Source organism: Macaca mulatta, chromosome 1, assembly GCF_049350105.2.
Source record: "Macaca mulatta isolate MMU2019108-1 chromosome 1, T2T-MMU8v2.0, whole genome shotgun sequence".
In the NCBI taxonomy this organism is placed as follows: Eukaryota; Metazoa; Chordata; class Mammalia; order Primates; family Cercopithecidae; genus Macaca; species Macaca mulatta.
In genome coordinates, this window is record NC_133406.1 from 19,821,396 (window position 1) to 19,965,574 (window position 144,179).

General features: G+C 45.7%; 3 long non-coding RNA genes and 1 pseudogene across 4 annotated transcripts in view; 3 read left to right on the forward strand and 1 right to left on the reverse strand.

The window, feature by feature from the left end:
* Positions 1–10,848: 10,848 nt before the first annotated feature.
* LOC694417 (histone deacetylase complex subunit SAP18 pseudogene) lies at positions 10,849–11,530 on the forward strand (annotated as a pseudogene).
* Positions 11,531–35,708: 24,178 nt separating this feature from the next.
* Positions 35,709–63,923, forward strand: LOC144340238 (uncharacterized). The gene is made up of 5 exons (XR_013416104.1): positions 35,709–36,067; positions 40,835–40,952; positions 62,956–63,049; positions 63,230–63,261; positions 63,442–63,923. It is a non-coding gene; the product is annotated as an uncharacterized LOC144340238 (long non-coding RNA).
* A 5,937-nt stretch (positions 63,924–69,860) lies between these two features.
* Positions 69,861–75,356, forward strand: LOC106994969 (uncharacterized). Of its 2 annotated transcripts, XR_013416106.1 has the most exons (3): positions 69,861–73,509; positions 74,005–74,274; positions 74,359–75,356. It is a non-coding gene; the product is annotated as an uncharacterized LOC106994969 (long non-coding RNA). The 2 variants fall into 2 exon arrangements; XR_001441675.3 differs by having other exon boundaries at positions 69,861–74,274.
* An 18,099-nt stretch (positions 75,357–93,455) lies between these two features.
* Positions 93,456–144,179, reverse strand: part of LOC114678951 (uncharacterized) — a 51,701-nt gene continuing 977 nt past the window's right edge. Inside the window, exons 2-3 of the long non-coding RNA XR_003730599.2 lie at positions 95,261–95,308; positions 93,456–93,547 (exon numbers count right to left, since the gene is read on the reverse strand). This is a non-coding gene — a long non-coding RNA (uncharacterized LOC114678951). The remainder of the gene's footprint in view (positions 93,548–95,260; positions 95,309–144,179) is intronic.

The window sequence follows — 144,179 nt, forward strand, 5'->3', positions numbered from 1 at the left end:
ACATGCCCATATATACATAAACATACATATATGCAAACACATTACACACAAACACACACAGACATGCACACATGCGTGTGCACGCACACACACACACACCCCTCTCCACCCGTTGAGGGGTTGGGATATGAGAGAAGACATGAACTTTTCATCTGCACTTCATTACGACAGGCCGTACAATTGTCCTGCAGGATTTTTCCATGCATGTCATTGAAATTGCTCTAAGTTTCACTTGACAACAATAGTTTAATGCTATAAAAATATCCATATGTGCACGTGATGGTTTGCACCCTCTGAAATGTGGTCATCTGTTCCAGGTTTAAAGAATTCAAGACGGAATTGTGCCTGAAGGCCTTTTGTTGTTAGTTTGCTTCTCAAAGTCATCTTCCGAATCCTGCTGTGCTAAGCATCACCCTAGCTCAGCCCAGTCATACATTTCATTGCTGAGCTCTGAGCCCAGGTTGTCTGGCAGCATTTCTGATTGTAATTAGTTCTGTGCGGTGAGATCACCTTGCTGACCACGAGCAGTGGCTCCCAGCGGTGCAAAGACATGTGTGGGGCCGGCCTGCTTTTGTGACTGCAGCATTCACCCTTCAGGGAACAGACAGTGGCTCTGGCTGTCTCAATGCCACTGGAAGAACTCCAAAGGGCGCCTGGAGGACTGGCATGGGCTTTCAGTTCTGTCTGTGTGACCTTGGTCACGTTATGCATCTCTCTGCCCCTCGGTTCTGTGAGCTGGGCATAGTTAACACTTGCTTTTGAGGTCTTGTGAGGAATAAATGAGACATTGTACTGAAACAGCTACACTGATTTTACAATTCTCAGTTCTGCCTCATGAATGAAGTAGATTTCATTTCATTATGACTGACATAAAAAAATTAGAATAGATATTGGGTATAAAGTTTCTTTATGGGGTGATGAAAATGTCCTAAATTAGATTGCGGTAACAATTGTACAACTCTGGAAATGTACGAAAACCCACTGAGCTGTGTACACTTTAAATGGGTGAATTTTGTGGTATATAAATCATATATATATGTATTTTTGAGACGGAGTCTCGCTCTGTGGCCAGGCTGGAGTGTAGTGGCGCGATCTCTGCTCACTGCAACCTCCGCCTCCCGGGTTCAAGCGATTCTCCTGCCTCAGCCTCCCAAGTACCTGGGATTACAGGTGCCTGCCCCAGCGAATTTTTGTATTTTTAGTAGAGACAGGCTTTGGCCATGTTGGCCAGGATGATCTCAATCTCTTGACCTTGTGATCCGCCTGCCTTGGCCTCCCAAAGTGCTGGGATTACAGGCATAAGCCACTGCGCCTGGCCTATAAATCATATCTTAATAAAGTTGGTTATAAAATAAAGTGCCCTTAAAAAACATCAAGCTCTACATTTGGGATTCATGAACTTTAGTATGTATGTTAGACCTCAATTAAAAAATTTGGCTGGGCATGGTGGCTCACACCTGTATCCCAGCACTTTGGGAGGCCGAGGGGGCAGATCCCTTGAGGTCAGGAGTTGGCAGAGTAGCCTGGCCAATATGGTGAGACCCTGTCTCTACTAAAAATACAAAAAATTAGCCAGGCGTGGTGGTGCGCGCCTGTAATCCCAGCTACTTGAGAGGCTGACTGGGAGAATTGCTTGAACCCAGGAGGCAGAGACTGCAGTGAGCTGAGATTGTGCCACTGCACTCCAGCCTGAGTGACAGAGTGAGACTTCATCTCAACAACAAAAAAAATAGATATAGGCAGGGCGTAGTGGTGCACACCTGCAACCCCAGCACTTTGGGAGGCTGAGGTGAGAAGATCTCTTGAGGCCAGGAGTTTGAGACCAGCCTGGATAACACAGCGAGACTCTGTAGCTACAAAAAATAAAAAATAAAAATAAAAAAATTAATTAAGTGTAGTGGTGCGCAGTGCACACATGTAGCCCTACCTACTCGGGAGGCTGAGACAGGAGGATCGCTTGAGCCCAGGAGTTTAAATTTGCAATGAACTATGATCACACCATTGCACACCAGTCTGGGAGATGGAGCAAAAACCTGTCTCTAAAAAATGAAAAAGAAAAAAAAAGGACGTAAGAAGTAGAATATAAAATAGCAGAGTGTCTCACATGTAGTAATAGTTAACATCATTTTCATGAACTATATGTGTAAATGTGTGTGTATGCATGTGTGTGTGTGTGTGTGTGTGTGTACGGGCTGCAATAAAAATGTGTTTCTTACAGAGGCTGTTGCTTTAAGTGTCCATTGGCCTAGCGCCTACCTAGTCAGAGCAGACATTTAACAATGGTTATTTATACCCCTTCTCCCCTTCCTTTCCAGAAATGCAAATGAAGAGGAAGAGCACACCCATATTCAGTAATTGACTTTGACTTCAGAGTGTTGGCCTGTTTTCTGACATAAGAGAGCAGAAACTCTGACTAGCTGGAGAAGCCCCATTACCACCCCCCTTCTGTGTGTATATGTATACACACGTGAATGCACACAATTAAATCAGCCTCTTTTTTCTAGTTAAATAAACCCCACACTTGCCAAAGGAACAAATAGTTGGCTTATTCCCAAAGAAAATGTGCCTCTGGGCTTCTGGTTTTGGAGGGTTTGCAGTGTTTACTTTGCAGCAATCTCCACTTGACTCCTTCCCTCTTTCATTTGGTTGTAAATACCACAATTTAAACTAGCTACCTGCTGCTGTGACCCTGGGTGGGAGGTTGTCTTGACAGATGTGGCAGGCTTCCCTGACCCCTTCCTCCTCTAGGTGAGTGTGGAGTGGAAGAGGGTGGGCAGGCCTGCCCATGAGCAGGAACATGGCTGTCGTGGGGGTGAGTGTGGGGCAGGGACGGCAGCCACTGCCATGAGCAGGACATGGACTTTGTGCTCAGTCAAGGTAAATAGATGAAGTCATCCAGTGCCTGGTGACCTTTTGAAGATGATGCAGTATAAATAGCCTTGGGAAGACTCTTTCTTCAGGGATGAAACACTTGTGTTTCTGTTGCTTTCTGATAATTATTTCCCTTTGATTGTTTGCCCCTGTGACACATTTCAGTAACTACCAGATGGGCCTTGGGTGGATGTGTCCAGTGGGCAAACCAAGTTGGGAATGACAGGACTGGCAGCTGCCTCCTCACGGAAATCTGGGAAATCAGGGAATCGAATCAATTGAAGAATTCTTAGACTCTACCCTGGTTTTGTAAGTTCTGGATTTAAATTTCCTTTCACATTGTAGATAGAGTTAGACAACTACTAATTTGTGGCCATATTACAACTGATTAGGGTAAAGGGTTAGTCTCTGATAGTAACCAGCTACTTTGGAAAGGCCATGCCAACTCTTTTAGGTCACTTAGCTTTCATCAGTGCCTAAAGGGGAAGTTTCTACCAAGTAGATGGCATATGCTATGTAGCAGATGGTAGAGGGTATGTGGTAGATAGTGGATGGTAGATATTAGATGGCTGATAGTATATGGTAGATGGAGGATGGCAGATAGTAGATGGTATATGCTGGATGGTATATGGTAGATGGTGGATGGTGAATTGAATATGACAGAGGGTAGATGAAGGATGGTGGATAGTAGACGATAGATGGTTGATGATAGACAATAGACGGTAGATGGTAGGTGGTAGATGGTGGGTGGTATATGATGGATGGTGGATGGTAGATGGCAGTGGTATGTGGTAGATGGTAGATGGTGCATGATGGTGGATGGTAGATGGTAGATGCTGAATGATACTTGGTATATGCTAAATGGTGTGTGAAATATCGTAGATGGTGCATGGTAAATGGTGGATGGTAGATGATAGATGGTGGATGATAGGTAGTATATGGTGAATGGTATATGGAATATGGTAGATGGTGGATGGTAGATAGCACATAGTGAATGGTAGATGGTGGATGATATTGATGGATGGTGGATGGCAGATGGCAGTGGTATGTGGTAGATGGTAGATGGTGCATGGTAAATGGTGGATGATGGTGGATGGTAGATGGTAGATGGTAGATGATGGATGATATATGGTATATGGTAAATGGTATATGGAATTTGGTAGATGGTGCATGGTGAATGGTGGATGATGGTGGATCATAGATGGTGGATAATGGATGATACATGTCATATGGTAAATAGTATATGGAATATGGTAGATGGTGCATGGTAAATGGTGGATGATGGTGGATCATAGATGGTAGATGGTAGATGGTGGATGATAGGTGGTATATGGTGAATGGTATATGGAATACGGTAGACAGTGGATGGTAGGTCATACCTGATGAATGGTAGATGGTGGATGATGGATGGTAGATAGCATATGGTAGATGGTAGATGATATATGATGAATGGTATACGGAATATGGTGGATAATAGATAGTGGATGGTAGACAACAGATGGCATATGGTGGGTGGTGTATGATGGATGGTGGATGGTAGATGGGAGATGATATATGGTATATGATGAATGGTAGATAATGGATGGCAGATGGTATATGGCAGATGGCAGGTGGTATATATGGTAGATGGTGAATGGTATATGGAATATGGTGAATGGCAGATGGTGGATGGTAGATGGCTGATGATTGATAGCAAAAGGTATATGATAATAGATAGGGTCCAGATTTTAAAGTCCAGCTGCCCAGTGAGAATGCTTGTTCTGCCTCTCACTTGCACCACAATCTTTGTGCCTTGGTTGCTACAGCTGCAAAATAATAGCCCCTCACTTGTGGGATTTGTTTTGTTATGGCAAAATTTTTATAACATAAAATTTTTTATTTTCACACTAAGTGAACCGTTCGGTAGGATTAAGTACATTCACATTATTGTACATCACGATCACCATCCATCCACAGAACTCTTCGTCTTCCAAAACTGAAACTCTGTACCCATTAAACGGTAACACCTCATTTCTCACTCTCCCCAGCCCCTGACAACCACCATTCTACTTTGAATCTCTATGAATTTGACTACTCTAGGTACCTTATGTAAGTGGAATCTTACAATATTTGTTCTTTTGTGACTAGCTTATTTCACTTAACATAATGTGTTCAACAGTCACCCAGGTTGTAGCATGTATCAGAATGTCCTTCTTTTTTAAGGCTGAATAATATTCCATTGTATGGACATAACAATTTTATTTATCCATTTATCTGCTGATGAACATGTGATTGTTTCCCCTTTTGGTTGTTGTGAATAATGCTGCTATAAACATGAGTGTACAAATACGTGTTCAAGTCCCTGCTTTCAATTCCTTTGGATGTCTACCCAGGATATCCAAACTTGATGGGGTAATTCTACGTTTAATTTTTTAAAGAACTAACATACTGTTTTCTACAGCGGCCGTACCATTTTATATTTTCACTAACAACACAAAAGGGTTCCAGTTTTCTCCACACCTTTGCCAACACTTGTTATTTTCCGGGGATTTAAACATTTATTTATGATAGCCTCTGTGATTTTGGTTTTGAAGGCTAGATGACAGAATGTACAGAAAACACTTAGCCTGTAGTCTCAGCTACTCATGAGGCTGAGGTGGGAGGATCGCTTGAGCCTGGGAGGCAGAGGTTGCAATGAGCTCAGATGGAGCCACTGCATTCCAGCCTGGGTAACAGAGCAAGATCCTGTCTCAAAACAGTTAACAAAAAGAAAGAAAGTAAGGGGGGGGGGAGAGGGAGGGAGGGGGGGAGAGGGAGGGAGGGAGGGAGGAAGGAAGGAAGGAAGGAAGGAAGGAAGGAAGGAAGGAAGGAAGGAAGGAAGGAAGGAAGGAAGGAAGGAAGGAAGGAAGGAAGGGAGAAATAAACACACTTAACATAAGGCCTGGCTCAGTAAATGATAGTTGACCTTACTGCTTCGGGTGCTGCTTCTCTTTCTGCAGAAGTAACTTAACTGTGAATCTTCATTATAGATTAACTTCTCCCTCTCCTCTCTCAGGCAAAGACTTTATGCTGTTACATTGTCTAAGACAGGATGCTGTATGCGCTTTTAAATTGGAAAGGAAAACAAGCTATACAGAAAAGAAAACAAACTGTAACTAATTAAATTGTTGTAACTCATAAACCCAGCCTTGTATGGAAAATGTTATAGTCCTACTAAACTTTGTTTTGCCTATATAAGCAAGACAGCTTTTAACTTCATAGAGCTCACCCCATTTCTGTGGGGTCTGTTTCTGTTCAGTTTACCTGAATGGCCATTCTCAGCTTTGCGCTTGAATAAACTCTTTAAAACTGGATTCTGATCACTTTGATTATTTCATGTAGACTATATATATAAAATACACCCCAAGAAACGTGGTCCTAGGAAGTTCATATCCTTTGTCATTTTTATTTTGAGATATTTGAAATAAATTTAAATTTTAGAGAAGAGATTCAGGAATAGTACAAAGAACTCCCATATCCCCTTCACTCACCAATTATTGACAGTTTGCCAGATTTGCTTCCTCTCTCTCCAAATATATGTATATTTTTATATTTATATATTTTTATTAATATATAATATTTACATGTATTTATATTAATATATAAATAAATATATTATATTTATTTATACATATATGTAATATTTTTTCTATTTTTCTATTTTTTTCTATTTTTTCACTTTTCAGTAGAGACGGGATTTCACCATGTTAGTCAGCACGGTCTCGATCTCCTGACCTCATGATCCACCCGTCTCGGCCTCCCAAAGTGCTGGGATTACAGGTGTGGCCACTGCGCCCAGCCTGGTTTAATTTTTTATATTAAAATTTTAAATCCCTGTTAAATGTATCCTGGTGTAAGATGTGAGGTGTGAATTCAGTTTCATTTTTCCCCCTAGATGGTTATCCAATTGTTCTAACACCATCTTCTATGCACTGCTTTGAAGTGCTACCCTTTTCATATACTAAATTATCTCTTCTGTTTATGTTTATTTATGGGCTTTTTATTCTGTCCCATTTATCTGCCTGTGTGTTTCTCATCAACACCATTTCAATGATTAGTTGTAAAATGTCAGTGTTTGTCCGGGATGACCCATTATTACTCTTCTTTGTCAGAAATTTCCTGACTACCTTGCTTGTTTATTTCTACATATGATTTTTAGTATCAGCCTATCTAGTTAAAAAATCTCATTATTTTATAGGGATAGTTTATTTATGGGCTATTTACTTACGGAGTAAGTTAGGGAGAAATGACATTTATGGTGTTTCCTACCCCATGAATATGATGTGTCTTATTATTTGCTCAGGATTTTTTTATGTGTTCAGTAATAACTTTATTTATTTATTTATTTATTTATTTATTTATTTATTTATTTGTTTAGAGACAGAGTCTTTCTCTGTCACCCAGGCTGGAGTTGCAATGGCACAATCTCGGCTCACTACAACCTCCACCTCCCGGGTTCAAGCAATTCTTCTGCCTCAGTCTTCCGAGTAGCTGAGATTACAGGCACCCACCATCATGCCAGGCTAATTGTTGTATTTTTAGTAGAGACGGGGTTTCACCATGTTGGCCAGGCTGGTCCTGAACTCCTGACCTCAGGTGATCCGCCTGATTTGGCCTCCCAAAGTGCTGGGATTACAGGCGTAAGCCACCGCGTGCGGCCCCAATAGTAACATTTTAAAGTTTTTATTTCATGTAGATCTTAATAGTTTCTTGTTGAGTTTATTTCTAAGTAGTTTTTCTTTTTTTATTGTGAATTACTCTTTAATCTATCTTCTAACTGGTTGTGATTTGTATTTATTGAAGGATATTGAATTATTTCTCCAAATTAATTTTAAAAGCAGTCACCTTACTGAATTTCTTATTTGTGAAATAAGCACACTGAGTGAATATTTGAATCATTAGAAATTAATTTTTTTCTCTTTTAATATTTATTCATACAGTACATTCTTTATACTGGTCAGTTCGAGTTTTCTTGTGCAGTGACTAATGTTGAGTACTTTTTATTTTGGCAGAACTTATTAGCCAGTTTGTCACTGATGTCTTTCTAGATGTATGATGTTTTAGGAGTTTTATGTTATTTATGTCAATGCCATTATTTTGTGTCAAATCAGCACAAAATTTAAATATTTTTCCAGTGAATTCAGTGATGCATTCTTTTTTTACCAGTTGAATTATAAAAAACACAAGAGCCTATTCATTATAGTCCATTACTTCTACTAGAGATCTATTTCTTCTTATTTAATGAACTATTGCATTTCATGTAGTCTGAAATTTCTTTTAGTTACAGTTTCCTTGTTGATAAGAAAATAATTTTCATCAATTTCTTTGCTTCTAATTGTTGCTTTTGTTTCATATTCCATTAATTTTGTATATGGGTTTTTCTGTTAGTTTTTTTTTTTTTTTTTAAACAAATAAGCTTAAAGACGAGCAAAGAAAATCCCTTTTATATATGTCCAAATCGGGAATATGTAATTATGTTCCAAAACATCTTTCAAGTATAGTCATAATGGTATATTTAAGATATAACAAGATTTTGAATAAACATTTTGCTTTTTGTTTGTGTTCAGGTTTCTCTTTTCTGTCTCTGAAAATACATTTTAGAGACATTAAAAAAACGTTGTTTCGTCATGTTGCAGGTCTCGAATAGTGCATTTTAGGATTCTGATGAGAGCTAGGGACTCATTCATTTGAGTTTAGCGGTTTGCAGCCACTTCTGTGCACAGTCAGTTGCTGCTGGCTGTCCTGGTCAATGTCTTACTGCCCATCCCCACTGCTGACCACAGCGGCGCAGAAACTGGTCCGATGGCCACTGCTCCAATGCTACTAGGCAAGATGGGAAGTGTGAGGAAGTTAAAGTCAAAGTAAGAGAGAGTAGTCCTCACTGGTTGCAGTTAAAATCTATAACTTTTACAAATTTTCAATAACATAGGAACACATGAACACATCACTGGAGCCCTTCACAGGCCTCTGAAGGGAGGATGGCATGGGTGAAGGGCTGAGGCATCGGCCTCTCTAGCTCTAAAGACTGCCTCTGCTGACTGTACCTGCATGGGCCTCACGGCTTCTTTAGTTTCTCTTAGAGAATCAAAGGTCCTTTGTTGACTTTTAATCATGAAACTCCATCTCAATTAGGTCATCAGAATGTCCAGGTCCAGGTAATAAGAAAACTTATAACTTGATACAAAGTTACACCAGCTGGGGCCTTCTGCAATTCAGAACCTGGGATGAGGTTCTAAGCTGGTTGTTCTAAGAAAAACTTTTTTTTTTTGGACATGGAGTCTTGCTCTGTCACCCAGCCTGAAGTGCAGTGGCACGATCTCGGCTCACTGCAACCTCTGCCTCCAGGGTTCAAGGGATTCTCCTGCCTCACCCTCCTGAGTAGCTGGGATTACAGGTGTGTGCCACCACACCTGGCTAATTTTTTTTATATTTTTTGGAGAGACAGATTTTCACCACGTTGGCCAGGCTGGTCTGAACCCCTTACCTCAAGTGATCTACCTGCCTCGACCTCCCAAAGTGCTGGGATTACAGGCATGAGCCACCACACCTGGCCTTTAAGAATAAATTTTATTTTACATTTATTTGATATGTATAGTAAATTTAATTTAATCAATTTTAGTTGATTCTCTTTTTTTTTTTTTTTCAGGTAAACAATGAAATTGCCTGAAAATACACTTGGCCCTTGAACAACATGAGTTTGAACTGCATAAGTCCACTATACTTGGATTTTCTTCTGCCTCTGCCACCCCTGAGAGAGCAAGACCAACCCCTCCTCTTCCTCTTCCTCCTCAGCTACTCAACTTGAAGACCATGAGGACGAAGACCTTGATGATGATCCTCTTCCACTTAATGAATAGTAAACACATCCTCTCTTCCTTATGATTTTCTTAATAAGATTTTTATTTTCTCTAGCTTACTTGATTGTAAGAATACAGTATCTAATACATATAACATACAAAGTACATGTTAATTGACTGTTTATGCTATTGCTAAGGCTTCTGGTCAACAGTAGGCTGATAGAAGTTAAGTTTTGGGGGAGTCAAAAGTTATACTCAGGTTTTCACTGCTCTGGGCTGGGTCCCCCTAATCCCCACGCCATTCAGATTTCCACTGTAATGGTGATTTTGTGTATCTTTTGTTGCTTTTATAGATCTCATTTCTTTCTCTTGTCTAATTGTTTTGACGAGTGTGCAGAAAGAAAAGAGTTAACACAGGTGACCTGAAATTGCTCTCTTTAGAAAGGCCTCCTGGCAAGGTTGGCCCTTGGCTGGTGTCTGGAAACTTAGATTTTGGGAGGGGTTCCACCATTACCTGACTGATAAGAGTGACTCGCTGTTCCTAAATTGCAGAAACAGTACAGTTGGTACTGAGTGTCTCTTTCCTTCTGGGATTCTCAAATTCAGGTATTTGTCAGGCAGAAGTGCTGTGTGACCAAATCCCAGTACAATCTCTGGGTTTTGAGTCTTTTTTTTTTTTTTGAGATGGGACCTTATTCTGTTGCCCAGGCTGGAGTGCAGTGGCCAGTCTGGTCTCATTGCAGCCTCGATCTCCTAGGCTCGAAGGATCCTCCCTGCTCAGCCTCCCTAGTAGCTGGACTAGAGTTGTATGCCACCACTCTGGGCTAATTTTTTTATTTTTTGTAGATAGGAGATGGAATTTCGCCATGTTGCCCAGGCTGATCTTGAACTCCTGGGCTCAAATGATCCTCCTCCCTTAGCCTCCCAAAGTGCTGGGATTAAGGGTGTGAGCCACCCTGCTCAGCAGGGTACTGCGTCTTTAATGGGCTTCCCTGGTGGGCAGCATCTTGAATGTGTTGTCACAACTCCTTGTTGGGGGAATGACTCCCCTGGGTGAGGACCCTTGGAACCTCGTGCCTGATTCCCTCTTGAGCCTCCCCATGACCTCTTCCTTTTGCTGATTGTGCTTGCTACCCTTTTGCTGTAATAAATCTCAGCCGTGAGCACAGCTGTCTACTGGGTCTTGTGAGTTCTCCTGGTGAATTCATCTAACTCGAGGGTGGTCTGCCCCTGACAAAGCGAGACACTCTTTGTGGCGGAGACACATTGAAATGGAGAGAAATGGAGCGTCTCGCGGGCCGTAGGAGGAAGATGGCGGTGGAGTCGCGCGTTACCCAGGAGGAAATTAAGAAGGACCCAGAGAAGCCAATCGACCGCGAGAAGACATGCCCACTGTTGCTGCGGGTCTTCACCACCAATAACGGCCGCCACCACTGAATGGACGAGTTCTCCCGGGGAAATGTACCGTCCAGCGAGTTGCAGATCTACACTTGGATGGATGCAACCTTGAAAGAACTGACAAGCTTAGTAAAAGAAGTCTACCCAGAAGCTAGAAAGAAGGGCACTCACTTCAATTTTGCAATTGTTTTTACTGATGTTAAAAGACCCGGCTATCGAGTTAAGGAGATTGGCAGCACCATGTCTGGCAGAAAGGGGACTGATGATTCCATGACCCTGCAGTCGCAGAAGTTCCAGATAGGAGATTACTTGGACATAGCAATTACCCATCCAAATTGGGCACCACCTCCTTCAGGGCGCATGAGACCATATTAAATTCTATTTACAATTTCTTGAATTTATTTTTCCGTCAGTTATGTAAAATAAACTTACTCTTTTTCCTCCCCTGATTATTGCCATTAAGCCTTTAAATTCTAAAATTATAATGCATCATCTATTTAGGAATTAGATTCGGATGTGCTATTGTATGATTACTAATAGAAAGTCTGTATGTTTCAAGCCCTTCTGTAAAATATGAAGAAAAGTGCTCTTAGCATTCTGTGTAAAACTGTACTGTTAAATATATGTGTGTAATAAAAAAAAAAAAAAAAAAGGAATGGAGAGAAATGCCCTCGTCCTGCCCATACTGCAATGATTAGCTCACAGACGGCACTCTCTGAAGGTACTACTACTTGCCTGCTGTTCTGCTGAAGCATGTTTCAGAGCCATCAGCCTCATCTGGGGTGCCTGTTAAAATGCAAAGCTTGTCTCCCACTCCCGAAGTTTCTGATTGAGGAGATCTGAAGAGCCAGGGCCTGCGTGCTGCAGGCTAATCAGCACCACAGAGGTTAGACTCAATGGTCCCCAGACTCTATGGTCCCTAGTCACAGCCCAGGCAGTTGCCTTTATCTTTTCCTGGAGGCTTGTCCCAAAGGGTTTCTCTTCCTATCCTTTTTCTCAGCTTCCCTCCTCTAGCCCATAGCTGGCAAAGTCCATCAGGATGGAGGTCTGGGGGCAACGACAATTCCCTATGACATCCACTTAAAAATCACTCCTCTCCACAGATTCCTGCCTTCATATATCCAGCTTACTAAACTCTCCTGTCACTGCAGACATATGCTACATTCAGGACTGAGAGGTCGTCTCAATTCCCTGATGGGACCCAGGAGCCACTCATCAGCAGCTCCAACTCCGACTACTCACATTCTCCTTCCTCCGAGGTGGCTAGACTCTAAAATGCCCAAAGGTGCAGTGCTGGTTGACGCTGCCTAAGACCTACCCTGGGACCCCATTTATACCTGGCTAAGGAGATTCTTTTTAATTCAGGGATTATGAAAAGTGGAAAGTTCACATGGAAAGTTCTTTCCAAGATGAAAGCCATCTTCAATGGTGATTAATCGTGGTATTGCAATGTGGTGGGGAAGATCTTTGACATCAAAGGAAACCAGTGAGAAACTGGTAGAAGTATCTGAATGTCAAGTGATCAGACAGGACTAACTGGGGCCTTGGTTGGGTCCTTGGCAGAGGAGAACATGTTTGATGACTTTCTTAAACCATGGCATCAGTTTCTCATTGTCAGAACCAATAGATTCCTTCTTTCCTCCTTGCCCACAGCTCACTGCAGGCCATTGCCAGAACCAAGCTTCCCCAAAGGGTACTCTCGTCACACTATATCACTTCCCTGGCCATAGGCTTCCACTGTCATCAAAACTGGGCTCACCAGCTAGTTTTCAGATCTTTCTATAATTAGGCCATGCTAACCTGTCTATAATCCCTCAATACTATAGTTAAATGTCTTAGTATAGTGCCTAGCATATAGCACATATATACATGCAGATGTGTGTGTGAGTGTATATACATCAATCCCCTTTCATGTAGTTATTGCTCCAGAAAGCCCTCGCACAGGTTTGGGCTGTTGTTGTGAAGCTGAGTGTTTCTGGTAGCTTTGGGGCTGTCCTCAAGATGTCCAAGGAGAAAGTGTGAGTCAGATGCAGCTAATCTGCAGAGCAGTTGGGTGAGATCCTACGTAGCTGACGTGGAAATGTGCTAATTCATCTCCACCAAAGCCTGTCCTTTACAGCCATTCCAGACTTACCAATGGAGGGAGACTTAGGCACTTCTGCAACTGGCAATCAGCAGAGTGAATTTAAATATATATATTTAAATTATATTTAAATTTTAAAATTTAAATTATAAATTATAATTATATTTTTAAAATAGTGCTTTTATTTATAGACATAATTTATGCTTATTATAAACATTGATAGTCAAAAGTCATTAAGTGGCTGGGTGCAGTGACTCACACCTGTAATCTCAGCACTTTGGGAGGCCAAAGTGGGAAGACTGCTTGTGTTCACGAGTTCAAGAGCAGCCTGGGCAACATAGTGAGACTTCATATCTACTAAAAAAAAAAAAAAAAAAAAAAATTAACTGGGCATGGTGACGTGCACCTGTGGTCGTAGCTACTTGGGAAGCTGAGGCAGGAGAATCACTTGAGCCCCTGAGGTTGAGGCTGCAGTGAGCCATGATCACACCACTGCATTCCAGCCTGGGTGACAAAGTGAGACCCTGTCTCAAAAAAAAAGTTATTAAGTAAGAATTTCTCCTGATCCTACTCTTCAGAATTGTCTATTTTTTAATGCTTTCTTGGCAATGCTTTCAAATACTTCGTATGCATATATATGCATATACTTCCTTTTTTCTTGCACAAATGAAATAATCTCATATATACGATTCCTTTTTTTTCACTTATCCACATGCATCATACATTTTCCCTGTTGGCATGTAGAGAAAGCTCACATTATTACTATCATTATTATTTTTTTGAGATGGAGTCTCGCTCTGTCACCCAGGCTGGAGTGCAGTGGCGCGATCTCGGCTCACTGCAAGCTCTGCCCCACCGGTTCACTCCATTCTCCTGCCTCAGCCTCCCGAGTAGCTGGGACTACAGTCCCCTGCCACCATGCCTGGCTAATTTTTTAATATTTTTTTGGTAGAGACGGGGTTTCACAGTGTTAGCCAGGGATGGTTTCGATCTCCTGACCTTGTGATCTACCTGCCTCAGCCTCCCAAAGTGTTGGGATTACAGGCATGAGCCACTGCCCCCGGTCATCTTGCATTATTTTAATGGGGCATTGCTTTTGTTGTATTTTACTAAATGGATGTTTCAGCATTTATTTTAGGATTCTCCTCTTTTCAGATTTTTTTTTTCAGTTCTTTTCCTGTTACAGAAAATACTTCAATATTTTTATGCAAAATGTCATTTTACACTTTTGAAAATTTATCTGTAGGAGAAATTCCTGGAAATATAATTGCTAGTTCAAAAATATGCACGTTTACAATTTTCATAGATATTAACAAGCTTCTCTCTAAATACATTTTGCTAATTTATACTCTCACTTATAGCATTTGAGAGAATATCAACATCCTTGGCTACAAGCTGGGGAGGATACATCTGTCTATCTTTACTCTCACACAGTAGAATGGAGTAGTGAAAAGCACACTAAGATAGGAGTCAAGAAATTCATGTAGAGCCCATTTGGTGTGGTACGAAGAACAGAGAGTTGTGGAGACCTAAATACTTCAAATGTATGTTTGTATGTATGTATGCATTTATTGAGATGGAGTCTTGCTCTGTCACCCAGGCTGGAGTGCAGTGGTGTGATCTCGGCTCATTGCAACCTCTGCCTCTCGGGTTCAAGTGATTCTCCTACCTCAGCCTCCTGAGTAGCTAGGATTATAGGTGCCTGCCACCGTGCCTGGCTAATTTTTGTATTTTCAGTAGAGATGGGGTTTTACCATGTTAGCCAGGCTGGACTGGAACTCCTGGTCTCAAGTGTTCCACCTGCCTCGGCCTCCCAAAGTACTGGAATTACAGGTATGAGCCACCGTGCCCAGTACCAAGACTTCAATTTTAATTGTGACTCCACTATCCACTAATATGGTGAAGCTGGGACAGTTTACTTAATCACCTTGAGCTGCAGTTTTCTCCGCTATACAAGTCGGGATAATGCTCCGCTACAGTGCTACAAAGGTTTAATGAGATAATGTATATAAAAGGCAGACTGTTATGTGTTTGCCAATTCTCATTTCAGTTTACTCTTCCTAGCCTACATTTCCCAGCCTCCCTTGCAGTAAGGTGGGACCATGTGACTGGGCTCTGGCCAATTGCATGTGGGCAGAGAATCCACAGGGTTGAACCCATTCCCAGCCTCTGTCCCTTCCTCTGGAGCAACAGGGACCATGTGTTGAGATGGTGGAGGACAGAGGAACCCAGCCTGTGCCCTGTGTGGAGGAGCTCTTCTCTGCACTCTGCCAACATGGGACTTGGATTATACTTGATCAAAAAGTATTTATGTATTTATTTATTTTTGAGACAGAGTCTTGCTCTGTCACCTAGGCTGGAGTGCAATGGCATTATCTCGGCTCACTGCAACCTCTGCCTCCCAGGTTCAAGTAATTCTCCTGCCTCAGCCTCCCAAGTAGCTGGGATTACAGGTGCCCATCACCACACCCAGCTAATCATTGTATTTTTAATAAAGATAGGGTTTCACCATCTTGACCAGGCTGGTCTTGAACTCCTGACCTTAGGTGATCTGCCCGCCTCGGCCTCCCAACGTGCTGGGATTACAGGCGTGAGCCACCGTGCCTGACCCAAGAAGTAGACTCTTGTTGTGTTAAGCCATTGAGGTTCCAGAGCTGGTGGTCAGTGCACTCTAGCCAAGACCACATTCACCAGTACAAGGGCTTCATCATCATTGCAGGTGTTCTGCAAGCACATGTGCTCTTTCTAGGATCTAAACTGGATCTGTGGCTATGTAGTAACCTCGGGGAAGTTCCTTTCTGAAGGCCTCAGCATCCTCATCAATTAAATGGGAATGCTGAGCTTGATGTCCTTCCCAGCTCTGATACCTGATGGCTTAGAATCACTGGAGAGCAGGGTAGAGTCTAAGTCCTTGGTGCCTTGGGCACGGTGAGACAAGGTAGCAAGCGTAAGAAGCCATGTTTGCTTGTTTCTGCTTGCCGGGAGAATTTCTCAAAGCCCCTGGCTCTGTGACGAGGTTCAGTTTTCTGGAAAGATTCTTTAAAGACAAAACAGGATACAGCATACAGTCCCCCACCCCTCTTGCCTGAATCACTACATTCCTTAAAAGATAAATGACCCTAGTCCTCGTCTTTTCTTCCACGTAAGATAAGGAGTGACGAGGCTAGTGGTTATGCTTCTGTAATTTGTAACCAGATGTACTTTTACACCCAGACTTTGATGTGATTTTGCTTCAATGTAACTTCTGAGCAAATTGGATGCAAGTTTGCATGTACTGAGCCCCCAGCACCTGTATATAAGCAGTGGACTGAAATACTGTACCGGAGCAGTCTGATAGGCCAGTCTGACAGGCGTTGCTCTGTTGTTCAGCAACGCCTCTAAATTAATAAAACTAACTTTAATTCTTTAAAAGCTTGACTTTTTTGTTTCATCAACAGCATAAATGCCCATAAACCTCACCAGCAAGGCAGTATGTTGTGGGGTTATAAGCATGGATGTCAGAGTCAGGCTTCGTAGTTTCATATCCTACCTACCCACCCCTGCCCTGATAGAAGCTGTGTGAATTTAGGCAAGTGATTCAACTCTCGTTGCCTTACTTTTCCTTTTTTTTTTTTTTTTTTTTAGATGGAGTCTCGCTGTGTTGCCCAGGCTGGAGTGCAGTGGTGCGATCTTGGCTCACTGCAAGTTCCACCTCCTGGGTTCACGCCGTTCTCCTGCCTCAGCCTTCTGAGTAGCTGGGACTGCAGGTGCCTGCCCCCATGCCCGGCTAATTTTTTTGTATTTTTAGTAGAGATAGGGTTTCACCATGGTAGCCAGGATGATCTCAATCTCCTGACCTCGTGATCTGCCTGCCTTGGCCTCCCAAAATGCTGGGATTACAGGTGTGAGCCACTGAGCTCGGCCTCACTTTTCCATTTTTGTTTTTGTAGTTTTCCTCTGATAGATCTTGCGCATGTTTTGTTAGATTTGTACCTAAGTGTTACATTTTGGAGGGTGCTAATTGCTAGGAAGTTTTTCACATGGCCTCAGACTGATCCAGTTCTTCCCCCTTTCTTGTTTGGAGTTCTCAATGCTGGGAGTTCTCATGCTGGGAGTACAACATGCCAAGATAAGGAGGAGCTGGTTGGAACAGTCAGGCTTCGTTCCTGTTCCCCCTAAGAGCAGGATGTCCTTCAGTGCTTTAGCCTAGCATGTTGTGTTCCCCTGCAGGGGATAAAACCCAAGGTAGGCTGCTTTCTGGGATTCCTTGGCTGTGGTGCAAGTGGGGTCACGTGCAGTCGAGTCTCCATCCACCCTGGGTAGCTTTTCTGAGCTTTGGGGGACTGGCTTGTCATGAATCCTAGGCTTCCATTGTCCCTTACCGCCTATCTGTGAGTAACAGACCTGTTTTGTATGACTTGCATGCCTGAGTGTTCTGTCTCACTGGACTTGGGCAAATAATCATTGCACAGTAAACTTGCTTCACAGTACTATAAACAGTATTATGTTTTTAATATCAGATTCCACTTGTTCATTGCTGAGTCATAGGAAAGCAATCGACTTTTGTATATTAATCTTGTATCTTACAACCTTGCTATAGTTGGTTTTTTTAGTTTCAGATTTTTGTTGTTTCTGTTCTTTCAGATTTTCTACATAGACAATTCCGTCATCTGCAAGCAAAACCAGTTTTATTTCTTCCTTCTTATTCTTATACTTTTTCTTTTCTTTTCTTTTCTTATTGCATTAATGAGGACTTCCAGTATGATACTGAAAAAGAGTGATGACAGGAGATCCGTTATTTTTTAAATGAAGACAATGATGGACTCTACCTAATAAGACTCTTTTGAGGCTCAAGGAACTAGCACATGTAAAGTGCTTAGATGAGACCTGGAACTTAGTAAGTGTTAGGTAAATGTTTGTTAAATAAATAAATTACTTAGAACTCCCTGTGTCTAGATAATTCCTAGACTTGGTGACTTCACTATGTCCAACTTCAGGCAGGGTGCTTCAGTCAGGTAAGAGAGCTGGGGACAAGGGAGTTAGGTCTGATAAGCTATCCTGCCCAACTGGTTCCTTGCCAGACCTATGCATCACAAGGAGGGGAAATGACCCAGACTCCTTACAGAAACTCCCTTCATTGTTTCCAATTAGAGGTGAGAATGGAAGCCAGAGCTCCTTTCTTCACTTAATTTTCTTTTCTTTTTACTTTTTAGAGATGGGGTCTTGCTCTGTTGCCCAGGTTGGAGTGCAGTGGCACAGTTATAGCTCACTGCAGCCTCAAACTCCTGACTTCAAGCAATCTTCCCACCTCAGCTTCCTGGAGTTTGTCTTTTGGCCACAATCAAGAGACTTGGAAAGTGGTTGAAGAGTCTTGCTCACTTAAGGAAAACTCTTTAGGAAGGACTTGTAGATGATGTAGCAGAATCTTGAGATGATTGGGGTTCATCCTTAATTTGCATTGTCACTGGGCAACCATCAGCATTGCACTGGCACAGGGCAAGTGTGTGCCACCTCTGCTGCTGGGGAATTGAGAGTGTAATAATTAGAATTATTGAATTCAGCAAAATACCTTTACAAGGGTGCCATTCTCAGTCCAGTACGCTGAAGATGACAGCGATGGAGCAACTGTCTCTTCATCTCTGGATTTGAGATAATGCAGCAGAAAAGAAGCCAGACAGGCCCAAGCTGAAATCGCAATTCCATCACTGAGCCTTTGTGTTGTCTTGAGAAAGTTCTTCTCCAAATATCAGAATCCTCATCTGTGGGGGAATAAAAAAAAAAAAGAGGCACTATTTCATTGCTTGGGTGGTGGCTACGACAGAGCCTGTGTGCTTAGGATGGTGGGGAGTAAACCGGGCTTTTACGGTGGAGGCGAGCCCCTGAGCTGGCTGCCAGCATTTCTGCGTCTCTGCTGAGCCAGGAGTTAAGCTTCTCAAGTAGTAAGCCTCTAAGAGACACATTTACAGAGGCAGAAGGTACTCAGATATACACGTGCCAAATGTGAGGGCATGCTTCAGTGTGAGCAGCGCTGTAAATCGAGAACAGCCTTGCAGCAAAGCATGACTAATTATAGGACTTGGGAACCTTATCAAAGCTCCTTCATAGCATTCACATGACTGTGTTAAAGAGAACATTCTAGAATTTTCAGCTGAGTTTCAGAGGCTGAGTACGACATGCCGTCACTTTGTCCTTCTGGTTTGTACCCGCCCAGCCTGAGATCTCGGTGCTGTATTTGCACATTTCAGCCCCCTGAGCGCTGATGGGTGGTGAATATGGAGCCGTGGGGCCAGGGCTGCACTCTCTCCTTTGTTTCTCCTTCACCCTGGGCAAAAAGCTAGCAGGCTTTCCTGTTTCTGACCTGATTGTGTGATCGGAGCTGATCTGTGAGCATTGTTTTGTTCCTTGGTGGGGCATGAGCTGGTGGGGGGCTGGCAGGGGAGTTGTATTGGTGGCTGGCTGGGTAAGGGGCTCGGAGGGAGGGGAAAGGCAGAGAGAGTGGGAGAGCTCCAGTGTTTGATCTTGGAGCCCCTTCCTCACCCTCCAGGCAGTGCCCCCGCTCCACCCACTTCTTCCTCTCCCAAAAGGCCCTGGCTGGGGCTTGTCTCTGCGTTGCTTCTCTGGAATGACGTTGCCTCATTTTGTCCTCAAGTTAAATGAAAGGTACACATCCAGCACACATATCCCTGGTGGGTTTTCTGGTGTCCAGACCTAATGCCACACGAAACAGAAGTATATTTTTTGGTTATCAAAGTCCAGGAATGTTTTTCTTTACTCCTTTCCCACTTCTCTCAAGTGTAGGGAGCCCCCATATGTGCCAGAGAAGAGAAATGTCTCCAGTTCCCCAGGCTGCTGGCTCAATGAAGTTCCGGCTGGCACGTTGCTTGGATGGAAAACAGCGTGTTCCACATACAACCTTTGTAAGAAGTGTGACCTCCACGCTGGTGGGGTCCCACTGTCCTGGGGACGCTTATGATGTTCACCTGGGCAATTCTGAGCCTGTGTTCCTGGATAAGTGGCCCTCCACTCTGCCCGAGGCCGGCACCAGGAAGCTACCTCACCACAGTCTCCTGTGGGCACTCTCTGCTGTCCTGTTACGGACCGGAGGAACCTTCAGCATCCCTGAAGTGCATTTGTCTGGGACAGACACCACACTGAAGCCAGCTGCTGTTTATTGAGCACCAACTTTGTGCTAGGGACTCAGGCATGTGATCTCCTCTAGTCCTGGCAACCGCTTTGCCAGGGAGACCCTATTAGGCTCATTTTACAGTGTGGAAGCTGGAGTTCACACAGGCATACTAACTAGCTCCATATCATGCAACTGGCCCTAAAGCACGCTTCTCCTACAATACTGTCCTGCACACAGGCCCCTGGCGGGGGCACAGGACTGGGTGGGGCAGCAGGCCTCAGAGTTAATGCACAATGTGAATTGGGAGTCGTTGGATCAGCAGCCCGGAAAATACTGGAAGAGCCACTGCTTAGACCTGTGTGGCTCCTGTTTTTGCTTTCTGCTTTTAAAATCTGTATGCTGAGGCTCACAGTTCTCACCCTAGAATCAATGTGACTGGGAAGTTGTTCTGCTCCAGGCTTTCCTTTCTCATGGACAAAATGGGGGTAAAAAAAACAACAGCAGGACTCTCTGAAAGTTATGCAGCATTAATGTCCAGAAAATATTTACTGTTTTGGAAAGAGTACTAACTGAGGGGCTTTTATATGCTGATAAAAGTAAAATGCACAAAAACCCAAGATAACTCACAAGCTGTGTGTATAATTCAGAACTGAGCTGTAGGAGAGAAAAACAGAAGCCAAATTCAACCAGGGATTCAGGGAGCCTCCCATTATGAGAGAAAACCTTGGACTCCACAGAATTCCATCCCCGTAAAGCAATGGTGAGTGAGTGACAAGCCCTTCAGCCAATGAGATTCCACATCGGGAGCAATGACATCATGGAGGCAAAGGCTTATTCATTGTTGGCCTCTGAGACCCAACCCCAAGCTACTGGCATGTGTAAAAACTGCTTTTCATTTGCGTGGAGACAGTGCACTCCAGAACAATGCTTTATCCAGCCTCTGGCAACTAACTGCTTCCAAAGACCCTTGTGTGCTTTCTGCTCTGCCTAGATGGGGGGTTGTTGTGTGTATTCCACCCTGGGGCAGTTGACAACACACAGCTCCTGCATTTTGCAGTTGGGTTTCCCCAAGAATCCTGCTCCACCTGTTGTGGTTTCTCTAGTGCCGCTGCAGGACAGACACAGTCTGTTGGACCAGGAGCTGAGAAGACCAGGATCAGAAGCAGTTTGCTCATTTGCTTAGCGATCGGAAGTTATGTATATATTCACCTCTTAAAGCGGCCGCGATCCAGACTTTTGCAGTTTGAAGGCTCTTCTCCTCCTCACGGAAATGTGCCTCCCTTTTGGGCATAACAGAGGTGGAAAGCGCACTGCAGATTCTACAGATAGCGGAAGTGGGGGGTGCATTTGTCCTCATGGACAATTCCAATGAGAGAAGGTCTCCATTGCTGCTCCAGGACAGCATTTCCAGCTGGGAATAGAATCTTCTTTGGCTGAGAGAGTCTGGTTAGAACTACGAAAAAGGGTGATATGCTGCATGCTTGGCCTGTCTGTTATTTTCACATTTTGAGGTCATGTGGCAGTAAAACTTATGAGAGAAGGAAATTCAAGGCCACAGACTTTCTTTTCTCTGTGTATTATTATGCGAGAAAAAGGCCATTGGATTTGAAGTCAGAATCTGTGTCTAAAACAAGCTCCAAAATTACCAGACGTGTGGTAAATTACCCGGCCTCTTTGGGCCTTAGCTTTCTCAGACATAACAAACTGCTGATAAGAACACCCATCCTACATGGTTGACATGAGGATCAAATATAGTAATTTGTATGAAAGTATTTTGTAAGATATAGCGGACTTTAGTAATGTTATTAGATCAAATCATATGCGATTGCCTATTTGAGAGGTAAAACCAGTTGAACACGAGCAATTTCATATGATTCAACCTACTAGTTATTGTATACTGCCTGATGCCTAGCTGGGATTCTAGTGGAATCTGCGGTATGCCATGCAGCACCCACTTTCAGGACTTAACATTGATTCCCACAGCTAATGGAACTCTGTGTAGCTGACAGCTGTGGCTCAAGGCTTTCAACTGAAGCTCTTCCTAGGAATTGCCCTCAGTGGTCAAGAGCCTCACTTAAGGCCCTCTCCCCTTCCTGGGGGCAGCCCACATTCAATGACTGGTCAACGAGGGATAAATACCCCTTGCCAATAGGTGGGAAGGGACACCTCTAAACGGCCATCTTAGCTCCAGGGCTTCCTGTGGGGACATTTGTGGCTTTTGTTGTGGCTGCATCAAAGATGAACTCCTTCCTCAGCCCACCCTTGCTTCCTTCTCATCCTCCGCTGGTGTTGATCCCCAGTCAGCTTTCTGCAGGCTAAGCTCCACCCTGAGTGTCTGTTTCTTGGGAGCCTGACCTAAGAAAGAGATCACTGAATATTTTTTGAATGACAGATGACAGACTTGGGCACCTGGATGCCTCATGTTATTTAATCAGCTACGTGCCCAGCCCTACACTTGATGCTGTGGACATGGAATATAAGACATCGTCCCTGGGCTCAGTGACTTTACAACCTAATTTGGGAGCAAAGAAGCCTGACACTAATGGAATAGAATCGTAAAGGCAGTTGTTTGCTTATAGCAGGTTTTATTCCTGAAAAAAAGAGGCACTCATAATCATTAATAGTATAACCACTCTTTATTTTAGTAGAAAAAAGGTTTAATATAAAGAATGATGTACTTACAAAATTGTTGGAAATGTTGGGGGAAAAAAAGTCAAGAATAGCTGTTGGATTTGAGGAAATTAGAAAGTGCTAGAGTTGTATGATGCTACCTCTAGGAAGGCTATCTGCTGAATCAAAGCAGGTAACTCACAGGACCTCTCCTAGACACTACAAACCCTGTTTCTGCCATCTGATCACACACCTACCCACTGCTGTTAGAGAAGAATAATGCTTTGTCTTTTGCTTTCATCTTCCAAGTATCAGCTACCTGCCAGTGCCTCTCAATGGCAGAAGCTAGACTAGAACCTTCCTGTAAAGAAAGTATAAGACATGAAATTGCTGAAGGCCAGGAGTTCAAGACCAGCCTGGGGAACATGGCAAGACCTGGTCTCTACTAAAAATGAGAAAAAAAAAAAAGAAAGTATAAGACATGCAATTTTCAGGGTACCAGCCCTTGAAAATGTCAGAAGGGTAAGAATAGCAATAGATAGTAGAAGGCAAAAGGCAACAGCCTGGAAAAACTAATGCTTGAATCTGGAGGAGAGACAGGACTGGAGTATTTAAGGGAATTGATGATGTCTTTGCAAGTGAGCGGAGCAATAGGACTAGATCATGCACATTCCAACCTGCCTAGAGGTTTCTGGCTCCAAAGTGCTCACTAAATGCATGACAAATGAATGTAGGAGGGAATGGGTGTGGTATATTCATGGAAGGAGACATTTGAACAGAAGGAGAAGAGTGTATTAAAGATTAGGACATGATGCTCTCTCACATGGTGTTTTACAGCTTTCAAAGTAAGTTCACGTGTGTTAGCTTAGACTTTTTTGAAGTATTGGTAGGGTGGTGTACATTACTGGGGTGCCTGAAAACAGGCATGAGCGTTTAACTTTGAGCTATTGAAAACAATGACTGGACTGGGCTCAGTGGCTCACTCCTGTAATCCCAGAACTTTAGGAGGATGAGGCAGCGGATCATTTGAGGTCAGGAGTTCGAGATCAGCCTGGCCAATATGGTGAAACCCTGTCTCTACTAAAAATACAAAAATTAGCTGGGGGTGGTGGCGGGCACCTGTATTCCCAGCTACTCGGGAGACTGAGGCAGGAGAATTGCTTGAATCTGGGAGATGGAGGTTGCAGTGAGCTGAGATCGTGCCACTGCACTCCAGCCTGGGTAATACAGCAAGACTCCGTTTCAAAAAAAGAAAGAAAACAATGTCTGACATTCACTTACTATTTGCTTGGCTTTCCATACTTGACCTTGCTTTTCTTTACTGCTCTGTACTGGAGTCAATCATGGCTGAAGTAGTTTCTGTTCATTTTCTACAGAAAAGGAAACTGAAGTTTAGAAATGTTAGGCGACTTGTGACCAAGTCAGAATTTGAACTCAGGGTGACTCACTCCAGGTCCCAGCAATTTAATTTCACTTTGAGCTGCTGCCCAGGGCAAGAGGGGGCTGAATTCCATTTCTCAGGAAGCACGAAATTACTTAGCAAAAAGGTGCTGTTGCCTGAGGCTCTGTGTACCAGAAACTGTTACCTAGCACTGAATACTTGGAGGGCTTGACTGCCCTTTCCTCTCCTTGGTCTTAACTTCTGAATGCATAAAAAGAGGGGATTGTACCGGAAGTGTCAGCTGGCTGTGGTTAACGGGTCGCCTCTGGCCCACTGCCTGTGGCTGTGGGTGCGGTTTGTCAGCATCTGTGCTTACTTCCTGCTTATGGTGTTTTCGCTTTACAGTGGCAGAGTCTAGTAGTTGTGACAGGGATCATATAGCCTGCAAAGCCTCCACATTTACTCTCTGACCCTTTACAGACACGTTTGCTGACTCCTGGCTGAGAGGGTCTAGCCAGGCTCTCCCAGGTTTGTACTCTGGGATTGTAACATCAGTGCTTAAATTCCCAGGTTAACTGTCAAGCCCCTGCCAGTGGCCCATTTACTTCAAGAAATATTTCTACCAAATCCCTTTGCAGAAGCTCCCTTGCGGTGTGTGAGACCCACAAAATTGCTGACCATCCTTGTTGTCCACAGCCCACTGCACCCAGGCAGCCCAGAGAAGGGAGGGGAGGATATCCTGTTTCCAGGAACTGAAATCCAACACCATGCACCTGTCCTCTATCACGTGTAGAAAGTGGGCCCCCTGATGAATACCCATGAAGCTTCCTACGATTGGCAGATGCAGGGAACCCAGGTCCTAATATCCTCGTGATCCTTGGGAGGCTGAGCCTGCAGGAGAGGGTGCCAGGCCAAGGGGACCTGAGCTGGGATGATCCTGGCTGGGCCAGTCCTTGCTTGGCACTACTGCTATGTCCACAGCTGAGGCAGCAACGGTGGCCTGAGGCTAAAAAGTGGACCGTCTGGTTTTGCAGGTACCTGTAGTCTTCCACGTTAGTTTCTGATAAACTCACCTGTGGCAGAAATTGCTCAGGTAATTCCAGTGTCTGCTCCCACCCCCAGGTCGGCACCTGGACAGCACCCCTTTTGTGTATGCATAAAGAACCTCTCTTTCCACTGATGATGCTTATTGTAGATTTAGTCCCCAGATAATAATAAGGTGGGGGAAATCTCTTAACAAATTGAAGAAACAAAAGATAGAAAGTCAATACCTTAACTTAGAAAAGGTTATACATCAGAAAACTTAGAGCAAATACGCTGCTAAGGGACAAGTTTGACCCTCACTCCCTTTAAGTGTGAAAGCAAGACCACACTCTTCCGTCCAGGACTGCCCTATAACATAGTCTTGAAGGGCTCAGCCAACAGTGCAAGGTGTAAAAAGGAAAGAGCAGAAGAGTGGGAAGTGAAAAGATAAAAATATCATGATTTGCAGACTATGGGATCATCTATAAGAAAAAACCAAATGGAGTTTATAAAATCATTGAAGACTAGAAAAACTTACAAAAATCATTTATAGCATTTCCCTTTACCACCAAAAGTCAATAAGAGAATAATAATAAGATGACGACTCCCAGTAGTGATAAAAATTATATTGTACCTAGGAATTAAATTAAAGAATACTTAAGATCTAGGTGGGGCGCGGTGGCTCACACCTGTAATCCCAGCACTTTGGGAGGCCGAGGTGGGCGGATCATTTGTGGTCAGGATTCCAAAACCATCCTGGCCAACATGGTGAAACTCCATCTCTACTAAAAATACAAAATTAGCCAGGCATGGTGATGTATACCTGTAGTCCCAGCTACTCAGGAGGCTGAGGCAGAAGAATCGCTTGGAATCTGGGAAGCAGAGTTTGCATGAGCCGAGATTGCGTGACTGCATTGTAGCCTGGGTGACAGAGTGAAACTCCATCTCAAAGAAAAAAAAAGAAAAAAGAATACTTAAGACCTGTATGGAGAACAAATTTAAACTCTTTTAAAGGGCATTTTAAAAAAGATCTGAATAGAGGAACATTTCAAGCTCTCAGCTGGGTTAGTGTAATATTATAAAGATACCTATTCTTCCCCAAACTGATGTATAAATTTAACGCTACACCAATCAAAATTAATGCCAAACTTCTTGAGGAATTTGAAAAGCTCATTTTAAAATGTATGTGGAAGAATAATGTCCATATATAGCTACCTATTTTGAAAAAGAAGAGCAGAGAGAGACTTGACCTACTAGATATTAACGCTTTCCCTAAAGCCACATTCATTAACAGCATGACAATGACACTGCAGCAACGGCCACGGCACTGAGCTCAGACACAGGCCCAGGTGGGTTTGGGGCTATGATAAATGCAGCTCCACAATCACTGAGGGAAGAACAGACTGTCTGGCATGGGGTTGAGGAAACTCACTTGCTACGTGGCAAAAAATAAAAACAGATGTCTAAAGCCATGTGTAATAGTGGAATCCAGATGGGATCCCACCCAAATGGGGAAGGCTGGATTACAAGTTTAATAGAAGAACAACTTAAAAAGAATCCCCAAAACAGAACAAAACAGAAATTAAATACTGATTAATGGCATTGGAATTTAGCAGTTCTTTTCAACCAAGGACCCCAGGACAGAGTTAATATTTTGTACTTCTTTAACAAACATTCATATATACTATGTGTCAAGCACTGTTCTGGGTGCTTTAAAATATCAACTGATTCAATATTCTTAGCAACCCCATAAGGTGGGTACCATAAGGTAGTGAGAGGCATAGAGGTTAATCTGCCTAGGGTCCCATAGGTAACAGGCACAGGCAGAATTCCAACTCAGGTCTTTAGAGCCAAGTTCTGAACCACTGACCTACAGGGCCATGCCACAGAGTGGTGACAGATTGGGACAAGATATGTGCTATATCCAAAACAAAGAAGGACACAAATCTAGAATGTACAAGGAACTTCTGTAAATCAACAGCATAAAACAGAGAAGCCCAATGGAAGAAAAGGGTGTCAAGTATATGAACAGGCTATTTACAGGAGAGGAGACACAAAGGAGTGCTGACAAGCCTTCAGAAGAGATATTTAAACTCATTATCATCAGAAAAATAAAAATTAAACAACAAAACATCACATTACACCTATGAGATTGGCCATGAGTCGAAAGCTGGGCATGGGGCTCCAGGAGGCTAATTACACTGCTGGGGCAGGGATGGGGTGGACTGGTGCAGCCACTCTGGAGGGCAACATGGTGGTTGTTATTCCGTCTAGGTATACCCATACTTTATGACTCAGCAGTCCAGCTCATTCATATGTATATTTATGTATGCATGTATTCAGGAGCTGGATATATATGTAAATCTTCCAGGGAAGTTCTCACAGATGTCCTAGAGGGGAATGAATGTGTGAATGTTCATCCCAGTTTGGTCCTGGTACTGGGGAGTTGAGGGAGACCTAGGCACCTGTTTCTAGGTGAAGCAACGTATACCATGTGGTGGGTACTCACTGTGGAATCCTATGTAGTGGTGTGAAACCACACACTGGGTGTACACAGAGAAACATTGTGCTGAGTAAAAAAGGAAACAGGATTACATCTACAGCACATTACTATTTATGTAAATTGAAAAGCACACACACAAAATTACAGTATGTGTTTTATAGAATATATTTCTTATCTTTTTTTTTTGAGATAGGGTCTTGCTCTGTCTCCCAGGCTAAAGTGCAATCATGGTTCACTGCAGCCTTGACTTCCTGGGCTAAAGTGATCCTCCCACCTCAACCTCCCCAAGTCGTTGGAACTACAGGCACATGCCACCATGCCTGACTAATTTTTAACAGATTTTTTTAGAGATACTATCTTGCTGTGTTGCCCAGGCTGGTCTCAAACTCCTGGCTTCAAGCGATCCTCCCTCCTCAGCTTCTCAAAGTACTGAGATTACAGGTGTAGCCACCGATCCTTGCCTATAAACTATATCAATATTTGTATTGACATAAAGTTTATGCATAAACTATATTGTTTTTAAATTAAATGTTTGTTTACAAATGAAAAGATGGATACAGACATAGATCCAACATGAGGAATGATTGCCCATGAAGGAAAGAAAATGAGAGTGGGAAACCCCTCTAAAAAGGAATGAATAAATTAAAATTAGAAACCAGGATGGAATCTTCTGCAGAACAATGATGATTAATGTGCCCTGAGCCAAGAAGCATGATTAATTCAGCCCTCCACGTCATGTCTGGGTCAAAAAAAGTGTCCACAATTATGAAACACAATGATTAAGAACTGATCTTTTTTCTTTTTTTACACAATGGTGTCATCTATCATAGCATCTCTTTAAATCACAATCTTCCCTTATCTCTTTAGACTATTTTGTTTTTTGAAAAATAAGTTTCAAATTAAACTATTAAATAATGCATCTGTGATACAGGGCTACACCCATATGCCTTTTATATATATATATATGAGATATATATGATATATATTATAATTATATATAATTATAAATTATATATAATAAAATATATAATTATATATAATTAATATAAAAATATTATATTATATATAATTATAATATATATCACATATATGACATATATACATCTATGTTATATATGATGTATAATTATAAATATATAATATATATCTCATATATATAAAAAAATCAGACATGTTTGCTATCTTTGTCCTAAACAGGTACTTTGGTCTAATTTTTAGAGGAATTGGTCTCCAAACATGTCCCTCAGAACTAGTCATGACAATCTACTGGAGATGGAAAGAGATACTAGAAATTCAATCCTACCTAGCGAAGAAATTAAGTTCTAGCTGTTTCCTGTGTGACAGCTGCTGCTCTTCCTTTCTCTTCACATCAGCTGTGTATGGCCCCGGGGTTGGGCGCCATGCAGAGCTATCCTGGGGGCCTGGATGAAGATGGCCTGTGGCTCTCATTTTTTCACTCCTTTACTCCTTCCACGGCTTCTGTGTGACGCAGTTACCTGTGTCCATTTAGACTGTCTAGTTTTACTAGATTCATGCTTACAAAACAGACATCAAAGATTCCTGCAAAGAAACTGCAGAGGGAAAATAAAGCTAACCAAGCAAGCCAGCTGATCCAGCAGAAAACAGCAGTGATGGCCTTTTCCCTACTCCTGATGCAAGCTCTTCATCAGCCATGGCAACAGATAAAACAATGGCAATCGAATCAGACCAGGCGAACATTCAGCCCCCAACACTGAAACCATCAAGAAGATGTAAAGACTGGATTTACAGCCACTATTAATCTCTCCTATGTGTGTATTGTGCCATGACAGTGGCTAATGGTACCATAAACCATCAAGACATTGAGAAGCTAAACAAGAACATGCGTAAAAGGACAGACCTTTACAAGTTCTTCAGCAATGGTTAAAGTGAGGAAATATTTAATCCACCACTTTGAAAGGCTCACTGCACTTAATGACAAATTTAGAAACTTCTTTCACGTCTTCTCACTTCATAACAGTAGACTAAAAACATCACCTAACATTTGGGAAACACACATTTTCTTCCCTACTAGGGAATTAGATTTTCTGCTTAAAAAATTTACTAGATTCATGCTTACAAAACAGACATACAAAAAAAATGGCTGAAATAATATATGGAAAACAACTTGGCAACAGACTAAAATGTAATCCTTTGTTAGGAGATACTAATGAAAGACACATGTTTAAATCTTGGTGAGCATTTGAAGAAGGAAGCATTAGAACAAGTTGTGTAGCCAGGGAGGTTTATTATACAAGAGGAAAGTACGGATGTCCTCAACAAGTCTAGGCTTATAGCATTTGTTAGGTTCTGTATTGATGGTGAAGTATATCGTTTTTGCTTTGTAGTTTTAGTCGAGATGGGGCTTCACCATGTTGGCCAGGCTGTCTTGAGTTCATCTTGAACTCCGGACCTCAAATGATCCACCCGCTTCGGCCTCCCAAAGTGCTGGGATTACAGGCATGAGCCACCGTGCCTGGCCGATGGTGAAATATATCTTAAAATCTCTTTTTTTGTGAACCACTGAAAGACGCCCCGGAGAAGATGCACTCAACATTAAATAACAATTTGAATAAAAATAGTGCCCCAAGAGAAGACTGAGAGGTGCAGTCACAGAGGGAGCTGCTGCTTTCACTCGAACTTTCTTCTTTAAGTACAAAAAATTATGGGATTAGGTTTACAAATAAACTCCTCCCTTGAAATTCATTTGCAGAAAAGTTACTGTGGCATACAAGTTGACCACAATGCAACAAGTGCTGCCGAATGTCACCAATGTGGTTATATATATATAAAAAAAGTTTTTCAATAAAAACTTTTATAAAAAAAGTTTTATAAAAAAGAAAAAGATCTCGGCCAGGCACGGTGGCTCACACCTGTAATCCCAACACTGGGAGGCCGAGGAAGGCAGATCACGAGGTCAGGAGATGGAGACCATCTGGCTAACACGGTGAAGCCCCATCTCTACTTAAAAAAAAATACAAAAAATTAGCTGGGCACGGTGGTGGACACCTGTAGTCCCAGCTACTCGGGAGGCTGAGGCAGGAGAATGATGTGAACCCGGGAGGCAGAGCTTGCAGTGAGCCGAGATGGCACCACTGTACTCCAGCCTGGGCGACAGAGTGAGACTCCATCTCAATAAATAAATAAATAAATAAATAAATAAATAAATAAATAATAAATAAAAGATCTCTAAACTTTCATTCCGGATGATCATGAAATTTTTACAGCACAAGTGTTGCCTCATAGTCAAATACTTAAAAACCTCATCAAAACCAATCATTTCTATTGTACAAGATGTTCCAAGTTGGCTGATAACGTTTCATGATGACACGTGGCATTCAACAGTCTGCCTCCCGGCAGATATTATTAAGACATCTACATAAATTTTTGCAACATTCACAGTCTTCAAGGTAAAGGTAAAGTTTTAACATTTATTTTATAATTTTCCTTTTAGTTTATTTTAATATAAATATATTTGTTAGTATGTTAATTGGTTTCCAGACACAGTTGACCCTTAAACAACATAGGTTTGAATTGCATGGGTCCACTTATCCTGGAGTTTTCTTCTGCTTCTGCCACCCCTGAGGCAGCAAGACCAACCCCTCCTCTTCCTCCTCCTCCCCAGCTGCTCAGGGTGAAGACGATGAGGATGAAGACTTTGATGATGATCTGCTTCCACTTAATCAGTAGGGAATGTATTTTCTCTTTCTTAGGATGTTCTAAATAACATTTTCTTTGCTCTAGCTTACTTTCTTTTAAGAATACAGTATATAATACATATACACAATGTATGTTAATCAACTATTTGTGTGATCAGTGATGTTCCTGTCAACAGTAGGCTATTAGTAAAGTTTTTGGAGGGAGTCAACAGTTATATGTGAATTTTTGACTGAGAAGTGGCGGGGGGGGGGTCAATGTTCCTAACTCCCATGTTATTTCAGGGTTAGTTGGATATGGTATTTCAAAAAGATACCTATTTGATACTGATTTCTAATTTTATTGTTATGTGGTCAGATGTATGTATATAATTGATTCTTTAGAATTAACCATTGAGGTACATAGTCAATTTTTAGAAACATCCTATATATGCCTGAAAAGAATGTGTATCTTCTCTTTGTTAGACGTTGAGTCTTGTATATAATTCATAGTTCAAGCATACTCTATATCTTTGCTTATAATTTTTATCTGCTCAAGCCATTAGTGTTTGAGAAAGGTGTGTGAAGCCTTCACCCACAGCTGTTGATTTACCCTTGCTTCATGTATTTTGAGGATATATGATTTTGAATTTAGGTGATTATATCTTTTGGCTGTATGATTCTTTTTGCCAGTAACCTATGATTCTTTTCAACTTGAATTCTATTTTGTTAAATGTTGATATTGTTATCCCAGTTTTCCAATTTGGGCTCATCTTTTCCCACCTTTTATTTTCATCCCCTTAAAAAAATCTTTTTGGAAGTGGAATGGTGGTTATCAGAGGCTGGGAAGGGAAGGGGGCTGTAGGGATGAAGAGAAGTAGGGATGAAGGGGTACAAAAATACAGCTGGATAGAAGAAATAAGTTCTAGTATTCAATAGTACAGTAGAGAAGTTATACTTAATAGTAGTTTATTGTAAGCCAAGCATGGTGGCTCCTGCCTATAATCCTAGCACTTGGGGAGGCTGAGGTGGGTGAATTACTTGAGGTAAGGAATTCAAGACCAGCCTGGGCAACATGGGGAAACCTGGTCTCTAGAAAAACTAGCTGGGTGTGGTGGCACATGCCTGTAGTCCTAGCTACTTGGGAGACTGGAGTGGGAGGATCGCTTGAGCCCAGGAGGTTGAGGATGCAGTGAACCGTGATTGTACCACTGCACTCCGGCGTGGGTGACAGAGTGATACCTTGTCTCAAAAAACAAAAACAAAAAACAAAACCAAAATAAAACAATATAACTTACTGTATATTTTTAAAAAAAAAACTACAAGAAAAAAATATAGTGTTCCCAACACAAAGAAATGTTTGAAGTGAGGGGTATTCCAATTACTCCGATTTGATCATTACACATTGTATACAGGTATCCAAATATCATATACACCTCATAAATATGTACAACTGTGATGTATCAATAAAAAATACGAAAACCTTTTTGCTGATTGGTTCCCAATGATTGTGTTTTACAGGTTAGGGTATCTGTGTAGTGACTCTCTTTAAGTGGAGCATTCTTTCACAGTATCCATGAAGTGGCAGAATTCAGTTATGTGGGTCAGCACAGGCTTCCTGTGAGCTGCCCCGCCCTGATCTTGCTCTTTCCCTGCACCTTCATAGCTCCTAGCTGCACAGCAGGCCTGGTGATGTGGCTTTCGAGAGTCAAACAGAAACCCAAAGTGAAAGTCGAGTGTTTCTGCTGCTGGCCTCCCTAGCTGAGGTCTGCTTTACTCCCATACAGGCCCTAGTAGATGTTTGCCTGCAGCACGAACCCAGCTCTAAATGAAGGGATGCGGCAGGAGGCAGGTAGGAAGGTTTAGTGAAGGATGAGCCTGAATGATGCTGTGGAAAGCCTTCATCGTGATTCAAATGTTGTACTGTTCTGTGTCTTTCTCATTCTGCCCTGCTTCTGAGAGTTGGTCTGAAGGTTGTGCTTCCTCAGCTCTGAGATTTTTGGAATAGTGTCTGTCTGTTACAAAATGGAGATAATAAAGCTGGGAGGCTAGGTGGCTCACACCTGTAACCCCAGCACTTTGGGAGGCCGAGGCAGGTGCATCACTTAAGGTCAGGAGCTGACATTTGCTTGAAGCCCCAAGTTCATGACTGAGTCAGGACTACCCTTGCCAAGTCACTCCTGACTTCCTGATCCACAGAAACTTTGAGAGACACAAGTCACTGATTATTGTTTTAAGCCACTAAGTTGTGGGATTATTCAATACACAAGGATAGATACACTGACTTATTACATGAGCTTCAAAACTGCCATTCCAACTCTACTCTCCTCTCTAAATCATCCTGAAGGCTGACTGATGAAGTCTTCCTAAGATACAAATTTAATCCAGCCGTTCTTATTTTCAAGAACACTTGTAACCTAGCAATCAGTGGGCTTGCCGTCCAATGCGCATAGAGGCCAATACCATTGTGCCAGCTTTTGAGAAAAGAAAAAGCTTTATTGCGACTCAACTGGGAAAGAGACAGTAGGAAATGCTCAAGTCTGTCTCCCCAGGCTGGGTCTTGCAATGAGGTGATGCTGGGAGGCATGGTTTGACTGCTTCCTGTCATGGGATGATGCCAGAGCTCCATCTGATTGGATCCCGGATCCTGCCATCCAGTGTCTGCTTCTTAACTCAGTCCCTGCTCCTCCATCCCAGCACGTACGTTCCCACTGTGGTTGCACACTTGGATCCCCCGGGCAGGCTCAGGTCATATGACCTTCAACCTGGGAGTCCATGATGACTGAAAAACAACTCGCAACTTAATTACATAAAAGTTGAGCTGGGTGGAGCACAGTGGCTCATGCCTGCAATCCCAGCACTTTGGGAGGTGAGGTGGGTGGATCACTTGAGGTCGGGAGTTCGAGACCAGCCTGGCCAACATGGTGAAATCCTGTCTCTACTAAAAATACAAAAATTAGCTGGGCGTGGTGGCGCATGCCTGTAATCCCAGCTACTCGGGAGGCGAGGCAGGAGACTCGCTTGAACCCAGGAGGCAGAGGTTGCAGTGAGCCGAGATTGTGCCATTGCATTCCAGCCTGGCGACAGAGCAGAAACCTGTCTCAAAACAAAACAAAAAAAACAAAACAAAAAAACAAAAACAAATTGAGCCAGATTGGTCCGGTACAGTCGCACTGACTATATTTTGCCAATTAAGTCTGATCCAGATTCATTAGCTTGAGGTTCAGTGCCCTCCATGAGCTCTCCCTCCTGCATCCCATGTGTCCAACCACATGTATTATCCCATGTTAGCTCTCTTCCGTCAATTGGGTGGACTCCCGAGGGGTCCCCCAAAGCCTACTCACAATTCCTGGACATGCATTTTCCAGTACAAATTCCACTCCGTGTCTCTCAGCTCGTGCACATGCTTCCCTCGCTGCAACTCCTCTGGGGTTTATGTTCTTTGTCACTCATGTTGGAAGTAATTAGGTCCTGTTCTGTTCTGGATCTTTCTGCTGCCTGTGTCTCTGCCTTGATCCTCCACTGTGGCATATGTGCCTTGAGGTTGGGTAGCAAAGGTCTGGTTTTGCTACATGCCTTTGTTGACTTTTTGCTAGAACATGCTGTGTTTTCTCTTCTCCCCACCTCAGTTTTCACAGCTATAAGCGGAGAAGATTGGACTACATGGGGTCTCAGGCATCTTCTGGAACTAGCAGCTAGTGAGCCTGCTGACAAACTGAACCCATACAGAAATGTAATGACTGTCCGTCTCCCTGCCTCTAGCTTTTCTCCCTTCGAATCTAGCCCCTCCCACCCCACCGCCAAACTTGGTTTTCCTATGACACAGATTCGATTGTGTTCATCTTTTACAATTTTTTTTTATATTTCTTCCAGCAGTGTTCTGCAGTTTTCTTTTCTTTTTTTTTTAACTTTTATTTGTTAAATAGGTAACATAGGTAAAGACATGTCACATAGGTAAAGACGTGTCACATAGGTAAAGACATGTCACATAGGTTAAGACGTGTCACATAGGTTAAGACGTGTTACGTAGGTAGAGATGTGTTACATAGGTAGAGACGTGTCGCAGGAGTTTGTTGTACATATTGTTTCATTACCCAGGTATCAAGCCCAGTACCCAATAGTTATCTTGTCTTCTGCTCTCCTTCCTCCCACCCTCCACCCTCTCCCCTCCCCCCTCCCCCCACTCAAGTAGACGTCAGTGACTTTTCTTCCTTCTTTGTGTTCATAAGTTCTCATCACTTAGCTCCCAGGGTTAATCTTCTTAGAAATGTCCACTGAATTTCCATCACTACAGAATAAAGTCACAGCTTCCTAAGAGTCAATGAGAAGGTTCATTGTTGACGAAGGGCCTGTTCCGTGCCAAGGGCTGGGAGACTCAGGGAGCCAGCCAAAGCCGCCTCCAGGCTGCAGACAGGAAGGCACCGGGCTCTAGCAGTGGGTCCCCAATTTCGCTTGTGAGCTGCATTCCACTGGCCACCCTGCCTTTCATAGAGGTGAGGTATTAATAGTAGTTGAGGGAGACTTTATGAGGGAGATTGGATTGGAGCTGAGCTTTGAAAGATGAATGAAATCATTTGGAGGATTCATCCACAAAAAACAGAGACTGGCCAACCCTGGTTTGCAGGGTAAGTTTACGGCATTGTAATTAGACTAGTATTGCTGGACCAGTAGATTCTAGTGCTGAGTAGTGTGAGGCTAGAAAGGCGTGTTCTCTTGTTCTCATGTAAGCTCTGCGAGTGAGCCTCTGCTATGTGTGTACAAACGTACTGGGGCATCTGTGTGTGTGCGTGTTCATGTGTGTGGCCTAGAGGACATGTGAATAAATGTGAGTGTATGTGAGGGTGAGAGAGTGCGTATGAGTGTAAGTAATGTGTGTGCACGGTTTTTAATGTTCATGTATGGTATATTTCGGAAATTTGAAATTAAGCAAAAATCTCAAAGAGTGGAGAAAATAAGTAAGTACCCTTTGGGAGATCCAAATAGGGTACCAGGCCCCTTTGGAGCTGTGAATAAGTTCCCTGCCTCGCATCCCGATACAGTGTCCAGCGTGAGGATGTGGTGATTAAGGGAAGTACAGACTGGGAGGGCAGTGTCTGAGCTGAAATGGAGTCACGCTGATCAGGACTCTTTCTGAGTCTGGGCTGGGGTGGCCTTGGAGAACCTGGTATGCACTGCCTCATTGTTGGGTCTACTTCATAGGCTTCAGTTTCAGTGTCCAGATGGAAAAGCGAAGAGGGGCTCTGGGTTCTACCCTTGCTCCCTGGTAAGTCACTAAGATCTTGGCGTTTCCCCCAAACTCTGAAGTGGTCCTTCATTCACAAAGGGAGATCACCTGAAACTGTCACATGGGAAAGTCCATCGTTTGTTGTTTTAAAGAACGTATGAGAAAAGTGCTAGAAAGGCTACTTGAATTTTAACACCCACGAAGGCCCATGTTTCAGCTTTCTTCCAATGGCCAAACCATGTGGTATCTTGGACCTTATACTAAAGCAAGGCTAAAAGCTATTTTAAGTGCTTGCTGTTTAAAGTCTTTTACTTTGGTAGAAAAGGGAAAACAGACAATGTGGTGGTGAGGGAGAGGTCACCTCTTCCACAAATATTTCCATTTTTCTTGAATCTTAGTATCTGAGATAATCACAGTACAGTGCTATTGGTGGCAGAAACTTTCCATGCAGGGAAACGTCAAACGCTCTCTTGGATGGTCCCCACCCAGGTGACTTAGCCTGGACCATATTTATGCTTTTTATTTCATGCTTGGCATATAGATGGAGAATTGGTCTTTTTAAAAAAAATATACTGGACATGTAAACACTGGAGAAAATGGCATTTGTTGCCTTTTGATGTGCCAAAGAAAAGTGAGAATGTTCAAGAAATTCTCTTTGGCTCAGTCTTGGTTAAATCGACAATATGCATAACTTACCAGCTGAAAGCGTGCAGGCAGTCTTGAAATTGTTTGGTTTTCTGACACGTGTGCCTTCAGCATGCATATCATTACCACCCGGCAGTTGGAAACTTATCCTTATCTACACAACTATTAACTAAGGTCTGGAGAAGAATGAATTTATATCTTTTACTAATGACATAGGGCCCATTTCACATCCTTATTAGCCAAGCAGAGTAAGTGGATCAAACTGTGGAGAATCCATACATTTTGTAAAAATACTTAAAAATTCCTTTACAGAGAGTGTGACTGTCTCTAAAAGCTTATTTTTAATGGTGACAAACATTGTTATCAGAATTTGCTTCTGTTTGCTATAATTCAGGGATCAAAAACTGAAATACCGTCAGAGGTCCAGGAAGGACTGGCTGTGATAGGGAAACACACGGTGTCTGAAGGTGACAAACAGTGAGTTATTTGCTCTGGCTGATTTATAGACAGTGTCACCTGACTTTCCAGGTTATCAAGACTGGAGATTTTATGAAATTTGAATTTTAAATTTTGAGAATTACATATTTTAAATAAAATCAGTGGCTCCAACAATATGTGAAGGGCTGAGTACTAAACAACTGGTTTGCATCCTCACGTTTGTAGGGTTTTTTATTTTGCAGAGACAGGGTCTCATTATGTTGCCCAGGCTGGTCTCGAACTCCTGGCCTCAAGCGATCCTTCCACCTCAGCCTCCCAAAGCATTGGGATTACTGGCATGAACCACCACACCCCATTTATAGTTTTTTTGTCACGCTTATATGGTCAATAATTTTTCAAAAACAGTGGAAGAATTCTTGTTGGTGTGAATTGGAAACAAAACTCAAAGAACATGGCCTAATTTAACAGGTTAATTTGAAGTGCATCTGTCAAACAAAAGACCAGCAAGAGAAAAAAATAGTATTCCTAGGAAGAGGCAGCAGGTTGCATAGTTCTAGGCAAGGCACTTTTCCCACTTGGGGGTAACTGTATGCCCTGCTGCCTGTCTTAGGGCTTTTCCCACTTGGGGGTAACCAATGCCCTGCTGCCTGTCTTAGGGCCTTATGACTCTGTGGTCACCTGTTTCTTTGCTACTTCACTTTGGTGTAGGCAGAGTATTTTCTGCAGGTTTTCTCATAAATGAAAACAGCAGGAATACCAAAAATGGCAATGTTTGCATTGGTGATTTTGAACAGCAGCATGTTCAACTATAATAAGGATGATTACACACACACACACACACACACACACACACACACACACACTTTCCCCAAACCAGCAGCATGGTCCCAACGTTGACGACTGAAGGTCAACTTAAATGAGAATCTGAGACTTTTGAAGTATACCTGGTTGCTTATGTGTCTCATGTTAGGGTCACTGGAAGGTTTTGGAAAGCACACTTTTATTTGCTTGTTTTTGCTTTTGAAAGAGTCTCACTCTGTTGCCCAGAATGGAGTTCAGTGGCATGATCACGACTCACTGCAGCCTCGACCTCCCAGGCTCAGGTGATCCTCCCACCTCAGCCTCCTGTGCAGCTAGGATTACAAGTCCATGCCACCACACTTGGTTAATTTTTGTATCTTCTTCTTTTTTTTTTTTTGGTAGAGATGGAGTTTCAGCATTTTGCCCAGGCTGGTCTGGAACTCCTGGGCTCAAGCGTCCACCTGCCTCTGCCTCTCGAAGTGCCGGGATTACAGGCCTGAGCCACTGCGCCAGGCCCAGCATTGTTTTTGTTTGTTTTTTGCTTAAGTTCCCCTTTCTGTGATGCGGAGACTGTCAGCTGTTCCCCTCTCTGTAGCCTCTACATGATGCAGGAAAGAAAGCATTTTAGACAAAACTATTGAAATATTTTGCTGTTTTCTACACTGTATTTGTAAATATATATCTTGTTGGGCTTCTGTGTTTGTCTTCTGGACTTAAAATTGGAGCCGCTCTTGGGGTGGCATTGCACGGGGTGGCATTGCACGGGGTGGCATTGCACAGGACGGCCTAAGGAATTGCCCTGAGCTGCCGCTTGCTGCCGTGTGGAACCCTGTGAGTGGTCTGTTTAATGTGTACAAGGACTGAAGGCCAATAAAAATGAAAATGGTTGTTGGGATGATGGAGTTACTGTAATTTGTTAAAGTTACATATATTTTCAATAAATAACACTTTTTCAATAAAAAAGAATTTGAAAGATTGTGAGAAAATGTGAGTGTGTGTGTATGAAAGTGTGTGTGTGAATGTGTGTCAGTGTGAGTGTGTATGAGTGAATGTGAGTTGTGTGAGAGTGTGTGAGAACACGTGAGTGAGTGTGAGCATTTCTGACCAGCAGTGGCCTCTTGGCAGTCCCCTCTGTCTCTGGTCAGTGTCACCGCTTGAGAAGGGAGAATGGACTGTGGCTGCTCTTCAGTCTGGCCTGTGTTGGGTACAGTGGACAAATCTGGAAGTTGGTTTTCCTTCTTTTTCTTTCTTTTTTTTTTTTTGAGACGGAGTTTCGCTCTTGTTGCCCAGGCTGGGGCAAAATGGCGCAATCTCGGCTCACTGCAACCTCTGCCTCCTGGGTTCAAGCGATTCTCCTGCCTCAGCCTCCCGAGTAGCTGGGTTTACAGGTGCCTGCCACCATGCCCAGGTATAGTTTGGTATTATTAGTAGAGATGGGGTTTCACCATGTCGGCCAGGCTGGTCTTGAACTCCCGACCTCAGGTAATCCACCCGCCTTGGCTTCCCAAAGTGTTGGGTTTACAAGTGTGGCGTGAGCCATCGTGCCTGGCCAAAGCTGGTTTTTTGAATTATCCATGTCCTTTCCACCACCCCCACTTGTTGCTCCCAGTGTGGGGTCTGTCCTGTAGCCCACTGAAGCCCCCTTCACTGACCAGCACTCCCTTCTTCCTCTCCGAGGAGCACACTCCCCCAGAACTTTAAAGCTATTTCCTGATTGTTTGAAAGGACAGTGGATTAGCCTGACCAACCCATTAGAGGGCCCCAAGGATGGAGTTCACTTTGAAGTCATAAGGCCTTTCTCATTTAAACTCTGGGTGTGTGTTTGTGCAAATGTCAGCTGAATTGATGTAGTGAACACCCTACCATGGGGTCACATCTTTATAGCTCTGAGGGGATAGCTGCCCAGTTCAGTGGGTAGGCCCTGCCCTGGGCCTTGGGCTGAGTCCTGGCAGCCTTGTGGTCCATGTGGGTCATTTACACTCTCTGACCCCTGGATGGAGAGGGTACTGACACCTCCTCTTCTGCACTGGGCATTGGGGGGTCTGCATGAAGTCAGGCATGAGAAATATGCTGTGTAAACCTGCTCTTGAGTTGTCTGCCCCCTTAAATAAGAGACCTGTTACCAGGCCCAGATATGGTCCTGGCTGAGCTTGCCGTGGTGTCTGAAAGTGCGACTGAGATTTCCTCATTCGTGTCTTACAGTTTGTTTTCTCTCTCCAAGCATAATGTCCTGTTCTTGTCTCTATCAAATTTCATTCTATTTTTTTTTTTTTTTTGGAGGCAGGGTCTCACTCTGCCACCCAGGCTGGAGTGCAGTGGTGCAATCACAGCTCGTTGCAGCTTTGACCTCCCAGGCTCAAGGGATCCTCCTGCCTCAGCCTCCTGAGTCACTGGGACCACAGGTATGGGCCACAATGCCTGGCTAATTTTTTAAATTTTAAAAATTTTAGTAGAGATGGGGTCTCCCTATGTTGCTCAGGTTGGTCTTGAACTCCTGGCCTCCAGTGATCTTCCCACCTTGACGTCCCAAAGTGTTGGGAGTCACTACACCTAGTCAAATTTCTTTCTTAATGGTTTCTGCTTCTCCAGTATATTACAGATGAATTTCAATTTAATCCATCACTTACATGGGCTCTTGTCCTTTTCCTAGTATTTTGTCATCTACATACCTAAGGAAACTATTATCTACTATGTTACCTGGAACCTTCATACAAATTGTTGAATGAACCTGCCCCCAATGTACAATGCTATTGAACATAACTTTCTTAGTCTTGCAAAGCCGATACAGATCTCAGAGGAGAAACGCTTGAATGTACTGACCCAAATGGTTACTGATCTATTATGCAAAAACCTAAAAGTACTAGCAGTTAAATCTGGCTCTTATAGTCTTCTCATAGACAAATCTTGCTCATTCTGAAAAGCGTCTTTGAAGAAAGAATTGGTTCTTGATGCTCTGAAATATACATGTCTCTCTTACTTGAGTTGGATGAATTGTTGCCGTTTTGGAATCTGCACTGTGTGTGGGCTGCAGATGTGGGAGTTACCTGTCCCCCTCCCCAGGGTCTTTTCCTCCCCTCTCCTCCCCTCTCTGCCCTACCTGGGCCATCTCACCCCTCAATCATCTCCCCACCTACCTTCGGAGGACCATTTCCTCTTAGTGACTGATAATGAAATTCCTGAACAGAGTTCAGGATGCCAGGGATTTTAACAGTCAAGACTCAACCGTGGAGAAGACATTGAGAAAGCAGCAGGCACACCTGTGTTCAGATAAGCTGACTTTCCTGTGTTTTGCAATTTTTCCATCTGTCACCATGGGAACAATGGCAGTGCACCTGTCCCACTTGGCAGGGACTTCAGTTGGACCCATTCTGCACCCCACAGCTCGGGACTCTAACTGCCACGGAGGAGTCAAAAGACCTGCATGCTGCTCACCTGTCCTGGGTGTGGTCTCGAATCAACTTTAGCTTTTCTGAGCCTTACATGTTTTCTATATTTAAAAGATGAAAAATAAATCTAGACCTGTACCCATTCCTATTGACTCTGGTTTAAACTGATTTATTAAAACGTCTTTTGATCTAGACCAGCAATTCAAGTTTATTTTTCTTTTCTTCTTCTTCTTTTTTTTGTTTTGAGATGGAATTTCACTCCGTTGTCCAGGCTGGAGTGCAATGCCACAATCCTGGCTCACCGCAGCCTCTGCCTCTGGAGTTCAAGTGATTCTCCTGCCTCAACTTCCTGAGTAGCTGGGATTATAGGTGCCCACAACCATTCCCGGCTAATTTTTGTATTTTTAGTAGAGGTTTCTCCATGTTGGCCAGGTTGGTCTCGAGCTCCTGACCTCAGGTGATCTGCCCGCCTCGGCCTCCCAAAGTGCTGGGATTACAGGCGTGAGCCACCACACCCAGCCTCAAGTTTTCATGATAAATCATTAGCAATGTGATTGCAAGACCCCTCTCTTCCCGCTCTTCCCAGTTATTTGCGCTCAGAGAATCTATAAAGAATTTGATGTGAGGTAAAAGCTGGAGACTGTTGGGACTCATTTGGCCATTTCCCAAATGTTTGCCAGCACAGGGGCAGAAGGAGTGGCCCTGAGTCTGGTGTCTCAGCCCTTCTCAAGGTTCCGTGAGAGTGAGAGGAGCAGTTCAGGCCTCAGAGAGATTCTGCCTAAGCTCTGAGCTGCAGGTTTGGGACATGTGGGCCTTGAACAGGCGAGTGAGTGCGTTTAGCACTGCAAGTGCAAAATACAGGAAAATGGGCCCCTTGATAGTTCTAAAAATAAGTCCAATACGAATTGTAGTGCTTTATTAACATTAACCACCTGGAGAAGAGGGTGGTTGCTTGGCGGTTCCTGGAATTTGTTTCATCTCTCGAATTCCTGTTTGCATCATGGAACCTGTGTGCTGCTCAGACTATGCTGGCACTCGAGATTACTTGGACACGAAGATCTTGGCCCTCTCTGAAAATGTTGATTTATGATCCTTTGTTCCTGCCGTTTGATACGAGGGTACGAAGGGAGAACTCACCCCGGGAGCTGCATGCATGGCTGTCTGTCTTGGCCTCCCAAGATATAAGTCCCTGAAGCAAATGGACTTAAATCACTTAGTTCTTTTAAACCTCCTTAAGTGTCTTATTGAAGCTGAATTGTGACAGTGATCCTAAGTCACAAAGTGACTTTCTGGGGAGATGGCTCTCATGCAGCATGGATTTGGTAAGAAAGGAGAGTCTAGGGAGACAGGAAGGGCCCTTACAGGCAGGGGGCAGGGGGCAGGGCCAGCCTCCCTCAGGCCCTCAGATGGGGCAGTGGCCCACAGACCCTGCGCCTCTCAGGCCACACAGGAGAAGGGTGGACAAGAGCCTTGTCATAGTACTCAGTGACGGTTCCTCTGGCTCTGTCTTCTTCTCTCTGTCGGAACTCAGCTCTCCTCCTAAGGAAGTCTGAGAGGCCCCAGGGTAGCTCAGACAGCCTGGAGGATGGGTCCCAGAGGCTCCCGGGCACCTGCCAGCCCCCTCCTCACTCCCATCTGTGTGGGTGTTATCTGCTTGCACTAAGGGGAGAGCTTGTCCTTGCTGTCTCTTGCAAGGTCCACGGCTGCCAATGTCCCCGTGAAGGCTGGGGGTTTCCAACCTGGACCACTTCTGACACCTGGGCTGAGGCCACCTTCTTTTTGTGGCAGATGCAATGCTCTCAGTGTTCTCAGCAGGTATCAGGGGAGGGTGGTACATAGCAGGCTGGCCCTCTCTTCTAGGGTGCGAAGGCTAACATCTCTCAGACCCCTTTATAACCAAAGATCCAGAGGTGACTTAAGACCACGAATTTGATGACCTATGAGGGACTTGCATTCTGAGCAGAGTCAAACAGGGAGAGAGGCAGAGTGTGGGCCCCAGTTTTGCTACTGTGGCTCAAGCATGAGCCTCGTTGCTCTGCAGCCAGCCACCTTAACAGTGGCTTCTCTGTGCCATCAAGAGCTTACTGGGTGTAGCGGGAACAGCTCCTTGTCATTCCTGGAAAACTAGCCTAGGGTTTGCTTCTTCAACTCTCCTGTGAATTCTGTTGACCAATTACTGTCCCTGGAGAAATCTCCCTGGGCTTGAATTCACTGGAGTAGATACTATGCTGTATAATCAAGCTCTGTCTGATAGAAGGGGCATGGGGGGAATTGTCCCAAAATGTGCATGCAAAATTGTTCATTGGTCATTTTGTTTCATGGCAAGAGAAAGGGGAAACATAAAGTATTAAAGGCTTAGTGTGGACAGACAGGCTGGCAAGCGAGATGCGGAGAGAGTCAGATGGCCTGTTGGAAGGTCACAGGAGAACGCAGAGCTCCATGTGCCATTGACGTCTGTGAGCAAACCTTGATCCCTGCCCCTCTGGCTCATGCTGGCTCTGAGAGTTGACAAGAGAGGCTTCTCGCCCGTGAATATCCTTGCTGCCTGTGCCCATGACTTCTACCAGGTGTGGCTGTGGCTTTCCTGCAGGCATTGGGATATTTTCCCTGTTATTAATTAATACTAATTTTGTTAGACACAAAATTCAAGAGAATGTGACCAGTTCTTGAGAATCTCATCTGTGGCTGAACGAGGTTCTCTCCCAGGTGCTTGACTCCTCTGTTGGCTGATTTATAAAAAGGTGTCCTAATCACGACATCATGAGTTGCTTTGGAGGTTTAAATGCATCGAATGGAACCTCCCTCCCAATATTTGTGAGCTCAAGAAAGAGCGCAGATGGAAGACTCTCTTCTTTCCCTCCCAGCCTGACCTGGTTCAAGCCTAGGAGTCCCCACGCCTGCAGCACGTTCTGTCCTTTGGAAGACAGGCCCAGGGAGAGGATTGTGTGGCCCTGGAAGCACTGCTAGGTTTGCGGCAGGAGATTCTGGAGTCTGGCCCAGAAGGGAAGATGCTCTAGGTCCCTTCATTCCCAGATTCCTCCGCCTCCCGGGAGGGGAGCAGCCAGACAGGAGCCCAGGCAGGACCCTTCAAATGTGGGCCCCGAAGCCTGTGGTGGCCAAGGTCTAAGAGTGACACTGTGAAAAGCCTTCCCTATTAATCAGATCGCTTCCTGTTGCAAGGAAAAACGTAAACCCCTCAGACTAGCTTGAAGAAAAGGGAGACTTTGTGACCTCACTTAACTGAGAAAGAGGCGAAGCAGCCTTGGGCAGGCTGGACGGAAGGGCTCAGTGAACGTGGTCAGGGGCGCCTCTCACTCTCCCTCAGTCCTGGGTGCAGGGAGGGGGACTCAAGCTCCTCCTAAAGGGGGGGCCTCTTTTTGTGTAGCAGAAAGGCCCACATGTCACCTAAGTGTAATAACCCCAGGACAAAGGCATAAGCTTTCACTGTGCACACGGGGTAAACAGCGGGCCTCGAGCCAGTCCCTCATTGTGTCACATGGAGGGTGTGGATCAGCCAGTCTAGGGGCAAGCGTAGGAGTCTGTGATGGACAGCCCCACCAGTAACGCATGGATGCAGGGAGAGCAGCTCTCCCAGAGAGGGAGGGTACTGTGACAACGCCGTGTGGGGTGAGGTGAGGGGGCTGGACAGACAGAACAGTGTGCGCCCCCCACTCCCCAGCCCTGCCCAGAGTGGCACCTGCCCTGTCTGGGCTCTCCCCGTTCCCTCCTCGGAAGGCATTCGTCATGAACAGCTGTACGTGGAGCAGACACTGAAGGTCCTATGTCTTTATGTCACAAAGCTTCGATGCTCTCCAGTTCTCATTCTCCATGAAAGTGGGAACCTAAAAATACAGTTGACCCTTGAACTGCGGTTTGAGCTGTGAAAGTCCACTTATACATGGATTTTTTCAGTAAAAGTTACAGTGAGTGTGCTTGCCTCTCTGTCTTCCCTTCCACCTCCTACACTTCTTTTGCCTCGGCTACCTCTGAGACTGCAAGACCAACCCCTCCTCTTCTTCCTCCTCCTGCCTCGACTTGAAGAAGATGATGAAGATCTTGATGATGATCCACTTCCACTTAATAAACAGGGAATGCATTTTCTCTTCCTTACAATTTTCTTAATAACATTTTCCTATCTCTAGCTTGCTTTATTGTAAGAATCCAGTAAACTCATACATATAGCTTACAAAATAGCTGTTAACCTACTGTTTATGTTATCAGTGAAGCTTCCAGTCCACAGTAGGCTAATTGTTAGTTCAGTTTTGGGGGAGTCACAAGTTATATGGGGATTTTGGCTGCATGGGGGGGTTGGCACCCCTGGCCCTGCTGTTGTCGGAGGGTGAGCTGTATATGAAACCCCGATCCTATGAATTGCTTGCTACCATTAGCCTCCTTCCCTCTCCCCTCTCCCTCCCCCTTCTCCCTTCTCTTTCCCTCCCTCTTCCTCTCTCTGCCTGTCTTTCTCCATCCCTCCTACCCTGCAGATTTACTTAATTTCTTGGTTTGCCAGCTGGATTCATGTGTGAACAGATGTTTTTATCATTGACTTTGCCTAAGTGCTAAGCCAGCCAACAAGTTAAATGCAGCAAGCTAGTAAAAAGTCCACTAAGTACAAAGTAAAATGAATTGTCTTTGGTATTTCTGCTTGTTTGTTATCATATTATTTTAAGACATCTTTCTCTTTTCAGCTGCAGGCTGTTTCTTTCTTGATTTATAACATTTGAGGGATTTCCTCTGCCCACATCCAATACGAGGCTCTAAACCTTCAAATCCAATTACTTCCTAATTGGATTTCTGGATTTCTTCTTTAATTAGTAAATGAGCTGCCATTTCATCCATAGGGCAAGTCCTTGGCTCTTTGTTGAAAGTGGTTGTTCAATTTTCTTTTCTTGCTCTGGGTAGGCATATCAGGGCTGACTCTGAAATAAAACACCTGCTTCAGTCATCTGTGGGCGAGAAATCCCTTCCTTGTCCTTGGGCATTGTCACGGGTGGTGCCAGGCCTGGCTGAGGCTGGCATTGCCCCGTATGCACTGAGTGTGCAGATTCTCCACAGTGGAGGCAGTGGGTACCTTTGAGGCTTGAAGGACATGGTTTAGGGTAGAGAAGAAGGAAACTGCTTTTACAGATGTCAGTTGATATATATCCAAAGCTAACACAGTTTGAAAATACTAATCTGTAAGTCCAGAGTGGTGAGTATCTTGTGTTAATTTTATTCAGATGCACCATTTAAATGTTCCCAGAATCATTTAATGCCATACAGGCCTCCAGCTAGCCTAGTGTTTGACTATGGGCACTACTACCTGCCATAATTCCTTGTACGTGGGGCTGACACATGCATGGCGGGGCGCTTGGCATCCTGGACCCATTGACCCCAGAGGCTACAGGGCTCCTATCCATGAAAATGTTTCTGCTCATTTCCATAAATGCTATATACATCTCACCTTTTAGACAAGGACCCTGGGGTTGAAAGAATTGAAGTGGCTGGTCCAAGAACGAAAGCTTGGGCTGGGCTCGGTGACTCACGCCTATAATCCCAGCACTTTGGGAGGCCGAGGCAGGCGGATCACTTGAGGTCAGGAATTCAAGACCAGCCTGGCCAACATGGTGAAACACCATCTCTACTGAAAATACAAAGATAAGCCTGGCATGGTGGTACATGTCTGTAGTCCCAGCTACTCGGGAGGCTGAGGCAGAAGAATTGCTTGAACGCAGAAGGTGGAGGTTGCAGTGAGCCGAGATTGCGCCATTGCGCTCCAGCCTGGGCAACAGAGCAAGACTCTATCTCAAAAACAAACAAACAAACAAACAAAAAAACAAACAAACACAACGTGGTAGTGGCCTGACTCCCACCTGATGCTCTTTCTACTTACACGAGGTCAGTGTGCTCAGAGAGCGAGGAGCCCTGCACTAGGCAGAGGGGACAAGAGAGAGTTGTGCTCATTTTGTTCTGTGGTTGGTGTTGGAGGATTGAGTGTGTGCACTCTCTCTCTTGCACACTCACACACTTACACACTCACAAACCCACGCACCCCATCCACACATACAGTTACTTTTTTCTGAGGACGTCCTTTCCACATTTCATCTGATGTCCTAGCCCTCCCCAAAGCAGACTTGAGCTTCTAAGGCTCATTGGATCAAACCACAGATTCGTGCACAGGATTTATACCTCTTCGTTTCACAGTTGAAGGAGCTTGGAGACAAGAGTGGAGTTTTTCCCCTTTTTAACCCAACAGAATGGTAGACATAGATTTATTGGTCTATGAGCAACTTCAGGCAGAATCTGGTCATTTTCAGGTTTGCGTTCCCCGTGGAGACCACACCACCTAGCATGCAGTAAAGGCTCCATGAGCATGGGCTGAATGAATGGAGAATGGGCAGGCATCAGGCTGCACTGATGGGCCACACAGTCTCTCCCAACACAGACATTATGAGGTCACAGCGGCACAAAACATTGCCAGAAGATACAGGGCCCAGAGACCTCCAACTTAATGTAGAACAAGTTACATTTCAGGTCTTCGCACTATGAAAAATGGCCCATTGTTTGAGCTATGAGTAAGCAGACACACTTTCCACATGGGAGTTTCACATCCTGCTTTAGAGAAGGCCAGAGTGCCCTTCCCGTGCCTGCTGCTGCTGTTCTTATTTTTTGTGTCTTTGACTTAAAACCATCAACGTGCCAACGTGGTGTATTTTGAGGTGGTGTGTTCTGGACACCTTCCTTGTCTAATTTAATTCTCCTAACAACTGCAGGAGGTCGCTGTTTGCATTCGCTGATGTGAAAACAGGCTCAGATAAGTTATAAAATGTACTAATCTCTTACAGCAGCTAAGGGGACTTTCTTCCCTCTGTCCCTTTTTCTTCCTCCTGGGATCTAGAGACACAGAGGGAATGCAGTAAGGGTGTGAGAGGAACGGAATGCTCCTTGGGGATATTGGTAAACAAAACACACCTGCTCTGATGAGAGTTTCCCTCTGGTCGGAGACAGGCACTCCAAGGCAGATCTGGCCCTTGGGTGGCCCTGGCCCTGGGCCCTGGGCGCTCGATGGGTCCACAGAGGTTCGATCTTGACACTTTCGTTTTCCCTCTGCTCCTCTCTTGCCCTTGCATCTCTGCTTTTTCCTTTCCATCTGTTAACAATCTGGAGTGCAGACCCTGATTGAGGATTTGCACTGAGGTGAGGAGTTCCCTCACCTCATCTTCTGCAGTGACTTCTTGGTTGGCCCCTGGCGCTATTGTCTCTGGCCCCTGTCCAGCCTCTGCTGTAGGTCCTATCTTTAGTTCCCGAACACATTTTCCAAGTCTAGACTCCCCTGGTAGGGCTGCAAGACCATCCATGATCTTGTCATTCCCAATACATTTGGCCTCATCTCCCTTCCTCTGCAAGTTGACCCCTGCTGGCTAACAAGGATGCTCTTCCTTCTCTCCAACACAGATCCTAGGCTCATTCAAACCCCTGCCTTTCCATTAATTTTTTTTTTTTTTTTTTGAGACGTAGTCTCGCTCTGTCGCCCAGGCTGGAGTGCAGTGGTGTGATCTCTGCTCACTGCAAGCTCCACCTCCCAGGTTCACACCATTCTCCTGCTTCAGCCTGCCGAATAGCTGGGACTACAGGCGCCGCCACCACACCTGGCTAATTTTTTGTATTTTTAGTAGAGACGGGGTTTCACCGTGTTAGCCAGGATGGTCTCGATCTGCGGACCTTGTGATCCGCCCAGCTCAGCCTCCCAAAGCGCTGGGACCGCAGGCGTGAGCCACCACGCCCAACCCCATTCATCTTTTTTAAAAGCACTGCTCTTCCTCCTCCTACCCATCTAAATTTTGTTAGGACCATGAGCTTTGAGGTTAAAGAGATCTGTGTTAAAATTATATTAGTATCACTTGACTGGCTGTATATGACCTTCGGAGTCAGAGTTTCCTAATGTGAAAGGAAAATGGTAACAGCAATTGCATAGTGTTGGCAGAGGAGTGACATCTGAAGAGTCCCCTGCAAAGCACGAGCACAGGTGCTGGCCAATGGGAAGACCCAAGTCAGGGTCATTGTTATCCTGTGTTCCTTAAGGTCCAGCTCCAGACCTGCCTTATTATAAGGCTTCTTCGACTTTTCTAGCAGCAGTCAAGTTCAACTGCATTGAGGACACCAAATTTGGTCCTGAATTGTTTTCCATGTGGTGAATGGAATCTCAAACTAGATTGTACACTTACAGGCATAGACTGTGGTTTTGCTTTTTTTCTTATTTTTTTGAGACAGAGTCTCACTCTGTCATCCAGGCTGGAGTGCAGAGGTGCCATCTCAGTTCACTGAAACCTCCACTTCCTGGGTTCAAGCGATCTTCTCACCTCAGCTTCCTGAGTAGCTGGGACTACAGGCATGTGTCACCGCACTGACTAATTTTTTGTATTTATTTTTATTTTTGTAGAGATGGAGTCTTTCTGTGTTCCCCAGGCTGGTCTTGATCCACCTGCCTTGTGCTGGGATTACAGGCGTGAGCCACCACGTCTGACCGGTTTCTTCTAGTTTCTTTCGTACACCTATAGCACTTATAAACTCTTGTGGTCAGAGATAAGGGGAACATGGGGAATTTTCTTTATCCACAGTGAGTTCAGGTCCTCTGAATTTAGGCTCCTCAAAGCACCGTGGCTCCCATAAGATTTAGGATTGGGGCCACCCACCTGGAGAGCAGATACCCAGAGCTGGATTTGCACAGAGCAGACCTGTGGCCAGTGTAGGGGTCGCCGTGTCCTGGGTCCCAGTCACTTACCTGTAGGCACCTGGCATCATATCAGCTTGCTGGGTGACAGGGCTACACAACTGTGGTCCCCAGGGGCCAGACAGCCTCCTGCTTTGCACGTCCTGTGGAATCTTCAGAAGCAACACATTGGAACAAGAAAAGAGGGATTTTTTTTCATGAAACAGGCATGTGTTCTGTTTAATGAGGGGAATTCGAGACTCAAGCTGGGGAGAGTACGTGAACTGACTTCTTGACAATGTAATTATAACTCATTTTTCACTACTAAATTGAAATCACTTAGCCAGGCATTGGCCCAGTTTCGGTGAGCGTAGGGGAGCGGTGGCCTGCCTCTGCCTGCCAGCAGTGGATATGAGGCTGTCTTTGATGCTGGAGCACCAGGGGGGCACACTGGTGTTGGAGAGCCTGCCTGCATTAAGCATATTCCTCAGAAACGGCATACAATTGGTTTTTTATAAATATTTACATTTGGTTGACATTATCTTATCAGAACCGCTGCATTCCTGACTGATCTCGGAGTGCCCCTGAGTGCTGCCTCTTTGAATTTCCTAAGCAGTTGTGCTTGCTTTGGCAGCACATATATTAATTTCCTAAGCAATTAATTGCCTGTAAACTGTAAAAGAAGAAGGCTTCCTAGTTGAGGCAATAAGCTATTTTAAGTGAATCCTTTTGCAAAGCAAAAACTCCTTTTGTAGTGAAGAAAATCTCCCTTAATTGATCCCTGTGGTAAATGGGGTTTCCCTTGATGTCCATAATTTTTTTTTTTTTCAGATGGAGTCTCACTCTCTTGCCAGGCCGGAGTACACTGGCGCGATCTCAGCTTACTGTAACCTCCATCTCCTGGGTTCAAGTGATTCTCCTGCCTCAGCCTCTGAAGTAACTGGGACTACAGGCGCCCGCCACCATGCCCAGCTAATTTTTGTATTTTTGGTAGAGACGGGGTTTCACCATGTTGGCCAGGATGGTCTCGATCTCCTGACCTCCTGATCCTCCCGCCTTGGCCTCCCAAAGTGCTGGGATTACAGGCGTGAGCCACTGCGCCCAGCCTACAATCTTTAATGCTGTGGAATTCATGCCTTATCTACCTGGTTCCTGAGGAGGCAGACACCTGGGGGCAAAGCAGGGCACTGGGAAAGTACCAGTACTTCCTGCTCTCAGATAATCTGCTTGGGAGTCCTGGGGGGTAGGTATTATTATCACCATTTTGCAGATGAAAAAAGTGCGGCTCAGAAGAGGTTAAGTACATGTCTGAGATCACACAACAGGTCAGGGTTGTGCCAGGAGTCAGTCTGAGGCCACCGTGACACCCAGACTGGAAGAAGGCCCCACGTGCTCAAAGCCCTCCTCCTGGCGCCCGGGTCTTTCCATGAGAAACAACCTTAAAGGGCGACTTTGTCTCTGGATTTCTAGGCCACACTCACTTTTAGCTCCTTGAAGCCCTTCTCAACGTTCAGTCCTCTTATCCTTCAAAACAGGCAGATAGAGCTGGGTACAGTAGCTCAGGCTTGTCATCCCAGTGACTTGGGAGGTGGAGGCAGGAAGATCTGAGTTGGAGGAGTTGGGGGCCAGTCTGGGGCATAGCAAGACCTCATCTCTAAGGAAATTAAAACACGTAGCTGGGCATGGTGGCACATGCCTATAGTCCCAGCTATTTAGCAGGCTTAGGCAGGAGGATTGCTGGAACCCAGGAGTTCAAGGCTGCTGTGAGCCATGACTGCACTGTTGCACTCCAGCCTCGATGACAGAATGAGACTCAACTCAAAAAAAGAAAAAGAAAAAGAAAAAGAAAGGAGATGGGTTTTCTCTGGATGAGTGTGCTGGGGTGGTTCCACTGTGGCATGCAGGACTGTGGCTCAGGGTTTCTCTCCTGCCCTCTTGGATGCCTGGGAACTGTGCTGAGTCACCTTGACCCATTTTAACCAGCAGCTCGGGTTAAAGTTCTTAATGACCAGGAGATACACACACACACACACACACACACACACACACATATACACATACATATATATATACACACACATATCTATCTATCTATCTACCTATCTATATCCTGCATTTTACAAATGCTTTAAATTCAGTCATAAAAAATAAGCTTCAAATTTACAAAAACCAAGATAGTAAAAACTGATGGGATGGGAATTATATTTCCATGTTCAAAATGCTAACTTAACAAAAAATTTCCTTTAGCATTCATTTAACTACCTAAATGATTGCAATGTGGCTATGTTTCTAAAATTGGAATTAGGCCAGGCATGGTGGCTGACATCTGTAATTCCAGCACTTTGGGAGGCCAAGGTGGGCAGATCACCTGAGGTCAGGAGTTTGAGACCAGCCTGGCCAAGGTGGCAAAATTCCATCTTACTAAAAATACAAAAATTGGCTGGGCGTAATGGTGGGTGCCTGTAATCCCAGCTACTTGGGAGGCTGAGGCAGGGAGAACTGCTTGAACCCGGGAGGTTGCAGTGAGCTGAGATCATGCCATTGCACTCCAGCCTGGGTGATCTCAAAAAAAAAAAAGTGGGATTAAGTTTTTATTCAAATGTGTTTTACTAGATGTAATTTATCTGGCATCAAACTCTTGTATAAATACCAGCATAGCCAGCTCAGATCTTTCTAAACTATGTTGTGTGCCACATTAGCACCCTGAGATATTATTGAGGCATTCTTCGAAAAAAATATAATATAACCAGAGCATTTGTGAATCAATGAGTCACAAAAAGTTAAATACTTAATTTTTTTTTGTTACTGCAGGACTCCCTCTAAGATTAAAATATGCTACTATATATTTGTATTAGGTATCTATTGTTATGTAACAAATTATCACAAAACTCAGTGGCTAAAAATGACAATAAATATTGATACCACTCACAGTTTCTGTGGGTCAGGAGTGTGTGAGCAGCTTGGTCGGGTTGTTCAGGCTCTTTTGTTCAGTTTGGTCTTTCCTGAGGTTGCAGTTGAGATGCTGGCTGGTACTGCATTATCTGAAGGCTGGACTGGGGCTGGAGGATCCACTTTCAAGATGCCAAGGTTTTTGGTGGGAGCCCTCAGCTCTTCTCTATGGGCCCCTCTTGACAGGGCTGCTTGAGGATACTCGTGGTATGCAGGCCAGCCTCTCCCAGAGAACAAGGCAGAAGCTGCAATGCCCCACAGGAGGGAGACTTGGAAGTCAGACATCATTGCCCCTGCCATATGGTCTTAGTCCATTTGTGTTGCTATAAAGGAATACCTGAGGCTGGGAAATTTATAATAAGAAGATGTTGATTTGGCTTATGGTTCTGCAGGCTCTACAGGATGGTGCCAGCATCTGCTTTGGTGAGGGCCTCAGATGTTTCCACTCATGGAGAAGGTGAAGGGGAATAGGCATCACACGGTGAGAGAGGAAGCAAGAGAGAGGAGGAACCAGTTTCCATGGGAACAAGCGTGGGCATTCACTCACTCTGTGAAAATGGCACCAAGCCATGAGGGATCCATCCCAGTGACCCAAACACCTCTCACCAGGCCCCACCTCCAACAGTGGGGAGTCAAATTTCAACATGAAATTTGGAGGGGACAAATATTCAAACAGTATCACATAATCTGTCAGTCACACTTGCCAGCCCTGAACTGATGTGAGAAGGGGACTCTACAAGGGTATGAGGACACAGAGGCAAGATCTTTGGGGGCCACCTGGAGGTTGGCAATCACGACATCGTTCAACCTTAAGTAGAGGTTATGATGTAATTTCCCCCAAACTCACTTTACTTCAGATTGTCACAAAATCCCTTTGTTTTCCAATTCCTGGTGTGTGTCGACCCCCACTGTTCTAGCCCAGGTTGCTCAATTCAACCCGTAGCTTGGGGTGAGCCACTGCCTACTACCCTGCATGCTGTCAGGAGACTTCTTTGTATTATGTTGTGTGTGTGTGTGCATGTGGGGGTGTGTGGAGTGCACGGTGCAGGCTGGTGAGGGATGAGAACTCTAGGGGCACACCCTGAGGGCAAGGAGCTCCTGAGCACTTAAACTGCAGCCTCCAGGGAGTTCTTTCCTCATTGCAGGGCTGCCTTAATGTCCACCCTGGACCACTCTCTCCCTTGTGGTCACTGAGTACCCTAGAATTGGAGCTTCTCTCCACTTCTTGATTTCTTCCTCGCCTTCCGCCGCTTTGCACCTGGGTCCACCATCTTTCCTTCATACGAAAGCTGTCTTCCTGGCTTTTTTTTTTTTTCATAAGAAGCTATGGTGGCCAAATAAGAAATAACATTTAAAACAGGATTCTAAAGCCTGGTGTGGCGGCACATACCTGTCATCTCAGCACTTTGGGAGACTGAGGCAGAAGGATTGCTTGAGGCCAGGAGTTTGAGACCAGTCTGGGCAACATAGTGAGATCCCAATCGCTCCCTAATACTTCAAAGTTAGCTGGATGTGATTGCACACCTGTAGTCCCAGCTGCTTGGGAGGCTGGGGCAGGAGCATTCCTTGAGCCCAGGAGTCAAGGTTGCAGTGAACAACAGAGCAAGGTCCTGTCTCTAAGAAAATGGCCAGAAAACAGCAGCAACCCCCCCCCCCAGGATTCTGAGTCGTTCATGGCAAAAGAAGTTAGTTCTTCTTTCTTTGCTGTCAGGAGGACTCTCCCCACAAACACAACTGCCTGGTCAGCACTTCTTGGGGAAGGTCTTTCTTTCTTCCTGCCCATCCCAGAATGGGTTAAATTTAAGGCAGGAAAAACGAGACAGAAAGGACTGGCGTTTTCACATCAACTTAGGCTGAGCATTGCCCTTCCACCCTGGAATGCTGCTTTGATCACAGGCCTGTCTGTGTGCATCCCCTCCTGGGGGAGAACTGCAGCTTTCTAGTAATCAAGCTTTCTGAAGTGCTCTTACCCTCATCCCAAGAAATCATGTCTTTCCTGCTTCACTTTAGCAGTGACCTTCCCACCACCTCTGCACACTCTTTATAACCGCAATTGCCTTGCATATTTCTGCTCTAAACTTGGATCAGCATGTGCCTGCTGCCCCTGTCCTAGAGCAAGTGTGAGGTCATTGAATGAGCATCTGAAACTGTGGCCCTGATGTATGGAGGTTGGCAGGCAGGCGGCCTGAGGCAGCTGGTCCCAGGGGCTGGAAATGTGGTGTGCCAACTCCCTGTTTTTCCAGGAACTTGCAGAGTGCGTAGGGGAAGGCCCGTAAACTGCTCAGTATTGCAAGTTACCCCATACCACAATGGAGAAGGAAATACAATTATATTATTGTGGTCATCACTGAGCATGTGAGGTGGTGGTGAGTGAGCATCTTTGCAAAGCAGAGCCAGGCAGGCAGAGTTAGAGTCTCTCTCTCTCTCTCTCTCTCTCTCTCTCTCTCTCTCAGATGATTTACGTTTCCATCCACCTCACTTAACGCGGCCTCCTGGGCAAAGCTTACTCATTTGCGGATGTCTTTTTTCTTGTGTCATTTCCTTCCTTCTCTGAAGAGCAGATTTCCATCTGGGTGTCTGGTAGGAGGGAAAAGGGAAAATAGTTCCTGGACAGGGTGGTTTTGGAAGTGAAGAGTTCCCTCCTCTATACTGTCAATCTTCAGATCTAAAGGGCATCACTCTTCTCCCTCCACACAATTGGTGATAAGCACCAGTGTTGTTACGACAAGGAGAAAAGGGGGGTTTCTAATTTTGGGAGAAAGAATGAAGACTGACCTTGTCAACAAAATGCTTATTAGGGAGTTTTAAGCTCTTTTGTCAAAGATCTGGCTTCTCAACTAGAGGGCTGCCCTCACCCTCCTCCGGTAAATCTGTTGATATTTTCACTTGTTGATACATTTTCCTAAAGTGCCGTGTCATGATTTTCCCCTTAATTGTCTCTTGGAGATGGTTAGTGCGCTTTTCCTGAGTGAAGGATGAAACTCCTGAGGCCGGGAAGCAAGAGTTTAAGTAAATTGCTCTGAAAGAGTCTTCCCCGGCTTCCTGTGGTGCACCAGTGCCTCGCTGCTGAAAGCAGCTTCCCGTGAAACTCAGGGATGGTTGAATGGGAAACATCCAGAATGCCATCAGCCCACTCTGCTTCTGGAGCTCGGGCCAGAAAAGAAGAAGGGGTCTCACTGCTAGCCTGGGCAAGTAGATTCCAGGACTTGGGAGGAGGCCCATAACTTTCTGGTAGCAATGCGAATTTTGGAATGCAAGTGTATTAAAAAAAAAAAGGAATACTCTTTATTCCAATGCTAAACCAGTTGTTGGAACTGGTTTGCTCCCAGATCTGCAGAACAGCAGCTACCCAGGCCCCAGGTAGATGGTTGGAGGGAGTGGTGTGGGGCAGAGTGACTCCTGCATTACTTGAGTTACCTGGGTCAAGTATACAGGTCTGCAGGCCACTAACCCCCAATCTAAGTTAGTGAAATGTCTTAAAACATCTGTGCCCCCTTGCCAGAGCCACTGGGTGTCCAGGATGCAGCTGCAGAGTGGCTTGTCGGGAAGGTTACGCCTGTCTCTTTTTCTGGGCGGCATGCCCCGTCTCTGGGTCCTGCCCCTACGTCTCACCCTGCCTGCCTTTTGCATGCATCACTCTGTGTTATGGTTGTCTCCCTTACCACATTATAACTGGCTTTAGTGCAGGAAATGTGTGTGCGTGTTTATCTCTGTGTCCGTGCTGTTTAAAACAGAACCTGGCATCTGGTAGGGACCCAAAATATGTTCTCCGATAGAATGAGGGAACAAACCTTTGTCCTGCAGCGGAAAAGCAGCGGGTGTCACTGTCCCCATGAACTCAGAAGGGTTCAGCGAGAACCCCTCCTGAATTTTAGAAGGACCTGGGACCCGGTAGCAGGTCCATGCGCTGCATGGCGTGAAGTCAGTAGGAGCTGGTGGGAGGACGGAAGGAGGAGAAGGAGATAAATAAATAGGGGTAGCAGAGAAGTCCTCGGTTCATCAGGAAAATCTTTATCCATGAGTTCAGTGAACATTTCTTATTTTCCCTGGAATTCCAGTGGTAATAAGGTGCCGGGGACTGTTGCAAGTGAGTGATTATTGAGGGTGGGTAAAGGACTATTAGGGCTTCTTGCAGAAGCAGAAATTATTTCCTCCTGGCTGTCTATCCCAGTTTATCAATGAAACCAACAGTAGGAAGGTGGCTGCTGGGGTAGTGGGAGGCCCCGGGGGAAGCAGTCAGACCATTCCTTGGCATAGTCAGGGTCATAGATGCTGGAATCGCTACTGAGCACATGCCCCCACTAGGTTCAAATCTTTTCTGTGCAAGATTGTTTTTGCAGAGCAGGGAAATTGATAAGAAAACCAGCTCATATTAGGCATTTAGCAAAAGAAGAAAGGAAGATGACTTCCAGGTCTCAGCTGATTCAAGATCACCTCTAACACCAGTGCCCGTTCTGCACTGTTTTTAGGAGTGAAACTTCTTGGTTAAACAAGATCTGATAATGCATCCTAACATAGAAAACGATGTATGTGGGGTTGCTCTGGCGGAGTGAGAGTGGGATCCAGGGACCCACCCTTGGTCTCAGTCCTCCTCCCTCACCACCAGTCCGTCTAGCAGGCAGCTGACCCAGGAGCTCGACTGGAGACCCACTGCCCAGCCCTGCCCATTGGCCTCCCTCCCTCCAACTTTTCTTTTATTTTTATAGAGATGGATTCTTGCTATGTTGCCGAGACTGGTCTCAAACTCCTGGCCTCAAGCAATCCTCCCACCTCGGCCTTCCAAAATGTTGGGATTACAGGCATGAGCCACCGTGCCCGGCCAGAAAGCTTTTCTTGTTAAACCAGTTAGTGGGTACCTGTGGTTCCTTGGTGTTTTTCTTCATGTAGTCTGGTTAATAGACTTTTCCTCCTGTACTTCTCAGCGTGAAATGGTAAACCTACAACCTTGGGAAGACAGCACTTTTTCCAGGGTGGTTGCTATTTAGCTCTGGTTTTTAGAGCTGCGGGAGGAGGGTGGAGAGGAAGAGAATGATACTGAGGAAGAGACAGGAAACCATCACGGAGAGACTTCTGACTGGCGCAGGCAGGTCCTCCAGAGAGCCATCGGCAGTAGGATGTACTTCCCCCTTTCGGCGCCAACAAGGTCTGTAAATCTCTTTCTACCACGCTGTGTGTCAGCCACAGCCTTTTCTCCAGCAGTGACTGTGTCATTGGGGATTCACAGAAATGCACACTCAGAGGAACACAGAGCATTTAGCTTCCAGGACTGTCGCCATTTGCACAGGTGCAGGACCACCAGCAGTCAGACTGTGCTCCTGCTTTGACGATGTAGTGTGGTTGTGAAGGAAAGTTCTGTACTTCCACAGCTGAATTCTGAGCTAAAACAATGGAGAACTTACCAGTCTCTGCAGCCAGCCTGACCCTGGATATAGGAGATGATCCCGACTAGATAGAGGACAGAGTCAGATGAAAAAAGTGACATGCCTGGACAAACCAGGGCTGGGTCAGTGGCTGAAGGCCAAGGGGGATAACAGTAATAGACTCACAATGCAGTTTTGTACGTGCAAGGGCTGAAATTGAAGTGCAACTATAGTTCTCTATATTTATGTTTAGCCTAATTGTTCAATAACTTGCTGAAATTTTATGCCACAGTGTGAACTCAATTCTGTTCACCTTATCACAGTGTTACTTTGCAGAGTCATGAGTTAAGAGAAATTTCTCACGTGTGTTGAGAAATGAGAACAACTGACTCCTAAGAGCATGGATTCCCCCTCATGTGTTCAACGGACAACTCCTTGGGCCTCCTGGGAGAGATGAACCCAGGAAGCAGTTCCAAGGACAAGAGGATTTATTACACGGCAAGACTTTGGTGCTGGCCTCTCATGCCATTCTCTGGAACTTTGCTAAATCAGGTGGAACAGGAGACACTTCTTCAGCATAGACTCTGCCAGTCCCAATAGCTTCCTTCTCCTTGCATCACTGGCAGATTTCTTTCGGGCTTCGCATGATGGGTGGAGGGGAAGGGGCTTAGATCCCCAACCTACAAAGACTAGAGACAGGAGGAGGGGCCAACACCAAGGGAGGGAATGAGGAGACAGCGTGTGGAAGGCAGCAAGCAAGTACCAGAGGCTGCCCTTTCTCAGCTTCCTTCACCTCTCCTTCCTCGTGGGTAAAAGGATGCCCACAGAGACCGATGTTCCAGCTTCTGTGTCTACTGTGGTGGGCGCTCCAGCCCTGGCATGGTTCTGAGGCCAAGCTTTTTACAGCTGTTCGTTCTAGGAGGTAGGGTTGGTCCCAGGGGAGCACCACATGCTTTTTTTGTTGTTGATGTTGCGTTATGGAGGGGAAGTCCCTGGCCCAGGTGGACTCATCTGAGATTGCTCCTCTTCATCTCAGTGGTGTGGTTTGGTTGAACACGGCCCCTGTGGAACGGCCCAAATTGGGGACTGTTGCTGCTTGAATGTGCCACACCTATTTGTGCCCACAGAGGGCTCTGGGGGAGAAAGATATCAAGGACTTACTAGCTGTCCTCATAGGTTATCCTAATGCCCAAGGGCTCCCAAGGTCTTTCTGTAGAAACTGCAGAATCCACAGGATCTGTCCGCCCTGGAGCTTGCATACACTTACTCAGACAGTGTGAGTGCAGAAGGCACCATTTACAGGCCCGTCTTGTTTTATTGTGCTTTGCTTTATTGTGGTTGGTAGATACTGTGTCTTTTACAAACTGAAGGTTTGTGGCGACCCTGAGTTGGGCAAGTCTATTGATGCTGTTTTTCTAACCGCATGTGCTCACTTCATGTCTCTGTGTCACATTTTGGTGACTCTCCCAAATTTTGTCATTAGTATTATGTCTGTTACAGTGCTCTGTGATCAGTGGTCTTTGATGTTACTATTGTAATTGTTTCATGGCACCACAAACCATGTCCATATAAGACAGGGAACTTAATCACCATGTATGTGTGTTCTGACCGCTCCACCCACCAGCCATTCCCTCATCTCTCTTCCTTTCCTTGGGCCTCCCTATTCCCTGAGATACAACACAATTGAAATTAGGGCAATTAATAATTCTATTAATGGCTTCTAAGTGTTCAAGTGAATGTAAGTTGCATGTTTCTGACTTTAAATTAAAAACTAGAAATAATGAAGTTTAGCATGTCAAAAGCCTAGAGAGGCCAAAAACTAGGCCTCTTGTGCCAGTCAGGCTGTGAATGTAAAGAAAAAGTTCTTCAAGGAAATTAAACCTGCTACTCCAGTGAACATATAAATGATAAGAAAGTAAAACAGCTTTCTTGCTGATACAAAGAAGTTTGAGTGGTTTGATAGAAGAGCAAATCAGCCATTACATTTCCTTAAGCCAAAGCCTAACCCAGAACAAGGTCCCAACTCTCTTCAAATCTATGAAGCTGAAAGAGGTGAGGAAGCTGAAGAAGAAAAGATGGGAGCTAGCAGAGGTTGGCTCATGGGGTTTAAGGAAATAAGACACCTTTATAACATGAAAGTACAGGGTGAAGCAGCAAGTGATGATGTGGAAGCTGCAGCGGTTATTCAGAAGAGCTAGCTAAGATATTTGATGAAGGTGGCTACACTAAACAGCATATTTTCAGCATATATTAAGCACCCTAATTATATTAGAATAAAATGTCATCTGAAGTGTTCATAGCTGTAGAGAAGTCAATGTCTGGCTTCAGAGCTTCAAAGGACTGGCTGATTCTCTTCTTAGGGGCTAACGCAACTGGTGACTTTAAGTTGAAGGCAATGCTCATTCACCATTCTGAAAATCCTAAGGCCCTTAAACATTATGCAAAATTGACTCTGCCTATGCTCTATCAGTGGAACAACAAAGCCTGGATGATAGCACATCTGTTTACAGCATGGTGTACTGAATATTTTAAGTCTACTGTTGAGACCTACTGCTCAGAAAAAAAGATTCCTTTCAAAATATTACTATTCGTTGGCAATATGCCTAGTCACCCAGGAGCTCTGATGGAGATGTTGTTTTCATGACAGCTAACATAATATTCATTCTATAGTCCATGGATCAAGGAATCATTTTGAACTTCAAGTCTTATTATTTAAGAAATATATTTTATAAGGCAAAAGCTGACATAGATAATGACTTATTTGATTGATACAGGCAAAGTAAACTGAAAACCTTCTGGAAGGGATTCTGCATTGTAGATGCCATTATGAACATTTGTTTTCACAGTTAAGACATATGAGAGAAAAAAATATTTGTGATTCATAGAAGGAGGTTAAAATATCAGCATTAACAGGAGTTTGGAAGAAGTTGATGCCAATCCTCATGGATGACTTTGAGCCTTCAAGACTTTCATGGAGGAAATAACTGCAGATGTGGAAATAACAGGAGAGCTAGAGTTAGAAGTAGAGACCAAAGATGCGATTGTATTCCTGCAACCTCATGATAAACGTTCAGTGGGTGAGGAGTTGTTTCTTATGGAGGAGCAAAGAAAGTGGTTTCTTGAGCTGAAATCTACTCCCAGTGAAGATGCTGTGAACATTGTTGCAATTACAACAAAGGAATCAGAATATTATGTAAACTTAATTGGTAAGGTAGCTGCAGCCTTTGAAAGGATTGGCTACAATTTTGAAAGAAGTTCTACTGTGAGTAAAATGGTATCCACCAGCATCACATGCCACAGAGAACTCTTTCATGAAAAGAAGAGTCAATCAAAGTGGTGACCTTCATTTTTGTCTTATTTTGAGAAATTGCCACAGTCACCCCAGCCTTCACCAACCACCACCTGATCTGTCAGCAGCCATCAACATCCAGGCAAGATCCTCCCCCAGCAAAAAGATTATGACTTGCTGAAGGCTCAGATGACCATTAGCGTTTTTTTTTTTGTTTTTTTTTTTTTTTTTTTTTTGAGACAGAGTCTTGCTCTGTTGCCCAGGCTGGAGTCCAGTGGCACGATCTCGGCTCACTGCAACCTCTGCCTCCCAGGTTCAAGCAATTCTCTGCCTCGGCCTCCCGAGTAGCTGGAATTACAGGCACCCACCACCACACCTGGCTAATTTTTTTGTATTCTTAGTAGAGATGGAGTTGCACCATCTTGACCAGGCTGGTCTTGAGCTCCTGACCTCGTGATCTACCTGCCTTGGCCTCCCAAAGTGCTGGGATTACAGGAGTGAGCCACCTGTACTGCTATTTTTTAGCAATAAAGTTTTGTTGTTGTTATTTGTTTTTTTAAGAGTCTAAGTCTTGCTCTGTCACCCAGGCTGGAGTGCAGTGGCATGATCATAGCTCAGTGCAGCCTCGAACTTCTGGGCTCAAGTGATCCTCCCGCCTCAACTTCCTGAGTAGCTAGGACTATCACTGTGCACCACCACGCCTGGCTAATATTAATTTTTTTTTTTTTTTAGAAACAGCATCTCACTGTGTTGCCCAGTCTGTTTCCAACTCCTGGCCTCAAGCAATCCTCTCACGTCAGCTTCCCAAATTGCTAGGATTACAGATGTGAGTCACCACACCCAGCAAGTATTTTCTAATTAAGATATTTACATTGCTTTTTTTTTAGATGCAGTGCTACTATACACTTGATAGACTACAGTATAGTATAAACATAACTTTTATATGCACTGGGAAACTAAAACACAGTTGGTGACTCACTTTATTGTGGTATTCTCTTTATTGCAGTGGTCTGGAACTGAACATGCACAGTCTCCGAGGTAGGCCTGGGTGGGGATATCTCGCAAGACAGGACTGATCTCCTGTTTAAAGGCATCCTCAAAGCTCCTATTTTTATATTTGGATCGTGCTTTAGACGTGTCAGAGATCAACTCGACCTGTTAGAATGAAGACAGGTGTGTTGTTGACCCTGAGCTGAAATGCCTCCTTCCCACTTTTAGGGCCAGAGGATGTGGACTGTAAGTAAAGAGATACCCTAACCCTTCCAAGGTGCTGTACCCAGGCCTTTCACCTCTGTGCTCCTCAGTCTTTCTGGGGAGGAATGACGTGGCTGCTGAGGCCCCTTCCCTTCAGGCCATCTTTGGCTCTGAAGGCCGAGAACTTTGGAAGGAAGTTGAGCACCAGAGATCCAGAGCCTGCCTTCCTCGGAGGGGCTCACTGTCCTCCTGCGAAGCCAGATGGTTCACGTGATGGGGAGAGCGGCTGAGACAGTACACGCGACACGGGGGTGGTCGCCAGCCATCTCAACACAAGGGGAAGGCTGCAGGTGTTGACTTGTCCTTTTTCAAATTAACTTTGTATTTTTTATTATTATGGGTACATAATAGTTGCTTGTATTCATGGGGTACCTGTGGTGCTTTGATACAGGCATGCAATGTACAGTGGTCAAATCAGGGTAATTGGAGTGTCCGTCACCTGAAGAATTCATCATTTCTGTGTGTTAGGACATTCTAATTTCACTCTTTTAGTTATTTTAGAAGATACAATAAATTATTGTTACCTGTGGTCACTCTACTGTGGTACTGAATACTAGATCTTATTAATTCTATCTAACTGTAAGTTTTATACTCATTAACCATCCCCACTTATTCTGCCTGGCCCCCACTACTACCCTTCCTAGCCCCTGGTAACCATCATTCTCCTCTATCTCCGTGAGTTCAAGTTTTAAACTTTTTATCTCCACATAAGTGAGAAAATGCAAAATTTGTCTTTCTGTGCCTTGCTTATTTCACTTAACATGACTTGTCTTTTCTCCTTAAAATCTGTCAGAGCCAGAGAACTTCTAGGGATGGCAGGAACCTTGGAGACTATCTAGTCTAGTGGCCCCAAAACTTAGTAATGTGCCAGAATCACTACCTGTGGGCTTTATAAAGGTGGATTTCCTAGGAAGCAGAGTTCTGGGGATAAAGCCTGGTGCTGAGGGCTGAGCCAGGGTGGCCCTGGGCCAGCTGAGCCACTTGGACACCATGGGATTGAGGTGCTCAAAGGCACGAGTTTTACAGCCAGAGTGGATTTACCATTTGCCAGCTAGAACCTAAGACAAGACACTTAGCCTCATGTCCTCATCTGTGAAACAGGGAGAACAGCACTTCACACTTCACAGGGCTGTGAAGATGCTGTGTGCATGATACTTTGTGTGATACTATTTGAGATACTCTGCATGATACTATGTGTGGGATATTAGGTATGAGAGAATCTGTGTAACACTGTGAGATACTCTGTGTGTTACCATATGTGAGATAGATACTATGTGAACTAGTCTGTGTGATACTATATGTGTGATACAGTGTGTGAGATATTATGTGTGATGCTGTGTATGAGATACTCTGTGTAATACCGTGTGTGCTACTGTGTGTGATGCTGTATGTGAGGTACTCTGTGATATTCTGTGTGATGCTGTGTGTGAGATACTCTGTGTGATGCTGTGTGTGAAATACTCTGTGATACTGTGTGATGCTGTGTGTGAGATACTCTGTGATACTGTGTGTGAGGTACTCTGTGTTACTGTGTGTGATACTCTGAGATACTCTGTGATACTGTGTGTGATGCTGTGTGTGAGATACTCTGTGATACTGTGTGTGATACTGTGTGTAAGATACTCTGTGATACTATGTGTGATGCTGCATGTGAAATACTCTGTGATACTGTGTGTGATACTATGTTTGAGTTACTCTGCGATACTCTGTGTGATGCTGTGTGTGAGAAAGTCTGTGATACTCTGTGTGATACCCTGTGTGAGATATTTTGTGATACTGTGTGTGATGCCATGTGTGAGATACTCTGTGATACTGTGTGTGATGTTGTGTGTGAGATACTCTGTGATACTGTGTGTGATGCTGTATGTGAGATACTCTGTGGTACTGTGTGTGATGCTGTGTGTGAGATACTCTGTGATACTGTGTGTGATGTTGTGTGTGAGATACTCTGTGGTACTGTGTGTGATGCTGTGTGTGAGATACTCTGTGATACTGTGTGTGATGTTGTGTGTGAGATACTCTGTGGTACTGTGTGTGATGCTGTGTGTGAGATACTCTGTGATACTGTGTGTGATGCTGTGTGTGAGATACTCTGTGATACTGTGTGTGATGCTGTGTGTGAGATACTCTGTGATACTGTGTGTGATGCTGTGTGTGAGATACTCTGTGATACTGTGTGTGGTGCTGTGTGTGAGATACTCTGTGATACTGTGTGTGATGCTGTGTGTGAGATACTCTGTGATAATGTGTGTGATGCTGTGTGTGAGATACTCTGTGATACTGTGTGTGATGCTGTGTGTGAGATACTCTGTGATACTGTGTGTGATGCTGTGTGTGAGATACTCTGTGATACTGTGTGTGATGCTGTGTGTGAGATAATCTGTGATACTGTGTGTGATGCTGTGTGTGAGATAATCTGTGATACTGTGTGTGATGCTGTGTGTGAGATACTCTGTGATACTGTGTGTGATGCTGTATGTGAGATACTCTGTGGTACTGTGTGTGATGCTGTGTGTGAGAAAGTCTGTGATACTCTGTGTGATACCCTGTGTGAGATATTTTGTGATACTGTGTGTGATGCTGTGTGTGAGATACTCTGTGATACTGTGTGTGATGCTGTGTGTGAGTTACTCTGTGATACTGTGTGTGAGATAATCTGTGATACTGTGTGTGATGCTGTGTGTGAGATACTCTGTGATACTGTGTGTGATGCTGCGTGTGAGATACTCTGTGATAATGTGTGTGATACTATGTTTGAGTTACTCTGTGATACTCTGTGTGATGCTGTGTGAGAAAGTCTGTGATACTCCGTGTGATACCCCGTGTGAGATATTTTGTGATACTGTGTGTGATGCTGTGTGTGAGACTCTCTGTGTGATACTGTGTGTGATGTTGTGTGCGAGCTACTCTGTGCGATACCCTGTGTGAGATGCTCCTTGATTACCGCAGTGTGTGAGCCACGTGTGTGAAGTGCACCGTGTGTGAAGGGCTCGGCATGGCGTTTGTGCGTGGTGAAGGTTGTCATCTGCTGCTGCTGCATGGAGAGCGTGTGGGGAAGATGCCATCAAGAGGGACAGGTGCCCTGCTCGTCCTGCGTTCTGTCCTCAGAGGAAAATGAGCTGCTGTAAGAAGTCTTATCATGTGAGTCTGGACACGGAGGGAGTGATTTTGTGTTCCCAGAGGTGCCCTTGCTCTGGATGTATCACTTGAGGCAATGGTCCAGGACTCCCAGTGCTATCAGCGGAGCCACCAGCAGGGCTCAGGGTTATCGGCCCCTCACCTTCAAATGCTGCCAACACAAACGGATGGCTTGTTACCTGGGACAGCAGACTGCATGGTTGATTAGGTGAAACCGGAGCTTTGTGCCCAGGGAGCAGCTGGAGGTGGGAGGCAGGCGGGAGGGAAGGGTTATGTAAATAACGGCTGAATAATGGGCTTGTGCACTGATTAGATAAGGACCCAGGACCGCAGCCCACTGAGCAGCACTGTGCTTCCAGGGTGGTCATGGCCCTGTGGGAAAGTCTGGGGCAGGACACTCCTGGCTCTGGGTGAAGGGCAGATTTCCCTGAGGTGTCTGTGGCTGCTGAGATAATGCCTGGTGACAATGGGACCGAAGTGCAGGGACCGGAGTCCACAAGCAGAGGGACTTCTGCCCTGGCCCTGCTCGGTGGAATACAAAGAAAGTCAAACATGAGCTCTCCCCCGGAGTTTAAAATCCTCGTGAAGCTTAAATCAAGAACTGTAGGTTATCCAAATCCCATGTAAACATTTGTGGGAGTCCCCAAACATGAGCCGGCATTCGCTGGCTTGGAAGTCGCCCTGGGGGAAGAAACAGCGGGGCCCTGGCGCATACTTGCCCTGGCCGGGGTCTTTACACCAGTGACCTTCTCTGGGGCTCACTAAGATACAGGACATCACCCTCATTTCATGGACAAGGAAATCGAGGCCCAGGAAGATTACGTAGCCTCTCACGCGTCCAATCCAGGAGACAGAGCCAGGATTCAAATCCTGTCTGTCTGAAGTCAGCACCCATGGGAAGGAAGGTGGGCAAGTGGGGTATAGGGTCTCCTGAGTGAGTGATCAGGTCCACTTCTGAGCGCTCCCCTAGTTCCTGACCCCCATGCTCTTGAGCAGTTCTGAGTCACCCAGGGACTCTCCCTGAGGCTCAAGTCAGGGCCTGGTGTGCAGGCTCAGTTTTATCCCCCAGAATTCACAGTCCTAACCCCCAGCATGTCAGAATGTATTTGGAGATAGTGTCTTTAAAGAGGTAATTAAAGTGGACCCTCATCCAAACTGACCAGAGTCTTTGCAATTAGAGGAAATGAGGACACAGACACACATGGGGAAGACCCTGTGAGGACACCGAAGATGTCTGTCTGCAAGCCACAGACAGGCCTCCGCAGGAACTGAGCCTGCCGGCCCCTGTGTCTCAGACTTTCCGCCTCCAGAGCTGCAAGGAAATATACTGTGCTTAAGCTGCACAGTCAGTGGTGCTCGGTTCAGCCTGATCAACTCATTCACCAGCTTGTACCAAAAGGCAGGCAGACGACACCTCCTGGGGCTTCTCTCCCCTCTGCCACAGATGCTGATGTTACACTGTTTGGGGGTGGCCTCGGATATGAGCGTGACAGGAATTCAGAGGCGTGGAAGCCACTTGGAATCAGACACGCGGGAGGAGGTTTTAGAGAGCAGGATGATGAGGGCTGAGTTGAGGAGAGAAGACAGCAAACCTTCCAGCCAGGCGGGGTGTCAGCTTGAGCAAGGGCCCTAAGGGGGCCTACGATTGGGACATGAGAATAAGGGGGTTCGGGCCAGGAGTGTGCAATGAAGCCGGGCTGATGGAGTCCCCCAGGGGCTGGTGCTGGTGCAGCTGGGGAAAGCCATGTTTAGGAGCAGGGCCCAGCACACAGCAGGGGGTGTCTTAGATCAGTATCCCCAGAAGCAGCCTCTGCGAGGAAGACTCAGGGTTGAGTGACTGATGAAGGCTCAGGTCCCAAGAGGAACCAGCAAGGGATGTTGGAAGTGGGAAGGGAAGGAGGAAACCAAGCAAGAGTTTGCATCCGAAGCTCTAGCTGCTGCGAGCCCACAGAGCAACTCTGGAGTGCAAACCATGTCTCAGTTTTGTTCCCCATCAAGCAAGAGAGCTGGGTTTTTATACTTCTGCACCCGTCAGGCATCGGCTAAGGGTTGCCTCGTGGCGGGTGTGGGTGGGATGCAGGTAAACTCTCCAATAGCTCACAAGCTGCAGGTATGGGCCACTGCAGGCAAGAGCATGCAAAAGCTGTGCAGTGGGCTCACAAACAGTCGGAGGGGTCCCAGGGGACCTGAGCAGAGGACCAGTGGGGTCGGCTATAATCCACGTCCTGCAACTGCTCAGCTATGCTTGCATCTCACGCCAAGCTCACTCCTCCCGGTCAGGGCTCCTTCAAGATGGTGGCTTGTCACAAATCCTAGGGAAATACTTAAAGGAGGAAGATTAGTGGGATAAGTTATAGCCTCTGCTGCTAAAATGTCTCCTGACACTGTTAACTGATATTGATCGTGCCCCGCCTCTGCCATCGCTCTAGATTCCCTGCCTCCTTGTCCTGCACTTCTGCTGCTCTCCGTGGCTTGCCTGGTGGCCTGACAGACCTTTACTCCCGAGGGGTCTGCACCCCTACTTGCTATGCTCTCTTCAGGCTCTGGTGTGGCGCATGCCCATTCCCAGTCAAAACTAGGTGTGAGAACGCCGAGACATGTCTCTGTGAAATCAGCCCAGTTTTCCAGGAAGCCCACAGAACTGAAGCTTGAGAAACTTACATTTGTACAACGAAAGGCATCTGCTGCTCCTTGACCGACTCTTCTTCCTTGCCCCTCCTGATGTATAAATCCCTCACTTTAGTTGGGGGGAGGGGGCACGGCAGGATAGATTTGAGGTTTGGCTCCCATCTCTCCAACTGATGTCACCTATAAAATCATAAAGCCTTCTTCCCTGGCTTGTCTCAGTGATTAGTTTTCGGTGTGGCAACAACAGTAACACCAGTGGATCCTCTGAGTTCCTTCTCAGTGTGGCACCAGTCCCGTCTCTTCATAGCAATGAGGGCCAATGATTACCAGGAGATGGTAACTCTTATATTTGCCTGCTGGTCTTCTGTACAAAGATGCTCTTCTGTCAGCTTATCACAGGACATACTGTCAAGTCCATAGGTACAATCTAAGGTGGACACCGTATCTTTAGGTTTAGTGGGACTCTTACTGTGTCCCTGCTCTGGGACTCATGATCTCTAGAATCATAGAACCCAAGTTACAGGGATGAGAAGCACAACTCCCCAAATGGACTACTGGGGGTGATGATGAGTGGGACGACTTCTCCCTCCACCCCTTGGTTCTTGGATGCTAAAGGAGCCTCCATTCTTTTCCCACTTTCAAATCTATATTCCACACTACTGCTGAAATAATCTATCTAAAGTGTAAATCTGATCATGCCTGTTCCTTTACTTATTGGAAAATAGTAACAGCATCAGACAATGGCCATTGGCTTAAAATATATAACACATCCTGAAAACCACACACTAGCCTCACAATGTTAGTGCCTCAGCAGCTCCTACAAGAGGCTGATCCAAGGCCCTCTCAGGCTGGCATCTTCTGGAGAAAGCAGGATGTGTCAGGATCAGTGAATATTGTGGTTTTATGCCCTTTCCTATACCTTCTTCACCATAAAGTGGATTTCTTGACCTAAGACGATGTTATGTGGGATCTCAAGTTGGTAAATCAGACACTATGGATCTCTGGATAGTGGTGCTACTGAGGCACTGAGGGCAGGAAAGGCGAATTCACACCTGGAATGCATGCCAATTTAAGACAAAATGAATCACTGTCCTTTCCCAGGTAGAAGGTGTCTTATGTAATCCATTTGCCACCAAGTGGTTGCTTAGTCTCTTCAGGGATGGTATCATCTGGAGGGCTCTGCTGGACTCTGATGTTGACAGACTGGACATTGAGTGGCAGTCATTAGATTAGCTTTGTGAGGGGGCAGAGCCCATGGTGTTGGGCCCTGTATAACCTCCATCCTTGCCACCATAGCGACTCCATTTATGGGCCCATTGTATAAGCACTAGGGTGGTTAAAGATCAAACTTGTTTGATACCCAGGGGCTGAATGTGCCAGCCCATTTGGTTGCCTAGTGCCTCTTGTATACTGGATGCTTTTCAGTGGACACTAACATGAAACACCAAGATTCTTACACCTTGTGCCCAGTCCCAGAGGTCCATCTACAGCTCCTTACCCAGATCCCCTTGTGCCAATCTTCCAATACTGCTTCTTCCAGGTCCCTGACCAACCAACCAAACCACTTACCATTTCCCAGGAGTTCAGGCATATCCTCATCCCAGGCCATCTCTTTTTCCACCCAGAGTTGCTGACCCATGGTGCTGGCCATTGGGAGAATCTCCTCTCACTGCAGGCTTTTGATATCATCCCTCAGTGTGACTGTGGTAAAGCAATAATCCGTTTTAGGCCCTCACTGACATGTAAAGTCAATCTGTTTTTGAAGCAGGCCTAATTTTCCCCTCTCTTCTGCCAGCTAGTCATAGGACATGCTATTCAAGTCCATAGATATAAGCTAAGGAGGAAGCATTGGTGCATCAGGGACGATTACCTGGGAGCCAGAGCCACCTGTCTGTGCAGCTTACTCATGCCTCATGCCTCTGCACCTGCTTGGGGCCAGTATTTAGATATAGCACTCTCATTGGATGATGGGCTGCTGTTCCACCCTACCTTATGGCTTGGTGGATCTCACAGCACCCAGCTAATGATGTTCAACTCCATTCACACAGTCACCTGATGTCCCATGATTAGATGCTGTGTCTCTACCCAGGTCCAGTAGCATGCTAGGGGCAGTCTTTTCAATGGTGCATAATTCTCTGAACATATTCAGCCTATTTCTCAAGGCTCTTCCAGTTTCTAACCTTTGATGGCCTTTGAGCTGTTCTGAGTCTGTCCAGGGACTGTTCACTGAAGCTAACTCGAAGGCCTAATTTTCGACAAAAAGCAGGCAGAGGCCCCATTCCAGTACTCTAGGGGTCTGTGCTGTGACTGTCCTATTGGAGATTTCCTTAGACTTGACGTGGCATTACTGTCCATCAAAGATACCTTCAGTACGATAGGATCTTCTAGGTTTGGTGGGTTATATGGCCCAAGCAGCCTGGACCTGCTGCAGGGCTCTGTCTTACGCACTGACCCACTCAAGACTGAGTGCCTTCTGTGTCACCTAATAATGGGCCAGAGAAGTATTTTCAAGTGCCGCGAATGCTGCCTATAAACCCTGAAGAATCCTACCAAGCACTGTGCTTCTTTCTTAGTGGTGGGAGGTACAAGTTGCAATAACTTGTCCTTTACCTTGGGCAGTATTTCCTGAAGACAGATAAATCTGGGGAAAATTATATTGGTCACCTGATCTTCATAAGTCCCTACTCTACTTGGAGGATGATGATGGTGTTTCAGTTCTCCTGGTATCAGTATCAGCTCCGACCCCTGTCTAATAGTCCTGGAAGGATCTGGCCAGACTCTCTTCCCAGGGCTTGTGATTTTGGCAAATGTTCTCGGATCACATGGGAAAGAATTGGGGGAATGTTTACTATAGATTATTTGTGATGGTGTTGCCAAGTCTTTCCTCCAAGAAATCCAGACTCTTCTTCAGTCAGTCGACTCTAGGTGTGTTAAGCATTTTAATCTGAAAATTGAATAAAGGACCAACTCTCAATCTTTTATATGCAAAGCTGAATACCACCTTAGTTGACTATCCATGTTAGGAGAACACCATGATCTGGCAGCTGTTGGGGCCAAAGGGAAACTTCCCCTGTGCCCACTGGGAGTCCACTGAAAATCACTGGCAAGGTGCAGTTAATAGGAGAAAAAGCATACAAATTTATTTCATCATAGTTTACACAACACAAGGCCTTCAGAATGAAGACCCAAAGACACAGGGGAAATTGTCCATCTTTAAGCCTAGGTTTAGCAAACTATGGACAGCTGTGTAGAAACATGATTGGAGGAAAAGGATATGATCCGATGCTAACAGACCCAGTGGGACACCCAGCAAGACCTGTCTGTCTAGATTCTTCCTGCTGTCTCTGTGTGGCATTCCTTTCTTCTGGGTGTAGGGCAGGGCCGTCTCTGGAACGGGGGCATCTCATGACCTACATTCAAACAAGATAGGTCAGATAATTTCTTTAAGGCTAGTTTTTACACAGAAAGGCAGGTGGGTGCAGAGGGGCAGAGGCAGAGTCGTATTTTTAGGTTTTATGGCTGGCTTTGGCTGTGTGGGAAAAGGGTTCTGGTTTCTATGACCTGCCTTGGGGAAGAGGGATTCTAGTTTCTCTGTCTAACCTTGCGGGTGAATGAGACTGAGAGGCAGGAGGGCAGGAGAATGTCAGAGGAAAACTTTTGCTTCTGAGGCCTTCATTTTGGGGAATTGCTTTCTGAGCTCCAACATAGCCAATAGCAATTACCATAGGTGTCCGCAGGTCATGGCACCCTGATGGCTAGTCCAGTCTTGCTGTCCTTTAGGGTAATTACACTCTATTTTCATTTGAGATTTGAGTGTCTCCTAGCCTGGTAATTCTATGATCCCATTATGCTTACTGATATTAGGGAGTCCCTTTCTATGATATCATCTTTAACTGTCAACTCTGCTCTAAAATGGACAGTCATCCCTGCCTCCAGAACTGTAAGAAATACATTTGTTTTTTCATATATTTAAAAAGGTACAACCATCTTCAGGCTTGTAAGAGATATCAGTACAGGCATCACCAGTGCATTCCTTATGATGGTGGAGAAGGGTGTGTCTTCTGGTCTGCCCTGGGGAAATAGACAAGCGTGCTTTCTCAGGTCCCACTTGGTAAATCCACTCTAACAAGCTTATCTGTCTGAGCTCATTGCACTTTCCTTGATGCTATGATAAGGATGGTGATAGCTCTGCCTCATTTCATGTACATTTCCTTTAGGTCAGATGTTCAAGGAGGCATCTCAACAGACTCGTAGGACTGGCTTCAGGTATTTTTACCAGAACATTGGATCCCAAGTTACCTGGGAGGTCTCCCATGTCAATCAATCCTCCCCTAACCAGCCTGATGTTCTCCTTGCCCCGACTTGAAAACCCTCAAAATCGATTTTCCCGTATTTCCCCAGGTCTTGGTAGTGTTTAGCAGCCAGGACTGCAATTCCCTTGGCATGTAAACTGTAGTCTGGAGCAAGGGCTTTGATTTTCCATTCAGGTGGTGCTGAGACCTTGCCCAGGTTTTGGTACTGGAATCAATGAGGGGAAGCAGAAGGGAATCTTGAGGAGGGCCAGCACCTGCCTCAGGCAAGGCCCCTCGCTGCTCAATTCCAGGCACAGGGGCACTCTTATCATTTGCGAAGGAGGATGAGGCTGCTTCTGGCGGCACACTGGATTTTGTACACTATAGGGACTTTAAATTCTTAGGCTTGTCCACTCAAATATTCTTATTACAGCCTCAGGGTTTCACTTTTTTTTTTTTTCCTCACCAGGGCCCTGACTTTTTCACAGAAAACCTATGAAGATGCAGATTAATCTTCCCTATGGCTCTCACAGCTCTGCCATGCTAAGACTTTGACCCTGGACCTGCTGTTCGGCCCCATCTGCCCCATGGCTGCAGGAGACAAATGTCTCCTTAAACGCTGCCGTTGAGGTCTTTTTACTTTCATAGTGTACCAGTGGGCCTGAGTTTGTTATTTTTTAAAAGGATTCCAATGCAGTTAAAAGCAGTCAGCTTCCTCTACAATTCTTACGGTTTTAGTGTAAGTATATTTACATAGGGGCTTACGAGGCTTCAGGCTCTTGTTCATGGGATATACAAACATTAAATCATTTATTTCTTGCAGCTCCATCAGGGAGATGCTGTTTTCACCCCTGACGACAAATGAGGAAACTGAGCTACAGAGAGTTTGAGAATTTCCTCCACATTCCACAGCTACTCAATGGCAGAGCTGGGATTTGAACCCAGGAAGTTCAGCATCAGGGTCCATATTCTGTCCTCCCCTTCAAAAGGAGCCACCTATTATGTCACCCATTAAAATAGTTTTATTTTATTTTGTTTCAGTTGTTGCTAGCCCTGAGTCTTCAGCGAATGAGGGTCATCATCATCTTCTAATGGAAGAGGTAGGAGAGGGAGAGACAGAGACGGGAGTAGTTCCAAAACATGGGTCTTGCGTAGAAAATAAGGGGGCAATACTACAATGCATCTGGCCCCACTGAGCAAGTCTGTGTCATGAAAGCACACAGGAAACTGGGTTGAATGTAAAAGGATCAATACCTCCACCTGTCTTCACTTGAACACTAGGTCCCACAGCTAGCGGTGGATAGATGCATTTCATCACCTGATAGATGCATTTCAAAGATTTTTCTTTGTTTTATGTCTTTTAAAAGTCACAGGCTAAGATCCCTCTCACATGTGAGAAAAATGCAAGCTGCTATGGATTGAATTGTGTCTCCTCAAGAATTATATGTTAATCTATCTCAGATTGTAACCCTGTTTGGAGGCGGGATCATAACAGAGGTCATAACAGAGGTAATCGAGTTAAAATGAGGTCATCAGAGTGAACCCTAATCGAACATGATAGATGTCCACATCAGAAAGGGAAATTTGTACACACAGACACGCACACAGGGAGTACACCATGTGAAGATGAAGGCAGAGATTGAGTGATACATCTTCAAGCTAGGGAACACTGAAGACTGCCAGTAAACCACAAGGAACAAGGGGTGCGGCGTGGAGCAGATTCTCCCTCACAGACCTCAGGAGGAACCAGCTCTGCTGACACCTTGATCTGAGACTTCTAGCCTCCATATGAAATGTATGACACAATAAACTTCTGTTGTTTAAGTCTCCTGGTCTACAGAACTGTGTTACAGCAGCCCGAGCAAATGAATACGCATACAGAAACATCTTAAATATCCATGAGAAGTGGATATTTACATATCATGGGGAAGTGGATATTTACATATCTGTGTAAATATCTATGTCTTCCTATTTCCTTAGTTTCTTTTCTCTCTTATTTTCATTTTCCCTGTTTCCTACACATGTGCTCTCTGACTCTTGCAATCTTGCTGCACCACTAACTCTTGCCATGCAGAGTTTTCTATTCTTGGTTGCATGTGGGACTGTCTGTTTCAAGTGCATTTAGGATCCAGGGAACCATCTCACCTTAGGGACAGATGACTCATCCTTCAGCTCAGTTAACACATTGCCCGGCTTTAAAGAAACACATCAATGGCAGATGCTAATGCGACCACTGGGGCAGGACATGTTTTGAAGTGTGGGTAAAACAAAATGAAACAAAACCTGAATAAACTCGGCCCTTTCGATTTTCAGAACTGCTGTCTGACTTGGAGGTGTACTATTTGTGAGACACTTTGAGTCCACTCACAATGCAGCATGGCTCTGTGCATCTCGCCGGGCCCTCCTTCAGCTCTCTCCTGAAGTAGGCAAGGTGAGGAAAGACACGGAGAGCCTCTGCCTGTGATCCTGCCTGCTCCAGAGCCCCCACCCTTGCGGGTTCCTCAAGGGGAGGAAAGAGCATCAGGATGTGAGCCCAGAGTCAGCTTTCAGGGTTCCAGCCTGGTTCCACCACTCACCACTGTGGGATTTTTTTTTTTTTGGGAGGGGGTGCGTCTTAGTTTTCTCATCTGTGAAATGGAGACAACAGTGGACCTCATCAGATGGCTTTGGGCATGAACTGAGATGAGATTCATAAGTCACTTAGAACATGACCTGGAAGACAGGAGCAGCTAAAAGAAAATTGTGTGACCTGTTATTCTTCTCAGCTCTGAAATGGGGGAGGACTCATTTGCCACCAACTCTCCACAACAGGAAGGGCAAGGAAGCGCAACCTGTGCTGAGAGGAGAGGGAAGCGAAGGGTGGCAGACCCGGGGTCCACCTCCTGCCCAAAGGAGCAGGGCACGCTTTGGGTCATCAGTGCCGATAGGCAGAAACGTCTCTTGGATATGAGTAGGGTGCTGCCATCAATCAGGGTTCTCTGAGAGAGGTTGGTGCTTGTGACCAAGAACTTGCTCTGCAGGCATGAGCTTTACTCCTGGTTCTCACAGTGGAAGCCGTGCCCTAGGCTGATGGACTCGCTTTGCAGCCCCTGATGGTAGCAGGCAGCAGGCAAGCCTGGATAGCCTTGTCACAACCCTGTGTCCCCGGGTCTACAATAAAAAACCCAATGGCTACTACTGACCTTAGGGCTGTTTATTCCCAACTGGGCTCACTGCTACCCAGAATTACAAGAGGTGGATGGAAAAAGTCTTGTCCTGAGTCACAAAGTGATGCTGAGACCTCTTCTTCCCCCTATTTCTCTCATCGTGCTTGGGCAAGTTTCTGTCCCATCCCATTTTGTGTCTAACTTTAGCTTTATTTTGATTCTGGCAAATACATTTGCAAGGAATAGTGATTTAGGATAAGAATTCCTTTTCTCCCTGGCATAGTAAACATGTAACCGGAGATGGTTATACCAGTGCATCTGGTTGAGCTGGGAGGAAGGGCTGTGTGGATATTCAGAAGGCTTAGAAGGGTGTGCAGGCAATAAACACCATCTCTGAGTCACAAAGCACAGAGTACTAGGGATGCATTTTGAACTCCTCTCTGTTCCTCCGGAGGGTAGGAGAAGGAAGAACCATCGCTATGTTGGCAGCCTTAGATTTTGGATTTTATTGCTTGAGGGTGGCCGGTGTCAACTCTGCTTCTCAGAGTAAGTCTTCATACTGAATGGACAGTGAACACCTGAAAATGAGTGTTCTCATAAAATTGTCAGCTTGTAACATTTCCTGGCGCCCATCCAACTACAGGCTCTGATATCTGGGACCATACTGACCATTCAGTCACGAACTTAGCCCTCTGAGTTTCTAAGACACCCTGATTAGCAGGTGGCCTCTGTGCTACGTCTCTGCAGCAGCTGAGGTCTCAACTGCTTGTTGAGACTCCAGTCTCACACTTGGTCTCAGGACCAGAAGCTCCCCCATATGCAAATGGCCCAGGCTCCCGATGGGATCTTGATTCCCTGATTTGCAATCCACATTCAATAAGAGTAGCAAACATTTCCCGTGCACCCATTGTGTGCCAGGCATTGTTTGTTCCATACAAAGATGAGTCAGACACAGATGCTATTCCCAGGGTGCATGTATTCTAGCTGGGGAGATAGATGGGTACATGGATGATTCCATTGCAGGGTAATAGAAGAAGAGGTGAGAACAGGACACTGCAGGAGGCTTCAATGTGACCCTAACCTAGATATGGGGGAGGGGGAGTAATCCAAGGAGGAGTTCCCAGAGGAAGTGAAATCCTCCCACACTGTTCCTGCCACAGAAGCCCTGATTTAAACCTTGTCCAGAGTAGCTGGGCACAGCGGCTCACGCCTATAATCCCAGCACTTTGAGAGGCTGAGGTAGTGGAAGGATCATGGAGCCTAGGAGTTTGAGATCAGCCTGGGCAACATAGTGAGACTCCGTCTCTACAAAAAATTTAAAAATTTAGCCAGGCATGGTGGCATGCACCTGTGGTCTCAACTACTTGGAAGGTTAAGGTGGGAGGATCACTTGAGCACAGGAGGTCAAGGCTTCAGTGAGCCATGATTACACCACTGCATTCCAGCCTGGGTGACAGAGTGAGACCCCCGTCTCTAAAACAATAAAATAAAAAATAAAAAAAATAACTATTTCCCAGAGGCTACCTCCTGTTCCATTTCTGCTGTAGATGGCTGGGCCTTGCACTTCTTGATCAACAGCCCACGTAGACCTAAGATGCACCATTGTATGTGCCCTGCCTAGGACTGCTGGGGCTAGGCTGCAACCCCAGATGCAGCCACCAGCAGGGCCCCTTGGGGGCCTGGCCCACAGGTGCTTGTGGCTCTGGGTCCTTCCCTAGTAGCCTTGCTGGGATCCTCCTAACCAAGTGCATTTAAATGAAGGTAGGATCTTTTGTAAACGGTGGGTTCACCTCCATTCTCACTACACCCAAAGAATTCTACATTGTTCCTGGTAATACAGATTTCTGTAATATATCCTAACTATTTTTGCCACTCTGTTTGGCACTGATGATGTCATGTTGGTATTGCCCTACTCTTGACTTGCAGTGGGTTGGTTTTTGAGTGTCTCATATACGCTTCCAAGTACCACAAAAACAGATTCTCAGGAGGCAAAGAGGAACAGCCTTGGCTGGCTGAGGAGATGGCTGGTCCTCTTGCTGCCTTTGAAAAAACCTGTCCTTAAGAGCTCTTAGCCTGCCTGCTGGGGAAGTGTAGTGGCCCAACCATCCTGACTATGGGGTCCAGATGTTTTGTGAGAACAAAGGGATGTGGATTTTGGTGCAATTTCAGTAGGTTAGGAGTACACAATTAAAATACCTAATTGAAAAAACAAACAAACAAACGAATATTTTTCTTTGATAAGAGCCCATTCAAGACCCATGACAATTGTGACTTCTGTGTCACACTCTATCCTTTCGTTACTTTAATTCTTCACCAAACTGAGACTTGATCTGTTTAACCCCCTTGGAAATTGAATCATAGCTAGCTTTGCAGTACTTTTTCAATTTATAAACTCTATCTCTGTAATAGATGATTGAGGCCTTGAGGGCTGTGTCCTGCTTCTTTTTATTAGCCTTTTTCCACCCCAGCCATCCTTTCCTAGAACTTTGCTAGGCTCATTTGAACCTTGCTCACTAGGCACTGGATGATAGATGCCAACTGTTTTTTCATCTACATTTTTTTTTACATGAGTGTATTAGTCTGTTCTCATGCTGCTATGAAGTGGCATATCTGAGATTGGGTACCTGAGACTGGGTAATTTATAAAGAGGTTTAAATCCAAAGTCTTTCATCTGAGGCAAGGCAAGTCCCTTCCATCTAGGAGCCTGTAAAATCAGAAGCAAGTTAGTTACTTCCTAGATACAATGATGGTACAGGCATTGGGTAAATACACCCATTCCAAATGGGAGAAATTGGTCAAAACAAAGGGACTACAGGCCCTATGCAAGTTTGAAATTAAATGAGGCAGTAATTAAAACTTAAAGCTCTGAAATAATCTCCTTTGACACCATGTCTCACATCCAGGTCATGCTGATGCAAGAGGTGGGATCCCATGACCTTGTGCAGCTCCACCCCTGTGGTTTTGCAGGCTACAGCTCCTATCCCAGCTGCTCTCATGGGCTGGTGTCAAGTGTCTGTGGCTTTTCCAGGAGCACAGCATAAGCAATAGGTGGATCTACCATTCTGGAGTCTGGAGGATGGTGGCCTTCTTCTCACAGCTCCACTAGGCAGTGCCAGTGGGAACTCTGTGTGGGGGCTCTGACCTCACATTTCTATTCTGCACTGCCCTTGCAGAGGTTCTCCATAAGGATTCTGCCCCTGCAGCAAACTTCTGCCTGGACATCCAGGCATTTCCATACATCCTCTGAAATCTAGGCAGAGGTTCCCAAACCTCAATTCTTGACTTCTGAAGAACCTGCAGGCTCAACACCACATGGAAGCTGCCAAGGCTTGGGGCTTGCACTCTCTAAAGCCATATCCTGAGCTGTACCTTGCCCCTTTTAGACACAGCTGGAGCTGACTGGGATGCAAGGTGCTAAGTCCCTAGGCTGTACACAGTAGGGGGTCCCTGAGCCCAGCCCACAAAACCATTTTTTCCTCCTAGGCCTCTGGGCCTGTGATTTGAGGGGCTACCTCAAAGGTCTCTGACATGCCCTGGAGACATTTTCCCCATTGTCTTGGGAATTAACATTTGGCTCCTTGTTACTTATGCAAATTTCTGCAGCTGTCTTAACTTTTTCCCCAGAAAATAGATTCTTCTTTTCTGTTGCATCATCAGGCTGCAAATTTTCCAACTTTTATGCTCTTCCTCCTCTTGAATGCTTTGCTGCTTAGAAATTTCTTCCACTAGATACCCTAAATCATCTCTCTTAAGTTCAAAGCTTCACAGATCTCTAGGGCAGGGGCAAAATAAAGCATAGCAAGGGTCACCTTTATTCCAGTTCCCAACAAATTCCTCATCTCCATCTGAGACCACCTCAGCCTGGACTTCATTGTCAATATCCCTATAAGCATTTTGGCCAAGGCCACTCAACAAGTCTCTAGGAAGTTCCAAACTTTCCCACATTTTCCTGTCTTCTTCTAAGCCCTCCAAACTCTTCCAACCTCTGCCTATTGCCCAGTTCCAAAGTTGTTTCTACATTTTTGGGTATCCTTATAGCAGCACCCCACTACCTCCTGGTTCCAATTTACTGTATTAGTCCATTCTCATGCTGCTATAAGGAACTGCCCAAGACTGGGTAATTTATAAAGGAAAGAGGTTTAATTGACTCACAGTTCCTCATGGCTGGGGAAGCCTCAGGAAACTTACAATCACGGCAGAAGAGGAAGCAAACTTGTCCTTCATCACATGGCTGCAGGAGAGACAAGTGCAGAGTGAAGGGGGAAAAGCCCTTGTAAAACCATCAGATCTCATGAGAACTCACTCACTATAGCAAGAACAGCATGGGGGGACCACTCCATGATCTAATCATCTCCCACGAGGTCCCTCTCCTAACACATGGGGATTACAATTCAAGATAAGATTTTGGTGGGGGACACAGAGCCAGACCATATCAGTGAATTTTATTTTCAGTTTGAGTCATCTTTTAAGTAGTCTGTTTTTGAAACTTATGTAATAGCGGTGAACTATCCTAGGGGGGCACTTTTCTGTTTTGTCCTGATGTTCGAGTGTGCTTTTAGAATTTTCTGGAAGACAGATTAAGAGACTCTAGGGACCTGCCACCTCCGGGAACTATGAATTGTAAAATGTGTGCAAAGAATAAGAATGCCAGCAGAAGAGAGCAACTGGAATGAGAGGAGTAGGCTGTTCTCATCTTCCATATGAGGGTACCATGTTCTCTGGGAGGTAGGTTTCCCTGTTCAGAAAATTGATGCCCTGCTGAAACCAGTCTCTGGGCAGGAAATGGTCTCATTTGGCTGTGAGGAGGTGGGAATGTGAACAATTTGAGATGCTGACTTAGCTTGGACTCCAGTGGAAGTGATCTCATCTATTCATATCATTCTGTCTCCACTTCCTTATTCCAAGGCACCACCTCTGCCTCGATGTCCCAATGCAGTCCATCACTTAACCTATTTTTCTGGTGATTCTGACCCCAATTGGTATATTGCTATTCAATTTTGGCACTAACTTCCTGGAGTTAGAACTGACCCCAAAGATTAAATAACATGATCCACAACAACAATACCCCTACTTCTGACTGACCAGCCAAAAATCTAGGGGTGCCCTTGATCTCCCTCAGGTTCAATAACTCACTAGAACAACTCACAGAACTTGGGCAAGTGCTATACCTTTGATTACAGCTTTATTATTAAGGTTGAAATTCAGAAACAGCTAAATGAAGGGGTACATATGGTGAGGTATGGGAGGGCCCCATCTGTAAAACTTTGATGCCCTTTCCCCATGGAATTAGGATTCTTATCCTCCCAGCACATCAATGTCTTCATCAATGAGAAAGCTCCACTGAGCTTTTGTGTTTAGAGTTTTTATTGGAGTTTCATTACATAGGCATGATTGATTGGCCATGCGATTGAACTCAATCTCTAGCCCCCACTCTCCTCCCTGGAGGATGGGAAGTCAGACTGATATTCTATGTCTCAAAGTCCCAGCCCTCTTATCACATGGTTGGTCTTTCTAGCATGACCAGCCCCATCCTAAGGTTATCTAGGAACCACCATGGACCACTTCATTAGCATAAAGTCAGGTGTGATCCAATCCAGGGCCTCTTGAAAAACAAAGACACTCCTATTATGTGGGAAATTCCAAGGATTTAGAGTTGCCCTCCCAGGAGCCTGGGACAAAGGCCAGTCATTAAACAAAAATTATTATTATACAACATTGCCTCTTAGCCTTCCTATTTTATTTTTCAGATTATCTATTTATGAAATAGAAATGGTGTCTTGCTGTGTTGCATAGGCTGGTCTTGAACTCCTGGGCTCAAGCAATACTCCTGCCTTGATCTCCCAAAGTGCCGGTATTACAGGTGTGAGCCACTGTGCCTGACCTACATTTTAGATTCCAATTCATGCATTAGCTTGGGAAAGTAATGATATTCTCTAAAGAAGGAAGCAACCAGAGCTGTTCTCCACCTCCTGAATCACTCGGGACATAGAGCTCCAAGATATGGGTGGCTTTACTGAAATAAAGCATTGTAGTTCACTTGTGCTATGTGGACCTTGTGAGGTGGTACCACTCTGTTCCTCAGGCTCATGTGGCAGCCTCATCAGGAACATGGTCAGTCACAATGGCAGAGGGAAAAAGGATCATGGCGAAGCAGGGACAGGCCCTTGAGGCTCTGCCAGAAGTAACAGACATCACTTTCAATCACATCTCAAAGGAAGGCTTGTGTCAAGGGACAGTTAGAACCCAATCTAAGATGTAGAAAGATGAATAGCATTAGTGGTCACATAGGTTGACAGGAAAGAGCAAGTATGGAAGCTGCAGTTACTGTCTTGGTGAGAAAGGACCAATGAAGAGACAGGAGTAAAGGAGAGCAGGGATGTGAGAGGCAGAGCTCAGGTAAACAAGATGTTATCTGGGGAGAAATTACACAAGGAGGTGAAGGGAAGGAGAAACTAGAGGTTCCTCAGGGTCTAGCTTGGGTAAGGTGGGAGTGCTGCCACCCAGGAAGCAAGGAAGAGTAAATGGAATGTTCTCTGCTTTGCAGGATGGTGCTGGTGGCAATTTTGACTTTCCAGACCCCCAGTCAGTAGTAGAATATAGAGAAAAGATGAGGTTTCTTCATTTCATAAACAATCAACTAATCAACAAGCAGGCAGCCCTCTTCCTTTGAATGTCCTGTGTTAATTGAAAACCAGAGGACTTTGATCACTGAAGATTGTGTTGCATAACTGGTTTCAATGCACTATTGTTTTCCTCCCTGTTTTTTTCCATGATGGAAATGATTTGTTTGCCACACTGGGCAGGAGATCATATTTAAATGTTTCTTGGGTTTGATCTCCAAATAGGGGATTAACTAATGCTTGTGCTAAGGTGCAGAGTAGTGGTAAACAGATTTAATAAACTCTAAGTATTTAAGCCGCTGTTGAGGGCAGGGGTAGTCTAAGGTGTGGGCATCTGCTGGTTTCCAGCTTGGTCAACCCCAGAACGTGTCACATTTTGTACTTAAAAACTCAGAGGAGTTTGACAGCAGAAGAAGCCAGGGGTGAAGGTGGACAGGCTGAGAGCCAGGTGTTTCTAACTTAGTTCTGCTTTTGCCATGAACCTGGGCAAGTGATGACATGTTCTAAAGATCTTCCAAGTGTTCAAGGGCAGAGATGGGGAGGAGGTGGGGGGCCACATTTGCTGAGATTCAGACATTTATGGAGAGCTCCTAAGAAGGATTAGGAACGCCAAGCTACCTGCTCAAGAGAAGGAGATTCATGTTTCCTCTCTTTGCTATGGGAGTGAACAGAGACCATGATTGTTTGCAATAGGAGCCTTCATGACCTCTCTGCCCTTCACCAACCAAAGTGGATTCTATCTTGGCCAGCTCCATTTCTCGGCTTTTACAATTTATAATCAGGGCAAGGCAGAGAGAGAAAGAGAAATAGGGAATCAAGAAGGCAGGTGGTGGGGAGACAGTTGGGAATTACGGCAGAAGAATCAGAGATTTCCTTGCAGGATAGAATTAAGAGTACAGGTAAAATAAAAGAAATAGAGAAGAAAATCAGGCACCCACATGGGCTGCCAGGAGGCAAGGCTTTGCTGGGAGCAGAGAGTAAGAGAGAAGTTTTGGAGAATCAGTGAGAGAGCTGGAGAAAAAGGCTTGAGAAAAGTTTTGCTACAGGTTAAACTTCACCCTGTGGTGTGCCTTGAAAATCTAAATAGTAATGGAATCGATTCTCATGAACATTTCCAGTAAAACAACCTTTGAGTTGGTGCATTTTGGAGCCTCTCTGGAACCTGAGATGCTCTGAAGCCTGGATCACTATGGAAGTAGCCTGCTGGGGGGTGGAGGTCGGCACAGGGAATGCCAGGCAGGTGGTCACCCCCAGGCCTCAGCTTACCCATCTGTAGCACTGTAAGGACCCTGCTTGTTCCGTTCTGTCTTTGCGCTCCTCAGCTCTAGCTTTCTTATTGGGTGCAAGCTCTTCAAGGCAGGCCTGTGTCCTCGTCCCCTCGTCCCTCCCACTCCCTGGTGTGCACAAGAGAAGTCAATCGCTCCAGGTCTGTGGAGCAATAGGGTAAGTGTCATGGCCAGCGTGATCCCTTCTTCTCCAGGACAGGAACCCTTCAGCCATGTTTCTTTTGAAGCTTTTCTTCCCCCTTTCCCTTTCATGCTCTTCCCAGATGATGGGCTCACCAACCACATCCTAAGTCCTCTATGCAGGAAAGCAAGAAGGGTTGTTTTTACCCCAGTGCCCTTCCCTTTCCCTTCTCCCACCACCAGTAGCTCAGAAGCCAAAAGACCCTGTAAATAGGACTCTGCTTCCTTTGCTAACTTGGGCTACTGGGATACGTGGCGTCCACTCCAGCTTCCTCCTCTGTGCTTTCAGTTCTGCAACAGCTGGAAAGCAAGACTGCACTTCCCAGCACCTTTGTGCTAGGCTTCTGGATGTGATGTGGGTTCTGCCAATCAGGTTGGTCCCATCTCTCTGTCACGAGACTAAATTTGAGGCTGGGTTAAGCTGAGACACAGAGGCAGGGAGGGACGCACCCATGTAGTGGCAGAGCTCCTAGAAAAAGCACTACAGTTTTAGCCCTGGCTTCCCGGTGTGACTGGGGCATCCCTCATTGTAGCAGAAGGCAGGTCCTTCCCCATCCAGCCCTGTGGTGTGGCTTTGGGAAGGGAACCTGCCTCCTAATGATTCCGGGAGTCACGTAATTCCCCACGAGCACTCCCCTTCTGCTTTCAGAAAGACCTGTCTCTCTGCTGCGGAGTCCTGCCTGACACCTGCGAGCACCCGGTTGGGTGGACAGTCGTAAGAGGCTGGCCCCCATCCAGGGGAGGCTTTGTGACCAGGTCCTGGCCATGGGCAGGTCTACAGAAGTTGCTGGTGGGGCTTCTGGGGATGAAGCAGAAACCCCAGTTGGCTGCTCAGCTCCTTAACTGTTTGCCATTTGCCCTCTGGGATGTGGTGTCCTGACGCCTCAGCTTGAGTGCTAAGAGGCAAGCAGCAGACGAGAACGTGAGCTCAGGTGTCGGGGCGGGAAGAGGAGCACCTGGGGCTCCGCAGCTAACCTGCTGCTGCCCTGCACATGTGTGGGAGCCTCTTCAGAGGCTGCCTCTCTCTGCTTCCACTTCCCTGATCCCCTCTCCCGCCCAGCACTAGGGAATCTTTGTTCGTTGGGCCTTTTATTTTTAGCTATATGGTTCAATGAAAGCCTTTCTGCTTTCTCTGCATTGATTTTGCAGAACAATCCAAGGGTGGGTCTGATGCTTTTATGGCTCAAATGTCCTGGGGTTTATTTTTCACATGAACAAAAATAAATGTTAAAACTCCTGTTTGTACCTTTAGATAACCAACTTACCACGGTGGTTAAGGTGGGCGGGTAGAGATGAGGGACACAGAGAGACTTTGGAGTCAGACTGAGCAGCTTTCATCTGGGCTCCATCACTTACTAGCTGTGTGGCCTTGGGGGAGTAAATAAGCCTCTCTGAGCTTCAGTTTCCTCATTTATAGATTAATAATAGCAACACTACCCAGGTTATAACCACTCAGGTTGTTTGTGAAATTCAAATAAGGCAATGTTTGTAAAACTGAAAGGCCGGGCACAGTGGCTCACACCTGTAATCCCAGCACTTTGGGAGGCTGAGGCGGGCAGATCACGAGGTCAAGAGATTAAGACCATCCTGGCTAACACAGTGAAACCCCGTCTCTACTAAAAATACCAAAATTAGCTGAGTGTGGTGGCAGACACCTATAGTCCCAGCTACTCGGGAGGCTGAGGCAGGAGAATCACTTGAACCTGGGAGGTGGAGGTTGCAGTGAGCTGAGATTGCACCACTGCACTCCAGCCTGGCAACAGAGCAAGACTTCATCTAAAAAGAAAAAGAGAGAGAGAGAGAGAGAGAGAGAGAGAGAGAGAGAGAGGTGGGGGGAGAGAATAGTTCATGGTACTTATTAAGAGCTTAATTTTTAAAAGCAAAGCTCTTATTGTAATTACCTTTAGTTTTTTCATTTATAAAGAGGACAGAGAAAATCACCATACACTCACTAATATAGCACTGGCTCTAGCACAGGGAATTCTATATTAGGCAGACCCAAGTGGGCTTTGTCTCTACAAGTCAATAGCAAAATAGAGGGTAAGAGGAGATCTGAATGGTTCTGGGAGCAGGAAAGCAGAAACCAGGATCATTTAGACAGATGTGGGAGGATGAGCTTCTGTCTCTGGCTGGCCTCTCTTCCTTTCTGGAAGCTTCTTCTGCAGCAGACGGACTATGCAGGATTCCCTCTCACCACGCACAGACCGCAGCAGGTTGGCCCAGGACTCCCACTTAGTGCAGATTTTATGTCTGTTAAACACCCATGACCCTTCTTTGGGACAAAGAAATTCTGAGTTTAATAGAAGCTCATCATCAGGCTAAAAACAATCTGGTGAGGCCAGAGTTGGGTGTATGAGGCTCTTCTTGGTCCATAGAAAGAAAGGAAAATTCACTCTGCCCGCTGATTATATAGGCCCCTGAATACTAGAGGTTTGGGTAATCTTTTTGTTTTACAAAAGTACAGCAGGCCACTCAGAACAAAAACGTGGAGTAGTTGAGGGCTGGGGAGAAGTAATACATTTTTGTTCCTCTAAATCTCTTAGAATTGTTTTCTCAGCTTATTCTAGATCCATATTGATTTCAAACTTGATCTCTAGGTTGAGAATTTTTGAAATTTAGCTGAATCATTTGAATCCATCCCCCATGTCGACAATCTGTAACTCAAAACTTAACTATAACACAAACAAGTGTTTGCAGAGGGGAGGGTCAAGAATGCTGAAAAGTTTAATTGAAGGCTTCCTTCATTGTTCTCAAGTTTGCTCTGGGATTCACTGAGAATAATTAACATTTGCGGATAGTGTGGGCATCAGAACTGGACCTCTTCTGTGCAAGGCTTTGATGCTTCCAGCAAAGGGTGGCTGTCTGTAGTCCGCTTGGCTGTGGCTTTGAGTTTGAGGGCTGGCTCCAGGCCTCCTGGGGGCTTCCCCATCCCTCCACCTTCCCACTAGCCACTTCCTTTGTGGTTTCCAACATGTCATCTCATGTTGAGTGCTGCTCAAATCTGTTTTGATTGGGATGGTCAGTTCACAAGTTAAGAATGTGTATATTTGATCAAAACTTGCTCTGCTCCCATTTTGAAAACTTGTAAGTTCTGATGTCTGTCATTAAGAATTATGTTCATTGTATTTGACAGTACAGTAGGAAAATTACAGTTAACAGTTGTTTATTGTAAATTTCAAAATGACTAGAAGAGAAGAATTATAATGTTCCCATCACAAAGAAAGGATAAACATCTGAGCTGAGGAATATCCCAATCACCTGGACTTGAGCATCACACACTGTAGACAAGTATCAGAATCTCACACGTACCCCCAAAATATGCACAACTATTATATATAAATTTGAAAACTATAACAAAAAAGAATAACATTTATTGAAATTAATTTTGAGGGGACTTTTGTCTTTGTTGTCTGACTAAATCTGCTTAGTCAAAATATAGCCTATCTTTAAATTCCTTTGCCCACGTATGTTCTTCAGTTAATTTTTTAAACCTCATTTCCCTCCACATCACCTTCCCCCTCCTCTGCTAACTTGTCTTATGTGCGCTACCGCCTCCATCTTTCTTCTGACCTCCTTTAGTGGAGGCATCCTTACGCATTTTGCTTCTCATCTCATGTCCGATTTATAAAGAAAACCGGTACTGTCACACCCGCTATGAGTTACCACCTAGCGAAGTGATGTATCCCAGAAAAACATTTGAAAGTAAGTTTGCAGGTTCCTTCAAGGATTATTTTTTTCTCTAGTTACAGCACATGGAGCCAGATAGCAGATGCAATACATTTATTTTCTTCATGCTTAAAAACACTAACCGCGGCTGGGCGAGGTGGCTCATGCCGGTAATCCAGCACTTGGGGAAGCCAAGGCAGGTGGCTTGCTTGAGCTCAGGAGTTTGAGGCCAGCCTAGGCAACATGGTGAAACCTCTTCTCTACAAAAATTATAAAAATTAGCCAGGCGTGGTGGCAAGAGTCTTGTAGTCCCAGATCTTCTGGAGTCTGAGGTAAGAGGATTGCTTGAGCCTGGGAGGCAGAGGTTGCAGTGAGCTATGGTGGCACCACTGCACTCCAGCCCATATGACAGAGACCCTGTCTCAAAAACAAAAACACCAAACAATTCCCAGGTGAAAAAAATTAAAATAAAAACACCAACTGCATCTTTCTTTATTTGATCTTATAGTCGTACTGACCCTCCGTCTAACTTTTTCTGTCCTCCATATCCCACATCTCCTAATTTTGTTTGTCTAAAAACTTCCCACAGGAACATGAAAACTTGAGCTCTCAAGATGTCCATTGGTTTAGGGAGGAGAAGCTGGCTGAGAGGATAGGACATGGACGAAGGTGTAGAGAACAGCACCACTTCCAGACTAAGACTTTGGATTCAGGAAAAAAATGCGGGTTCTCCTTCCAATTAGGGCGCATGGCAATGAGCGGGAAATGTGACTTCTTTAGGGAAGGAGCCAAAGCTTCCTAGCTTTATAGTTTGGATGAGAACTAAAATTAAGATTTCAACTGGGGGCTGTAGTACCCAGGTCTTGGATGCTCAGTGTGGCTTCTTTGAGGGCCAGTTTTCCATTGCACACCTTGGGAGTGACCACATTTTGATTTGGGGCTTTAGTAGTCATTTCAGAAACATTTACCAAGTGTGTGGTGTGGATAAACCACACAGTGTTTAATACGAAGTATAGATGTCCTAGCCCTAGTGTCCCTCAGGGAATAATAATTTAGTGAGATGGTGAAGCAAGTTCATCCACAATTATATTCCAGAAAGGACATAACCACCAAGACAGAGATTCCAAGAGGGGAAGTGGGTGTTTGGAAATGTGGCAGAGCACATCCTTTTGAGGGCAGAAAGGAAGAGAATTCTAGAGACCCAAGAAAGCAAGATAGGAAGGATTAATTTTCCCAGCATAAATTTTGGTAGTTGAGGAATTTATGGGAGCAAAAATAAAGTGTTTAAAAACCCTGGCTGTATCATTCAAGATCGTATTACTTGGGTGTCTATTCTACAATATGTATTTTACTTAAAAAATGAGTATCTCTATAACTGACTTTAAGAATAATTAACTATAGGGCTATCTTCAATTCTGCTGCTCAAGACAACGGTTTTGTTAGGTCAGCTTTCTCTCCGCTTCCATTAAGAAGTCATTAATAATTTCTCACTAAATCACAATTATTAATAATTTCTTAATGACTGTGAAAAGAGAGCTGCCCTAAAGAATGTTGTCTTGGGCAACAGAATCGCAAATAGTACTGCAGGTAATTATTAATGAATCAACCCTTTAATCCTTACAGAGATTTACCATTAGCCAGGCTTTATCAAACCACCTTCCCACACTGCAGTGCACGTGAAGATGATTTCAATGGAGTAATTGTTCAGCTCTTCCCTCCCGCTCTTGTGTTCAGGCTGGGGAGCCAGTTACTACATGGCATCAATTCTTTCTAAAGAATAGTCACTCCCACTCAGAAAGCTGCCAGGAGCGTTGGGGCCCTTGGATACTCAGAGGCCATGTGCAGGAAAATAATTTTATTCCAGGAAGATCAGCTTTTCCTGAGGCTTCTCTCAGGGCTTTCCAGGCTGTCCTAACTGGCAGAGTCGGGATTCTGCACTCTGAAACTTGGACTCTGTCCCATTGAGAACATGGTGAGGAAACCAGACTGCAAGCCCCTGTTGTGGAGTGTCCACCTGCTCAGGAGAACCCGTTCCCATGTGGGGAGGGTGCTGCTCCCACGAATGTCACCGTGGGGTTCCAGGGGTTCCAGAGCCATCACCTGCCTCCCCGGCTTGCAAGCCATGCTTCCTAATGGTGGTCCACTCTTTAACAGGTGAAGTCCAAGCTTCTGACAGGTCCTGCATAACATTTGCTTGGAAGCCCTTTACCAATGAGTTAGTTCTTTCAGAGCAATAGTGGGAGACAGCAATATTTCTCAGGGAGGAATAAGGATCCTTCGACAGTTCCTTTTTTGCTTCCAAATTAGAGTAGTTTTTAAGAGTCAGTGTATTTAATACAGGGATCAACCTCCTCTTTTCTTAGTTTGCAAACCACGTAATCTTCTCTGTGGCTTTTCACTCATCTGCAGGTCTGGATAAGCAAAGAGCAGCCTCCCTTTTCTAGGGAGTGGGCAATCTCTTTGGACTCGAACCACCAGGGAACGAACCAGCAATGCTGGGGTCTGGGGTGTAAGCAGTGGAGCAGGAAAACAGAGACAAACAGATGGGCATTAAGGAAGGGGCAAGTGAGAAGGTAGGAAGGCAGTGGCAGCAGCCAGATGCCAGGAGGGCTGAGGAATGGAAAGCGAGCCTTTTGCAGAGTGCCACCTGCGGAAGCTGCTTCTGGTCTGCACAGAGGCCTGACTCTAGCAGCAAAGGGGATGCCCAGGAGAGGGTAGTGCCTGAAAGAGCTTCACAGTCTGGCTGCCTTGGTCCACCTGTGTGTCCTTACACATGGCATTTCCTGAGGGGCTGGAGGCTGGGTGGGTCATGTGTATGAGAAGCTCTACCTTTACTACAGCTGCTTTTCATGGACCCAAGTATTTCCCTACTTAAGCCCAGGCAGGGGAAGTTGGGAACAAAGCAAGGTACCTTGGCAGGAGACCTCTCTACCCACCACACATAGGCCTGATAAGGACCAGGGATTCCAAGTCAGAAAGGCCCAGGCACTTCTTCGGAGGGCTGCAAATAGATCCTGTCCAAGCCCATTCCCTCACCTTTTTACAACCTATAAGCTCCCAAGGTAAGAAGAATGGGTCTCCACAACCAAGCTAAAGAGGTTGCCTCAGGGCTCCTGTACCCTCCCCTGGGCAGGTTTGCCTGCTGCGAAGTGAGTGAGCATAGAGACACTCCCAGGACCTCACAAGTGACCAGCCGCCTCTGTCACCAAAAGTGCCAACAAAAGCACAAGGGGAACACCCTCTGGGGCTCAGTGGGTGAGGAGCTGCCTGGCACAGAGCAGGTGTGCAGTAATACCTGTGACCTGAACGGATGCAGTGATAGCCAGGCTTGAGGCTCAGACTCAAATCACTGGCTGAGAGGATGAGAAGGTCCAGGCCAGCTCAGGGGAGCTCAGGGTACATGGCCACAGCTGGGCCACCGAGACTGGGCTTGTGGTCAGGTCTTCAGATGGAGGGGATTGGGACTGGGCAATACCTCAGTGCTGGAGGAACCAGACTGAGGGGATTATCACAATCAGCTCCTAACCCACCTTCTGCCTTCCTTGTCCCTTCTAGCCTCTCTCTCTCATCGGATGGTGAAGATACTTCCCTAAAGCTCCCATCCGACCACATCGTTCCTCTGCTCAGATCCTTTGATGGATGCTTGTAACAGGAAAGATGGTTTCCATTTATTCACTAGATGGAAGTCCAGGAATGACGCTAGGTGCCTGGTGGAAAGATAAATGTCAAGGAGCCTGCAGGCCACTCAGCACCAAGGCAGGAACGCACTATGGAGGCAGGACCGTGTTGGGGAGCAGAGGCTGGAGAACAGCTCCGAATCCTCCCAGCACCGATGCTGCCTTCCCATGAGCACCTCTGGATTCCTCCCAGCCCGGCCTCTGCTTTGACTGCAGGATTTGCTCCGTCTCCTCTCCAATGATGCCTCCATTTCGGCTCAGGTCTGAATTCTCATTACACTTCCCTCCAGCCCCCAGCTCAGACACGATCTCCTTTCTGGCTTCTCCTGAGCTTTAATAGCTGTCTGTCCCCTCTCTGTCCCCAGACATTTCCCAGGCAGAATTCCCCAGCTACCCTTCCAGGAGAGAAGCTCTGTCAATCCATCATGGTAACCTCTCAGTGCCTTGCACAGTGTGGGCCTCAATTCGTATATGTGGAAATTAGGCAAAAATTGAGAAAGTGCCCGTGGAAAGAGTTATTTGAGGAGGTGACAAAGGAAGGCTTGACACAGTAGAGCTCCCTTTCCCAGGGGATATGTTCCAAGACTCCGCGCTGGATGCCCGGAACCTCCGATAGTACCGAACCCTATTGTCTGAGTCTGTTCGTGTTGCTCTAAAGGAATACAGAAGGCTGGCAATTTAAGAAAAGTGGCTTCTTTGGCTCATGATTCTGATGGCTGGAAAATGGCAAGATGGGGCATCAGCATGTGGCAAGGACCACGGGCTGCTTGCACTCTCAGGTGAAGGTGAAGGGAGCTGGTGAGTGCAGAAGTCACACTCGAGAGAAGAGGTAAGGGAGAGAGGAGAGGTGCCAGCTCTCAAGGGAACTGACAGAGCAAGAACTCCCCACTCTCTCAGGGGAGGGCGTTAATCTATTCCCAAGGGATCCGCCCCCACGACCCAAGCACCTCCCATTAGGGGATCAACCTCTGGATCCACCTCCAACACTGGGGATCAAATTTCAGCATGCGGTTTGCGGGACAAACATCCTAACAATAGCGCCTATAGGCCTCTATGTTGCTGTTTCCTTTGCACATACATACCTAATACGAAGTTTAGTTATAAATTGGGTGCAGTAAGAGATTAACAATAATGATAAAATAGAACAATTTATGACAATATATTGTAACAAACGTTACGTGAATGTGGTTTCTCTTTGTCGTACGAAGTTTAGTTTATAAATTGGGTGCAGTAAGAGATTAACAATAATCATAAAATAGAACAATTTATGACAATATATTGTAACAAACGTTATGTGAATGTGGTTTCCCTTTCTCTTGACATATCTGACTGTACCATACTGACCTGTCTTTGGACCATGGTTCATTCAACCGCAGACTGGGGGCTGCTGCTGTATCTTCCAGGGATAAATGGGTCAGATTTATGTGGAGCAGGGGCCTGAGGGGTGGGAACAGAATTGGTGAAGTGAGAAAGTGTGGTTCGGGGGCTTCACTAGTGGGGTCTGCCTATTGAATCTGGATGGTCTAGGGCTGGCTCAGCCGTGAGCAGGATCTTAGGCGACAGCTCAGCGGGGGCCACCTGACAGCGAGGACCAGGCATACGGTGTCACCAGCTCATCCAGAATGTTCTCTCAGGTACCAAGGACACCCTGGGGTCTGAGGTGCCAGGCCCAGGAGAGTCATTTCAGGTGAGGCGTCATGTCTTAGAACGAAGTCTTGGGAATTTGAGGGGTTTATGAAAGCACACGTATAGAAAGCAGGGAGGCTCTTCTGTGGCTCCCGAGAACGAGCACAGCGGGGCTCCCGTGGCTCCACGGCGCAGCCTCGGTCTCGGGGAAGGCTCGGCGTGTGATTTCTATTAACTGGGTAGGTTTTATCAGGGTGCTTGGAGTCCCTGTAACTGACTTTGCCCTACTTTATAAATCCTTTCTCTAAATACTTCTGGGAGGTTTGGCTTGGCTTGGAGTGTGTGGGAATTAAAAACAATCCATTTCTCGGCCTCTAGAGTGGGTTCCATTTTCCTCAGCAGCCCTCCAACGTACCCAGGAAAAGGGGGTGGGTTTGTAGGGACTTAATTGGCTCACCTGACCGTTCTGGGCTACAGTTAGACTCGCATGGCTGTGAGGCGGCCTGGTCTGCACACACCGGCTGACACCAGCCTCTCAAATGGGAAACCCACTCAGGCAGAGGGATCGTCTCTTTCTAAATCTGCAAACAAGCCTCCGCTATTTCTGTTTAGGATTTCCCAGGTTCTCCACCCTCACTTCAAAAAGATTTCACTTTCCTCATCAGGGCAATTTCCCTTCTTCCTCTCAGAGTAGTCTGACTGGCCCAGACGAGGCACAGAAGCTGTAGGTGGCTCAGAAGCCTCTGTCCCCCCTGCAGAAACGCAGCCCAGGGTCCGGGTCATGGGCAGGCCAGGACAAGCTCCGTGCCCAGGACACCCTTTCTGCTGGGAGACAAGGCCAGGGACAAAGGCAAGGCTTGGAGGAAGTGGAACCTGATGCAGATCCCAGCTGATTCACGAATCTCCGGGCCCAGAGGCACTGTGCCTGCGAGCCCCAGGCCTCAGCAGCGGGGACTGAGCCTAAAAACAGGACCCAACTTACACACATTCCACACACTCCGTGTCTCTCGAGAGGAGCCAGGCAGCTGGGACACCTGACTGAGGCAGCCAGCCATTAGCATAAGGCCTCAGACTGAGTCTGGGCCCACACTCAGGGGAGTGTTTTATCTGCTGGGTTTCATTTGTAAGAGCCCTCATTCCTAGAAGGTGCACATTGACAGGACACGGACCAGCTCATTACTACTGCCCTGGAGGCAGCACAAGCTGTTTGTCCCATGGCCTGAACCCCCACCCCATCCTTCTTTTCTCCACTGCCATCGACATCAACATCTATACCCCTCAGAGTGCCCCCATGGGCGCTGCCGCAGCACGAGGTAATGAGCAATGGAAAGCGTGTCTCTGGCCCATGTGAGGGCAGCAGCTTGTCGGTGGCAGGTCGCAGGCCATGGTGGCCACCCTGACCCTTCTCCTCCTAGACTTCACTCACTGCTCAGGACAACTATCAGTGACTGGGAGCCGAGGGCAGGAGAGAGAAGCAGGCAGGTGTCCATTGCCCAGGTCTGGGTGCGGCTCTGACTTACGTACCTTGTGGCCGTAGAGGCTCCTCTTCATCTCTCAGCCTCGGTTTTTCATCTGCAAAATATTCAAAATTGTTGGCACATGTGGTTGTAGATGAATGAGTGTGTTCATGAATGTAAGTGTGTGGGTGTGAGTATGTGTGTGAATGTGAATGTATGGCTGTGTGTCTTAATCCATTCAGGCAGCTGTAATAAAATGCCTGAAATGGAGTCATTCATAAACAATATAAATTGACTTCTCACAGTTCTGGAGGCTGGGAGTTTTGGTGTCTGGGGAGGGTCAGGGGTCTCTGATTCCAAGATGGCGCTATGCTGCTGCAGGAAAGGAGGGCGCTGTGTCCTCTTGTGGGGAAATGAACCCACTTCCTTTAGCCCTTTTATAAGGCCTCCAACCCCATGCAGGAGGGCTCTGTCCTGGTAACTTCATCACCTCCTAAAGACCTCATCTCTTCATTCTATCACATTGGCTACTAAGTTTCAATGCATGAATCTGGGCAGACACTCAGCCCCACAGCACTGTGTGAGTGTGACAGCGTGAACACACGTGTGGGTGAGAGTCTATACGAGGGCGTATGAGCGCGGGTGTGTGTGTGGCTGCGGGAGCGTCAGTGTGTGGTGAGAATCATTTTTGCATCTCCTTTTTGTTCTACCTTTCACCGGGCATCTTGAGGGCAGATGTGGGGCGTCTGCCTCCTTCTCCCAGAACAGAGGTAGCCAGAAGGTGGGAGTGTAGGCAATGTCTCTGCTTACCTGTCTGGCTGCCCCAGGTCTCTCAGCCGTGAGGAGCGGCTGGCACAGCTTCCCTGACCACGTGGCCTTCTCCTCCTCATCCCACCCATGCCCTTCCTCCAAGCCCCGACCTTTCTGATTCACAGGTCCCGCCAGCCACCTCGGCAGCTCCTCGGACCACTCAGCCTCCCTGACTCTCCTTTGCCCGAAATTTCTGGGGTGAAAGGGGCCTTAGGAACTGAGCCCTTGACACTGAACCTAGGCCAAAGCCCCTTCCAAGGGCTCTTCCTTCTGCACCTGAGCACATCTGGGGTGACAGCTCATCCGTTTTGACTGTTGGGCCTGGCTGCCTTGAGCTGAGCTCTGGGTCCCCGGGAAGTCTCCACCTCCCCTCCTGGTTCTGACCAGAGGCCACTGAGCAGAGCAGGAAGATGATCTTCTCAGGACAGCCCTGTGGCTCTCTCCAGTCCCTCCTGAAACTCTCCCCCAGACCTGGCACCTGATGCCACAGGCTCAGCCACCTGTCGGCTGCACTGTGCGATCTAACAGCGCTGAACAGAAAAGACGCCTGAGCTTGGAGTTGAGAAGGTCCGAATTTAAACCCCCAACTCTGCCAGTTTCACCTGCAAACTGGGGACTGAAACCTCCTCACAAACTTCTCAAGAGGATGCAGTTAAAAGGCATGTGAACGCAGTTTGTGAAGTATTAACTATTTTACAATTAGATCATAAGACTCCTTTCTGAGAGAGTGCTTCAAATTATTTCCTGAGTGTCCCTTTTGTCTCTGTGATTTTGTTAAGTTGTAAAATTAATATTAATGTAATCGAAATTTAATTGAATCTTAATATTTAATATTTAAAAATAAGTTTGGCTGGGTGCGGTGGCTCACGCCTGTAATCCCAGCACTTTGGCAGGCCTCACCTGAGGTCAGGAGTTCGAGACCAGCCTGCCCAACATGGCGAAATCCCGTCTCTACTAAAAATATAAAAAATTAGCTGGGCATGGTGGCAGGCACTGGTAATCCCAGCTACTCAGGAGGTTGAGGCAGGAGAATCGCTTGAACCCGGGAGGCAGAAGTTGCAGTGAGCCGAGATCGCACCACTGCACTCCAGACTGGGCAACTAAAGCAAAAGTCCATCTCAAAAAAAAAAAAAAAAAAGTTTTCTGCTTCTTCTGTGTGCATGGAAGCTGCCGTCCTCGCCCCAGGGCGGGGGCTGGTGCACCTGGTTCCTTTCCCAGGCTGGCCTCCTCTCTCAGTCACTGCTCCCTGGGTCTCCTTGACAAGTCAGCTCCCCGGAGCCGTCCCCACCCATTTCCCCACTTGCTCATTTCTCACAACAGAAGCCGAGACAGCACCTTGCCTTGCCACTGAGGATGGCACATGGAGTGCAAGGCCAGTGTGCCAGGCAGTGAGGAGGACACTGGGGTCCCTCTCAGCCTCCTGTCCATTCCACCTTGGAGCCTGGGGAGGAAGGACGGGAAACTGCAGAGGTGCCTGGGTCACAGTTACCCAGCCAGTCCTGGGATCTGGCCAGGGATTTTTGTTAACTAAACAATGAATGTTTTCATGGCTTAAACCATGTAGGCCAAACCCAGACTGCTGCCTGGTTTTGCGAATTGCGTTTTATTGGCACACAGCTACCCCTGTGCTTACATTTCATCAGTGGTGCTTTTGCGCTTCAGGGACAGGCATGAGTTGTCGTGACAAAGGCTGTGTGGCCAGCGAAGCCTCAAATATTTATGTTCTAGCCCCTTGCAGAAAAAGCTTGCCATCTCCTGATTTAAATCATTGGCTAGTTGGTTTTTTGCTGACTATCAGCCAAATACATCCTAACTGGTCCAGTAACAGAAAAAGCAACCCCAAGAGCTCAGCCAAGGAGGTGAAAGCATCATCTCCAGGAACATGCGGCGAGAGCTCGTCGGCCAGTTGGCTTCAAGGCTCCACCACATCGTCGAGCCCCATCTTCATCCTGCATCTTTGTCGCAGGCCCACTGCATGGTTGCAGCGTAAATGCCACAGTGTCAGGACCCCTTATTCTACAAGAACGTTCAGTGGAAGAAGATGTTGATTTCCTGCCAAACATTTTTTTTTTCCTTTTAAAATTTAGACCAAAGAGATGTTCCCCACATGCCTCTTGGGAGACTTCTCCCTCTCCTGTCACAGCCAACAGAGCTGGGCCACATTTCTACCCTTAAACCAGCCGCAGGCACATACCAGTCACTGACCAGAGGGGTGGCTTCACCATAATTGCCTTGGATGAATCAGATCCACAATTATGCATTTTACTCTTTTCTGCACGGAGAACTCTTTTATATAGAACTTGTAGCCCCAGCCAGGCTAGCAACAAGGAGTGGCCCATCCACATACCGTATTCTAAGTATTGACCTGGCACTAGGCTCTGTGCTGGTCACCAAGGAGTTGGAGTCCAGCTGAGTGACAGGCTTGCACCCCAGGAGCCGTGGGGCCTGATCACCCAGATAAGGACTGAGGATGGTTGGGGATGGGGATACAGAATCCTGGGAGGCATTATGTCTACTGCCATTTTTTTTAATCACAAAAGCCACCAAGGTGAGGATGTGGAAGAAATATTTGGGGAAGTCAGGCAAGGAGAAGGCTTCCAGTAACACCTGCAACATCAAACCCTGCCCCTCCCGCCAGGCCACTGTGTGTCCTGCCTCAGTAGGAGCAATAGCTGACACCCATACGGCATTTGTCACGTGTCAGTGCTTTCTCAGTTCTTTGCGTGTATTAGCTCATTTAATCCTCCCTATGACCCCAGAGGCCAGGCATTATTACCATTCCATTTCACAGAAGAGAAACTGAGGCACAGAGAGTTTAAGTACCTCGCTGAAGGACCCCACTGTCCACACTTGGGTGCCACACGTCGGCCCGGGGTCTGGTTCCAGAGGCTGTGTGCGTTCCAGTGCGATACTCGGCCTCTCCTGAGGGATGATGGACTTGAGTGTGTGCCTGCAGGAACGCAGCCTGAACGCACTGCTCAGTATCCAACAACGTCACTCGTCTCCATAACACATCATTACGGATCCTGGCCCGTGCACACTGAGATAGACCAAGAGCTGGGTGCGAAGCCAGAAATGTCTTCAGCCTACAGACATGCCTTTTGTGTCTTTAATAAATCTGAGAGAAGGTTGGAATAAGAATTCAGTTCAGCAAAAGTTTATACAACATTTTCTATGTGCCAGGGCCTTCTGTTATGAGCTGAGGTTTCAAAATAAATAAGACACCATTCTGGTCCTGAGTGACCCCTCGAGGTAGTGGGGGAGTCAGACACGCGGCAGATAACAGCAGTGAATCTGCGGGTGCTGTGACTCGGCGATGTACCCCCGGGGCTCCAGTGGATGGGGGAGGCTTCTTAGAGAGACAACGTTGATTCTGTGCCTTAAACCATGAGTGGGAATCCCATCCCCTGAGAAATCGGGAAACTCCTCCAGTTTCTTCTTGCCATGCTCTCAGTCATGGGGATACTATCACCGTCATTTCTGTGTATATGGCCATATGGCTTTGCTGAGCTTTCCCATATGCAGTTCTGATTAAAGCGCACGGACCCTGTGTGGAAAGCAGCATCCTGTTGTAGTGACAGGCAAGGGCTCCAAGTGACTGCCCAAAAGCATGTGGTTGGTGTTTCAGTCTAAATAGACTCAGAAACCCTTGCCTTTGTTTTCTTCTTTTCTTTTTCTTTTTTTCTTTCTTTTGTTTTTGAGATGGAGTCTAGCTCTGTTGCGCTAGAGTACAGTGGCGCGATCTTGGCTCACTGCAACCTCTGCCTCCCAGGTTCAAGCGATTCTTTTGCCTCAGCCTCCCGAGTAGCTGGGATTACAGGTGCCTGCCACCACACCCAGCTAATTTCTGTATTTTTAGTAGAGACGGGGGTTTCACTGTGTTGGCCAGGCTGGTCTTGAATTCCTGACTTTGTGATCCCCCTGCTTCAGCCTCCCAAAGTGCTGGGATTACAAGCGTGAGCCACCGCACCCAGCCTATCCCTGCCTTTCAAACAAATCCTGTTGCACCACCAATCTGATGTATCTCCCGACCCCACCCCTGAGTTCTCAGCAGGGCCCCATTTATTTGCAAAACATTGACTGAGTCCCTGCTGTAAGCATGGCACTGTGTTAGGGACTGGAGACACAGTGGTCTCCCAGACAGGCAAGATTCCCGAGTGCGTCCAGGGACGGATCAGATTTCAGGAGGGGGAGCTCGGTTTGGAAGGAGGCTGAGACAGCTCCCACTTGAGGAGTTATGGTGATCCACAGTGCCACCGACATCTGTGCACGTCCAATAAAGGTGTATCAGATGAATAAATGAGCCACAATACACAGTTGGCAAGGCACTGATGAGCTAAGCCAAGTAGAATAAATACTAGGTCATTTGTCACATTCCGTAGATAGAGTAGCTGTGCAACATTTCTTGCACTGAATGAGAGGAGGAAGGCAGCTTACCTTCTCTGATCTGCTTTATGCTCCCTGAAGACAAGACGGAGAATGGGTCTTTTGGGGGGACACACTCATATTGCCATGGGTCAGGTATAGGACGTGCAGAGAGAAATCATAAGTGATCTTTTCCCTCGGGGATCTCAGGGTCTGGTGATGGGCAGATGAAAAAGGAATGCCCACAAATATCTTCAGTGAATGTGCATTGCCTGCCTGTGGCCTCTTGGGTGCCCTAGCAGCCCAGGTACAGAGTCCCCGTCCTCATGGTGCATGCTTTCCTGGCACTAAGTAGTGGTGCGGACCTTGGCCAAGCTGCCCTCAACCCCTTGCCTGCATTTACTACCTCATCTGTCACCTGGCACCGTCTGCAACTGTCCATCATAGTGTCTGTGGCGTTTCCTGTTTCTCTTCTCAGCTGTACCGAGATGTAAAATCCTGAGAGCGTGCATCCCATCTTTCCTGTTCCCATTGCGTCTGAAAGTGACCGAAATGTAGCAAGAGTGCAATAAATACTTCTTAATAAGCAATAAGTAAGAGCAAATGTAAAATTACAGCTGGTGACGAACACGAACGAGAAGGAAATAAGCAGGATCATTGGAAGGCAGAATGGGAGGGGCAGCAGTCGGGGAAGGCTACTTGAAAGAGGTGGCATCTGAGTTAGACCCAGAAGGACAAAGAAGCGACAATGGCTTGAAGTTTGAGGGTGATGAGCACGAAAGTGTTCCAGGCAGAAAGACAACTCCATCACCTTCCGAAAGGAAGTTTGTCACCTTCAGGGGAGTGTGAAGGAGGGAATCATCCACTCTGTAGGATGAAAAGAAGGGAGGTCCCTCTCGAAGGTGGCACTGGAGCTGGTCCCTGAAGGAAACATAAGATCTGGCTAGAGAGGAGGGAAAGGTATTCCCGGTGGGAGGAACCGCAGAAGCGAAGGCCTGGAGTTCTGAGTAAGAATGTCGTTTTCTAACAGCACACAGCCTGCCTGCATGATGTGGAGGGGCTGTGGGGAGTGATGGGTACGTTGGAGGGGTTCTCCAAAAGGTTTGACTTCTAAGTTAGGTTCCTCTGCACAGGTCTGGTGGGAAGAGTTGCTGGTGACAGGCCCTCCTGAGCTTTCATCTCTCTGACTCTCTGTGCCTGTCACTTCCATGGATAGTTGAGCTTTGGCTGTGTCCCTGAGCTTCTGCATCCTCATCTGTAAAGCGAGGGGGATGCCAGATGGTTTCTAAGCGTGCATCCAGACCTAACATCTGCGATTCTCTCATGACCTGAATAATAAGGCTGGAAAACCAGTTACCCTAGAAAAATCCCTTAGTCTCCATGAAGCTTGTGCCGCTGGATGGTTCTTGAGGGGAACTCAACATACGCCCCCCTCCGTCGCAATTTGCTTGTGATGAAAAGTCTTCCTTCTTCCTGGCTGGTCCTGATGGCGGGTGTTCTGAGACATGGCAAACAGCAAGCGCTGGGCATTCTGAGACACGCTAGGGCCTGGGGATCTTGCCAGGCCCAGGTTTAACTGGCACAATTTCTGATGGCTTCAGAGAGGATATTTGTTAGGTCCTGCCCGCCTAATGGAATATGTCACCATTCTGCAAACAGCATACCTGGAGCTGAAATATCTTTGGTAAGCAGTGAAAGAGATTACCTGGGTCAAGTTAAGAAAAGACTGGTGGAAGTCAAGGAAAGATTGCCCCTTTAAACAATATCACCTTTGTGGGTAGACTGGAGAGCTGGAGAAACCGTATGAATGTCACCCCATGCGACCATGCGGTAAGGCCTAAGAGGTTGTTAGGATATGTGATTTTTCCCAGGTAGAGGGCATGCAATGGCCAAATACTTTTCCTTGGCTATTCAAAACGCCCAGCCAATCAATAAATTCCTGTCTTTTTCCAGGAATGTTGCACACGGTTGTGCAGTGCACAACCTGTATAACCATCCATGGAAACCAGGCTATTCCACAATTAATTTATTCCACAGGGTTTATTTAATTGCTGTGTTGTGCTAGACATATGCTAGGCCATGGGGATAAATGGGTGAAATGCAATGGGTCCCAGCCCTCAGGGAAAGACAGAAAGATAGCATCGTAGGTGCTTTGATTGAAGGCTCAGGGAGGATGCTGTGGGAGGGTAGAGGAAAAGCCTTTAGCCCAGAATTGGCAGGAATGGAGGAGAAAAAGAGGACAGCTGAACCAGGAAAGTGTACTCTAAAGAGAGAGTGGTGCCCATCATTTGCTACTTTCTCTTGGCCCAGAGAACTTAAGTCTTTTTTTAACTGTGCTGTTGTCCTTCCAAACTCTACCACTAAATACTCATTCTTTTTTGTATTTTTTTAAAGATAGGATCTCACTCTGTTGCCCCGGCTAGAGTGCAGTGGTGCAATCATGGCTCACTGCAGCCTCAAGCTCCTGGGCTCAAGTGATCCTCCTGCTTCAGCCTCCCAAGTAGCTGGGACTACAGTCATATACCACCACGTCTGGCTAATTTCTGTATTTTTGTAGAGACAGGGTCTCCTGAATACTCACTCATTCTTCTAGTAGCATAGCATGGCATTATTCTTGGAAGAGAATGCCTGTCCCTGCGGATGTGGTTGGGGGAGGCGGGCTGGGGGTCACCAGGCGCGGCTCCCACCTCCTGCAGGTATGCCTACTCAGCCGGCCCCATCTTGCATCCATGTTTGGGGAATGAGCAGTACAGTTTTTCCATCTAACTCCAGAGTCTCACTCCAGTTGCCAGGATTTTAATCTCACCCTGTTTTCTGTGGTAATCTTTGTTTAAACAATGTGTCAAAATGTTTTTTAAACCATGAAAATACTACACAGTGGCATATCTCCTATCCACAGGGTACTACTGATCTGGTAACTGACCAAGACGCCAATAAGTAAGCAAAAGGCTTCCAGGAGCCAGAGCAATTATTTTTATCTCTAGGCAGTGACGTGAAGACATCCCACTCAGAGGGGCCACGAAGCCCACACTTGTGAATGTGTTTACTCCTCACACAAAATCCCACACTGGAGGCTGGGTGAGGTGGCTCACACTTAACTCTCAACACTTTGGGAGGCCAAGGCAGGAGGATTGCGTGAGTCCAGGAGTTTGAGACCATCCTGGGCAACATAGCATGACCCCATCTCTAAAAAAAAAAAAAAATAGCTGGGTGTTGTGGCATGCGCCAGTAGTCCCAGCTACTCCAGAGGCTAAAGTGGGAGGATCCCCTGAGCCCAGGAGGTTGAGGCTGCTGTGAGCTGAGTTTGCACCACTGTACTCCAGCCTGGGTAACAAAGTAAGACTCTGTCTCAAAAAACAAAACAAAAACAAACAAAAAAATCCCACACTGAGTTATTGGAATTAAACCCAAGAAATGCATGTGATGGAAGTAATCATCTTCCCCAGACCTGCCTCTCTCTGAGACTGACAACTTCTCCACACCTCCAGCCTTCATTCTTCCCCACGCCATGTCGATTACAGCCTCCACATGGAAACCAGCCCCATGTCTACTCCCTACAGCACCCCTCTCTCCACTAAGTCACCGTGACAGTGACTTGCCCCTCCACCAAGCACTGTGCAGCCTGATAGGGCTTTCTTTCTTTGTTTTTGTTTTTGAGACAGGGTCTCCCTCTGTCACCCAGACTGGAGTGCAGTGGTGCTATCATAACTCACTGCGGCCTCCAGCTCCTGGGCTCAAGCCATCCTCTTGCCTTAGTCTCCTGAGTAGCTGGGACTACAGGCACGCATCCTCATGCCTGGCTGATTTTTAAAAATTTATTTGTAGAGATAGTCATGCTATGTTGCCCAGGCTGGTGCTGGCCTCCTGGCCTCAAATGATTCTCCTACCCCAGCCTCAGATGAGCCACCTCACCTGGCCCTGACGGGGCTTTCTAAACTGCAAATCTAATCAATTGTTTAAATAAATCATACAATGGTTCTTCACTATCCTGAAGATAAAATCCACATTTCTTCACATGGCTGTACAGGACCTCCAGCGATCAGGCCTTTGTTTGGTCTGATATCCAATCTTTTCTCAAACAGTCGCTTCTTACAGCTCTCCAAGGCATCAGCTCTGTGCATTGCCAAATTTGTGCATGTGCTGCTCCTGGGCTTATATTGTGTGTGCCAGTTGGCAACTCCCTTTTTCCTTTAGGGCTTAGTTGGGAGGTGGCTTCTTTGGGAAGCTTACCCATCCTTTGCCCAGCTGGGTAAGGTGCTCTAGCATTAGTGGTCTGGTGGCATATTGGGATAATCTCTACGAGGCACTTACATCTGAGGGCTATGATTCTTCACTGGGTCTTTTAGCTGCATGAGAGCATGGCTCAGTCTTTCATTGATCAAATTTGTAGAGCATAACACACAGAAGGTATTCAATCAATACAAATTAAATGAATGAAGAGATGAGTTTGAATTCCCATGGAAAATGAGAAGAAATACATTCTTAGGGTTTGGGACACTTGATGAAGTCATACGTGCTGTTAATTAGGAATATTTTTAGCTTAGATTGACATGAAGCCTCCAGTAGTGGCGGCTTGGGAAAGAACTTAGTTCTTCATTCTTGTGCAACTCCCGTGGCCTATAACTGCAGAAGCAGTGAGGTCCCGTTGATGTTGGAAGAGGAGCCATCTTCTGAAAGCTGTGCCTGTGGCCTGTTTCATGTTCAGCCTTCCTGAAAATTCTATGAGTTGTCTAGATCTCTTAATAAATTACTCTTTCTGCTTTAACTAGCTAGTATTGATTCCAGTTGCGTGCAGCTAAGGACTCTGGTAAATACAAACCTTTGTCTGACTCTCACAAATGTCTCAAAGCAATAGTAATGCCTAGTTTTGTAGAAGTAACCACAGAAGCTTAGAAAAGGCAGCTTGGGAAGCAGTTGAGATGCTGCAAGCTGATTTCCAGGAGGAGAACTGGTCTATGCTGAAAACCTACCTGCAGCCTCAACTTTGCTTCTCTCCTGTGTTCGACTGCTGAATGTTGAAGCTGGAAGGAATACCAGGTTTCCTAGTGGAAATTTATGCATTTGATGGAGAGCGCCTGAGGTGCCCAGATTGCACGGCTTCTTTTTTTTTTTTTTTTTTTTTTTTTTTTTTTTTAAGAGACAGGGTCTTGCTCTGTCACCCAGGCTGGCATGCAGTGACATGATCATAGCTCGCTATAAACTACAGCTCCTGGGACGGGCGTGGTGGCTCAAGTCTGTAATCCCAGCACTTTGGGAGGCCGAGGCGGGCGGATCACAAGGTCAGGAGATCGAGACCACAGTGAAACCCCGTCTCTACTAAAAATACAAAAAATTAGCCGGGCGCGGTGGCGGGCGCCTGTAGTCCCAGCTACTCAGGAGGCTGAGGCAGGAGAATGGCGGGAACCCGGGAGGCGGAGCTTGCAGTGAGCCGAGATCGCGCCACTGCACTCCAGCCTGGGCAACAGCCTGAGACTCCGTCTCAAAAAAAAAAAAAAAAAAACTACAGCTCCTGGGCTCAAGAGATCCTCCTGCCTCATCCTCCCCAAAGTGCCAGGATTAGAGGTGTGAGCCACTGTGCCTGGCCCCACACAGCTTCCTAGCAGCTGAACTGGGAGGTCAGGTTATTTCTGTCACTCCGCACTGCCAAGGGCTGACAGAACAAAGAAACAAAGAGGAACTGGAAAGGCTGATCATGGGGCCGAACCATGGCTAACTGGCTTGAATCACAAATCTGTGTAACCATAATTTGTCGACTCGTAAATGTTTTATACCCCAAGGGAGCCTGAAACAACCTCCTTGCACTTAGAAGGCCCAGCTGGGCCAGTGCTGACTCCGACTCCTTGGTGGACAGGACCCCAGGGGGTGGAAGGATAAGGGCCAGGCTGGCCAGAGCCTCGGCGTCAAACCTGAGAAAGGGTCACACTTTTTTGCTTGTCAGTTTCCCAGCCTTTTCCATTACAGCATTTTTACCTGGGAGGTTTAATGAGCTCCCCTGAGTTTTCCCCTTCCAGGAGCTTAACTTAAAGTGTCAGTGTCTTAAGCATTTTCCCAGTAGTGGGCCTGGTGCTTTTGGAAGCTGCATTTCCTTTTTCAGGCGTTGGGGGGACCGCTGGGTTCTGGGAAGGACTGACGGGCGAATGGCCCCAAGCAGCAGCAGCAGCTTCCGGGCAGGGCTGTGCAATTCAGGCCGCCTGGGGAAAGGTGCTGTGAGAGATGAGAGGCAAGAACAGCTTTAAAAGTTAATGAGCTCGGCTGAGCTCCCAGGACCCTTCTTTCCAGGCGGCTTGACTTCTCTCTGCATTTCCTTGCCCTCCGAGCACCCAACTAACTTTTAACCCAGGCTCTTCCAAAGCTCTAGGGAAGAGGCTGCTCCCCTGGCTTCCTACAGAGTGAGTCTCCACTCCACGCTCTGGACATTGCTCTGGGAAACCCCTGCTTCCCAGACCAGCCACATCATGAACACGCTTGGAGGGGAGCTCAGTGCTGTTTCCTGCTACTGGTGAGGCTGGTGCCGGTGTGCACTGTGCAGGCGTCAGGACTGGTCATCGCTGTCGTTACGACCCCCTGCCTGCCATCCTTCACCCCCTAGTTTGATCAGGGTGCATCTCCACTGCCAGTCTGCGCAGGGTGGGGCTGAGCGCTTCCCTCAGCCTCCCCTTGCCCCAGAGCCTGCCTCTAACCGCAGTCTGCCCTGTGGACTGCTAGGCCATGAACAGCCCTGGAGGCTTGGTCCCACCTTTGGCTTGGGGGAGCACTGAGTGTGGGTCTCCAGCCTGTGTGGCCTCAGGGCCACATCTGCAAACATTCTCTTTCTTTTCTTTCTCTCTCTTCTTTCCTTCCTTTTCTTTCTTTTCTTTGACAGGGTCTTACTCTGGTGCCCAGAGTGGAGTACAGTGGTGTCATCATAGCTCAGGACAGCCTCAAACATGGGGGCTCACACAATCCTCCTGCCTCAGCTTCACTAGTATCTAGGACTATAGGTGTGCACCACTGGACTCCTCTAATGTTTTACCTTTTTAGTAGAGATGGGGTCTTGCTATGTTGCCCAGGCTGGTCTTGAACTCCTGGCCTCAAGCATCTTCCCCTTGGCCTCCCAAACATCTTGGGGCTACAGATGTGAACCACCATGCCCCACCAACATTCTCTTTCTCGATCCCTGAGTCCAATAGCAGGAAGGTAGGGGATGAGGGAAGGTTTCAGCATCACCGGGAGCTTTTCCAAAAATCTCATGTTGTCCTTCTCTCTGGAGAGCATTTGAAAGGGGCCACAGTGGCTGAGAAATATTGGACTGTATTACTATTTGCAATCTTCTGATTGTCTATGAGAATTCCTTGGGTAAGATTTGTTAAGAATTCAGATTCCTGGGCTCCTTCTCAGACCTACTCAGCTGAAAGCCCTGGGGCAGGACCTAGGAATCTGCATTCGAATAGTCTCCTGGGTTGTCTTCATACTCAGCAGGTTTCAGGCCACTGAGTAAGGGGCCTTGCAGTCCTCTAGTCCCTTGTCGCAGCGCTGGAAGCAGGACGCTCCCGGTTTGGGTGGTGTTTGGGTTCCTTTTTAGAGCAGCCCTTCAGAACTTCACAGTGAAAGTCCTGCATCTGCCCTGGCCTGGGAAACTCACCTGCCAAGTCAGTTCCTGGAGCACAGAGTGAAAGGGTGCCCTTGTCTGATTAGAAACAGACACAGCTGTGCTGTATTCCGTAGCAGGGGAGAGGAGGAAGGGTGCTCGAATAACGCCATGCCCTGTATACACGTAATGCAAAATCAACATTCCCTCTGCTTGTTCCCAGCGGGGAATAAGAGATCCCATTGCACTCCTCAAAGGAACCACCCTCACCCACTGCCCTGGACACTTCCCTTCAATGCAACAGACTCAGATGTCCAGAGCTGTGGAGAGTCCTTTCTAAAGGTAGAATAGCTGCTTTGTCCAACTCCCCAGGCCCTCTCCTCTGAGCAAATGACTTTCAGATCCCTGAGAGATAAGCTGTAGTTTGGCTTCAGAATGTTGATAAAGGAGAGAAGGGTTCTCTTCAAGAGCGAGCACCCTGAGGTTTGGCCCAAACCTGGGCAATGAGAGTGATCAAATGATACAATTTCGTTATCTCTGCCCGTCTGCGTAGATCTATTGGCTTTGGGAGGCCAAGAAGAGTTTCAAAAGAATAGTTTAAAAAAAAAAAAATCAGCAAACAGCCAATTCACAGCTGTGTCCTGGATGGTAGGCCAGGTGGTAAAAGAAAAAAAAAAAAACCTGCCAAGATCACATTTAAAATGGAATGAGTTTCATTTTACAGTGAGAAAGGGAGGAACAGCCAACACCCAGGGACTGGTCCCAGGCGCCCGGCCATCATACTGCCTCCAGATCACTGGGTGCTCTCCTGTTGAACAGTGTCTGAAATGTAGACAAAGCAAAGGCATCTTATCACATGGAGGAAACTGAGCGAGGCCGAAACTGCACCCTTTTTACACTTGCCATCATTCATGAACATCTAGGGAAAGTAAGACACAGACTCAGGGGTGGGGGCTGGGAAGAGATGTGAGTGTGTAAGTGCGGGCGGTTCGGGGTGAGGGACTGCACAAAACTAGTCTGGAAAGTGACCAATTAGAAAATCAGTTTTTCTCCCATAACCTCAGGAGATGGTTGTTTAATTCAGCTTTCTAATTATAATCCAAATATTCCCAGGTGTCACCAGCCTGAAGATCCAGAAAAACCATCCACATTAACACTCAGTTGGAAGGTTCTGACCTCTCCTCAACGTCCTCCCAACGCTGTCTCAGGTGTGCTCACCTGAATTCACATCATCCAGACACTGCTGCTTTCCCCCCAGGAACTGCTGGGTGCCTGTGTCCAGGGCAGACAGTCGGCAGCCACACTCTGGGGTGGGCGTACCAGCTGTTTACAGCTGGGTGCATTAGTTATGGCTGCTTAGTGCTGGCTTTAACGTCATGCTGGGCATTAAATATTTTGAATATAACCCTGCCCCTTCCACAATCTGCTGGAGGTGGAAGATGACGGAAAGGCCCTCCACCAACTGTGGGTTCACTTGGTCTTGGGGGCCCAGAAACAGCATTGATTGAACTCCAACCTCACAAAGTCCCTCCTGAGAACCCCACAGGCTGGACTGAAGGCTTCATACTCCTTGCTTCGCCTCCTGTCCTTGAGCCACACTGGGACACAGGCACAAAGTCCCCTCCATTTCCCATTGGCTTGAGCCACCTAAACTGTCCCTGCTTCTCCTTCAGGTGAAATCTAGAAATGCCTAAGTGGATCAGCTGTGCAAATAAATCTTTCCAGGTTCCCCAGTCCCCAGACTCCCATGTGGTCACGTAGGCTTAGCTGGGACCACCATGCTCCGTAATCAAGGAGACAGACAAAATGTTCAGCACTGAACACTCCACAATAAGAGTTTGTGGGAAGAGAAAATGAACAAACCAAGCAATTGTGTTAAAAATTGCAGAGGGCAAGCCACAGATTCTAAACTTGGACCATCTGAATGCAATTCCTGGATCTGCGACTTCCAGCTTCAACATATTATGTGCTTTCTGAGCCCCAGTTTCATCTTGTGAAAAATGGGCACAATAACAGTACCTCCTTGTTGAGAGCTGTTGGGAGGGTCAAACATGATAATCTAGGTCTAGGATTTGTCGTAGGACCCGTTGTATGCTAAGCGCTCCATAAATGGTGACTCTGATCATTATTATACATAATCAATGAATCCACATTTTAGAAAGAAGGCATATGCAGAGATGATGGGAGAAATGGAAAAGATGAGTTGCTTTAAATTAAATCTGGCCAGAGATGGCAGGATACTAGGGTGCCATGTGTTCAAAAAGCCAAATTAAACATGGCTCACAGCTCCCTGACCCTCGCCCTCCATTGACCAGGTTTCTTGCTGTGTCAGAGGGTTGGGAGGAGGGCAGAGCAAAGGAGGCTGCAGCTGGGCTGTTGAATTTGGCCCTCCTACTAGCCTTAGCCTTAGCAAGAGAGGTCAAGGCTTTTTTGTCCTACCGAACAGTCAGCCTTGTTTTTCTTGAATGGTGATTGGCCAGGAGTCTCTCAATTTGGCTGCACATTTCTGTTTCTGTGGGCTTGGGTTGAGGATCAACAGCCACATTTCCACTTGCATTAATACATTTAGATAGACCCAGCCATCTGGAAAAAACCTTGAGATCAACTCCAAGCTGATGAGATGCTAATGGTGGCAAGAAAACCGGAAAAAGCAAAAATAAAAACATCAACTCAGCTGATGAATTTAAGTTTCACTCTTTTCTTTCTACATCTATTCTCCAGCAGAGGTGTCCATTGTCAGGAAACTGACTGCAGATACCATAGACTGGGTGGCTTAAATAACAAACGTTTACTCTCACAGTTCTGGAGGCTGCAAAATCCAAGATCAAGGCACTGGCAAATCCAGCGTCTAGTGAGGGCTGGCCTCCTAGTTCACAGACAGCACCTGCTTGCTGTGTCCTCACATGGTGAAGAGAAAGGCATCTCTCTCATGCCTTTTCTTTTGTTTTCTTTTGAGACAGGGTCTTGCTCTGGCATGGGCATACCAGCTCTGTGACCCGTGCTGGAGTGCAATGGCATGATCACAGCTCACTGCAGGCTCAACCTCCCTGGCTCAAGTAATCCTCCCATCTCGGCCTCCTGAGTGGCTGGGACTATAGTCATGTGCCACCACACTGGCTAATTTTAGCTTTTTGTAGTGGTGAGGTTTCACCATGTTGCCCAGGCTGATCTTGAACTCCTGAGCTCAAGCTGTCTGCCTGCCTCGGTGTCCCGAAGTGTTGGGATTGCAGGAGTGAGTCACTGTGCCCAGCGTCATGTCTTTTCTTAAAAGGGCACAAATCCCATCATGAGGGCTCCACCCTCATGACCTAATCATTTCCCCAAGGCTCCATTTCCTAATACCATCACACTGGGGTTTAGATTTCAAGGTTTGAATTTTAGAGGGACACAAACATTCTGTCCATGACATCAACTATTGTAGTATTGATATCTATCCATTTACTTGACTAGATCTCTGATCACTGCACTGGCATCATCCAAAAGTGTCTTCTGGGGCCTGGATGTGGTGGCTCACACCTGTAATCCCAGCACTTTGGGAGGCCAAGGTGGATGGATCACTTGAGGTCAGGAGTTCAAGACCAACCTGGCCAACATGGTGAAACCCTGTCTCTACTAAAAATACAAAAATTAGCCAGGTGTGGTGGTAGGCGCCTGTAATCCCAGCTATTCGGGAGGCTGAGGTAGGAGAATCCCTTGAACCCAGGAGGCGGAGGTTGCAGTGAGCTGAGATCGCACCACTACACTCCAGCCTGGGCAATAGAGCAAGGCTCCATCTTTAAAACAAACAAACAAACAAACAAACAATAAACAAAAGCGTCTTCTGGTGTATGGAGCCTGATAATTAGAAGACCTGGTCTTGATTCTTGAAATCATGCTCATGGCAAAGTGTGTCATTGTCCTGTGTCATCTCTAAGACCATAAGAAATTTGAGGGCAGGAGCCTCACCTTGTCCTTTTTAGTATTCTGCACAAATGCTTAACAGGTATTTGCTGATTGACTGATCTCCCAAATTAACTATTTTTAGACCACAAATCCATCTAAATGTCTTTCTCTGTTTCATTTTCAAGACACAAGCCCATGCTTTACTATAAGTTTTATGTGGTATGCAACAAGTGAAGATAATGGAAAATATGTACCTATTACCATAGTAAGCAATAATTGGTCAACAAATTCACATTTCTTCCAGTGAAACTGAAGGAAAATAGATAATTATCTCTCCAATCAACTTAGACAGTTTTCCAAATAGCAGTTGGCCATTTAAAAGGTCTCTTTGCTTAAGAATATCAGAACATAAAGTTCTGTAGGCTTAGATAGCAATTCCGAGGTTTACAGAGGAGGCCTGATAGCTGGAATTGAGAAATCCTTGGACAACCAATGATCTCAATGTTATTCCAGTTTTAAGTGAAACACTCTCTTGCTAATACAATGCTAATGTGGTTATAGAAAGTAAGCGTTTTTAATGGAAACTCATGTTTGGTACCTTGGCTTACATGGAGTACATTTGTTATTAATTACTCATTCTTTTTCAAAGCCAAGTCTAATGGGTGATGACAACACAAAAAATTGGCAAGGTCAAAAGTAGTTCAGCAGTTATTGGTTTAAGAAACATTAATTGAGCAGTTTTTGGGTAGCAAGCAGCGTGCTGGGTGCTGGGAGGTAGTGTGGTAGGAATATACAATGCCCCGCCTCCCAGCTCCATTTTATCCAGGGGTCATGGGCCGTGGGTGCAAATTATGGCTCCACGTGGACACCCAGCTGGACCAGAGCTGATCCTGTGGGTGGTGTTGTGCTCTCTCCCTCAGCACCTGTCCCTGGAGGGTCTCTGAAAGTCCAGGTCAGCCCCTGGGCTGGGTCCCCACAGTAAGAAGGGAACTGTGATGGGCAACACCCCAGAAAATAAGACTCGCAGCCTCACTTCAGGTCAGTTCGCAAGGACTGACATCACACAGCAGGCATTCGAAGATGCTGCTGACCCAGGTGGATGACACAGGGCACTGGGGTTGGAGGAAGGTGAGCGGGGAGGGGAGAAAGCCCTGTATGATACATCACAGACATACATTCCTGGGTGATAAATGGCAGCCTCTGACCTGTCTCTTTGGGCTGTCAAGGAGATGATGAAGCTTGGGATAGGGTGGAGAGAGGCAGTGCTCTGGGGGAAAGACTGGCATTTTCCTGGGGGAATGGGGGTGGCGGTAGGGGATGAGAAAGTATCTCTTGGGTGAGAAGTCAATGGTCCATTTCCAACACTGGACTGTAATGTCCTTCTAATCAGTACTCCATCTATCTGATTCCATAATGGCATTCGAGGAATGGGGACACCATCTCATCTTTTAGGGAGAAAATAATGGTCTAGAGAAATCAATGATTTTCCAAGGTCTCTCTTAAGAGACCCATAGTAGTACTGGGACTTTAACCTTTGGCTCTGTTTGGGTGCAAATAACCAGAGTGAGAATAGAAATCTAATATAATCATCCAAACCCGCCATCAAAGGTACTTTCAGCAGACTGAGTGATTCATCAAAAACAAAACCAACCAACCAACCAAAAAATGAAACAGAGATGCGCTGAGCTGGTGCAGAGGAGGAGATCCACAGAAGCCTGAGGAACAATCCTTGTCCTCAAGGACATGAGCCAGAAACCCAGGTGAAAGGCAGCCCCCAACACAGGTGTTAAACCAGCCAGCTCCAGTCCAAGGTGGAATAGAGCAGGCATTCTGGGGTGATATAAAAATTGAAATATGGGAGTCTCTGGACCATGTCCCCATGCCATAACTCTTGTGCGCTTCCAAACCCTCTTTCTTACTAACACCAAGGAAACAACGAACATGTCACTACCTTGCTTAGATATTTCCGATGGTCCCATCATCAACAACAAAAGTTGCTCCTTTGCGTGGGAACATGCCCTTTGTAATTTACACCCTGCTTTCCTTGCCAGCTTCCTTTCTTCAGACCATCCAGCTTGCTGCTTCTTGCCCAGCCATGTGGAGCTAATGAAGATGTGCTGTTCCACGCCTCTGTGCCTCTCCACATGCTGTTCCTTTCCCTGGAGTGCCAACCCTTTCTGCCTGCTGTCCACCTATCAAACTTCCACTCATCCTTTACAAACCAGCATAAGCATCAGCGCTTTGGGGGTGTGCAAAAATACCAATGTGTAAGTAGAAATGGAATTAAAAAAAAATCTGCCCAGAAAGAGTCAAATACATGCCTTTCATGGACTTTTTGTGAAACACGAGAGGAATCCAAGGTTTCCTTAATGAATGCATAAGCCAAATGACACGCAAATAATACAGAAAAAGAACTTCTAGGAAAAAATGAGGCCAAAGTATTTGGGGCAATTTAAGGCATCCAGAGAGCTGAGCTTTCTCTCTCTTCCCAGGTGTGTTCCGTGAACTATAATTGCCTTTCCTGGCCTTGGGGAATGACAGTAACCTATGATCAGAAGATGAACAGGCCACCCCAGCCTGAGGGGGAGATTTCACACCGGAAAAGCTTGCTGAGGTGGCTTGTGGAACATGAGTTGAGTTGTAGATAAGCAGATAGATGGGAATGGAGTGGGATGACTTGGGAGAAAGGCACAAGCAATGGTGTAGAGGGAGGAAAGTGAATGTGGCAGGGGGCTATTCCTGCTTCCTGAAGCTGCCCACTTGGATATGGTGACAATGTATGTGCCATATTTGATATATTATATATCTATAAGCATACACAAACACATCATAGTGCCCGGCTTCTGAATCTGGGAATATACTCACTATAATAGCTATACTTGGCCAGGCGCGGTGGCTCACACCTGTAATCCCAGCACTTTGGGAGGCTGAGGCAAGTGGATCAAGAGGTCAGGAGTTCAAGACCAGCCTGGCCAAGATGGTGAAACCCTGTCTCTACTAAAAAAAAAAATACAAAAATTAGTTGGGCGTGGTGGTGGGCTCCTGTAATCCCAGCTACGGGAAGGCTGAGGCAGAGAATTGCTTGAATCCAGGAGGCAGAGGTTGCAGTAAGCAGAGATTGTACCACTGCATTCCAGCCTTGGTGACAGAGTGAGAGTCCGTCTCAAAAAAAAAAAAAAAAAAAAAAGCTATGTTCTGTGGATGTGTGTGTGTGTCTCATATAGTTTCACTGTAGTATATATACAGTGTGTGTACATATATCTACACACACAAATTTTAGGATCTGGGAGTATAATCACTATAGTATCTACACTGTGTGTGTGTATATATATATATAATATATACAGCATATATATTTAGTCACTCTCTCTCTATATTCACTCTAGTATACATGCTCTACTGAAAGTTCTGTACAGTCCTTGTAAAGAAAATGAATTCTGGCCCAGCGTGGTGGCCCACGCCTATAATCCCAGCACTTTGGGAGACCAAGGTGGGCGGATCACGAGGTCGGGAAATGGAGACCATCCTGCCTAACACAGTGAAACTCTGTCTCTACTAAAAATACAAAAAATTAGCCAGGTGCGGTGGCACGTGCCTGTTATCCCAGCAACTCGGGAGGCTGAGGCAGGAGAATTGCTTGAACCCAGGAGGCAGAGGTTGCAGTGAGCTGACATTGCGCCACTGCATTCCAGCCTGGGCAACAGAGTGAAACTCTGTCTCAAAAAAGTAAAAATAAAACAAAAATAAAAAAAGAAAAGAAAATGAATTCTTTTGGATCCTGGGACGAGTGTTTCAGAGCTTCAGGGTCTTCAGATCAAGGGAGGCCACCCTGCATTATCAGTTAAGGGCTTTAGGCAGGCGCTCGTGTCAACCTGGTCATAAGTAGAAACACTAACACAGCTACTAAAGTCTCCTAGATCACCCAGATGATCAGGATAAGTTAATTTTGAATTTTTAGAGTATTGCAATGAAAACAAAATAATTTTAAAATTATGATTAGCTAGCACACCTTTAGGAACATGCAGCTCCCCAGACCCACTTTGGGAAATGAAGCAATTCTGGTCTGGGACAGTTGCAAAGTTCCTTTTAGGGAGGAAATGTTTCTTGGGTTCGTGAAACATCTTAATGGCATTTTTTAATTTTAAGACAGTGTCTTGCTCTGTCACCCAGGCTGGAGTGCAGTGGTACCATCATTGCTCACTGAAGCCTCAAATTCCCGGTCTCAAGCAATCCTCCCACCCCAGTCTCCTGAGTAGCTGGAACTACTGGGGCATGCCACTATGCCTGGCTAACTTTTTTATTTCTAGTAGAGATGAAGTCTCACTATGTTGCCCTGGTTGGTCTCAAACTCCTGGGCTCAAGCAATCCTCCTGCCTCTTATTCCCAAAGTGCTGGTATTACAGGCAGGAGTCACCATGCCTAGCCCTTAATGGCTTTTGGTTATTCAAAGGTTAACCTTTGCCTTGTCTGTATAGGAGAGGTTGAGACAGACAGTTGTTTGCATAATGTTCTGTTTTCTATGTGGTAGCAGGAGAGACCAAAGATCTGTCCCTGGGATCTGGTGAGGTGGAAGGCCAGCAGGCTCCCTGTGGAGATCAGGAGTCCCAGCAATATGGTGGCCGCTGGCACCACACAGAGGAGGTCAGTGTGCGGGTCGCTGGCAGCGGACGTAACTCGTGAACCACAGGAATACTGAATCCAACGTTCAGTCTCAGATCTTCCTAATCCTACACTGTCAGGGACAGACTTTGGGCCCAGTAGCACACTGCCTGTTGTATTTAGAGAATAGAGGGGAGGAGGCTGTGTCCACCCTGGAGGAAGAAGAAAGAAAAAGTGAGCAAGCGAATGAGACAGAGAGAGAGAGAGAGAGAGAGAGAGAGAGAGAGAGAGAGAAGCTCCAGATGATGAGAGTTGTGATAAGAGCAGGAATTTGGAGTGAGAGTAGGGAGGCGTCACTTGGTATTACCAGGAAGTCCTGGGAAAGGCACGGAATGTCCCACAGTCCTGTGGGAGACGTGGGTGGGGGTGATTTAAATTTTTTGTTTAATAGAAAGGAAAGGATGATCACAGACAGCCTGACAACTAGGATAGACTCAAGTTACTTGTGTGGGGCAGCGATACCTCTTCCACCATCATCTGACCCCCATTTGTATGATTCACCTGCATTTGTTTTATTGTTAAACTCTCTCTGTGTGTTAGTGCCTTCTCTTCCTCAGTAGTTCTGGATTCTTTGGAGGCTACCATGGACAGTTTCACTTGAGTTTGGTGGTGCATACATAAGGAGTAATTGGAGATAAACTGGAAGAAGTTGGCTAGGGCCAGATCATTGCATGGCATTGCTTGCCATATATTTCAGAATAGACCACTGTGAACCCCGTGACATGTTTATGTGTGAAGTTAGCTTCACAGCTTAGGATCAGTTAGTAAGCATTCAAGAATTAACACTCACAGGAGGCTCTAGCAAGTACTTTCAATGTCAATTTTTCATTGGCGAAATAGTGGGATTCAGGACATGTGGGTTGTATAAGTACTTGCCCCATTACACAGTGAGGTGTAAAGACACAGCATGCTCAGTTGCCCACCCCTGGAGTGCAGCTGTCGGTGGAGAACTCTGCTTGGTCCTCTGCCCCACCCCAGTTCATCCTTCACAGAGGACTCTCCGACCCCTATAGACAGCTTGCTGACAGAACTCCTACAGCATCTGCTTTAGAGTGGATCTTTCATGCAGGATGCTTGCGGGGAGCCACAAAGGACAGAGAACAGGACCTCACTGAGGTTACAGGAGCAGATTGTATGACTGTTTCTATGCCTGTTTGATATCGTAGTTTCTACGTTTGGCAGATCTGAGTGTGGTGCTCATTGTAACATTTCCTGTTGCAGGGAGAGGAGCCACCGCTGATATTTTCTGATCAGTGTGCAACACATGGGTCGTTTTGACATGTATGCAAAGGGTGTTTGCAATCGAAGACACTGACCATGAAGGCTTTGAAGCAGGGAATGACATGGAGAAGGTGCTCTGTGCTGAGAGCGGGAGGCTGGGGCAGGGATTCAAGTTAGAACCGGAGAGTGGAGCCACGAACCTGGTGACCCGAGCTAGAACTGCTGCAAGGTCAGAATGCACGGGCTCCCCCGAACTCCTCTGAACCCTGGCACTGGCCAAGGACTTCCTGAGTTAGAGGGGATGTGCAGGCAAGCCAACTCCTTCCACCATGACAAAACCACACTTTGATGAGTCAGGAGGAGATCCATCCCAGACACAGATCACATTTCCCCTCATTACATTTGCCTCCATGCATGTGGAGTCGGGTGTTGGAATTCAGAGAAGGGCAAATGTGAAAGGCAGCTTGAGCTTCACCAAGAAGACACACTCACAGAAACGACGCTGAAGCAGTGAGCAAGGCTTGGAGCCCCAAACTTTCCCAGAGTGGCCCGGTTCTTCCAGAGGCAGCCCATTCATTTTGTCCCTTGTGAGATCTTTTGTGAGTCTATTTTAGTGGCCTTTGGAGGCAATAAGTATGAAGGATCCTTTTTAAGAAGAAATTCACAAAGCTAAGAGGCCCCCTGCAGATCACTTGGCAAGATCGGGTGGAGCTAGGCTCAGGACCCTTGCTGATTTTGGCTCTTCTTCCTCCCTCCTCTCTGGTATGGTTGGGCATTCTCTTCCCTTTGGGCTCCCTCCCTGAGACTCATTTCCCAAGCATGGCGTCTTCTCAGATGGAGGCTATACCCTTTCTGATCAAAACTCATGAGCTGTGCAGTGCACTAGGTATTGCTTCCCAGGGTGGGTTTTCAAAATACCCAGAAAATGAATAGGAATAAATAGGCTCAGGAACAGCCTGGTGCCCCCTGCTCCCTTTCTCTCTTCTTTCTTTTAGTCCCCTTCCTTCCCCTTCCCTTCTCTACCCTCCCCTTCCCTCTCCTTCTCTCTTCTTCCCTTCCCTTCCCTCCCACTCTTGCTCTTCAAGTTAGGCTTACAGGATGGAGTGGAAAAACCTTTAGAAATCTTTAGCACATGGCTCTTTCTCAGTTGTCAGGTAGGTGAGGACATTTGGAGACCAAGGCTCAGGCCATCTTTCAATGCCTTTTCATGTTCAGTGCCCAGCGATTCTTTTCTCTCAAGACCTCTACCTCTCTCTATTCACAGTACTGTTGTGAGGAAAGAGAGTTGATACTTGTGAATAACAACAATTATTAAAATAGTTTACCATGATTGAGTGGATAGTCTGTGCCACGCAGGTGCCAGGTACTTCACACAGAACAACCCATTCAATCCTCATAGCTCTTTGAGATAGCAACTACAATCTCCCCATTTTACAGGTGAGGAACCTGAGATTTAGGTCAAAATATTTGCCCAAAGTCATTTTAGTTGGTTAAAAGGTGGCCCCAAAAAGATGTGTCCAAACCCCTTAGATCTGTGAATATGACCTTGGTTGGGAAAAGAGTCTTTGTAGATACAATTAAGTTGAGGATCTGGGGATGAAATTGTACTGAAAAACAAGAATGGGCCCTAATCCCAATGATAAGTCTCCTTATAAGAGACAAAAGGAGAAGGCCACGTTAAGACAGGGTTAGAGACTGGAGTGATGTGGCCACAAGCTAAGGAATGTGGACAGCCACCAGGAGCTGGGAGAGGCTGGAAAAGGTTCTCCCCTTGAGCCTTCAGAGGGAACACGGCCCTGCTGACACCTGGATTTTTGGACTTACGGTTTCTATAACTGAGAAAGAATGAGTTTCTGCTGTTTTAAGCTACCCAGTTTGTAATAATTTGTTACAGCAGCCCTAAGAATCTAATTCAGTCAAATAGCTGGCTCGTAAGTGGTGAAACAAAGATACTATCAATATTAAAGCTGTTATAATAACCAAATTTATTTTATTTTTGAGATAAGGTCTCACTCTGTCACCCAGACTGGAGGGAAGTTGCATGATCATGACTCACTGCAGCCTCAATCTCCTGGACTTAGGTGATTCTCCCACCTTGCCTTCAGGGTAGCTGGGACTATAGGCACATGCCACCATGCCCAGCTAAGCTGATTTTTTGTATTTTTGTAGAGATGGGGTTTCATCATATTGCCCAGGCTGGTCTCGAACCCCTGGGCTCAAGCAATCCACCTGCCTTGGCCTCCCAAAGAATTAGGATTACAGGCGTGAGTCATTGCACCCAGCCAATAACCAAATTTCAACAAGTCATTATAGAAAAATAATGAATAACATACAAAAAGAATTATTATATATTATCAGTTGAAAGGAGCATGCTAAGAAAGAAAGAAAGTGAGAAAGAAAGAAAGAAAGAAAGGGAAATAAAGAAAAGGAGAAAGAAAGAAAGAGAAAGAAAGAAAAAGAGAAAAGGAAAAATATAATACTAGTGGGTATTCCTGAATAATGGAAATGCTTAATATTCTTCTTTGGCTTTTCCTGAATTTTCCAGAATTACTGATGAATATGTACTTTGATAACTAATATTTTAGAATGTGTTAGAAGGAAGTTCAGTGAACTCAGACAGGTCTGTTCACCACTGACAATAGCAGTAGGGCTGCGTCTTGGGTGGTTTCCTGCAGTGCCCCAGGGAGTAGGCTTTCTATAAAGTCCCACTCTTTCATGAGTCATCACCAGAATCCCCACATTCTCTGCAAAATCAAGCCTGGAGATTCCTCTTTGCGGTCACAATGTCTACAGATTCATTGCTTCTATTTAGGAATTATTTACATATGCTTACATTCACACCTCACATTAAGTAAATGTGTCCCAGAAAGGTTGTGATAAGTGAAATTTTTAATGAATTAAATCATCCTGAAAATGTGGATGAGTGGCTTCTCCGAAGCCCAGGCGGACAGTTGTGTGAAGTAGATTACTATCTCTCTCACACCCACTCCTACTTCAGCCCTCTCTGTTCTTCTACTGGATTTCCTTAAAGGAGAGGCCTCCAGTGTGCCTCATCAACCACACTCAGCTCTTAAATGCAGCTACTCACAGAGGACCCAGGCTCCCCCCTGCCCTGTGACACCACGTGGGACATATACCTTCACAGGTGACAATCAACACTCGCACAGGCGAAGCCTCTGGAAGCTGTTCTTGTCTTCGTGGACACAGTGTGGCAAAGAGGCAAGGCCCGTCCATGCGGTCCTGGGAAGAGCTGCAGAAAGGCCTGGCAGAGTGGGCAGGCCTGTAGGTCTGTGTTCAGGTGACAGCTGGTCTGAGCAGTGCACTGCCTGGTCTCCTGCCTGGGTGGCAGCGAGGGCAAGTAATGCTGGACTGGGAGTCAAGCTATTCCACATCCCTAGAATCCAGTTATTTCCATTGGCTTTGCTTTGTTAACCAAAAAGTATCTGAGACAGATCTCAAGCAATTTAGAGATTTATTTGGCTGAGGTTAAAGATCATGGCCCCTGACACAGCCTCAGAAGATTTTGAGAATCTGTGCCCAAGGTGGTTGGGTTACAGTTTGATTTGATAAATTTTAGGGAGGCAGAACAGGCAAAGACAAAAATCAATATATATAAGGTATACATTGGTTTGGCCTGGAAAGGTGGATTTGCCAGTCAGATTTCCTGATTGGCAATGGGTTGAAAGGGCTAAGCTCCGCCTGAATAGTTGAAAGCAGCTTGCAATAAGGTAAAGGTGGGTTGGGGGAAACTGTGGAAGCCAAGATTCTTATCATGTACATGAAGCCTCCAGGCTACAGAAAGAATGGATGTGAATTTGTCTCTTATCAAAGGTGTCAGACTCAGGAGAGACCTGGTTAGGGAAGGAGATTCTCTACAGAATGCAAATTTCCCCTACATGAGACAGCTGAGTCTATTTTGGGGTAAAATACTTGGATTTCTCTCAGGGCCTGCTATCTGTCATGTGATGCTATGCTGGGGTCAGGTTGAAGCTTGGTCTCTTATTGCTACTAGGAGTCTGTTTTGTCTGTCTCAGGATCTCTAATTTAATGTTAATGCTGGTCAGCTGTGCCTGAACCCCAACAGGAGGAGGGTGTGATGAGGTGTGTCCGACCCTCCCTGTTTCCTGTCATGGCCTAAACTGATTTTTCTGGTTTCTTTGGGCCTCCGTGGCTAAGAGGAGGGTCCATTCAGTCAGTTGGGAGGCTTGGAATTTTATTTTTATTTTACAGTTTGTAGGTGATTGAAGCCCTTTAAAAGATGAGGGTCCAGTTAAGAAGTGAATTACTCCATAGCTGACTTCACATCCTTCCATCTGGATTCTTTTTTTTTTTTTTTTTTTTTTTTACATGTAATGGGTTCTAAAATTCTATTGTTAGTAAATAAGGCTTTATAGACAAAATTGTCAAAAATTTTCACGTGACATCCAGGCTAAAACCCCACATCCCAAGCTGGTTGCAGGCACCGTCTGTCTCTCAAGCATTCTTTTTAATTGTTCATTTTTCGGAGGAACAATTTAATATTGGACTAATTGGAACTGGTGGAATCTCCCCTCCCATCCCAACAGCCCTGTCTGTCTAGTTTAACCTAGGGATGAATTCCTTGCATTGTTCTAGGGAATTTGAAGAATCTCCAGGAGGGCCAGAGAGGAGACTTGGATGCCACCCAGCCAGAAATAGAGAAGTTGGGACCACCCAGCCAGGCACAAGGCCACACCTCAGCCATCACCACCCACAAGCAACGCAGCATGTATGAGTCGGGACAGGACACCAGAAACCACCTCATGATTGCTCCGGAAGAAGCAGCTGCAGGTGCTCAGCCATCCTTATTTCCTGCCATCCCCAAACTATGAAGACAGCAAAGCAGCCTGTGGAGAGACTGCGCACAGAGGCAACCCTGCCCTTACTTGGTGATGGCACGTGGAACTCTACCTCCCAGGTGGAAAATGGAAAAGTTGTTTCCTTCTCTGATCTACGGCCTGAGCTGTCATCAGGATTTTGAGGACTGACTTAATGAATAAAATATAAAAGCTTAGCGTGAGCCCGGGATATGCATGGTGGAAGAGAATAAATATCCCTTTGTACATCAAAGATACTTTCTGGATAACCCAATCTGAGAAATAGCTACTTCAGCCACATCTGCTGGTAGGGAAGGCTGAGAAAATAGTGACTATAAAATGAAATGAGGCTTGTAGGTGAACCACATGAAATCCTGTGGACCGGGGAGAAATCACCAGCTATTACAATGGAGTCTAGCTAAGAAGGGGCACGTGGGGGTGGGGAAATTGTGACCAATCAACAGTGCAGCTTGAAAATGTGGGTTTTCTCTTGGGAAGCTTCATTCCCTGGGAAGGAAGAAGCTATAACCAAACAGGAGCAATGAAGCTTTGCCTGGAGAGAATGCTGCTCACATTTGCATGTTAAATGAACTGAGGCCTCTCCTGGCTCCCCTCCGAGGGCTCTCAGAGGCAGCTGTAGCCTCAGAGGGTTTCTTGCCCACATCTTACTCTGATTCAGAGCCCGCATCCCCAAAGAGAGCCTTGAACACAGCAGGTATTCAATCAATATTTGTATTAAATTGCATTTTAAAAGCTGATTTCTTGAGTGACCCCTTCCCCTACCCACCCCCAAAGACTGTCCTCCGATACCTCTTTGTGCATATCCTGAATTCAAGCTGCAGTGAGAGGCTTTAGCAAGAGAGAGCAAAGCCTCTCTAAAAGCTTCATTTGCGTCAGTTTCCATTTTATTTCTCGCCTCCGCCAGCCTTTAGATGAACAGGTCCTAAAGAGCTATGGAAACAGCATTGTGGAAACAGCACGGTGCGTTTCAGACTTGTGAGCCTTGGCAGGGCAGCCTCGTTTTTAGTTGTGGTGGCTTGCCAAAAAGGCTAGCTCTCCCTCAGCTAGCTCCCCTGGGCACTGTCACCTCCAGTAGAGCCTCTTTACTCTGAGGGGTGGCCCCTACAAGGAGGGTCCCTGCTTGGCAGCTTTGTCTTGTTCATATACCCGGTCTACCTGGAGGCATGCAGGAGGATGCTCTCGGGTGGCCTTCATTCTTACACACCTGCGTACACCTGTGTCCAGGTACCACCGCCTACACACTACCCAGGCCTCTAAGTCCACATGCTCGGATTCTGGTTGCTTTTATTTACTTATTTATTTTTTGACAGTCTCATGCTGTCATCCATGCTGGAGTGCAATGGTGTGATCATAGTTCACTGCAGCCTCAACCTCCTAGGCTCAAGCAATCTTCCCACCTCAGCCTCCTGAAAAGTTGAGCCCAACACCATGCCTGGCTAATTCTAGTAGCTTCTGATAAATAACATTCTCTCTGTTTACTCAAAATGTAGTTATTGAATGACTGGTCTGGGCCAAGCATTATTCTAGGCGCTGGGGATGCAGCAGGTACGAAATAGATAAAACCCTCTGTCTTTATGGGAGTGGTGGGGATGGGGCAGACAAACATCTAACATGATAAGTAAGTCAATCTGTTTTTCTTTTTTTTTTTTTGTGAGATGGAATCTTGCTCTGTTGCCCAGGCTGGAGTGCAGTGTCACGATCTCGGCTCACTGCAACCTCCACCTCCTGGGTTCAAGCAATTCTCCTGTCTCTTGAGTAGCGGGGCCTACAGGGGTGTGCAACCATGCCCAGCTAATTTTTGTGTTTTTAGTAGAGACAGGGTTTTACTATGTTAGCCAGGCTTGTCTCAAACTCCTGACCTCAGGCAATCCGCCCGCCTTGGCCTCCCGAAATGCTGGGATTACCAGCGTGAGTCACCACGCCCGGCCCGTAAGTGAATATTATGAGAGGAGGTGATACTCTTTTTTTTTTTTTTTTTTTTGAGATGGGGTGCTGCTCTGTCACCCAGGCGGGAGTGCAGTGGTGCAATCACAGCTCACTGGAGCTTTGACCTCCAGGGCTCAAGCAATTGTCCCACTTCAGCCTCCCAAGCAGTTGGGACTACAGGTGCGTACCAGCATGCTGGGCTAATTTTTGGATTTTTTGTAGAGATGGGCTTTTGCCGTGTTGTCCATGGGGCCTCGAACTCTTGAGCTCAAGTGATCCTTCCACCTTGGCTTCACAAAGTGCGGGATTACAGGTGTGAGCCCCTGTGCCTGGCCAGGTGATATGTGTTTTGGATAAAAATAGCAGGATAAGGAGTACAGGGGGAGGAATTGGTATGTAAAAGAGGTCATTTTGGTAAGTCTTGGGTAACCTTTTGGTAAGTGCTGGGTAAGCCTTCAGTCTAAGGCAAGCTCACCGTAGTTTCGGAAGGAGAGCCGTGGGCCTGAGGAAAAGAAAGGAACCAAGGGCAGCTGTCCAGTAACTGACAGGACCCAGATCTCTTTACTGAGATGGAGAACTAAGGGAAAGGCTAGATTGGGGCAGGGGCTGTTGGGAGAGCACAAATAACTTATTTTGGATGTTATTTATGCAATCTTTAAAAACAAACATCATGAGTGGGGAGGAGAGGCCAGGCATGGTGACTTATGCCTGTAATCCCAATACTTTGGGAGGCTGAGGTGGGAGGATCACTGGAGGGCAGGAGTTCAAGACCAGCCTGGGCAACATAGTGACATCCATCTGTAATTAAAAAAAAAATTTTTTTTTTAAGTGGGGAGGAGAGTGAATGAAGGAAATACAACTGAGATGGGCAATGGAAGGAAGTTCTGCCCAGACACCAAGGAGAAAGGAGGGTGGAGGGTGCAGGAACAGAATGATGCCTCTGGAGCACTCTGTCCCCCCTCCTTCTGCCCCCAGACGGGACTCAGGCTTGACTGGTCCAGAGCTTCTGTGGCTCAGCTTGTGGAGACTCTGGTGGGGATTGTGCTCTGATGGGGGTGAGGACCCCCTGGAGGAAAGCCCAGGGCTTCTCTTCACATCTCCGTCTACCCCACAGGGGAAATGCAAGGGGATCTAACATTTATCTCTGGTTTGTCTGTTTCACAGGGGGCCTGGATCATAGTCAAGATTACTAGATACTTGTTACATGAATGAATGAAGTCATCCAGTACTCATTGGCTCCACCGGGCTTCGACTTGCTGGACGTGGCAAGCCCACCAGGGAGTCCTGAATAGCCCTCCTCTTTCCAAACAGCTGGGGAAGCTGGTCGCCCTGGAAACCTACTTTAGGTGGCAGCATCTTCCTCCAGGAGGTGGAGGTGTCTCCTGGACCTTAGAGACTCCAGGACACAGGACAAAGAGCTCTGAACTGTGGAGCTGGGAAACCTGGTTCCAGCTCAGCCCAGATTTACCGGCTGTGGACTTGGCCAAGTCGCTCACAAAACCCAAAGGATGAGGCAGAGCCGGCCCTGCCTGCATGGCAGGGAGCTTCTGAGAACCATGAAGAGAGTCAGCAAGTGCCTGGGGAACGAAACCACCGAGCAGTGCAGGGCATGGCTCTCCCACTTCTCCACTGGGGAAGAAAAAATCCAGACAAAGACAGTAGAGAGAATACTGTAGCCAATACTGCAGCAGTTACCACCCGGAAAAACAGATACTAATACAATAACTTGTGATTTTTGCTTCATATCTCTGTGGCATAAAACCATGACATATAAAGTTTATGTCCCCTTGTAACCATTCCTCAGTGCGATTCCCCTCCTGTCTCCCTCTCCCCAACGGCAACCACTGATATGTTCGCTTTATTCGATGCTTTTCATATTTTAAATATGTTGTTTATGGGAATGATCATAAATAAGAAATACACTGTTTGTTTTAAACATTTGCATAAATAATATCAAAGTAAATTATTTAAGTTTCCCCAGCAGTCCCTGCCCCCGTCCACCTTTCCCTCAGTTCTCTTCCATTACAGTAAAGAAAACTGCCCAAACTCAGTCACCACCCCTGGACTTTCGAAGTGGCTTCCTACTTGGGGCCCTGCTTCCAACATTGGCCCTATGAGTGACAAGGATCTCATTCTTTCTGTGCTCAAAGCTCTGGCCTCTTTCTCCCTCCCTGGTCTTGCCCAGCCCAGCTCCACCCTCTGTGCTCAGAACCTCACACCAGTCGTTCCCCACCTGGGGTGCCCTTCTGGCTGGCTGGCCCCTTGCCTCTCTCAGATTTCTGCTCTAATGACAGTAGCTGGAGAGGTCTTGCCCGATGTCCTTTCCTCTTTCTCCTTACCTTGCGTTTTGGTTATGCATCCTCCTCCTAATGGCTTTATTGATTTATGTGTTTAATCACCATCTTCTTACTTTTCTAAGGCTCGTCCTGAGTGTTTTCACAGCCTGGTATGTGAGCCAGCAGTGATTCTATAGCTGGCAGCGGCCTGTGCACCAGAGCTGCATGTAAAGGAGTCCGTGCAGAACCCTGGGAGAGCCCAGGGAGAAAGAAAAATGAAGAGCTGGAAAGGGGACCAGAGCCTATCATTCCAACCTGCAGGTGCCTAAGGTCCATCAGAAGGTTCACCAGGAAAGACCAAGAGAATTGTAGTGACCCTCCCACAGTATCAGTGGGAAGGGAAGTACAGCAGTGCAGACCAGCCCCGCAGGTGCTTAGCCAGGCCTTTGGTTCTGCTAGGGAAAGGAGGGTGCCTCCCACAGCATGAAAATCACACCACGTCCCCATGTGTCCGGGACCTGCTGCCAGCCACCTGCACAGAAGTCAGGTGGATGCCACCGGGGTACAGCCCACACTGACTCCTGACCCCGGGGGGTACAGCCCACACTTGACTCCTGATCCCGGAGTGGGAGGGGCTGGCTCAAGATGAAATCTCGAAGGTGGGTCAGGCTAGGTCTTGGAGTCAGAGGAAGCGTGGGGTTCAGGCCAGGCCTGGGTTCTCCCTGAAGTGAGGCTGACTCTGAGCCTTTCTCAAAACCCCAAATGTCACAGCAGTGCCCCAAAGGCAGGTGAGGCTCTGTTGCAGGGAATGCTGAGGAAAAAGGGAACATCAGGGATTGGTCTGGCCTGAAGCTGCGCTCCCCTAAATTATACCCTGGTTTGATTTGGGCTTGCCGTGGAGTTACCTCAACTAACTTGAGGTCCTCGGGGGAAACAGAGATGGACAGGGTTGATGTATATTTCAGGTTGATTTGGACTCTAAGGATTATCCCAGCTCAGACCTCGCTCTCAAGGAATAGGAGCCTGGCATTTGTCTATCACTCTCTTGGCCCTGGGTATGGTCTGGATAAGCAGAGGCACACGTGTGGCCCTGAGAGTCCTATCCTCTGGCTCTCTCCTCCCAAGACATTCCGGAGCCATGACATGTCTCCCAGGAAGGGAGAATTATTTTTGTCTGTGGCATAAATAAAGCCAGGAATGAGTTCCAATAATCACAAGCACATGCCAGTGTGTGGAGGCTACTCTGACAGCAGCAGAAGGTTCCAGCACTGCCTGCCCTGCTGGTCCTGGCTGCAGGGAGGTGACCGGGATGGTCAGGGGTCAGGAGCAGGAGGGAGCCTCCAGGATTTTATTTAAAATGATCAGGTTTTTCAAACAAATGGAAAAATTAAAAAATCTTGAAAACAAATCTTTAAAAAATGTACCCACTTCACTCCAGATCTTAAGAAATAAAAATAAAACATGACTATTCCTCTGAAACCTGACCCATACCATACCACTCTCTTCTCAGAGGTCATTGCCAACATCGATTTGTGTTTATTTTTCTCATGCTTGCTTTAATATTTCTACTATATATGTATGCATCTATAAATAAACTCTATGCGACATTGTTTTGTGTTTTAAAATCCTTTGACTTTTTACTGTATATATGATCCTACAACCTTCTTTTCTTTTAGAAAATTGGGGCAAAAAACCACATAGCCTAAAATTCACCCTCCCAGCCATTTCTGCCTGTACCGTACGGTATCGTTAACCACACTCAAAGTGTTGTGCAACAGATTCCTAAATCCCCTTTCTCATCCTGCATGACTGAAACTGCACCAACTGAAAAGCGACTCCTCTTCCCTATTTCCCCAGCCCCTGGCAACCACCATTGTGTTTCTGTGAGTTTGATTACTCTAGACACCTCTTACAAGTGGAATCATACACTTTTTGTATTTTGTGATTGGCTTATTTCACAGCCTCAGGGTTCATCCGTTGGGTAGCATGCCACTGAATTTCCTTCCTTTTTCAGGATGAATAATATTCCATTGTGTTTATAGAGCACACTTTCTTTATCCATTCACCCATTGATGGATATTTAGATTGCTTCCACCTCTAGGCTCTTGCGAATAATTCTGCTGTAAACGTGGGTGTACAAATATCTCTTAAAGATCCTGTTTTCAATTCTTTTGGATACATACCCAGAAGTAGGATTGCTGGATCATAGGGTAGTGTTATTTTTATTTTTTTGAAGAATCTCCATACTGTTTTTCACAGTGACTACACCATTTTGCATTCCAATCAACACTGCACTAGGGTTCTAATTTTTTCACATCCTTGCCAAAATTTATTTTCTATTTGTTTTTTGTTTTTATAGTAGCCATCCCAATGGGTATGAAGTGATATTTCATTATGGTTTTGACTGAATTCCTTAGTGATTAGTGATGCTGGGCATCTTTTCGTGTGTTTGTCGGCCACTTGTCTATTTTCTTTGGAGAAATGTCTATTTAAGTCCTTTACCCATTTTTAATTGGATTATTTGGGTTTGTTGTTGTTGTTATTGAGTTGTAGGAATTCTTCATATATTCTTACTATTAACTTTTTGTCATATGTATCATTTAAAAATATTTTCTCCCATTCCATAGGTTGTGTTTTCACTCTGTTGATTGTTTTCTTTGCTGCAGAGTTTTTAAGCTTGATGTCATCCCATTAGTCTAGTTTTGCTTTTGTTGCCTCTGCTTTGGTGCCACATCCAAGAAATTCTTGTCAAATTCAATGTCATGAATTTTTCTTGGGCTAGAATTGGGTATTTTCCCCTATGTTTTCTTCTATGACTTTTATACTTTCAGGTCTTAACGTTCAGGTTTTCAATTCGTTTTGATTTAATTTTTGTGTATAGTATATGTGATTTGGTTTTTAAATTTACTTTTGTTTTTGAGATTTACCCACACTGGTACAAGTAGCTCCAGCTCAACACATGTTACTGCTGCTGGAAACCCCTGGTAATGTTAGTTATCCATAAGTTGTTCATTCATTTGTAAACTCTTTACACACAGTGCTGTGATGAGTGCTCTCTAAGGTTCCTGTGCGCATGTGCGACAAGCAGAATCACTGGCCCTGAGGTTGTACTTCTTCTGTATTAATAGATAAACCCCAGTTGCTATGCGAAGGGGTTGTAGGCACTGGATATATACCCACTTCTGTAAAGACTGAAGAAAAACTCCTTGTACTTCTGGCAAGGGGAGAAGAAAAGTAACCATTTTAAAATATACCAGAATATTCTGTTCTTTTTAACAAGCCTTCCCCTCAGGAGAAACTATTCAGCAAGAGTCTAATCTATTTATCAGAGCCTAACCAACGTGGAGGAAGGAAAATACCCAATTCTAGCCCACGAATTAATTTCAGACAAAGTAGACTTCAGAACAAGGAAAATTATCAAAATAAAGAGAGATATTATGTAATGATTAGGGTCAATTTTCCAAGAAAACATAACAATTCTTAATGTGCATGTACCTAAAAGAACTGACATTGAGACAAAATATGTGAGAGAAAACTGATAAAAATCCAAGAAGAAATAGGTAAATTCACTTTTATAGTTGGAAGCTTCAACCCTCCTCTATCAGTAATTGACAGATCCAGTAGGCAGAAGATCAGTAAGATATAGTTGAACTGAGCAACATCATCAGTCAACTGCATCTAATTGACATTTATAGAATACCTCATCCATTAATAGCAGAATACACATCCTTCATAAGCTCCACAGAATTCACCAAGAGAGACTGCATTCTGGTTCATGAAGCACACCTTAACAAGTTTAAAAGAATAGAAACTGCATAAAATTTTGCTGTCAGATGACAATAGAATTAAATTAGAAATCAGTAATACAAAGACAGTAGGAGAAACCCCCAATTACTTGGAGATAAAACAATCCACTTCTAAATGGCACACAAGTCAAACAAAAAGTCTCAGGAGAAATTTAAAGATATTTTGAACTAAGTGAAAATGAAAATACAGCCTATCAAAATGTGTAGAATGCAGCGAAAGCAGTGCTTACAGGGATATGTATAGCATTAACTGCATATATTTGGAAAGAAGAAAGATCTAAAATTAATAATCTAAGCTTCCACCTTCAGAAATGAGAAAAAAGAAGAGCAAATTAAAATCAAAGTAAGCAGAAGAAAACAAGTAATCAAAATAAGTATAGAAATGAAACAATTTAAAATAAGACATCCTAGAGAAAATCAATAAAACCAAAAGCTGGTCCATTGAAAAGATGAATAAAACTGATCAAGCCAGGTTAATTAAGAAAAAAGAGAGAAGACACAAATTATTAATATCAGAAATAAAAGAGGGCTGCCACTACTGATCTCATGGACTTCTAAATAATAATAAAGGAATATTATGAAAAAGCCTATGCCCACAAATTTGATAAGCTAGATGAAATGAACCAATCCCTTGAAAGGCACAATCTACTAAAATGCATACAAAACCTACACAGAAATAAATATATAATCTGAATAGGTTCATATCTATTAAAGGAATTGAATCAGTAATAAAAGAAAGCACCAAGCCCAGATGGATTATTGGTGAATTCTACCAAACATTAAACAAAGAAACTCTACCCATTCTCTACAATCTTTTCTGGAAAACAGAAGCAAAAGGAATACTTCCTAGCTTATTCTGTGAGGCTAGGGTTATCCTAATACCAAAACCAGACACAGACATTACCAGAAAGGAAAATTACCAACCAATATTTCTCACAAACCCAGATGCAGAAATCCCCAACAGGTTAAGCATGGTGGCTCACTCTGGTAATCTCAGCACTTTGGGAGGTTGGGACAGGAAGATAACATGAGGTCAAGGAGTTTGATATCAGCCTGGGCAACACAGTGGGACCCTGTCTCTATGGAAAATAGAAAAAAATAACTGGGCACGGTGGTGCGTGCCCATAGCCCCATCTATTCAGGAGACTGAGGCAGGAGGATCACTTGAGCCCAGGAAATCAAGGCAGTGAGCCATGTTCACAACACTGCACTCCAACCTGAGCGACAGAGTGAGACCCTGTCTCAAAAACAAAACAAAGCAAGCAAACAAACAAAAAACAAAAGAATAAAAGGTAAAAAATAGAAATCTTCAACAAAAGATCAGCAAATTGAATTCAACAATGAATGAAGATAATTATTTACACCACAACCAAGTGGGATATATTTCCAGGTATGCAAGGCTGGTTCAATACTTGAAAGTCAATTAATGTAATCTGTCTGCTCTAGCTGCTAAAATGCCACAACTGGGTGGCCTAAACAACAGAGATTTATTTTCTCACAACTCTGAAGCTTGAGGAGTCCAAGGTCAAGTGCTGGCAGATTGGGTTTTTGGTGAGGGCTCTCTTCTTGGCTTGTAGGTGGCCACTTTCTTCCTATGTCCTCACATTCCTCAGTGTGTGTGCATGGAGAAAGAGAGGGCATGCTTTCTGATGTCTCTTCTTACAGGAACACTAGTCTTATCAGATCAGAGACCCTTCTGATTTTATTTAACAGTAATCACTTTCTTAGGGGCCCTATCTCCAAATACAGTCACACCAGTGGTTAAGGCTTCAATCTATGAATTTTGAGGGGACACACACATTTAGCTCATAACATAATCCAACACATCAATAGGCTAAAGAAGAAAAATCATATGATAATATCAACAGATGCAGAACAATATTTGACAAATATCCATTCATGATAAAACAAAACATAAACAACTCCCAGCAGACTAGGAATAGAGGGGAACTTCTTCAACTTCATGGAGAACATCTATAAACAATACACTGCGAACATCAAACTTAACGGTGAGAAACTAGATGCTTTCCCACTAAGATCAAAAACAAGCAAGGACATCCCCTCTTGTCACTCCCATTAAAGTAGTACTAGAAGTCCTACTTAATGCAATATGACAAGAAAAGAAAATAAAAGGTATGTGGTTTGGTAAGGAAGAAACAAAATTTTCTTTGTTCACAAATGACATAATTACCCAAAACTCCTATAATAGCAATTATAGCAAAGTTGCAGGATGCAAGATTAGTATACAAAAGTCAGTTATTTTTTATATATATACCAGCAATGAACACTTGAAATTTAAAACTAAACCCAAAATGCAACTCACATAAGAACTAGAAGAAAAAGAAATATGTAGGTACACATCTAACAAACTATGTACAAGATCTGTATAAGAAAATAAGAAAACTGATGAAATAAACCTAAGGAAATCTAAGTAAGTGGACAGATAGTTCACACACGTGGAAAGAGAGTGTTTTAGTTTGTTACGGCTGCTGTAACAGAATATCACAAATTGGGTGGCTTAAATAACAGAAATGTATCTTTTCACAGTTCTGGAGGCTGGAAGTCCAAGATCAAGGTGATGGCAAGCCAGGCACTGTGGCTCATGCCTATAATCCTAGCACTTTGGGAGGCTAAGGTGGGAGGATCACAGGAGTTTGAGACCAGACTGGGCAACAAAGTGAGACCTGTCTCTACAAAAACAAACAGAAAAATTAGCTGGGTGTGGTGACGTGCTCCTGTAGTCCCAGCTTGTTAGGAGGCTGAGGTGGGAGGATAGATTGAGCCTGGGAGGTCAAGGCTACAGTGAGCTGTGATCACACCACTGCACTCCAACTGGGGGAAAAAGGTGAGACCCTGTCTTAAGAAAGGAAAAAAACTTGTTGGCAGGATTAACTTCTCCTGAGGCCCCTTTCCTTGGCTTGTACATGGCTATTTCCTTCCTGTGTCCTCACATGGTTTTCTTCTCTGTGCATGTGCATCTCTGCTGTCTCTTTCTTGTGTCTTTATCTCCTTTTCTTATGAAAACACTAGCAGATTAGGTTAGGGTACATTTCAACTTAACTACCTCTTTAAATAGCTCTATTTTAACTTTAAGGTCTTATCTCTAACTGTCCTATCTCCAAATATATTTACATTCTGAGCTACTGGGATATCAATACATGAATTTTGAAGGTGGAGGGACATAAGTCAGCCCCTAACAGGCTAACTCAATATTATCAAGATGTCAGTTCTTTCCAATTAGGTCTATGTATTCAATATAATCTCAACCCAAATTACAGAAAGTTATTTTGTGGTTATTGAAAAACTGATTCTAAAGAGTATATGAAGAGGCAGAAGACCTGAAGTTGGAGGACTGACTCTAAGGCCACAATAATCACAGCAGTGTGCATTCACACAGAAATAAACTGATCAGTGGAACAGAAAAAAGAGCCCAGAAATAGACCCACACAAAGATAATCAACTGACCTTTGACAAAGGAGCAAAGGAAATTCAACAGAGAATCTTTTCAATACACGGTGCTGGAACAACTGGATAGTCACATGCAAATCAATGAATCTGGACACGGATCTTTCAGCTTTCACAAAAAATTAACTCAAAATGAACCATAGGCCTAAATGTAAATCAAAAAACCATAAAACTCCTATAAGATGACACAGGAGAAAATGTAGGTGGCTTTGGGTTTGGCAATCCCTTTTTAGACACAACAGTAAAAGTACCATTCATAACACGGAACATTGGTAAGTTGGATTTTACTGAAATTAAATATTTCAGCTCTGTGAGAGACAGTGTTAAAAAAATAAAACACAATTCACAAGATGGGGAAAAATATTTGCAAAACACAAAGCTGATAATGGTCTGGTATCCAAAATAGACACAGAACTCCTAAAACTCAATGATAAAAAAATGGACAACTCAATTTAAGAATGGGCAAAAGACTCAGACAGACACCTCACCAAAGAAGGTACACAGATGGCAAATAAATATATGAGAAGATGCTCCACATCATCTGTCATTAGGGAGTTGCAAATAAAACAATGAGAGACTACTACGCACCTATTAGAATGGCCCAAATCCAAAACACTGACAACACCAAATGCTGATGAGAATGTGGAGCAACAGGAACGTTCATTCATTACTGGTGGGAACACAACATAAAACAGTCACTTTAGAGGATAATTTTGTGGTTTCTTTTAAAAGTAAGCAGTTACCATATGATCCAGCAATTGCACTCCTAGGAATAAACCCAAATGAATTGAAAATTTATGTCCTCACAGAAAACTACACATGAATTGTTTATGGTGTTTTTCTTCACAATTGCCAAATCTGGGAGCCACCAAGATGTCCTGTAGTAGGTAAATGGATAAACAAACTGTGGTACACTCACACAATGAAATACTATTTATGATAAAAATAAATGAACTATTAAGCCATGAAAAGACTTGGAAGAATGTTAAACGCATAGTACCAGTGAAAGAAGCCAATCTGAAAAGGCTACGTCCTGTATGATTCCAACTGTATGACATTCTGGAAAAGGCACAACCATGGAGACTGTACAAAGATCAGTGGTTGCCAGAGGCTTAGGCAGGGGAGGGAGCGACGAGCAGGCAGAGCATGGAGGATTCTTAGGGTATGAAACTACTCTGCATGACACTATAATAGCAGATACATGTCATTACACATTTGTCACAATTTGTACAGTGTACCACACAGAGTGAGACCTAAAATTGTACCGACATTAGCTCACCAATTGTAACACATGCACCACACTAATGCAAGATGTGCATAATAGCGGAAGGTGGGGAGGAAGAAAGTAAACAGGACTTTGTATTTTCTGTTCAGTTTTTCTGTCAATCTGAAATTGCTCTCAAAATTTGAGTCTCTTGGTTTAAAAAAATGTAAGAAAAGCAGGTGGTTTTGGGAATCAAGAGGCAACTGAACAGATGACTAAATCAGAATCGCAAGGCAGATGGGAAGACAGAAATGATGCGGGTATTGAAACATTACACACAGAGTTGAGCCTGAGGAACAAACATGCTGACAGCTAGGAACTTGTAACTCATCCTGACAATACAAACTGCTCATGAAGGATTTCTCCACCTGAACTTTGCCTGATCAGAGAAGTGCATTTCAATGGCAACCACTGGACTCCAAAAGTATTAACTACTCAGAGCAAAAAGCTGGCTGGGCTTGGTGGCTTATGCCTGTAATCCCAGCACTTTGGGAGGCTGAGACAGGAGAATCACTTGAGCTCAGGAATTGAAGGCTGCAGTGAGCCATTATCATGCCACTGCACTCCAGCCTGGGCTACAGAGCAAGACACTGTCTCTAAAAATGTACTTTTTAAAAAAACTAAGTAAGCTGAAGAACCTATAAAACACTGTCTCCTAATTAAGTAAACCTTAACCTTGTAGCATTTTTGCCTTACTACTTGTTTAGCAAAACTTTCCTTTCATAGGTAATTCTAAAGTAAACTAAAAACAAGCCTCTTGGGGATTCCTGGGGCCCACAGAAGTGAGGTTTTATCAATTACTATTCTACACTAAATTGTCCCTTTCTGTAATGATAGCACGGTTTCCTGTTTTTGAGTATTGTAGAGGATAGGAGAAAAATAAATACAAGCTCCACTAATTCAGCTCTGGGATCAGCCATTGGCCATCAGTAAAGCTTTATAGAGGTTGAAATTGTTTTTCAGGGACCTTGAAACCCTGCTTCTTGCCTCATTGTATAATAATGGGAAGAAATACCACTGACAAATCTCTGCCACAACTGGATGAACACAAGAAGGCAAACTGTTCAGCCCAACATGCTGGGCCTCGGTGATCAGCCTCTGTGTTTGCTGCCAAAATCTTACATCCATAGGGCTTAAGACCCTTTTAACAATATCTGATAATGGGCTCAAAACACAGACTTCCTAATTTTTTTTTCGTTACAAAGAAAATGCACATGCATATGGATTTGAACTTGAATTGGCCTTGGAGATGTTCTATCTAGTTAAACTCTTCATTTTAAAGAAGTAGATATTCTCAGAGTTTGACTTGTCTGGGACTCACCCAGCTAATACTGAGAAGACTGATTAATAATTGCAAACTTCTTTGTTAGGATATAGATCTTTTGAGGGCAGGACCTAATTCCTATTTGTTCTTGGACACCCAGCACTTAGCACTTTCCACAAGATCGGTGGTTAGTGAATATATATTGAATGAACACTCAAATGAATGGATGTATGAGCCCATTAATAGGGTTGGAATACATGCCTCCAGACATCCAGGCTGTTATTTGCCATTTGCTCTTGTACTTTGAATCCACCAGCAGCTCTGGAGTACTTTGATTGTCCAGCTTTGATTGTCCAGCTTTGATTGTCCAGCTAAGTCTTTGGTGTTGATTGGTATTTTGGGCTCATCAATTTTATCATCTTTTAAAATCACTATGTTAAAAGAGTTTTGAGTATGATATTTGGTACCTTCTTGATGCTCAGTAAAAATCTGTTAATAAATGTTAAGAAAGGATGATTTTCTTACTCTGTAATTTTTGAATACTTACTGCTTGCTTGGAGGAAAAGTCGGGAAGTTAAAGTCCCTGACATTGATCATTCAGCTTCTTATAATTGAAGAGCAGAGTCAGAACTGTATGGTCCTGACAATTTCAGGTTCTTCCAGCCATGAGGGAAACCTCTATTGTTTTGTTTTACGTTTTGTTCAACATCCCAGGATCTGCCACCACTGGTCCCATAAAAAGTGAAGGTGCCCAGGCACAGTAGCTCACACTCATAATCCCAGCACCTTGGGAGACTGAGGTGGGAGGATTGCTTGAGGCCGGGAATTTGAGACCAGCCTGAACAGCATAGTGAGACCCCCATCTCTAAAAAAACAAATAAATGAGAGAGAGAGAAAAAAAAAAACAAGTGAAAGTACAGCAGAGTGATTAAGTAGGTACCAAATAGCAGTTACTGACCCCCCACCACATACACACCTTTTAATCAATGTGCAAATATTCTATGAATGTTCATGGTAATACAACTCAGTTTCTATGTGGATTATTACATTTGGATAGTAGAGTCTTCAGAGCACATTCACAACTATTTGATCACCATATAACCATAACAATGTAAAAAAAAGTAATAGTATCAGTAGCTAAGTGTTTTCTACTATTTACACATTTAGTTCTTCCAACCTATAAGAAATGCTCTAGCATTATCTTCATTTCATATATGAGGAGGCAGAAGCTTAGAGAGGTTTTCACCTAGGTTGTCCAATAAGTGAGTAGCAGCTGGATTCAAAGTCAGATCTCAACTATGCTGTCCTCCAGGCCCCACCCCCAGAATGTGCTTCCACATCGTGGTTCTGGGTGGTCTTTTAAACAGTCCTCCCTACTGTTGTCTCTTTCCAGATTCACAGCCAAACTGCTTGAAAGCAGGGTCTACACCGGGCATCTCTGCTTTCTCACCAATTAACTCGTTGCTCTTTGATATTCACCCCACCGCTCTGTTCCAATTGCTCTCCCCCAGGTCTGCATTTTTCTTTCAGAAATTTGGGCAGCGACTAACTTGGATTAATGGCCTGGAATGTGCCAGACCTGCTGGAGGGCCTGAGTTTCAAAGGTGCTCAAACAAGACCTCTGTCCTTCTTGGCTTACCTGGCTTACTTCATGGTCCTAGTCTAACTTTTCTTCTGGCAACATTTGAATCAGTATTCCTCTCACTTCTTGGAATAGTCCCACCTCCACCCTTTTTTGACAAGCAATTGTCTGGGTTTTCTTCCTCTCCTCTCCCTGCTTTTCCTCAGGCTCCTGTGGAGAGGCCCTCCTTTGTACTCCATTTATCCCCTAAGTGCTGTGTTCCCAGGGCTCAGTGGTAGGAACTCTTCTTTTCTCTCCTCTGCTCTTTCCTACTCTTTGCTGAGCAACTTCATCAAGCCACAAGGCTTTATTTCCACCTGTGAACTGACAACACCTCATTCCCTTCTACTGACCTGTGGAACTGTGCTGACCTGCCAGCTGGACAGCTCCTTCTGGATGGCCGTGGGTGCTCACACCCCATGTGCCCATCACTGGAGTCAGCTCTGCCTCCTGTGATCTGAGATCTGCTCATGCTCAGAATAAAACCACCATCCTCCCAGCTACTTCAGCCAGAAAATGTCCTCTCCCTTCACTCCTCCCTCCTTCCCCTTCCACACCCAAGTATCTAGGACATTCTTCACTTCCTTCTCCCTTCAGAACGACCCCAGACCATATCACCGTTACTTCTCATTGCAGGTTCCTTTGCTAAATGCTGTCAAAGAATCCTGTTCTTTTCCATTAGAAAACCGACCTCTGTTTGTAACTACACATTCGTTGTTGTGGTCACCTGATTTTTGAATCCAGCTGCTACTCACTTATTGGACAACCTAGGTGAAAACCTCTCTAAGCTTCTACCTCCTCATGTATGAAATGAAGATAATGCTAGAACAGTTCAAAGAGGTCAACCCTCTTTGAATTGTAAACTCCACGAAAACAGGAGTCTTTCCCTTTTTGTTTTATTTCCCTTCACTGTTTTATTTCTGGTACCTGTACAGGGCCTGGCATAGACTAGACCCGGGTCTAGTTTATTGAAACAGCTCCCTAACTGCTCTCCTGTCTTTGCCCTTCTCCAACATCTTCTCCCAACAGCAGCAAATACACATATCTGATCATGATGTCATTTTCTTGCAGAAAACATTTCAACAGCTTCTCATTGCCCTTGGATAGAATTCTACGCTTGAGACAGCTTAGGATTTGGCCCTGGTCTCTTCTGTCATCACTCTCCAGCAGCATCCCTAGGCGCTGGGAGACGTTCTCTTCTTTGTTGCCATCCTCGCCACCTCCCTTGCTTCCAAGCCTTCCTATCAGTTGTTCCTGCTGCCTGGGATCCTTGCTCTTCTGTCTCCTTTTGTTTAACCTGATTATTATCTCTCGTTTCAGCTTGGATGTCACCCTGCCAGAATCAGACGCCATCCCTGACCCGCTCCAAAACATCAGCACTCTACATACCACAGAATTTCCTCTCTCCCTTGACTTAGCTTACCATATTTCATTGACACAGATAATTGCCTGATTTCTTCATTGTATGTAAATCATCTGAGAGCAAGGACAGCTTCTATCTATCCATTGAGCTTATGGCACAGTTCCTGGCTTGGCACAAACCCAGTAAATCTTTGCTGAATGAATGAATAAATAAGTAGCCCAAGGGTAATGCGAATATTGGCTAATACTGCTAGGCTTTAGAAATGGAGTGGGAGGTAGAGTATATCCAAGGTTTATTCAGTGAATATACATTGTATCTTGAAAGTACAGTCAGTGTGTAAGAGACAGTGTCTCTTAAGACTACTGTCTTAAATAGTGTGGTGAACACCTTGTGAGCTCAGAAGGGCACCCTGGCTGATGCTCCCGGGGGAGACTTCCTGGGCTCTCAGAAACACCAGGGAAACTTGGGTGTACTCCACCATTCCCATCCCTTTGCCCTAGACCTCGCTGCCCTAGACAGCAAGTTCTCTTGTTGTGCATGGAACATTCAAGAATCAGAAAACAATGGAATAGGAAAGCCATTTGGTTAGTCTGCTTGCAAAAAAGACTGCTCTTTGTTTAAAGGCAGTGAGACAGAGGCCCGTCACGGCTTCCATCGAGTCCAGAATTCAGTAAGCCTGGATGCCAGGAAGGTTTTCCTCTTACAGGTGATCTCAATCTTGCCTGCTGTAATTTGAGTATTTTTCTTCCGATTGCACCTTGTTGGTGACACACCCAGTCCCTCATTCGTGCTGTCCTCTCTCCCAGCAAGGACCTCCCTTCTCTCATGACTCTGCCTAGATGCTGTCCTCCCTGAGCACCAGCCCCTAAGAGTGAGGACAAGGGACTTCTTCCATCTAAATGACCTTGGGGGAGATAAAAGGAATGAACTAAACATCAGTGTTTCAACATTGACAGAACTCAAAAACATAATGCTGAAGGAAGAAAGTTAAATAATGAGGCAGACAGTAAATTATTTATGTAAATCAAATATATACAAAGCAATACTACACATTTGGTAGCCACACGTGCATGCACACTTACACACAGACAGGCATTGGGGGAGGGCGGGAGGGTGCTGATCCATAGTAAGAGAGTGTGATGATGGGAAGGTGGGACTGGGGGCAGGGATAAAGGGCACAGACGAGAATGAATGTCTGCACGCAAAAGCCAGCCTCATCTGAGCAGATGATGCTCTTGTGCCACCAACTGAGGAAATGGTAATTTGAGCTTATTCAAGTCCAGCCCCCCAAAGGAAAAGGCATGACTAAAGTCATGACCAGGATTCAAAGGTTGGTCTTCTCTTCACTCTTCACTCCTTCCCTTCCACACCAGAGCACAGTCAGGTAAGTGAGACCGACTGGAGAAAGCCCGTCTGGTGAGAGGCACCCAGGGAGCTGCGAGCAATGTGGAGGCTCTGGGACTTCTGCTGCTTGGTGCATCCATCCACAGAGGGAGAGAAAAGGGAGAGCCAGGGATTCTAATCAAGGAAAAAGGATCCAAGTTTTCTGGGATTAGAAAAGACATATAGCATGTCCTCCATAAAAGAACAGACAAGCCTAAAAGGGATCTTTAGCTTCAAACATCAGGAATGATGATGTAAGCTGAGGAAGGTTTAACACCATGACTTAGAGAGGGAGCATTTGATTTAGTATGTTTAAGGCAATGTCAGAACAGATTCACAACCCTTGGAAGAAGGTCACCCGTGGATAAAACACAGCCTCCTGAGTGTGGACTCGCCTGGCTGCCTTCAAGCTCCCTCTGCCCTCCTGTGGGCTAGGGTGCCCACTCCTCTTCCATACTCCTTCACATGTGCTCTCTCCTGCCTGCAGGCCTATGTTTTTCCTTTGAACTTTATGTATTTATAAACATTTTATGTGATTATTATTAATCATATTAAAACATAATGTGATTATTTTATTTTATTTTTTTGAGATGGAGTCTCGCTCTGTCGCCCAGGCTGGAGTGCAGAGGCACGATCTCGGCTCACTGCCACCTCTTTCTCCTGGGTTCAAGTGATTCTCCTGCCTCAGCCTCTCAAGTAGCTGTGATTACGGGCATGCACCACCACGCCCAGCTAATTTTTGTAATTTTAGTAGGGATGGGGTTTCACCATATTGGCCAGGCTAGTCTTGAACTCCTGGCCTCAAGTAATCCACCCACCTCGGCTTCCCAAAGGACTGGGATTACAGGCGTGAGCCACTGTGCCCAGTCCATAATGTGATGATGTTTTGCTGCTTTAACTGGTCTGTCCTTGAATAGGATTGAGTACATGCCATAGAAAAGCATGGTTCGGTTCACCAAGCCTATGGGAGTGAAGGTCTTCAGACCACAGAGCCCTGAGCCCACAGCACTGGCTTGCCTGGTCCCAGAGTCCCGTGTTTAGGAGGAAAAAGCTACCTCTCTCTTATCAGCCCACAGAGAGTGATTGCCGATCCCAGCTTCCCCGCCCACCCCACTTCTACCCTGATAATGTGCGTTTATTTATTTACTTATTTTGATTTTTATATGTTTTATTTGTATAAATTTAAGGGGTGCAGTGCAGTTTTGTCACATGAATATGTTGTGCAGTGGTTAAGTCTGGGCTTTAGTGTAACTGTCACTCAAATGTACACTGTACCCATTGAGTAACCCCTTACCCCTCACCCTCCTCCCCACCTTCCCTCCCAAGCCTCCACTGGCTATTCTTCCACACTCTATGTCCGCATGTGCGATTCTGCCTCAGTCTCACATGAGGCACAAGTCAGTAAGTACCCAGCACCCCCATGTTCCAAAGATGGGAGCCAGCCCCCTCCAGAGGTCTCTGGACCCAGTGTGGTGCCATCCTAGAAAAGAGGCTAGAGATCCTCGGGCAGTTGGAGAATTTATTTATTTATTTATTTATTTATTTTTTGAGACGGAGTCTCACTCTGTCACCCAGGCTGAAGTGCAATGGCGCAATCTCGGCTCACTGCAGCCTCTGCCTCCTGGGTTCAAGCGATTCTCCTGCCTCAGCCTCCCGAGTAGCTGGGACTACAGGCGTGCGTCACCACACCTGGTTAATTTTTGTAGTTTTAGTAGAGACAGGGTTTCACCGCATTGGCCAGGCTGGTCTCAGACTTCTGACCTCAGGTGATCCACCTGCCTTGATCTCCCAAAGTGATGAGATTACAGGTGTGAGCCACCGTGCCCAGACAAGAATTCTCTGGAGTGTGTGCAGCCAGTCCTTTCCCTTGTGGGGAGGGTAGAGAACATCTCTTCTCCTCCAGCTTAGGGAGAAGGGCCTTAGGCAGACACAGCGGGGCCCTGATGGGGACACAGTGGACTGGTCTGCCCCGGCCTGTGGAATCTCGGGGGTGAGGGAGAGGGAGTGAGACCAAGAGTGCCGGTGGGAAGTTGTCCACCCTGGGAAGGGATGCACCTGTGTTTACAGCAGAGAGGACGCGACAGAGCAGGCCCAGGCTCTCCTCCATGTCCTTGCCCTCGACACTCCTCAAAGAATGTCCTCCTGCTGCCCTGTGTGGATGTGAGCCTCTGAGAATCCAGGGCTGAAAGGGAGTGGATGGTGGCTACATGAACGGTGCGTCACCCTCATCAAGAGAGCTGGGGGTGAGCGGTTCCCAGAAATCAGGAGAGGCTCCCCAAGGACCCAAGAAGATGTTCCTGAGAGGAAAACAGTTTTCCTGCAGGCCAGGGCCAGCATTCCAAAGCTGGATCTCAGGCCGACAAACGCAGTCCCTCCCTGCCTGGTACAGCGCTGCCCATCCCTGCTGTGGTCCTGGAGAGGTCAGAGTGAGAGAGAGATGGGGGTGGAAATGCCAGCAAGGAGAGAAGCTCATGAGGCATTAGGGGCTGAATTGGGTCCCCTCAAACTCACATGGTGAAGTCCTAACCCCCAGCACCTCAGACTGTGACTGTTTGGAGACAAGGGCTTTAAAGAACTAATTAAGATAAAATGAGGTCTTTAGGGTGGGCCTAATCCAACCCGATTGTTGTCCTTATAAGAAGAGATGAGGACACACACACACACACACACACACACACACACACACACACACGGAAGACTACGTGAGGAAGACAGCCCACGTCGGGAGATGGCCATCTCCAAGCCAGAGAGAGGCCTCAGAGGAAACCAGCCCTGCCAACGCCTGGCTCTCAGCCTTCCACCCAGCCTGGGCCACTGTGTTGGGCAGCCCCAGCAGGCAGACTCACTAGGACTCTGCCATTCTCTGTGCGTGCTTCCTGCCTACAACAAGCTGAGCTTTCACTTTGAATGAAAGTCACACTAGATATATGAATAACTGAACTATGATCATGACCATAGTTCTCATGACGAGGAAACTTCTCTTTGTCTCGTAAGCCGCAGCCTGGCTTTCCAGACGCGGGAAGAGCTAGCCGCACAGCTGGGTTTACAGGAGGGTCCAGATAAACACTGGGATTGCTTCATGGCCACCATTAGGGGCTCTACTCTTTTAGGGTCCTACTGATATCCTTCATGAAGGCAGCAGGCCCATCACTGTCATCCTAAGCAGCTCTCCCACATTTGGCAGAGGAGCTTACACTTCCTGGGTTAGAGTTTGGCTGCACCGACTATTCTTTGGAGAAAATAGAAGTTCTAAGTCCA